At 44.2% G+C, this 102,960-nt stretch overlaps 1 protein-coding gene across 2 annotated transcripts; it reads right to left on the bottom strand.

The window, feature by feature from the left end:
- Positions 1-8,967: 8,967 nt before the first annotated feature.
- LOC140741217 (photoreceptor ankyrin repeat protein-like) lies at positions 8,968-70,672 on the bottom strand. 2 transcript variants are annotated; one of them, XM_073071161.1, is made up of 5 exons: positions 70,353-70,672; positions 52,127-52,205; positions 50,931-51,255; positions 29,794-29,923; positions 8,968-12,083 (listed from the first exon to the last, which is right to left on the bottom strand). In XM_073071161.1, exons 3-5 carry the CDS (start codon positions 51,213-51,215, stop codon positions 11,281-11,283), a joined length of 1,218 nt encoding a protein of 405 aa, XP_072927262.1. In that variant the 5' UTR covers positions 51,216-51,255; positions 52,127-52,205; positions 70,353-70,672; the 3' UTR covers positions 8,968-11,280. The 2 variants fall into 2 exon arrangements, with proteins under 2 accessions (XP_072927262.1, XP_072927263.1); XM_073071162.1 differs by having other exon boundaries at positions 52,127-52,201.
- Between the last annotated feature and the right edge of the window lie 32,288 nt (positions 70,673-102,960).

Here is a 102,960-nt window from a genome sequence, read left to right as displayed (position 1 = left end):
GATGGGCCAAAAGGCCTAATTCTGCTCCTATTTCTTATAGTCTTTTGGCCTTATGATATGGAATGAGCTGATTGACCCTTTGAGTCAATGCCAGCTTGCAGAGCAAACCCATTCTCCACTAATTTCCCTGCAGCCCAAGTCCATCGATAGGCTCAAATCAAGCGATGCAAGAACTGGGTTTTTTCCTTACCTGGGACGTGACCTGGTGGGGTTTAGACCAAGCAATAGAAACCACCCGTTTGGAAATTGCTCCCCCTATATTCACCGCTGCCCACTGTCTGCCATTTTTTCCCCACTCCTAAGGGTCTTAGCTCGAGCATTCCTGCCATAAACTTCCCGGGATCTTCATCGTGGCCAGGTGGGCACATCAGCAATGTCAAAAAGCCACCTAGATAGCAGAGGTTTCGAAGCAGATGGGACTAGCTTGCTCATGGATGAGTCGTGCCTAAGGGCCCATTTCCAAGCTGTATGACACTATGACCCCATGAGATGCTACCTGATCTGCTGAAGGTTTCCAGCATTTTCTGCTTTTATTTAAGGCTCCCACCATCTGCATTTCTTTTGACTTTCATTAGCTGGCCCAAGAGTCATGTTTCTGTTTGTGAAAATAAAATGAGTTTTCACAGTGTAAAGGAATTTTCTTGTTGAATATGCATAGTGTAAATTCCAGACAGACACATTTAAGGAATTTCCAATTCAGGGTGTACATAGTCTGCACAGTTATCCATGTTTGTTTTATTCGCTTAGTTTGAGTTCTCATATTTGCTTGTTCCTTGGTCTGTGCTGCTTCAACACTTAAAGGAATACACCGGTTCACTGAGGGCAGAACAGCCGACAGCCTGACTCTAAACAGGATTCTCACAGGATTTCACCTTGGGCTCACTGGAGTCAGCTTCTGCAAATCTGCTTGAAAATGAGTGGCAGAGGCCAGAGCTAGTGGCCGCCATCGCACCACAGGGAATTCAGAACACACTTCCTTCCCTCAAGCTGATGACAATGCAGGGTGGTAGTGCCAAGGCATTCAAGAGAAAGCTAGATAAAACATGCGAGGGGAAAGGAATAGAGAGATTCCCCGATTGTGCTGGATAAGGAAGAGAGGAGGCTGGTCTGACTGGCTTGCTCTGTGGTGACAGCTCAGGATGAGACTTGCTTTGGTCAGCCACATTTATCGTGACTTAGTTGGATCTTATTTCCTTGCACTTTCCATCAATTCGTGAGCTTTCATTTTTGTGAACAGAACTTCAGCCCTGGCTGCTTCAACATATGAGCATCCCAGGGAGCAAAGGTGGGAAACGGTGCTGGGATGGCACTGACCAGGCTCTGAGGGGGAAAGCTTAAAGGGAGATATGCGGGGAAAGAGTTTTTACACAGAGAGTGATGGGTGTCTGGTGGTGGAAGTAGATGCATTTACAGCAAGAGGCTGTTAGACACAAATGGAACCAGTGGCCAGTGCTGCACCACAGAGATCAGCGCTGGAATCCTTACTGTTCCTTAAGACATTAACGCTTTGGGTGTGAATATGGGAGAAATAATAGTAAATTTGCAGTTGAAATATAAAGTGGTGGTGTTGAACAGTGTAAAGGATAGTCTTAGGCTACAGGATGGTATCGATCAGCTGGGAAAAAAGGCAGCAAAATAGCATTTGGAATTTAATCCTGATGTGATCCACTTTGGGAGATCTAATGAGAGCAGTGAATGGTAGGGGCTCAGGGTTTATAAACAAGTCCAAAGATCCCTAAATCAGCTTTATTATCACTGATTTATGTCATGAAATTAGTTGTTTGTGGCAGCAGTACAGTGTAATACATGAAAAATGACTATAACTTACAGTAAGAAAAATTAAAAAGATAGGATCTCTTAGGTACTTGGCAGGGGCCAATAAAGTGTAGCAATGTGTAAGTGGAGCAGCCATTGTTGGAATGGACAGTGGCCAGGCTTTGGTGAAAACAGGCACAGGCTAGCACTTAAAGCTGGAGAAGTTAGAGGTATTGCAAGTGTAGGCAAGGTGTAGTTAAGACAGTGGAATGCTCCTCCTCTGCGATGTGGGATTTCAGGATATCTAACAATCTCCCCGATAACTACATCTGCAGGGAGTGCACACAACTTCAGCTCCTGACCGACAAGGTCAAGGAACTGGAGCTGGAACTGGATGCACTCAGGACCATCGGGAGGCTGAGAAACTCATAGATGAGACTTTTACTGAGGTGGTCACACCTAGAGTACAGGCTTCAGATCTAAGGTGGGTGACCACCAGAAGCAAGGGGAGTAAGCAGTCAGTGCGAGGTTCCCCTGTACCCTTTCCCCTCAGGAACAAGTGAACCCTATTGGATACTGCTGGAGGGGTCGACCTATCAGGGCACAGCATCAGCAGCCAGGCCAGTGGCACTGTGGTCACCTCTGAGGCTCAGCAGGGAAGGGGAAAATCAGGATTATCAATAGTGATAAGAGACTCAATAGTTAGGGAGACAGTCAAACAGGAGATTCTGTGGCTACTTAAGTGAAGCCAGGACGGTGTGTTGCCTCTCAGGTGCAAGGGTCTTGCACTTTGGTAGAAGGAGTAAAGGTGTCGACAATTTTCCAAACGGGGATAAAATTAAAAAATCAGAGGTGCAAAAGGAATTAAGAGTCCTCGTGCAGGATTCCCTTAAGGTTAATTTGCAGGTTGAGTCAGTGGTAAGGAAGGTAAATGTAATATTAGCATTCATTTTGAGAGGTCTAGAATTTAAGAGAATGGATGTAATGTTGAGGTTTTAGAAGGCATTGATTAAAACACATTTGGAGTATTATGAGCAATTCTGGGCGGCTTATCTAAGAAAGGAAATACTGAAGTTGGAGAGGATCCAGAGGAGGTTCACGAGAATGATTCTAGGAGAGAAAAGGTTAATGTGTGAGGAGCTTTTGTTGACTCTGGACCTGTACTCATTGAAGTTTAGATGAATGAAGGAGGATCTCATTGAAACCTATTGAATATTGAAAGGCCTAGACAGAGTGGATGTGGAGAGGATGTTTCCTATAGTGAGTGAGTCTAGAACCAAAGGCACAGCCTCAGAACAGAGGGGCATCCATTTCGAATAGAGATGAGGAGGAATTTCTTTAGCCAGAGGGTGGTGAATCTGTGGATTCATTGTCACAGATTGCTGTGGAGGCCAAGTCACTGAGTATATTTAAAGTGGAGGGTGATGAGTTCTTGATTTGTCATGGCATCAAAGGTTTTGGGGAGAAAGCAGGAGGATGGGGTTGAGAGAGATAATAAATCAGCCATGATGGAATGGTGGAGCAGGCTCAGTGGGTTGAATGGCCTAACACTGCTCCTACGTCTTCTGGTCTGGTTTTATATCCTATTTTCTTTCTACACAATCAGTTGCAATGATTCCGGAATGAAGAGAATTGTCAAATTCCTGTGGGGAAGAGCAGGACGGGAAGGCAGTAGGTTGAGAGGCTAGAGAAAGGATGGAAAGATGAGGGGGGATTAAATGGGAATCCCTCAAAAAATGCTCAACGACATTGAGCTTATTGACTTCTCTAGTTGTTATGGGTTACTTTGTCAATGCCGTGCTCCAGAACAGGAGTTGGTGAAGTGCCCGTAGGTCAGGTATTGTAGTGCCTCTTTGTAGCTTCTTTGTTTCTTATTACCTTAGAGCATTATGGGAGTTAGCCCTCTCTACATTTTCAAGGAACTTCCCACTGTCCAAGCTTTGGGAGTGGAGACAGACCAGACGCTGACTGAGACATTAGCGTGCTCTTTACTTGCAGCCTACAAGTCTGTGCAGCTCAGGAATATTGAGTTTAATGAATAATATTGATGGTTAAATGTCAGATCTGCTTAGCCTTGGGAATTTTACAACTGCTTCACAATTGACAAGCATATATTTTCACTTTACACAAATCAACCTTTATTTTTCAATTTTAAGAAAGAACAATCCATCTATTAAATGTAACCTTTTTGTTAAGTTATTAAAGGATATGTATGATTGGTGAAGCCTGGAATTTATGGAGGCTTTTCAGCTGGCACAAGTGCTATGCCATCTCATGCTCTCTGTGACATCTCAAATGGGCAAAGCCTTGATCTGAAGCAGAGCTAAGGTGAAAGGTCATCTGAGATGCACCATTGATGTTGTCTGAATTCCTAGTTACCTCTGGCATTTTCTTTTTCTTTATTTCAGGCTTCAGTTCTCAGGAGGAAGAAGCTGGCCAATGGGCCAAAAGGCAGCCATAGTGTGTTGAAAGATCTTGGATATCCATAGCAATGGCCATGATCTCTCCACTCTCCCCAGCTTTGCCAGGTCTTGACTGGTGCTCAGACTTCTGCAGACAGTGTTACTATAGGAATGTCACACTTGGGAGATGGAGACAGTGAACACAGATCTCCACAGATGGAGCCAGGACAGTGTGTTGGCATCTGGATACCCGAGCTCCCGGGCCCCTTGCGGATTGTAACAGGTGCTGGAGGTGTAAGTATACCTGCAGTCTTCCCTTCTCCAGATCCAATGATGGACATAATAGCACAGCCATGGTCAGGGAGTGGGAATGGGGATCGGAATGGAAGCTGGCACTAGGATCAGATCTGCGTCTGGAGATTTGTGGAGAGGGGAACCTTCTGCTGCCTGGGTTCATAACTAATGAAATTGCTACAATTGTGCAGGCATGGTTGGAGAGGCAAAGTGGTTTACTGGGGAAGAAGGCAAAATCCAGTCAGTGTTACCATGAAGGAGACAAGATCAATGGCCAGAACTTCAATCCGTGTATCATTTTACCATCACTGTGTCTTGACTAAACATTAACTTCCCCAGTGAGAAATGCGATAACATTTATGCCTGTGCTGATCCGGATTTCTGGAAATTGAGCCAGGAGGTTCCCTGCCAGGATCACGCTTGTGGATCTGACACAAGTTCCATGTCATTGAGTCACACAGCACCGACACGGGCCACTCGGCCACCATGGATGTGCTAACCTTCCTGCCCCTCACACTTAGAACTTGAAAGATTAGTTTTATTTGTCAGAGGCACATCAAAACGCTGAAACATACATGAAAATGCATTGCTTGTATCAAATCAAATCAACAAGGATTGTGCTGGGCAGCCCATAAGTGTAGCCATGCTTACTGACCTGAATCCAAACGTCTTGGGTGTATGGGAAGAAGCCAGAGCCCCTGGAGAAAACCCACGCCAGTCATGTATCCGGTACGCTATTGTGCCTGCCCTCCATACCTTATCTTTCTAAATGCCTCCAAAATATACTGAGTCCACCACCATCTGTGGGTCCCAACCACGCTTAGTGTAGAAAATAACTTGTTCCTTGGATCGCCTGGGATCAGGGTTGCACATTGAGATGTCAGATCCCCATGTAAAACTCCTTTTGCACCATTATTGGGAAAAATTATCCACATTGTCTTGGAAGTAGCCATCATGGAACACACCTGAAGCAATCAGGTTTCATGGGCCGTGAACCCACAAGGTCAGGTCTTATTACCCACAGTACCTTCAATCCTTCAGTTACACTAGGTTTTATGACCCGACACTAATATGACCTATTTCTTTTCACCGCATGCCTTTCTTCAGCTGATGAATCAGCTTGCCATGTTGAACATCACTTGGGAGAAGTACAAAGCGCTCGGAATTGCCCATTACCACAAGTGGTTTGATAGCACCAGCTGACTGAGCTGGCCAAGCTGGGTCTGTAACAGGCTGTGGGCAAGCCAATAGGAAAGCTAAAGCTACACTCAGTGGCTTCTTTATTAGGTACACCCGTAGACCTGCTCGTTAATGCAAATAACCAATCAGCCAATCATCTGGCAGCAACTCAATGCAAAAAAGCACGCAGACATGGTCAAGATGTTCAGTTGTTGTTCAGATCAAACATCTGAAAGGGGAAGAAATGTGATCTAAGTGATTTTGACCATGGAATGATTGTTGGTACCAGACAGGGTGGATTGAGTATCTCAGAAACTGCTGATTCCTTGGGATTTTCACATACTACAGTCTCTAGAGTTTATAGAGAATGGTGCAAAAAACATAAACACATCGAATGAGCGACAGTTCTGTGTGCAGAAATGCATAGTTAATGAGAGAGGTCAGAGAAGAATGGCCGAACTGGTTCAATCTGTATTAAGTACAGGAGGTACCTAATAAAATGGCCAACCAGTGCACTTGGCCTTGTCTTCACCAGATGATATCTCAATGACTGCAATGGTGGAAGTGACCACTCTGTGCTCCTTGTAGTCTTCATGTTACACTGTACATTTAGTGACAGTACATTTTTGTACATGGTCAGTCGACAGGTACAGAAAGAGAAGAGGTAGGGTGACCGTCAGTGAGGGCATTTAGGTAGTGCAGGAGTCCCCTGTGGCCATTCCCCTCCCTAACGGGTAGGCCGAGTTGAATACTGCCAGGGAGATGGTCTTCCAGGGAAGAACAACAGCAAAAGCCCAGTTTGTGGTGCAAAGTATGTGTTGCTGAATAGAAGTGGGGACAGGACTGGGAGAGTGGTAGTGGTGGAGGATGACAGCAGTACTGAAACAGGCAACTAAAAATTCATGCAGGGGAAAAGAAAATTCCACTTCTGAGAGATGATAAGACCATCAGAATGTGGAATTCTTATGTTTTTAGGTTCTGCACTCCTGTGGTTTTGTGTTTCTGGGTTTCTGTGCTCCTGTGCTTCTGCCCATAAGGCCATAAGACCAAAAGACATTGGAGCAGAATTAGGCCATTTGGCCCATCAAATCTGCTCCACCATTTCATCATGGCTGATTTACTTTCCATCTCAAACCCATTCTTCTGCCTTCTCCCCATAACCTTTAATGCCCTTATCAAGAACCTATCAACCTCTGCTTTAAATATACCTAAGGACTTGGCCTTATTCATATATTTAGGTATATGAATTCCACAGGTGGGAGAACCTACATCATACAAGAACTGTGTAAGGTGATGTTGCAAGTAGCCTGACAATAGAAAAAGAAATTGCATTTCTGTCGTTCTGGTCTTCTCTTTGGGATGTTATAGAACAATGAAGTGCAGGGAAACATTACAGTTTCTGCACGACAAGATCCCACAAATGGCAACAAGATCTGTTTTAGTGGTGTTGCTTGAAGGGTAAATATTGGCCCAGACACCATGGAGAACACCCTTGCTCTTCTTTCCAACGATGGCAGTTTCCATCTGGCCAATCAAAGTTCTCAGTTTAATTACTTATCTGTCACTGCAGAGTCCCTTCAGCTTGTATTAAAATCCCTGCCTCTGGAGTGGGGCATCACACCTATATTTCATACTTTGTACCACTGCACAAGTGTCTGTAAACCAATGAGAAGAGGTACTCTGCCTGTTCTCCATCTCCCTCCGGTGCTCCCCTCCCCCTTTCTTTTTCCCTAGGCCTCCCGTCTCATGATCCTTTCCCTTCTCCAGCTCTGTATCCCTTTTATTTCCTCGTGTTTACAGATTGGTTAGCTGTCCCCGCTCATCCCCCCTCCCCAAGTGCTTGGCTCAAGGATGTCTTGGAGTGGGCTGCAGGAAATTCTAGAAGGGGTGGATGAAACAGCCAGAGGACATGGTACATATAAGTACCAATGATATTAGCAGGAGAAAGGATGAAGTCCTCCAACATGAGTTTAAGGAGGTAGGATCTCGAAAGTCATAATCTCTCCATTGCTTCCAGCACCACGTGCTAGGAAGTATAGGAATGGAAGAGTAGGTCAGATGAATGTGTGGCTGAAAGTGTGATGCAATGGTATGGGCTTCAGATTCCTGGATCATTCGGCTAGCTTCTGGGGAAAGTGGTGCCAGAACAAGCAGGATGGTCTGCACCTTATCAAGAGTGGGACCAACATACCTGCTGGGACGTTGGGCAGCAAAGCCTGGAATACCCTGATTATAATTCAGACTACAGTGCCTGATTGTGGACATCTTGTTTCAGGAAATAAGTAAAAATCTGGGAAATGGTATAGGAAAGAAATGATTGCAGGGATGAGGGACTATGGTTACATGGATAGACTGGAGAACCTTGGATTGTTTTCCGTAAAGGTGGCTGTGGAGATTTGATATGCAAATGAAAGTAGATCTAAAGAATAAATAATAATTCCTTTGTTTTCTAATGCTGAAGCTTTCCCCTTCTCACTTTAAATACATGTCCTCTTGCATTTGACATTTCTACCTGGGCAAAAGGGATTCTGGCTGTCTACCCTGTTTGTGCCTCTCACACTTTTATAAACTTTCATCAAGTCTCCCCTCAGCCTCTGATGCTCCAGAGAAAATAACCCAAGCTTGTCTAATCTCCTTTAATATCTCATACCCTTGAATCCAGGCAGCATCCTAGTAAACCTCTTCTGCATCCTTTTAAAAGCCTCCACTTCCTTCCTGTAATAACTGAACACAATGCCCCATGTGTAGTCTAACCAAAGTTTGGTACATTAGCAGCATGACTTCCAAACTTTTACTGTCATGAGTCCTGTCAGCCCTGCACCTGTATTTGTTCATTGTTGTCTTATCTGGAGTTGTTAAGCCCTCATGCTTTCTGTTTGAACTTGACAAATTTATTTTGACTGGCACAGGGCTTCTGCATAGCGTGATTATTAAAAGTGGTCTCCTGATTAGCACTCATCGTGGGGTCCTTGTGTGTGTTTTGAAAATGATTTGTCTTGTGAAGCTGCTCAGTCAAGTCACCGATGTTCAGTTGGCATTCCGATGAATAAACACTTGCTTCTGGCTCAATATGGGAGTATGTTGTTCCTCCTCATCTGGGTTCAGTTGTCTCTCAGTGCACACCGTGACACTCATAATGAATGCCACAACCAAGCCATATGCCTTTTTTGCCACCATTTTTGCATGCATACTTTCAGAGAGCTATGGACTTGGACTGACTTTATTTCATATTTACAAGATTTTTAGTTTTTAAAAATCTTACTCAGTTGGAGAAAGTCAACTCCATTCTAAAGCTGCAGTACATTGGACAAATTACTGATTAACAGCCTTGGAACCATTTGCCTGTAATTAGTCTTAATTTTATTGTACTTAACATACAATGCACTTATACAAAATATATTCATTCACAGAAATAAAGCAATGAATTCTGATCAACAATGAACCTCAACATAAAATACCTTCACTGTCCGTTCTAACACGATTACACACAATACCTTTTATATGTTAATATTGATAAAGTCTGCTACTGCTGTTGCTCGTTGATACACCACACATGATAATATGTTAAAAATATACAATGTCAAAAATACAATTCATTTTCTCTACTCCTAATGAAGGCGTCTGTTCATATCATCTATCAGTGGTTGCCCGCCTGACTTTTCTACCTGTGCGGATCTTTAGAGTGAGGTTCATGGCCAAACACAACGCTATTCAATGTGCCTTACTTTCCATTGGGTGTCATTCAAGAGACACAGAAGGCAGAACTTCAGGCTGCTCACAGCCACCCAATGCCCCCAACACATAGCTATGTGCCTCCCTCATATTCCTAGCCTTCACAAGCCTTCTCTTAGCCAATGGTATAGCCGTATGTAGTCACATGTTGAAAACTCAGTGTGAACCTTACACTGGAAGTAAGATGGCTCCAAGTTCAAGGCTCAAACAAGGTTTGCACCTGTTTGCTCTTGTTTATGTTGGCTGTCTGATTGACAGCCAGCTTCTCCGTCTTTCCTGCTGCTTTGGCCATGATCTCCCAGTCAGGGGGAAGGGCAATGACTAAATGCCTACGTGACCTCCTGGCACAGCTTTTAAGGCACTGATACGTTCTTATCAAACCTGCTGCTTCTCATTGAGGAACACACGTAATAGATTCATATTGAAGAGAAGTCTCAAGCAGTCAGACTTGACTTGAGTCCCAGCTTCTGTGCTGGAACAACATCCCTTGTGCATAACACTGACCTGCCAGAATGAAAGTCTTACACCCTCATGGCTTTGGATTTAGATTTAGACTCCAGATCTGCACAATCTTTCTACCTTGGCCCATCCCCAAATCTTTCTGTATAATATTGAGGTAATTGGTTCAACTCATTCTCCATCACATTCTGCAGAAGTTTGGATAGAGGTTTCAGTTAGATCTTTAGCCACGATGATTGGGCTTGAGACCATCATCTTTGCCAGGATGCTGTTTGCATTCATTGCTTATAACCTCCTACACAAGATGGAGAAACCTTTGATCCCATCTCCCTGGTTTGTTTCTGCAAATATATCAAGCTACATATCTGGTGGCACACAATGTTTCTTACATTGAAGCACATCTAGAAACAGCAACAGTCAGTGTTCTACCAAATGGTGAAAACTCAAAGAGAAGGATTTGTCATTTCACCAAAGTTCAGAAAGTGCTTGATAAACATCAGCAGGTGTCTTGTCTTCACACATTGGTGGTATGGTGCAGGGAACATTGCTGGGTTGTGTTGTTTCTCATCTATATTAACAATCTGGATGATAATATGATAAACTGGACCAGCAAATTTGCGGATGATACCAAGATTGGGGGTACAGTGGACAACGAGGAAGGCTATCAAAGCTTTCAGCGGGATATGAACGAGCCAGAGGAACAGCAGGTTGAATTTAATACAAACAAGTTACACTTTGGTAGGACCAACCAGTGTAGGTCTTACACAGAGAACAGCAGGGATCTGGGAATACAGGCCTATAATTCCTTAAAAGTAATGTCACAGGTAAATAGGGTCATAAAGAGTGCATTTGGCACATTAGCCTTCATAAATTAAAGTACTGAGCAGAAGATTTGGGATGTTATGTTAAAGTTGTATAAGACATTGGTGATGCCTAATTTGGAATATTGTATGTAGTTCTAGTCACCTACCTACAGGAAAGATATCAATAAGATTGAAAGAGTACAGAGAATATTTACAAGGATGTTGCCAGGACTTGAGGAAAGGTTGAATAAGTTAGGACTTCATGCAATAGGCAAATGAGGGGTGATTTGAAAGAGGTATATAAAATTATGATGGGTATAGATAGGGTAAATGCAATCAGGATTTTTCCTCTGAGGTTGGATGAAAATAGAACTAGAGGTCATAGGTTAAGGGTAAAATGTGAAATACTTAACCAGAAACTGAGGGGGATCTTCACTCTGTTTGGATCATACTGCCAGCAGAAGTGCTGGATGAGGGCTTGAATGCAACATTTAAGCGAATGGCCTAATTCTGCTCCTATGTCTTATGTTCTACATGGATGAGAGAAGTATGGAGTGCTATGGTCCAGGTGCAGGTTGATGGGACTAGGCTAAATAATAGTTGAGCACAGCCTAGGAGGGCCAAAAAGCCTGCTTCTGTGCTATAACCCAATGGCCCTATGACATAATGCTGTACTCCTGTGCTCTCTTATTCTTTTCCTTCAGTTGATTTTTCACAGCCTTGGCTGCTTTTCTGTCTTCCCTCATTTGCTGGTACTTCCATTTTGGAAGGGTGAGTAAATTCTTGTTTTTTGACAATTGCTTTCCCTCTCTTTCATACGTGGGGGGTGAAGCATTGATGAGCTCAATCTGGGGAATGCAGCTGGTGGGCACAGCACAATTCCTGATGGGCAAAGGCAGGGAGGGAAAATCAATTGGATGAGCTCTAGCAGCTTTAGAGCTGATTGACTGGGGCCTCTGCTTTGGCCTTGCTCCATTTCTCTTCTCAGAGTAGACGGGAGGGGTTATGACTCCACCGGTTTCTTCCAAATGTTTGCTTTGTTGAAGAGTTTCAGGCACCTGAGTCAGAGAGAAACACTTCCTTATTTTGGTCACTGCATCTTGGTGTGTTCCAACAACTGGGGGGCTTGTTGGACAATTGTTCATGCAGGTGGTGGCAATGAATAGATTGGTGGTTATCTTGACTGCGTAGTCCAGCACGTCACCCTTTTCTGGATTGAATGGAACTTTTATTCTCAGCATGGATTTCAGTTGATCGGTAATCTTCTCTGATGTCTTTCCCTTCACAGACAGTTCTTCGTGATCTGACCATTCCGGAGCATATCCAACCTCAACTTGTTTGGCATAGGGCTGCCCCAGCGGCTGCTTGGTTTGGAGAGAATCTTCAAACCTCCCAGTGGGCAGTGCCCACTCTTGTGCGGTTCTGCCTCGAGGGGGGTTGTTGGCCTTCGCATCTGCTCCTGGTGAAAGCAAGTTATAGGCCATTATTATTGTTTTTCTCCATACAAACCATACAAACAGTGTCCTTGCAACAGGTTACCATTTGTGGGAGTAAGCGTTCAGCACAGACTAGAAGGGCCGAGATGGCCTGTAATTGTTATATGGTTACATGGTTATAAGTTGGCCCGTTGGAAATCAACAGTGAGCCTTTGAGTTCATATCATGACATGAAAACTTTCAAAGAATGACAGAATCAATTATCCATGATAATTCTGATCGCTTCCCCCTGGATAATCTACACAATAGGAAGTGTTGGTTTACAAAAATTCTTCTGTACTTTAGCCCTGTAGTGATAACAGACTGTTTTTTCAAGAATAATGGAAGAATTTTCAACTGGTGCCTCTAATAGAGCTATGTCTGCACATTGACTAAATCTTATATACACTTTTGAAAATAACTTATTCCCATTCAATAATGGGGACTAGGCCATTATTCTTGTTTTTCTCCATTTGTACACTCTAAAAAACTACCTCTGACATCGCCCCTATACTTCCCTCCAATCATCTTAAAATTATGCCTCCTCGTTTAAGTTAGTTCCACTCTGGGAAAAAGTTTCTGGCTCTCCACTTAATCTATGCTCCTTATCATCATACACACCACTATCCAGTCAAGTTTCAGGTAGCTATGGAAAGGGATAAGGAATGGTCCAAAAATCAAGGACTGAGTTCAAGAGCCACAAGGTAATGTTGCAGCTCTATAAAACCCTGGTTAGACCACAGATGGAGTACTGTGTTTAGTTCTGGTCACCTCATTATAGAAAGGATGTGGAAGCTTTAGAGAGGGCTCAGAGAAGACTTACCAGGATGCTGCCTGGATTAGGGAGCCGGTCTTCTGAGGATAGGTTGATTGAACTTGGGCTTTTCACTTTGGAGTGAAGGAGAATGAGAGGTGATTTGATAGAGGTGTACAAGATAAGAGGCATAGATTGAGTGGACAGCCAGAGACTTTTTCCCAGGGCAGAAATGGCTAATATGAGGGGTCATATTTATAAAATGTTTGGATGAAAATATGGGGGGATGTCAGAGGTAAGTACTTTTACACAGAGAGTGCCAGGTGCATGGAACACCCTGCCGGGGTGGTGGCAGAGTCTGGTACATTAGGGACATTTAAGAAATTCTTAGATAGGCACGTAGATGACAAAAAATGGAGGGCTATGAGAGAGGGAAATGCTAGATTGATCTTGGAGCAGATTAAAAGGTTGGCACAACTGTCATTCTCCAGTGGAATTCAGGACCCTCGTGGCTGGAATGTGGAAGCACCATCACGGCCTCCCGGAGTGCTTGAAAGACAAGCTGTCTACCCAGGAGATACCACCCACCTCAGAAGCCACATCACTTTGGCCCTCCGCATTGACAAATGTCTTATGGAATGACCCACCAACTCATCATCCAGAACCACTTCAGGCTGCAGGACCCTCATCATCAACGCCTCCAGAGCCCAGTCAGTAAGGGAGAGCTCCCTTAACCCCACCAGGAGTGTGAGCGTCAGTGGAGAAACAACTTGTGTGTTTATTGTGGAGCCGCCGATCTCCCACGCATTAAATACCCACTGTGTCTGGGAAATGGCACTGCCAGGTAAAGATGAGGGTCTTTCTTTCTGGTGGGCTCCCCTGGCCCCTCGTTCCAGCACCGTAGCCTGACTCACTCTCTCTGTCCTCCTCCACACTCTGACGGTTCTACCCACACAGGAGGCTCTGGTGGATTCCAGTGCATCAGGCAACTTTCATACTCTGTGCACAGCTGGGACTCCCTACTGAGCCTACCTCTCACCCCTTCTGTATCACAGCCATTGACGGATGTCCCTTGGGGTCTGTGATGGTCAGTGCGTGCACATGGCCTGTGAATATAAGCATCGCGACTCCATCCAATTCCTCCTTATTGACTTGCCCAACACTCCTCTCATTCTGGGTTACCCCTGGCTCTCCTCTCACAGCCCTCACTTCACAATTCATTGCTGAGTTGGGGACCCACCTACCTATAAACTTAGTTGACTTCACCCCAAAGATTTGTGGAGACAGAGGAAATCCTTAACCTCACCAAACTTTCACAGGAGTACCATGACCTTGCCATCACCCTCAGTAAGAGGGAGGCAAGCACCCTGCCACCTCACAACTGCGTGATCAACCTCCTCCTGGGCACCACCCTGCCCTGAGGGCGTCTGTTCTCCCTGTTCCCTCCTGAGACCCAAGCCATAAATGACTACCTCATTTTAGCGCTACAGCACGGCTTCATTCGACTATCCCAGTCCCCAGCGGGTGCAGGATTCTTCCTTGTGAAAAAGAAAGATGGGGGTTCTTCATCTCTGCATTGACTACCATGGACTCAACAAAATCATCATTTGTGAACCTCTACTCTCACCCCTTGGTGGGTAGTGATTTGAAACACTCCGCAGGGCCCAGATCTTCCCCAAACTGTATCTATGGAGTGTGTACAACCTGATCCGTATCCACCAAGGGGATGAGTGGAAGTTGGTGTTTATAACATCTACGGGCCGCGAGTACCTGGTGATGCCTTTCAGACTTTCCAACAGTCCAGTCATTTCCAAACCTTCATCAACAAGATCCTCCCAGACATACTACACAGTTATGTGTTCATCAACCTCAATGACATCCTCACCTTCTCCAAAGACCCCCAAACCACAACTGTCATGCCCACTCTGTCCTCAAACCAAAATGCCAGTTCCATATCCCAGTCATTTCCTCCCTTTCGCCCCAAGGAGCCAGAGAAATAACCATGGACCAAAAGAAAGTGCACATCACCATTGAATGACCTTGACCACACTCTCTCTAACAGCTACAGCACTTCTTGAGCTGCTTCAACTTCTACCACCAGTTCATCAGAAACTACAGCCAAATCACTGCTCCCCTCACCTCCCTCACCAAGTCACACACCTCATGGATGACTTGTTCTGCGGCCGTATACCAAGCTTTCCAGGAGCTCACCACTGCCCCAATTCTCTGCCATCCAAACCCCTCTAGACATTTTGTGGAAGAGCTGGACACATCAGGTGCACTGGTGCCATCCTCTCCCAGTGAGGAACAGACGGAAAGACACACCCTTGCATCTTCTTCTCACACAAGTTCAACTCTACAAAGTAGTAGTCAGGGAGCTACTCACCATTAAATGGGCCTTGGAGGAATGGGAAACACCGAGCCCTTCCTGATCTGGACTGACCACCAGAACCTCATATCCATACAACAGACCCACCAACTCAACCCACGTCAGGCTCGCTGGGCCTCCTCTTTGATAAATACAGCTTCACCATCTCTTACTAACCCGGCTCTAAGAACACCAAGGCAGACGACCTGTCATGACAGTTCAACACAGCTGAAACAGAGATCGACCCTCAGCTCATCATTCCATCCTCCCAGATCCTCGCCCTGATCATTTGGATCTTGAGAACTAGATCCGTCAGGCCCTACAGCACAAACCTTCCCTGGCTGACACACCTGACACTGCATGTATGTGCTCTGAGGCACCCCAGTGGGCCCACTCCTCACCAGCCATCCAGGCACAAGATGGACCCTGGATTTTCTGCCACGCTAGTTCTGGTGGCCCACCATGATTACAGATTTTTGTCAGTTTGTTGCTGTCTGCCCACAATGTGCCCAGTCCAATTCCACCAACCAGTGGGCTTCTGGGCTCCTGCGCTCCGTGCCAGTCCCTCAGCACTCATGGTCCCACATCGCCATGGATTTCGTCACTGGTTTGCCATCTTCTGATGGGGCCATGGTGATCATGACGGTGGTGATCTGGTTCTCCAAGGTGGCCCACTTCACTGGCCTCCCCAAGCTTCTGTCAGCTGCTGAGGCGGTGGACTCAGTTCTCCAACATGTAGTTCACCTCCATGGCTTCCCTCAGGACATTGTGTTGGACTGGGTCCCACAATTTATCTCCCACTTCTGGCAAGCCCTCTGCTCCCTCCTCTGCACCTCACTGAGTTTGTCCTCTGGTTATCATCCAGAGTCCAATGGACAGTCAGAAAGAGCCAATCATCAAGTGGGGAAGTTTCTGTGATGCTTCACTACCTCTAACCCTTCCATATGGGAGAAGTATCTGCTCTGGGCTGAGCTGTTCCCACAATCTACACACAATACCTCCTCTGCCATGGGTCTATCACCCTTTGAAGTGTTCATGGCTACCAACCTCCGTTGTTCCCCGTGGAGGAACCAGTGGTGGAGGTCCTGTACACCAGGGTCCTGATTTGCCAACACCGGAATGCTTAGAAGAGGACACTGAGGGACATTCTAGCTGCTAACTGCACCCACTGCCTCCTGGCTAACCACTGGTGGTGCCCAGCCAGACTACTCTGGCCTGGGGACCATATCTGGCCGTCCACCCAAGATCTTACCCTGCTCGCCGACTCCCGCAAGCTGTCACCCTGGTTCATTGGTCCCTTTAAGATTACCCATCGCATCAATCCAGTCACTTACCATCTCCAGCTGCCCCTGTCCCTCAGGATCACACCTTCCTTCCATATGCCCTGCTTCAAGACCGTTGTCCATGGACCATTCAACTCACCTGAGCCTGAACCTCTGGAACCAAGGATGGTGGAGGGTGTTCCAGTGTACAGGGTTCACCCATTGATGGATTCATGGCATTGTGGATGGGTGTGCAGTATCTGGTTGACTGGGAAGGGTACAGCCTTGAGGTGACATTTTGGGCACCATCCTCTTTTATCTCAGATCCATTGCTCATCGAGGAGTTCCATCCGTCCCACCTGGATCGTTCTGGGCCTTCGGGTGCTGGCCATAGGACAGGGTGTGGGGTCGTGTCAGGCTTGCACGTGCAGGCACCTCCCAGTCTCCACCCTGCTAACAGGAGTCACCTACCACTTGTTTCCAAATCATCACCTGCAGCCCATATAAACCCAGCTCTCATGAACAGTCCTTGTTCGCTGATGACCTCAAATACGGGGTGGCGAGTGCTCGAGTGTAGATAACATAGCTGTTGATTGGAGTTGGATCAAAGGACTGATCCTGATGTTGGAAGTTACATTTAGGCAGGAAGGGAGGTAGAGATGGCAGGAAGTGACGGTGAAGATGGACGTAGCAAATGGGAGGTGGTATTGGGTGATATCAGTTGTATGGAGGAAGGTGAATGGCGGTTTTCTTGGAAATGGAAATGGAGAATTGTAGTGGCTTATCGTCCAGTGATGAAGGCAAATAGACAGGATTTAAATAACAGAAGGAAGGAAGAGTTTTGTTGAGTTTTGAATGTGGACCTGTTTCTGATATCAATCCAATTAGACTAACTAAGGATTTGAAAAAAAGCATTAGGAAATATTGTGGGCGCAAAATCTTTCAGATGGGGCACTCTTAAACTATTTTGTAAAGTTAGTAAGCAATATGAGAAAGCTTTGAAGTTAAAAGCTGTGGGAGGAAGGAAAGTAACACCAAAGAGTTATATTGAATGACAGAGGCTTTGCGGTGTAATTAGAGGAGTGCTTCCAGTTGTATTCATGGACCAAGCTAATAATAGCTAAGTCAGGAAAAGTTGAGGACATTAAACGTTTAAAAGGATTTTGTGGTGGAGGTTTAATAGATAGCTTATCGGTGTTGATTACATTTGATTGAAAAAAGTTGCTGGATAGTATTAGTTTAGCTTATGAGTTATATGGTTCAAGTCTGTGCTGCCTCCTCTGAGATTTTTCCAATGCCAGAAGTTTGGTCATGTAGCAGCTGTGTGTAAGGGTCAAAAGCAGTGTGGTAGATGTGGTGGCGAATGTAATTATGGCAATTGTGGAGAAGCCATAAAGACAAAACATAGCAATTGTGGAGAGGAACTTAGCTCTGCTTATGCAGGATGTCCAGTATATAAGAAAGCTGTGGAAGTGCAGCATGTTTAGGTGGAAATGGGCATTTCATATGCAGCAGAAAATACAGAAGACAATGTCAATGGGACTTATTAATATCCAGAATACAGATAGTTCAAATACAATGTGTAAAGTCCATGATTGTATAACATAGGGTTCTCTGATTGTTGATAAACTAATGTTTGTCACTTTTATGGCAGATGTGGTAAATTGTAGAGCACAAACTAAAAGTAGGGCAGAAAAAAATAAAATTAAAAGTAGCAGAAAAACATCTAGAAATAAAAGACTTAACTCTAGAAATTATTAGTGGTGTCCGATTTACAAGGAGGAGTCAATAACATTCAGTCTTCAAAGGAGGGTTGTTAATGGTTTTCCTAATCTTACAATGAAATGCTAAAATCCTGTTAGATAATGGTCAAGAATTTAAGAAATAGATATTGAAAATTTATCAAGTAAGCCTGATGTTATATGTACAGAAAACCTGGCTGAATTCTTGTCTAAGTGTTAAGATACGTTGATATAAAACGTGATTGGAAAATGGGCAATGGAGGACGAGAGGCTACCTTTATCAAAAATTGGACAGTACACAAAATTAAGTCAATTGGGGTTGTAATTTGGGGAAAGAATAATAAAGTACAGCTAATTTTTTTTAATAACCCTTGTGTAAAGTTAATGCCTGATATTTTATGAAGTGTGGGTGGAAATGGGAAAAGTAAGGTCATATTGGTGTGGGGATTTTAATGCTCGGTGTACTGTGTGGGGTTGGGAATGGGACAGTGGTGGAAGATTTACTGGAGGAAAAGTGTTTGGTGTGCTTGAATGGTGATGGGAGTAAAAGGATAAATCTATGTAACAACTTTGTTTCTGCTATAGACCTTACAACGGTATCTGAGGGTATAGCAAGGATGTGTAACTGGGAAGTGTGTGATGATACAGCAGTGGGGAGTGATCATTTCTCCATTATCTGTACAATGGGAATAGCTGTGTATTAGAAGGAAGGTTCTCATATCCCCAGATGGAATTTCAAAAAGGGCAATTGGGCTGCATTTGATGATTTATGTGAAAGTAGATAGCCTGATCATTTGGTTTTGGAGGATATTGAGTTGAGTAATAATACATTAATACCTCAGTGACACTGAATAGCTCAGGAATCAATTCCCAGATCGTTGGGGGATAATAAAAGAAGAGCTGTTCCCTGGTGGATGGATGAATGTAGAAGAGCTGTGAAGGAGCAGAATAAAGCTTTTAGGAAAGTTAGGCAGTGTTACCTCTATTCATCTTTCATACAATATAAAAAAGCTCAAGAAAAGTAGTGAGAAGGATAAAGAAAATGTATTGGAGAACGTACTGTGATAGCATTGGGAAAGAGAGCCAGGTAGGGGAAGTTAGGGTATGATATAGAAAAGGGGGGTGGGGGGTGAGAAAACTTGATGCATTACCAGTTTTGTATGGTGGGGAGAAAGTTGCAGTTACTGACTCTGAAAAAACAGAGTTATTAGCAAAACCATATGTCAGTGTACATAGTTCAGCCAATTTAGAAGAGAGGTCTTATAGAGAAACAGTTTTGGCAAGCAACCCTCAGATTGCTGAGAAAAAAGAATGTTCCAGTTCCTGCTTGGATATTGAATTTACATTGTCTGAACTTAAAGGGCTATATGTAAGATAATGGAATGGATAGTTAAAGCAAGACATTCTTACTTTGTGGAAAATTAGCTGTATACCAATCTGGATTTCATAAAGGGAGAATGACCATGGACTTGGTGTTAAATTTAGAATTTGATATTCACAAGGCCCAAGTTGATAAAGAATCAGTGGTAGCAGTTTTCATTGATGTTGAGAAAACTTATGATGTGTCATGGACACAAGGGTTGCTGCTTAAACTGGAAAAGATAGGAAAAGGTGACAGAAAGTTCAATTGGATTGAAGATTATTTATGTGATAAGAAGATACAAGTTAGGGTGGGAAGAACATTCTAAAGAGTATGAGATAGAGAATGGGATTCCACAGGGGTTAATAATATGATTAACCACAGGGGTTAATGAATGATATTTTTAAAAATGTTGGCTCAGACATTTCCAAATCATTATATGCAGTGTGGATGAGAGGCAGGAATATAAGTTATATAGTAAGGAAAATGTAGACGGCTCTTGATGAAGTAGAGAAATTGATGAAGATTTGCATACTCTGTTGCAAAGGTTCAAGTTATTTGCTTTCCCAAAAGGAATGTTACACCCACAATGAACCCCAAATGATATGGTAAATTTCTTAAACGAGAGGCAGTAGTAAAGTTTCTACATATGTGGATGAACACAAGGCTAACATGGAAGGTGCATGTGAATAACATTTTAAAGTCTTTAATGTGATCAGATATTTAGTTGGGTGTGATTGGGATGCGAGTAGGAGGTCACTTAAACAAACGTGTATTGCTTTAATCAGGTCTGTCTTTGATTGTGGATGTGTTGCTTTTGGGTCAGCCTCACCAGAGTTGTTAATGCCCTTAGTTGAAGTTTAAGATCAAGCATTGAGATTGTTGTGGTGCTATTAAATCATCCTCAATTCAGCATTACTGGTAGAAATTATGAAGAGTTTTGAGATGTTGGTGATGAAACATATCCATTCCTTCCTGGGAAGTGACTTAGATCTGCTCCAATTTGCCTACTGTTACAACAGGTCCACAGCAGATACCATTTCATTGGCTCTTCACTCAACCTTGGAACATCTGGACACCAATAATGCATACATCAGGATGCTCTTTATCGACTATAGCTCAGCATTCAACACTATCATCCCCTCAAAACTTAACCAGTAAGCTCCCAAACCCTGGCCTTAATACATCCTTGAACAACTGAACCCGGGATTTCCTCATTTGAAGACCTCAGTCAGTTTGGATTGCCAACAATATCTCCTCCATGATTTCCATCAGCACAGGTGCATCACCAGGCTGTGTGTTTAGCCCCCTGCTCTACTCACTTTACACTAATGACTGTGAGGCTAAGCACAGCTCCAATGTCATATTCAAGTTTGCTGATGACACCACTGTCACGGGCCAAATCAAAAGTGGTGACTAATCCCTATATAGGAGGGAGATTGACAATCTGGCTGGGTGGTGCCATACTCAATGTCAGCAAGACCGAGGAGTTGATTATCGACTTCAGGAGGAGGAAACCAAAGATCCATGAGCCAGTCCTCACTGGAAGATCAGAGCTGGCGATGGTCAGCAACTTCAAATTCCTTGGTGTTATTATTTCCGAGGAACTGTCCTCAACCCAGCACGTAAGTGCAATTTTGAAGAAAGCACAACAGTGCCTCTACTTTCTTAGGAGTTTGTGGAGATTCATAATGACATCTAAAACTTTGACAAACTTCTATAGAAGTGTGGTGGAGAGTATACTGACTGGCTGCATCACAGCCTGGTATGGAAACACCAATGCCCTTGAACGGAAAATCCTATAAAAAATAGTGGATACAGCCCAGTCCAGCACAGGTAAAGCCCTCCGCACCACTGAGTACATCAACATGAAGTGTTGTCGTAAAAAAGCAGCATCCATCATCAGGGACCCCCCCCCCCTCCCCCCACCCAGGACACGGTCTCTTCTCGTTGCTGCCACCAGGAAGAAAGTAGGTCCAACACTGCCACTAGGTTCAGGAACAGTTACTACCCCTCAAACATCAGGCTCTTGATCCAAAGGGAATAACTTCACTCAGCTTCACTCACCCCATCACTGAACTGTTCCCACAACCTATGGACCCACTTTCAAGGACAGTTCATCTCATGTTCTTGATATTTATTGCTTATTTATCATTACTATTTCTTCTTTTTGTATTTGCACAGTTTGTTGTCTTCTGGGTGGTCTTTCATTGATTTTGTTATGGTTATTATTTTATGGATTTATTGAAAATAAATCTCATGGTTGTATATGGTGATACATATGTACTTTGATAATAGCATTTACTTTGAACTTTGAAAGTGGGTGAAGTACCTTTACATCTTACATAGGTTATAGTTAACAATGGTTTATTGGGTTAATGTAAGTGGACATGAAGTTGGTCATCCAATATTTGTGTTGGGAGCACTGTATTCATAAGGTTTTCAGTTTTGGGTGGATGGAAGTGAATGGTCACAAAATCTTGGATTGTTTAATGTGGAACATAGCCCTTTCTGTCACCCCTCCACAGTTTTTTCTTTGCCTGTCGTTGATTTGGGGCTTCAAGAAAAGATCAAGATGAGGAGTGATTGTGTATCGGTGGCACAGAAAGTTCAGTAATATATACAAGGCAAATATTATGGCTTCTCACATATCTACACAGATTGTTCAAGGGATCCAGTGACCAGGTCGTTCAGGTGTTTCTGTTTATGTTCCAAAGTTTCAGGTGACTATTAAGAAAAGATTATCAGACGAAGTATCAGTATTCATGTTTGATGTGTGGGGTGGCGCTTAGGAGACGATGGCGCCTAACAGCGACTCCTTTGCTTACATCTTCGGAAATAGCCTTTGGGGTTAAATGATTTTGTGGCTCTGGAAGCGGGCGGACTCAAGGTCGGTGCCTCCGCAGGATCCTGGTGTGTCGTGGGAGTACACGGAAGATTGAAAGCAGCTACTGGCTGCTGGCTGTGTGCCCAGAGACCCGAGTTCTTTGGGCACAGAGCTCGGAAAAAGCAACGCAACAGACTTTTAACACCATAAATCAGCAAGTTGTTTTGTTATGTCTCCCCTCTCGCTGTGAAATGGGGACACTTCTTTTTCCCTTATTAGGGAGAGAGAGAGCCTGTGGTATGTTGAATTACCGGGTGAACGAGTGGCCTTTGGGGTACTGCAAGTCTGTGTCTTTATTGACGCTTTGCTGCACGATTGAGTGCTCGGTGTGGGGTGCTGATGCTTTTTTGTGGCGGGGGTGGGGGTCATTAATTTGCTGCTGTTTATGCGTGGGAGGGGGGAGCTTTAGGGTTCTAACATTTAACTGTCATTCATTCTTTGGGTGTACTCTGTTTTCATGGATGTTTGTGAAGAAAAAGAATTTCAAGATGTATATTGTATACATTTCTCTGACATTAAATGTAACTTTGAAACCTTTGAGATGGTTGCTATTATTTTAGCCTTGGAATGGATCAAAGAAGTATACCCTGATTATGTACTTTTGTGCTCTGATTAATTCTCAGTCTTAACATCTATTAAAACAGGTATTTCAAATTGTAGCCAGACATTGTTCTGGAGATTGGGGAACATCTGTTGAGGCTGCTGAGTCTGGGCTTGTGTATACATTTCTCATGGCTCCCTGCCCATGTTGGGGGTAAGTGAAATGAGGTGGCAGACACTCTTTTCAAGTAATCACTTAAAATTAAAGATGTAAATGTAGTAGTGCCTTTGCATAAGGGAGAGATGAAAGACATAATTAGAAAGTCCATTCAATCACCGTGGCAACAAAGTTGGGATAAGGAAAAGGAAGGACGACATTTATATAAAATTCAGAGGATGGTGAAAACTCATCTGGGAGATGGGTATAAAAGGAGGGAAGAAGATATCCTCACATTTATGTATTGGACATACTAGGTTGAATAATTCCTTGTTCAGAATGCATGATACGAGCATTAGGGAGTGCACATATCTACAAACAGTGCAGCATCCATTGAATGGAATTCTTATGAAGTGCAAAGAAAACATCTAATTGCTAAATTGAGATCTTTGGGACAGACACAGTTTAACATGGAACATTTGTAAGGATATCATTGTCATTGTAATGAATAGAAGTGCATATTTGACTTTCTGAAAAGCATTAAACTTTTCAATATTATTTGAATATTTTTTGGGGGTAGAATTTATTGGGTATACTTCCTGTCTCTTTTCTCCGCGCTCCAACTCAGTAGGTGATGGTAATTCACTTTATGGTGGTCTGCCGACCACCATTAAACTTGACAAGAAGAACATTTCTTGTTCTCTCAAACAAACCAAACAGCCTCAACCAGTTGTTCCCAGCCTTCAGTTACCTTGTTGCCTTGTTGTGTTAAGTATCGCTTCTCTCTTGTTTTCTGACCCCTCATGGCTTGTTATTTTGCACTTTATTAGTAAAATGCAAAAATTGCATCAAATTGCATTTGACAAGGTACCCCATACAAGGCTTATTGAGAAAGTAAGGAGGCATGGGATCCAAGGGGACTTTGCTTTGTGGATCCAGAACTGGCTTGGCCACAGAAGGCAAAGAGTGGTTGTAGACGGGTCATATTCTGCATGGAGGTCGGCGACCAGTGGAGTGCCTCAGGGGTCTGTTCTGGGACCCTTACCCTTCGTGATTTTTATAAATGACCTGGATGAGGAAGTGGAGGGATGGGTTAGTAAGTGTGCTGATGACACAAAGGTTGGGGGTGTTGTGGATAGTGTGGAGGGCTGTCAGAGGTTATAGCGGGACATTGATAGGATGCAAAACTGGGCTGAGAGGTGGCAGATGGAGTTCAACCCAGATAAGTGTGAGGTGGATCATTTTGGTAGGTCAAATATGATGGCAGAATATGGTAAGACTCTTGGCAGTGTGGAGGATCAGAGGGATTTTGGAGTCAGAGTCCATAGGACACTCAAAGCTGCTGTGCAAGTTGACTCTGTGGTTAAAAAGGCATACAGTGCATTGGCCTTCATCAATTGTGGGATTGAGTTTAAGAGCTGAGAGATAATGTTGCAGCTTTTTAGGACCCTGATCAGACCCCACTTGGAGTACTGTGCTCAGTTCTGGTCACCTCAGTACAAGAAGGATGTGGAAACTACAGAAAGGGTGCAGAGGAGATTTACAAGAATGTTGCCTGGATTGGCAAGCATGCCTTATGAGAATAGGCTGAGTGAATTCGGCCTTTTCTCTTTGGAGCGATGGAGGATGAGAGGTGACCTGATAGAGGTGTATAAGATGATGAGAGGCATTGATCGTGTGGATAGTCAGAGGTTTTTTCCCAGGACTGAAATGGCTAACATGAGAGGGTACAGTTTTAAGGTGCTTGGAAGTAGGTACAGAGGTTAACCAGCTGGTGGCGTAGTGGCATCAGCGCTGGACTTCAGAGCAAGATGTCCCGAGTTCAAATCTGGCGGGCTCCCTTGCACGGTCTCCATCTGTGCCTGGGTTGAGCAACAAAAAAAATTTTTAATAAACCTGGAGAGAAATGGCCTCTGCCAGGTTTCAGATGCCCAAGACACGCCGTACAATGAGCAATCACCAAAAAGATCGGTGCAAAAAGCTTGTCATGATGGCGCCCCGACGACTCCACCAGGAGTTAAGGGCACACGCACACACACACATACGATGTTGGGACAAGTTTTTTTAAATGCAGAGAGTGGTGAGTGCGTGAAATAGGGTCAGCAACGGTGGTGGAGGTGGATACGATAGGGTCCTTTAAGGGACTCCTGGATAGGTACATGGAACTCAGAAAAATAGAGGTCTATGGGTAACCCTAGGTAATTTCGAAAGTATGTACATGCTCAGCACAGCATTGTGGGCCAAAGGGTCTGTATTGTGCTGTAGGTTTTCTGTGTTTCTAAAATATTGTTCATTGTTAAATTGTCTCTGCTGCTCTGCTTTTGGGTCAAGCTTCCTTTACATTTCCTGACAACAACATTGTGGGCCAAAGGGCCTGCGCTGTACTGTACCGTTCCATGTTTTATGTTCAGTTATGTGGGTTGCCTATTTGATTGTGCATACCATCACAGTTAAATGCAGTCTTGTATCCCTTCACAGCCAAAGGTAGCCCTGCTTCCACTCTGCAGTCACACAGGTAAATATTCCAACAGAGGTGACAGAAAGGGAACCAGAACGAGGAACACTGGTGAATTTAAATTCAGATCATTTAGTGAGGTATTGCATTTTGAGAGATCAAAGCAGGTAGGACTTGTACTGAGAATGATAATGCCCTGGAAGTGTTAGGGAGCAGTGGGATGGAGGGGTGCAAAGTTATAGGTTGCAGAAATTGGTGTCACAGTTAGGTTGGGTGTTGAAGAAGACATTTGGCGCGCTGGCCTTCATCAGTTAGGGCATTGGGAAGTTATGTTGCAGTTGTACAAGATGTTGGTGAGGCTGCACTTGGAACATTGTGACAGTTTTAGTCATCCTGTTATAGGAAAAACATTATTAAACAGAAAAAAATGCAGAGAAGTTCCCCTCACCCCACCTCTCAGCTTTCCATAGGGATCACTCTCTACTTGATTCCACTCCCATTGATGTCCCTGCTGCCATGATGAGGTGTATTCTTGACTTCACAATCTACCTTATTGTAGTAGGGGATTGTTCGACGGTGGGATAGAAGCTGTCCTTGGGCCTGGTGGTATGTGTTTTCAAGCTTTTGTATCTCCTTCCCAATGGGCGGGGGAAGAAGAGAGAATATCCAGAGTGGGAGAGGTCTGAAGTTACTTTGGCTTTTTTACCGAAGCAGCGAGAAGTGTAGACAGATTCTATGGAAAGAAGGCTTGTTGCTGTGTTGTGCTGAGCTGTGTCCATAATTTGCTGCAGTTTCTTGCAGAGCAGTTGCTATACCAAGCCTTGATGTATGTAGATAAAATGCCTTCTATGGTGCATCTATAAAAACTAGTGAGGGTCGATGGGGAAATGCCGAATTTCTTTAGCCTACCGAGGAAGTAGAAATGTTGGTGTTTTTTTATCCATGATGTCTACATGGTTGGTACTGGACAGGCTATTGGTGATAATAACACCATAAGACATAGGAGCAGAATTAGGCCATTTGGGCCACCGAGTCTGCTGTGCCATTTCATCATGGCTGATTTATTATCCATCTCAACCCTGTTATCTTGCCTTCTCCTTGTAACTTTCCATGCCCTTACTAATCAAAATCTTATCAACCCCCACTTTACATATACCCAATGACTTGGCCTTCAGAGCCCTCTGTGGCAATGAATTCCACAGATTCACTATCCTCTACTTCAGCTCCATTAATGTAAACAAACAGGAATGTGTGCACCATCCCTCTTCCTGAAATCAATCACCAGTTCTTTTATTGCTGATGCTGAGGGAAATATTTCTGTCATGACAACATACCACTAGACTCTCGATCCTCTACTCCGACTCATCAATATTAGTTATCCGGCTGACTACTGCACACTTGTAGATGGAGTTAGGCCACACAGTCATGAGTGTACAGGGAGTAGAGTAGGGGACAATCTTGTGGAGCACCGGTGTTGATAATAATCGTGACAGGGTGTTGTTCCTTACTGTTTGGGGTCTGTTGGTCAGGATGTTAAGGATCCATTTGCAAAGGGAGGTGTTGAGCCCCAGGACCTGGTAGTACATAGACCAGTACAGGCCCTTCAGCCCCCATGATGCTGTGCCGACACTTTAACCTACTCGAAGATCAATCTAACTCTTCCTTCCCACATAGCCCTCCATTTTTCTATCTATGTGCCTATCTAAGAATCTCTTAAATGTCCTTAGCATATTTGCTTCTACCACAATCCCTGGCAGCATGCTCCACCAATGTACTGCTCTCTGTGTATATAAAAAAACTACCTCTGAAATCCTCTCTATGCTTTCCTCCAATCACCTTTAAGTTAGGCCCCTTTGTAGTAGCCATTGCTGCCCTGGGGAGAAAGGCACTGTCTGTCCTCATTTGATCTATGCCTCTTATCATCTTGTACACCTCTATCAAGTCACCTCTCATCCTCCTTCTCTCCAAAGAGAAAAGCTGTAGCTCACTCAACCTATTCTCATAAGTCTTGCTCTCTAATCCAGACAGCATCCTGGTAAATCTCCTCTGCACCCTCTCTAAAGCTTCCACATCCTTCCTATAATGAGGTGACCAGAACTGAATACAATACTCCAAATGTGGTCTAACCAGAGTTTTATAGAGCATTGGATTATTAAAAGCTAATACATCTATTGAATGAAATCTACTAAATCCATTGAATAAGATCCCTCTGTTCCTCCACACTGCTAAGAATCCTGCCAATAACTCTGTCTTCTCCCTTCAAATTTGACTTTCCAAAGTGTATCACACTACGGTTTTTCAGATTGAACTCCACCTGCCACTTCTCAGCCCAGCTATGCACTATGCACCCTGTCAATGTTCCATTGTAATTGACAGCAACTTTCTACACTATCCACAACTCCACCAACCTCTGTGTCATCTGCAAACTTACTAAGCTACCCTCCCATTTCCTCATCCAGGTCATTTATAAAAAATCACAAAGAGCAGGGTTCCCAGTACAGATCCCTGTTGAATACCACTGGTCACTGACCTCCAGGCAGAATGCACTCCATCTACAACCACCCTCTGCCTTCTGAATCCACACAGACAAGTTTCCTTGGATCCTATGCCTTTTGACTTTCTGAATGAGCCTCCCATGAGGAAGCTTATCAAACGCCTTACTAAAATCCACATACACCACATCTACTGCTCTACCTTCATCAACGTGCTTTGTCACTTCCTCAAGGAAGTCAATCAAGCTCACAAAGCTTCATCTACCTCTCACAGAGCCATCCTGTTTCTAAGAATCTTCTCCAATAATATGCCCACCACTGAAGTAAGAGTTATCCCTACTTCATTCCTTCCTTTCCCTGCCTCAATAGGACAAAACTATTAGAGGGCTTGAGATGTTGTGAGCAATCGCAATACCCGCTCTCAAACCCTGTACCCACCCTTGCCACTCACCCACCCTCAATGCAATGGATGCTGACTTACATCTCATTTGGTGCACTGGACTGTCTGCCACCTGAATCCATGCAGAGGATATTGTCTAATATCCACTCCAAGGATGTTATCTAATATCTCGTGCTGTGGAAAAGACAATGTCTAATATCCCAATTTAGAACCAGAGAACCATAGAACATTACAGCACAGAAACAGGCCTTTTGGCCCTTCTTGGCTGTGCTGAACCATTTTTCTGCCTAGTCCCACTGACCTGCACCTGGACCATATCCATCCATACACCTCTCATCCATGTACCTGGCCAAGTTTTTCTTAAATGTTAAAAGTGAGCCTGCATTCACCACTTCAACTGGCAGCTCATTCCACACTCCCACTACTCTCTGTGTGAAGAAGCCCCCCCCCCACTAATGTTCCCTTTAAACTTTTCCCCCTTCACCCTTAACCCATGTCCTCTGGTATTTTAGCCTCAGTAGAAAAAGCCTGCTTGCATAACTCTATCTATACCCATCATAATTTTATATACCTCTATCAAGTCTCCCCTCATTCTTCTACACTCCAGGGAATAACCTATTCAACCTTTCTCTGTAACTCAGTTTTTCAAGTCCCGGCAACATCCTTGTAAACCTTCTCTGCATCCTAACCGTTAAGATCTTAAAGGATGTCAAATATCTCCTTCCACACAGATAACATTTTCTCCTATCTTACACTGTGTAGAGAATGTGGCATAATCTCTCATTTTCCGCAACGAACATTGTTGGACATCACACTGTGTGTAGAGGACATTGCCTGAGTATCAATCCATTGCTCAATATCTCACTACAAGCAAAGGATATTTTCTGATATCTCACTCCAAGTGGAGGCCATTGTTTAAAATCTCACTTCAGAAAGATGGTAGTTTTTTTTATTTTACATTGTCTTCACTCTGTTAATTCCCAGAACATTGCTTCACGGATTGGATTCTCATGTTTGTGGAGGTTATGATTATTTAATTGTGCATTTTGTTAGGCATTGGCCCTATCTGTTCTTTTCACCCTGCTATCTGTTTTAGTTCAACAATGGAACACAGCCTTCCCTATCATGGCGAACGATTTGCTCCCGTCAGGAGAAGCCGTGGTCTTGCTCACAAGTAGTGTTTGGCAACAGTGCATGCACTTCTACAGTGTGATGCCACATCAGATCTCCCATACCTTGATCATCTTCCACCCACCCATAATCCACCACATACCCACCTGCCTGAGCTGCAGTTATCAAGGCTGTGCTTCCATCCTGGTCTTGGTGATTGATGTCCAACCGATAACATCCAGACAGCGGATTCACTCTACCCAGAAAACCCCAGCAGCAGCCAATCATGACTTCATTCTATTTGCAAATGAGAAGTAAGTTATCATTCTGAGGTACCGTAAAATCAATAACTCAGTGTCACAGTGTATCTTCCATTATACACTTCCCAGATTATCAGCCAAGTTACCCACAAGACAATTCTTTGCATAATAAACTTATATTAAATTTATAATAAATTTATATTAGGCCGGAAACGGTGTTGGATAGACTGTTGAGTCTGAAGGCTGATAAGTCCCCGGGACCTGATGGTCTGCATCCCAGGGTACTTAAAGAGGTAGCTCTAGAAATCGTGGACGCATTGGTAATCATTTTCCAATGTTCTATAGATTCAGGAACAGTTCCTGCTGACTGGAGGGTGGCTAATGTTGTCCCATTTTTCAAGAAAGGAGGGAGAGAGAAAACAGGGAATTATAGACCGGTTAGCATGATGTCAGTGGTGGGAAAGATGCTGGAGTCAATTATAAAAGATGAAATTACGACACATTTGGATAGCAGTAGAAGGATCAGTTCGAGTCAGCATGGATTTATGAAGGGAAAATCATGCTTGACTAATCTTCTGGAATTTTTTGAGGATGTAACTATGAAAATGGACAAGGGAGAGCCAGTGGATGTAGTGTACCTGGACTTCCAGAAAGCTTTTGATAAAGTCCCACATAGGAGATTAGTGGGCAAAATTAGAGCACATGGTATTGGGGGCAGAGTACTGACGTGGATTGAAAATTGGCTGGCTGACAGGAAACAAAGAGTAGTGATTAACGGGTCCCTTTCGGAATGGCAGGCTGTGACCAGTGGGGTACCGCAAGGTTCAGTGCTGGGACCGCAGCTGTTTACAATATACATTAATGATTTAGATAAAGGGATTAAAAGTAACATTAGCAAATTTGCTGATGACGCAAAGCTGGGTGGCAGTGTGAAATGTCAGGAAGATGTTATGAGAATGCAGGGTGACTTGGACAGGTTGGGTGTGTGGGCAAATGTGTGGCAGGTGCAGTTTAATGTGGATAAATGTGAGGTTATCCACTTTGGTGGCAAGAACAGGAAGGCAGATTACTATCTGAATGGAGTCAAGTTAGGAAAAGGGGAAGTACAACGAGATCTAGGTGTTCTTGTACATCAGTCAATGAAAGCAAGCATGCAGGTACAGCAGGCAGTGAAGAAAGCTAATGGCATGCTGGCCTTTATAACAAGAGGAATTGAGTATAGGAGTAAAGAGGTCCTTCTGCAGCTGTACAGGGCCCTGGTGAGACCCCACCTAGAGTATTGTGTGCAGTTTTGGTCTCCAAATTTGAGGAAGGACATTCTTGCTATTGAGGGAGTGCAGCTTAGGTTCACAAGGTTAATTCCCAGAATGGCGGGACTGTCATATGTTGAAAGATTGGAGCGACTGGGCTTGTATACACTGGAATTTAGAAGGATGAGAGGGGATCCGATTGAGACATATAAGATTATTAAGGAATTGGACACGCTGGAGGCAGGAAGCATGTTCCCGCTGATGGGTGAGTCCAGAACTAGAGGCCACAGTTTAAGAATAAGGGGTAGGCCATTTAGAACTGAGATGCGGAAAAACTTTTTCACACAGAGAGTGGTGGATATGTGGAATGCTCTGCCCCAGAAGGCAGTGGAGGCCAAGTCTCTGGATGCATTCAAGAGACAGTTAGATAGAGCTCTTATAGATAGCGGGGTCAAGGGATATGGGGAGAGGGCCGGAACGGGGTACTGATTGTGTATGATCAGCCATGATCACAGTGAATGGCGGTGCTGGCTAGAAGGGCCAAATGGCCTACTCCTGCACCTATTGTCTATTGTCTATAAACTGTCTGGAGTTTTGCACTATGCTCTGCTTGCTGGACACTTCCAACAGATTGGGAAAAAAATATTCTGCTGCAGCTTAGTTAACTGGAATTGCAGGTTCTCAGCTTTGTTAAGACTGTGTAGTAAGCGCCAGCACTAACTGCATTCAATTGAGTCGTAGTATACAGCACAGAAACAGGCCCTTTGGCCCAACTTGTGCATACTGACCAAGTTGTCCACCCGAGCTAGTCCCATTTGCCCATATATGGTCCATATCCCTCTAAACATCTGGATGGAAAAGATACACACATCAGGATGCATACAGCTCAGCATTCAATACTATCACTCAGAACTAATCAATAAACTTCAAGACCTTGGCCTCAACACCTTGTGCAATTGAATCCAAGATTTCCTCACTTGCAAACCCCAGTCAGTTCGGATTGGCAACAACATCTCCTCCACAATCTCCATCAGCACAGGTGCCCCACAAGGCTGTGTGCTTAGACCCTGCTCTACTCACTTTATACTTATGACTGTGTGGCCAAGCACAACTCCAACACTGTATACAAGTTTTCTGACGACACCACTGTCATTGGCCAAATCAAAGGTGGTGACAAATCAGCATAAAGGAGGGAGACTGAAAATCTGGCTGAGTGGTGCCAAAACAGCAGCCTCTTACTCAATGTCAACAAGACCAAAGAGCTTAATATTGACTACAGAAGGAGCAAACCGGAGGTCCATGATCCAGACCTCATCGGGGGATTAGAGGTGGCGATGGTCAGCAACTTTAAATTCCTTGGTGTTATTATTTCAGAGGAACTGACTTAGGCCCAGCACGTAAGTGCAATTATGAAGAAAGCACAACAGTGCCTCTACTTCCTTAGGGATTTGTGACAATTCGGCATGACATGTGAAACTTTATCAAACTTCTATAGAGGTGTATTGGAGAGTATATTGACTGGCTGCATCACGGCTTGGAATGGAAACACCAATGCCCTCGAATGGAAAAGCCTACAAAAAGTAGTGGATGCAGCACAGTCCATCACGGGTAAAGCCCTCCCCACCTTTGAACACATCTACACGGAGCACTGTTGAAGGAAAGCAATATCCATCATCAAGGACACCCCCCCCCCCCAAGACTATACTCTCTTCTCACTGCTACTAACACGAAGAAGGTACAGGAGCCTCAGGGCCCACACCACCAGGTTCAGGAACAGTTATTACCCTTCAGCCATCAGGCTGCTGGAACAGAGGGGATAACGTCACTCAAATTCACTTAAGTAGATTCCGTTTGCTGAATTAAATAGACCTACAGTATTTTGTGACACTAAATTGGCTCTGCTTGTTGCTTTAAATTAACCAGTGTCATTGTGCCATGCTGAACTCATACTACCAGTTGTTCTGTGGCATTAGTTTCTACCTTTGCTATTAAATAGATGCCTTGCGCTATTAGATAAATCTTATTTTTCTCTTAAAAAGGCTTGTCTGTATTGAAAGTGCACAAATTTCTTCACAGATTTTCTATAATTACAATGTTTGCTGAATTAAGTAGCCATAGATTTTATTATAAGTACTTGCTGCCCTATTAGTAGACTATTTGTTGTATTAATCAGGAATTGTTTGATACATGAGGCAGACACTGTTTAGTGTATTATATAGACTGCTACGTCCATTTAAACAGATTCTACTAGCTGTGTGAAACAGACTGCATTTGTGGTATTCATCTGGCTAGTTTACTTTTATTATATAAACTTATTTGCTTTATTAAAAAGGCGATTTTTTTTGTCAAATTAAACGGACTCAGTTTGAGGAGTTAAGTAAAAGATTTTTGTTCTATTGTGTGTACACTATTTCCTATTGGAGATAGATTCAGTTTGCAGAATTGTGTACTTTGCTGCATTAACTAGATCGTTTTGTGGCATTAAGTAGACTCTGTCTGCTTTTTTAATAAAACTCTGATATCTGACATGCACAGATATTTGTGTACTAACTAGTTTACTCACTGTACCAAATAGGTTCTGTTGCTGAATGAAGAATCTGTTTGTTTTATTATTGTATTTTACAGTATTTAATTGATTGTTCCCAATATCAAATACTGTTTACTATATTAAACAGTCTATATTCTGCATTAAATAAATTAACAGGGTGGCATGGTAGCTTAGCAGTTAGTATAACACTATTATATTACAAGCGACCCAGATTCACTTACCACCGCTGTTTGTATGTTCTCCTTGTGACTGCATGGGTTTCCTCTGGGGGCCCTGGCTTCCTCCCACATTCCAAAGAAATAGTAGTAGGCAGCCGTCGATCCCAGGGGATCATGGGTTTGTGCCTCTGGTGGACTGTGCCCTCTCCAGGGCGCAAGCCTGGGCAGGAAGATTTGAAGATCTGGCTGTTGCCCATGCAGTGGGTTCCCCCTCTCCACGTCACTGATGTAGTCCAAGGGAAGGGCGAGCACCGATACAGTTTGGCACCGGTGTCGTCTCTGTATTGTGCTGTAGGTTTTCTATGTTTCTATAAATAGACTTCACTGTACTAAATTGATCCCTTGCTCTTTTAAGCAGAGTAAAACACACAAAATATTTATGGATCTCGGCAAGTCAGGCAGCATCTATGAAGAGGGATAAAGAGTCAATATTTTGAGCTGAGACCCTTCATAGAGCTCTATGAAATAGATTATTTCTTGCAGTGAGTATGCTTGATTTACCAGATTAGCTTGCTATATTAAATAACTATTTCATTGTATTAAATACAATGGCAATAAATTGTATTTGCTGCATGAAATAAACTGCTAAATTATTGTGTTAAGTAGGATCTCCCAATTATTTACAAAACTTGTTTTGCAAAATGCAATAGATTGTTGCTTTAAATTGTTTCTATAGAGGACCATACAAGTTGAATATACTGTACAAGTTTGCTATTGTAAAATGCTTCACATGGGGTCTTTTAGATAGGTACGTGCAGCTTGGAAAACAGAGGGCTATGCGCTAGGGAAATTCTAGGCAGTCTCTAGAGTAGGTTACATGGTCGGCACAACATTGTGGGCCAAGGGCCTGTAATGTGCTGTAGATTTCTATGTTCTATGTTCTATATATTAGTTAACTGTATTTTGGATTAAATAGATTCTCCTTGTTGTATTAAATGGGTAATGTCTGGTGAATTAAATGACCTATTGTATTAACTAGGCTGCATTTACTTTATCTCCTCTGCTCTATTAAATGGTCCTGAAGAAGGGTCTCGGCCCAAAATGTTGACTGTTTATTTATTTCCATTGATGCTGCCAGACCTGCTGAGCCTGGTGACCAACTAAAATACAAGATTTGACATCCAGAAAGCCATCTCACATGTGAAGTGGTAATTCCAGCCCAAACGAATCACAGAAGGATGCTCGACAGCTGTTTGAATGGAATCACCTCCTACAAAGTGAAACCAAGGTTTCGCTCCTGGACGAGCTTGATGCTTTTGATGCTCACTTTGATTATCAACACCTATCTGTCACTGGATGCTGGACTTCTCGGCAGAAAGGCCACTGTCAGTCTGCGTGGGCAGAAACACCTCTAGCTCCATCGCGCTCCCCAGGGCTGCGTGCTCAGTCCACTGCCGTTCACGCTGTTGACTCATGACTGCACAGCTAGATCCAGTTCAAACCAAATAATCAAGTTTGCTGATTATTGGCCTCATCAACAATGACAACAAGATGGCGTACAGAGAGGAGGTAAAACACCTTGTAGAATGATGCGATCACACCAAGTTGAGCCTCAACGTGAACAAGACCAAAGAGACGATTGTGGACTTTAGGAAGGTTCAGACTGATCGCTCCTCACTGCACATACACGGCTCCTCCGTGGAGAGAGTTATGAGCAGCAAGTTTCTGGGAGGGCACATACTGGACGATCTCACCTGGTCCCTCAACATCACCTCTTTACTCAAGAAAGCACAGCAGCATCTCCACTTCCTGAGGAGACTGAGGTGAATGAGGCTCCCCTCCCCCAACATTCTAACCATTTTTTACAGGAACACCAACGAGTTTCCTGACCAGCTGCATCACCATCTGGTACGGGAATTGCAAGGCATCTGACCAAAGGATTGTGAGGACTGCTGAGAGATTCATCAACCCTTCAGCAACATTTATCAGGAGTGCTGCATACACAAAGCCCTTGGCATAGTCAATGATCCTTCCCATCTGTCTAAAAATCTCTTTGATTCTCTACCATCAGGCAGGAGGTACCGTAGCATTAGGATAAGAACAGTTAGGATGAGAAACAGGCCTTGAGACGACTGAATTCCCTGCCACCACACAGGTCTCATCACACATGAAATGCCAGTAATGTCATACTGTTTGCTTTTTAACTTGTGTTGTATACGCACCTCATTATTTGTTAATTTATTTGTGTTAATGTTATTTTACACATTATGTGCATGAGTTATATGTATTGTATTGTGCACCTTGATCCAGAGGAATGGTGTTTCAGTTGGTTGTATCCATGCATGTGTATGGTTGAATGACAATAAACTCAACTTGAAGTTGAAAACATGGTGGCACCTTCACGCATTCCCATGTCCCCATGATTTCAGTCTCTGAGACCGATATGGAAGCATTCTTCAGGAGGGTGGTACTGAGATGGGGTACTGGCTGAACACTAAAGACCTGTGCTACTCAGCTGGCTGGAGTGTTCACTGAGGCCTTTAGCCTCTCACTTCAGCATCTGAGGTACCCACTTGTTTCAAAGTTCAAAGTTGAAAGTAAACTTTTTATCAAAGTACATACATGTCACCATATATAACCTTGAGATTCATTTTCTTGTGGACAGACTCAACAAATCTATAGAATAATAACCATAACAGAATCAATGAAAGACCGCCAAACTAGGGCATTCAACCAGAGTGCAAAAGACACCAAACTATGCAAATATGAATCTGCTCCAATTTGCCTACCGGAGCAACAGTTTGATATTTGATGTGTTTTCATTGACTCTTCTCTCAGCTCCTCATTGACTACAGCTTGGTTTTTAATACTATTATCCCCTCAGTAATCAATAATCTTCAAGTCCTAGGCCTCAATATTTCTTTATGCAACTGGATCCTTGATCTCCACACTTACAGGCCCCAGTCAGTTCAGACTGGCAACACCATCTCCTCCATGATCTCCATCAGCACAGGTACACCACAAGGCTGTGTGCTTAGCCCCCTGCTCTACTCACTTTACACTTATGACTGTGTGGGTAAGTACAGATCCAATGCCATATTTAAGTTTGCTGATGACACAACTGACATTGGCCGAATCAAAAGTGGTGATGAATCAGCATATAGGAGAAAGACTGAGAATTTGGCTGAATGGTGTCACAACAAAAACCTTTAATTGAATATCAGCAAATCAAAGAGATGATTATTGAGTTCAGGTGCAAAAAGATGGGTCTGGTCCCTGGGTTAAGATTCTAAATTGGAGAAAGGCCAATTTTGATGATATGAGAAATGATCTGGCAAGTGTGGATTGGGACAGGCTGTTTTCTGGCAAAGGTGTACTTGGAAAGTGGGAGGCCTTCAAAATAAAAATTTTGAGAGTACAAAATTTGTATGCGCCTGTCAGAATAAAAAGTAAAGATAGCAAGTGTAGGGAGTTTAGTTTTCGAGAGATATTAAGACCTTGGTTAAGAGAAAAAGGAAAAGGAAAATAGGCACGTAGGAACAAATGAGGTATTTATGGAGGCAAAATTCAAAAGGGCGAAGAACGCAGGACCGAAGGTGCATAGCATTCGGAATAAGGTGGATGAACTTGTGGCACAATTAGAGATCGGGCGGAATGACATTGTGGGCATCACTGAGTCGTGGCTGGAAGAAGGCCATAGTTGGGAGCTTAGCAACAAAGGATATATTTTGTATCAAAAGGACAGGCATAGGTGGTGGTGTGGCTCTGTTGGTAAGAAATGGAATTATATCTTTAGAAAGAGATGACATAGGGTCAGAGAATATTGAATCTTTGTGGGTGGAGTTAAGAATTGCAAGGGTAGAAAAACCATTATGGGAATCACATATAGGCCTCCAAATAGTAGCCAAGATGTGGGGTTGAGATTGCAAACCGAGCTGGAAAAGGCATGTAGTAGGGGTAATGACACAATTGTAATGGCGGACTTCAATGTGCATGGGGATTGGGAAAATCAGGTTGGTGTCGGATTGCAAGAGAGTGAATTTGGTGAATGCCTTTGAGATGGCTGTGTAGAGCAGCTTGTGCTTGAACCTATTTGGGGAAAGACTATTTTAGAATGGGTGTTGTGTAATAACCCAAATCTTATTAAGGAGGCAGAGGAACACTTAGGAGGCAGTGATCATAATATGAATGAATTCATACTGCAGTTTGAGAGGGAGAAGCATAAGTCATACATAACAGTATCGCAATGGAACAAAGGGAATTACAGCGGCATGAGAGAGGATCTTGCCCCGGTGGATTGGAGGAGGATACTGGCGGGGATGACGGCAGAGCAGAGATGGCTGAATTTCCTGGGAATAGCTCACAAGGTGCAGGATAGATATGTCCCACAGAGGAAGAAGTTCTCCAATGGCAGGTGTAGGCAACCGTGGCTGACAAGGGAAGTTAAAGATTGCACAAAATCCAAGGAAAGGGCACATAAGGTAGCAAAAGTGAGTGGGAAGTTGGATGATTGGGAAGCTTTAAAAATCCAACAAAAGGCAGCTAAAAAAGCTATAAGAAGGGAAAAGATGAAATATGAGGGCAAACTAGCCAATAATATAAAGCAGAATATTATAATGTTTTTTCAATTATATAAAGAGTAAAAGGGAGGTGAGAGTTGATATTGGACCACTGGAAAATGATGCTGGTATTGGGGGACAAAGAAATGGCAGATGAATTTAATGGGTACTTTGCACCAGTCTTCACTGTGGAAAACACTAGCAGTGTGCCAGAGGTCCGTGAGCATCAGGGAGTGAGTGCCATTGCTATTACAAAGGAAAAAGTGCTTGGCAAACTCAATGGTCTTAAGGTGGATAAGTCACCTGGACTACATCCCAGAGTCCTGAGAGAGTTTGCTGAAGAGATAACGGATGCATTGGTCATGATCTTTCAAGAATCACTTGATTCTGGCATGGAGGACTGGAAAATTGCAAATGTCACTCCACTCTTTAAGAAGGCAGGAAGGCAAAAGAAAGGAAATTATAGGCCAGTTAGCCTAACCTTAGTGGCTGGGAAAGTGTTGGAGTCTATTATTTAGGATGAAGTTTCGGGGTACTTGGAGACTAATGATAAAATAAGTCAAAGTCAGCATGGTTTCTGTACAGGGAAATTTTGCCTGACAAATCTGTTAGAGTTCTTTGAGGAAGGTACAAGTGGGGTGGACAAAGGAGAGGCAGTGGATATCGTTTACCTGATTTTCAGAAGGCGTTTGATAAGGTGCCACGCATGAGGCTGCTTAACAAGATAAAATCCTGTGGCGTTACAGGAAAGATACTGACATGGCTAGCGGAAAGGCTGGCAGACAGAAGGTAGCGACTGGGAATAAGAGAGGCTTTTTCTGGTTGGCTGCAGGTGACTAGTGGCATTTCTCAGGGGTCGATATTGGGACTACTGCTTTTAACATTGTTTATCATTGACGTAGATAATGGAATTGATGGCATTGTGGCAATGTTTGCAGATGATACAAAGATAAGCGGAGGGGCATCTTCTAAATGGCAAGATGCTGTTGGCGACCTATGTCCCAGTGGAGTGATGGGGTTAAGAAGAAGGATTTATTCTTCTTCTTATTTTTATTTTTTATATTTGCACAGTTTGTTGTCTTCTGTTTGCCCGTCTGTTGTATGCAGTTTTTCATTGATTCTATTGTTTTTGAATGCCCACAAGAAAAAGAATCTTGAGGTAGTATATGGTGACGTATATGTACTTAGCTAATAAATTTACTTTGAACTTTGGCCAGGGAAAAGAGGGTGTGATTAAGTGAGGCAAGTAGGGAGAGCCTTTGAGCTTCTCTAGCAGGTCTGAGATTGTTGCTCCCTGTGCGGGTGAGAGTGGGGGCTGTAGGAACGATAAGCAACTGAACCATGGTACCATGCATGGTTCAGGGAACTATTCAGGAGGGGGAGGAGAAGAGAAAGAGTAATGGGGGTTAGTATGATCAGGAGAATACACACAATCCTCTGTCACAAGGATTGAAAGTCTCAAAGGCTGATGCCTGGGTTCGGGAATCTCATCTGATCTGCAGAGAAATTTGGAGTGAGCGGGAAAGATGCAGCTGTCATGATCCATCTGGGTACCAGTGACATAGGAAGGTTAAGGAAATAAATTCTGCTGAGGGAATTTGAGCAGCTAAGGACTAAATTAACATGCAAAATCAAAAAGGTAATAATCTCTGTGCCTGAGCAATGTGTAACTTGCCACAGGGTCAAGAAGACTAGAGAGTTATATGTGTGGCTCAAAGATTTGTGCGGGAGAGGTGGGGCTGATTTCACGGAATATTGACATCTGTATTGGGGAATGAAGGAACTGTTCAGATGAGACCAGGGTCCTGACGAATCGCATAACTAGGGCTGTGGATAGGGCTTCAAGCTAAGTAGTAGGGAGGGTGGGCTCAACAAAATAGAAAAGTAAAGGAAGAGGTTCATGAAGCCTCCAGAATAAAATGTATGGCAGAATATTTAGAAAGGGCTAAGAATTTAATTTAGACACCATATTCAGAGACTCATCTTTGAATCTGGATTAGTATGCTACAGTTGTTAGCGACTTCATTAAAACCTGTGTGGATGAGTGTGTGTCCACAAAGACTTACTGTACATTCCAAAACCAAAAGCCGTGGATGAACCAGGAGGTATGTTGTCTGCTGAAGGCTAGATCTGTGGCATTCAAGTCTAGCAACACAGGCCTGTACCAGAAAACCAGGTATGACTTGCAGAGGGCTATTTCAAGAGTGAAGAGACAATTTCGAACGAGGTTGGAGGCAATATCAGATGCACAGCAACTCCTGCAGGGTCTGCAAGACATTACTTCCTACAAAGCGAAACCCTATAGCATGAATGGCAGCGATGTTTCACTACCAGATGAACTCAACACATTCTATGCACACTTTGAAAGGGCGAACACAACTACAGCTGTGAAGATCCCTGCTGCACCTGATGACCCTGTGATCTCCATCTCAGAGGTCGATGTTAGACTGTCTTTAAAGAGAGTGAACCCTCACAAGGCAGAAGTCTCACAGGTCCTGATGGAGTACCTGGTAAGGCTCTGAAAACCTGTGCCAACCAAGTGGCGGGAGTATTCAAGGACATTTTCAACCTCTCACTGTAACGGGCGGAAGTTTCCACTTGCTTCAAAAAGGCAACAATTATACCAGTGCCTAAGAAGAATAATCTGGGCTGCCTTAATGACTATCGTCCAGTAGCACTCACATCATCAGTGATGAAATGCTTTGAGAGGTTGGTCATGACTAGACTGAACTCCTGCTTCAACAAGGACCTGGACCCATTGCAATTTGCCTATCGCCACAATAGGTCAACGGCAGACGCAATCTCAATGGCTCTCCACACGGCTTTAGACCACCTGGACAACACAAACACCTACGTCAGGATGCTGTTCATCGACTATAGCTCAGCATTTAATACCAACATACCCACAATCCTGATAGAGAAGTTGCAGAACCTGGGCCTCTGTACCTCCCTCTGTAATTGCATCCTCAGCTTCCTAACTGGAAGACCACAGTCTGTGCGGATTGGTGATAATATATCCTCCTCACTGACAATCAACACTGGTGCACCTCAAGGGTGTGTGCTTAGCCCACTGCTCTACTCTTTATAAACACATAACTGTGTGGCTAGGCATAGCTCAAATACCATCTATAAATTTGCTGACGATACAGCCATTGTTGGTAGAATCTCAGGTGGTGACGAGAGGGTGTACAGGAGTGAGATATGCCAACTAGTGGAGTGGTGCCGCAACAACAACCTGGCACTCAACGTCAGTAAGACAAAAGAGCTGATTGTGGACTTCAGGAAGGGTAAGACGAAGGAACACATACCAATCCTCATAGAGGGATCAGAAGTGGAGAGAGTGAGCAGTTTCAAGTTCCTGGGTGTCAAGATCGCTGAGGATCTAACCTGGTCCCAACACATTGATGCAGTTATAAAGAAGGCAAGACAGCAACTATACTTTATTAGGAGTTTGAAGAGATTTGGTTTGTCAACAAAAACACTCAAAAATTTCTATAGATGTACCGTGGAGAGAATTCTGACAGGCTGCATCACTGTCAGGTTTGGAGGGGCTACTGCACAGGACCGAAAGAAGCTGCAGAAGGTTGTAAATCTAGTCAGTTCCATCTTGGCACTAGCCTACAAAGTACCCAGGACATCTTTAGGGAGTGGTGTCTCAGAAAGGCAGCGTCCTTTATTGAGGACCTCCAGCACCCAGGGCATGCCCTTTTCTCACTGTTACCATCAGGGAGGAGATACAGAAGCCTGAAGGCACACACTCAGTGATTCAGGAACAGCTTCTTCCCCTCTGCTATCCGATTCCTAAATGGACATTGAAGCTTTGGACACTACCTCCCTTTTTTCTAATATACAGTATTTCTATTTTTGCACGTTTAAAAAAATCTATTCAATATATGTAATTGATTTACTTGTTTATTTATTATTTTGTTTTATTTTATTTATTTATTTATTTATTTTCTCTGTTGGATTATGTATTGCATTGAACTGCTGCTGCTAAGTTAACAAATTTCATGTCACATACCGATGATAATAAATCTGATTCTGATATATTTAAGAAGAGGGGTGGCGAATAGACTGAAGAGGACTGAAGGCGTTATATTTGAAGGTACGCAGTACACAAAACAAGGTAGATGAGCTTACGGTGAAGTTAGAAATTGGACATCAGTGGCTTTTCAGAGCAGCTTGTGGTTGAGCCCGTTGGGGGAAAGGAAAGCGACACACACAAAATGCTGGCGTGACTTGGCAGGTCAGGCAGCATCTATGGAAATGATTAAACAGTCGAGTGGAATACAGCTAACACCAACCCCTTCACTTCAGTAGAAGAAATAAAGGTGTGGACTATTTTCTAAACAGGGAGAGAAATCAGAAATCGAAGGTGCAAGGAGACTTAGGAGTGCTCGTGCAGGATTCCCTAAAGGTTAACTTGCAGGTTGAGTCAGTGGTGAGGAAGTAAATGCAACGTTGGCATTCGTTTTGGAAGGACGAGAATAATGTGATGGTGAGGCTTTATAAGGCATTAGTCAGACTGCATTTGGAGTATTGTGAGCAGTTTTTGGCCTCTTATCAAAGGAAGATATGCTGGCAATGTAGAGGGTCCAGAGGAGATTTAAGAGAAACAGCGTTTGATGGCTCTGGGCCTGTACTCGTTGGAGTTTAGAAGGATGAGGAGGGATTTTATTGAAAGCTACAGAATATTGAAAGGCCTGGATAAACAATGGAGACTACAATGGGATGAGGGAGGATTTGGCTAGTGTAGACTGGCAACACAAGCTATGTGGTAGGACGGTTGAGGAACAATGGAAGACTTGAAAAGAGACTTTTCGCGGTGCTCAACAGAAGTATATTCCAGTTAAAAGCAAGGACAGTAAGGGTGGGGAGAGTCAGTCTTGGATTACTAAAGAAATAAAAGAAGGCATCAAACTAAAAGCTTGTGCATACAAACTCACCAAGAGTAGTGGGAAACTGGAAGATTGGGAAGACTTAAAAAAGCAACAAAGAGCCACAAAGTGAGCAATAAAGAAAGGGAAGATAGATCATGAAAATAAATTATCACAAAATATAAAAACGGACAGTAAAAGTTTTTATAACTATATAAAGCGGAAAAGGGTGGCTGATGTGAATGTAGGTCTTTTGGAAGACGAGAAGGAGGAATTGATATTGGGTAAAGAGGAAAGGGCCAAGGCTTTGAATGACTATTTTATGTCAGTCTCCACAGTGGAGGACACGTCTAACATGCCAAAGAGAGATGATATGGATGCAATGGGAGGTGAGGACCTCAATGCAATAGCTATCATTAAAGAGGTAGTGCTGAGCAAACTTGTGGGCCTGAAGATAGACAAGACCCCTGGTCCTGATGGAATGCATCCCAGGGTACTGAAAGACATGGCAGAGGTTATAGTACAGGTTTTGGTGATAATTTACTACAACTCTCTGGACTTTGGGCAGGTCCCAGAGGATTGGAAGATGGTGAATGTCACACCACTGTACAAAAAAGGATGTAGGCAAAAGGCAGGTAGGCATAGGCCAGTTAGTTTAATATCTGTAGCTGGGAAAGCTATGAAGAAGAAATAATGAGGCACCTGGAAAGAAATGGATCCATCAGATAGATGCAGTATGGAATTAGCAAAGGCAGGTCCTGTTTGACAAACTTACTGGAGTACTTGGAGTATATAATGAGCGCAGTGGATGGAGGGGAACAGATGGACGTTATTTACTTGGATTTCCAGAAGGCATTCGGTAAGGTGCCACATAAAAGACTTATCCATAAGATAAGGATGCATAGAGTTGGGGGTGATGTATTAACATTGATAGAGGATTGGTTAATTAATAGAAAGCAGAGAGTTGGGATACATGGGTGTTACTCAGGTTGGCAATAAGTGGTGAGCGGTGTGCCGTAGGGGTTGGTGCTAGGCCTGTAACTGTTCAGAATATACATTAACGATCTGGAAGAGGGGATCGAGTGTAATGCATCTAAGTTTGTTGATGACACTAAATTGAGTGGAAAAGCAAATCGTGCAGAAGATACGGAGGATCTGCAGAGATAGGTTAAATGAGTGGGCAAGGGTCTGGCAGATGGAGTACAATGTTGGTAAGTGCAAGGTCTTTGGAAGGAAAAGTGGAAGAGCAGATTATTAGTTAAATGGTAAAAATTGCAGCATGCTGCTGTGCAGAGGGACTTGGGAGTGTTTGTGTATGAATCAAGGTTGATTTGCAGGTGCAGCAATTTGGAAGAATGATAGGAGATCTTATAGAAACATAAAATTATGAAAGGGATAGATAAAATAGAGGCAGGAAAGTTGTTTCCATTGGTAGTTGAGACGAGAACTAGGAGACGTAGCCAGAAGATTCAGGGGAGTAGATTAAGGACGGAGATGAGGAGGAACTGCTTTTCCCAGAGAGTGGTGAATCTGTGGAATTCTCTGCCCAATGAAGCAGTGGAGGCTACCTCAGTAAATATATTTAAGACATGGTTGGGTAGATTTTTGCATAGTAGGGGAATTGAGGGGTATGGGGAAAAGGCAGGTAGGTGGAGATGAGTCCATGGCCAGATCAGCCATGATCTTAGTGAATGGCGGAGAAGGCTCAATGGGCCAGATATCTTAAGTTTTTTATGATAGACTGGACATAGGGATGATGCTTCCTATAATGGAGAAGTCTTGAACCAAAGGGCACAGCCTCAGAATAGAAGTCATTGAGTATATTTAAAGTGGAATTCGATAGGTTCTTGATTAGTCAGGGGGTCAAAGGTTATGGGGAGAAGGTAGGAGAACAGGATTGAGAGAGCTAATAGATCAGCCATGATAGAACGATGGAGCAGACTCGAAGGGCCAAATGGCCCAATTCTGCTCCTATGTCTTATGGCCTTATGGTCTTTCTCTCTCCCCCCTCTGTTTCTCGACAAGTTTACCAATTTCAGCTAGTGAAGCCTTTGCCATCAGATTTCTGAACAGTCCATAAACCCACAAAAGCTACTTTTTTTGCACTAGTTCTTGGTGTAATTTTATGTCTTGCACACAAAACAACAGATTTCACATCATTTGTCAGTGATAATAAACCTGATTCTGTTTCTGCACTCAGGTTCTCTTTGTTGTATGAGATATCTTATCTAATACAACAGTAGAAAAACAAGTTAATGCAGCACATTGAACCAATTTAACAAGCAGAGCTTACTTACAGTCATACAACTACACAGGCTAGTTCATACTGCCCAGTTTATTTACTACCACAGTCAATTTACTACACACAGAAGAGTCCAATTATTACCATAGATATTAACATGGGTATTTAATGTACCAAATAGCGACCAATTAATGAAGGAAAGACAAATACTGAAAGAGGATCTTGTGATGAATCTGAAGAGAGTTCTGCATTGGATTGAAAGGTCAAGAAAGTTTAAAGACTGAGCAATTCAGAAGGCAGCCGAGTTAAACGTGACGAGGTTGAGAGACTAGTAAAATTGATGTCTTCGTGTTATTCCTTTTTGCACTGTGTGGTGCATTAGTGGTATTTTTTTGTCATGCCTTTAGCGTTTGTTTTTTAACAAGGCCGAGTCACTAGCTCAATCCAGCACAGATGGACCATTCACCTCGAAGTCCAGTGCTGATGCCCCTACACCACCAATCAGCTGGTTAACTTCAGGTATGCCATATTAAATCAATATTGTATCAAACAAACTTTGTTTTCTTCATTAGGGCCGTAGAACATAAGAAACAGAAGCAAGACTGGGCCATTTGGTCTCTCAGGAGCACACATAATGTCCATTTGAATGATTATTGAAGAATATTATAAAGATTTATTGTAACTCAGAGTCTAGTTATTGTAAATATCAGAATTTAATTCATGATACTGAGTTTATTTAGTGCAGTAAGCAAAGTCGATTAACTACACCTGAAAGATACCAGGTAACTCAGTAAACAGTCAATGTAACTGAGCAAACAGCACCCATTTTAAGCCATTTGTACAGTGGCAGGAAAGGAATTTGGTTCGGCAGATCAGGGTAGAAATAGGATCAGTTCGGGTGGCACTAAGAATCAGCAGAGAGGAGAAAACATTGGTGGGAGTAGTTTATGAACCTCTGGATAGTATTGTGACATCGGGCCCGGCATAAGGAGGAAATTAAATTGTGTGTAACAGGGTAAGGCATGGGGGACTTTAATCTATAGAGGTTGGTAATGTAGAGGATGAACTTCTGGAATGTATCCAAGGTAGAGTTCTAGATCAGTGTGTAGATAGACCAATAAGAGGAGGGGCCATACTGGACCTGTGTCTGGTCAGGTGACTGACCATTCAGTGGGAGAACATTTGTGGAGTAGTGATCACAAATCCTTAAATTTTATCTTCGCTGTAAATAAGGGCAAGTATGGGCCTTGTGGCAGAATATTCAGTTGGAGCAGGGCAAATTACAAAAGAACAGGAACTAGGGAGAGTTCATTGGGAACAGCAGTTTTTTGGGCAAGTCCACATCCAAAATGTGGAGGATGTTTAAAAACAACTTCATAGAGTGCAGGCCAGGTATGTTCCAGTCAGAAGGAAGGACGTGTATGGCAAGATTGTGGAACTTTAGATGTCAAGAAAGGAGCTAAAATTAGTCAAGAAGTGAAAAGATTTGTCAAGGTTTGGACCATAAGACCACGAAATATAGAAGCTGAATTTGGCCCAGCGAGTCTGCTCTTCCATTCGATCACGTCTGATATATTTTTCTCTATCAACCCCATTCTCTTTCCTTCACCTGTAACCTTTGGCACCCTTATTAATCAAGAAACGATCAACCTCAGCTTTAAATATACCCAATGACTTGGCCTCCACAGACATCTGTGGCAATGAATTCCACGGTTTCATCACCTTCTAGCTAAAGAAATTCCTCCTCATCTCTCTTCTAATTGAATGCACCTGTATTCTGAGGCTGGCCTTCTAGTTCTAGACTCCCCCAGTATAGGAAACATCCACCCCACATTCTCCTCTACCTAGTCCTTTCAATATTTAAGAGGTTTCAATGTGATCCACCCCTCCCCCCATTCTTCTAAACTTCAGCAAGTACAGGCCTAGAGCCATTAAACATTCCTCATATGTTAACTCTTTCTTTCCCAGAATCATTCTCCAAACCCTCTCTAATGCCAACACATCTTTTCTGAGATAAGGGACCCAAAACTGCTCACAATACTCCATGCCATCTGACCAAACCTTATAAAGCCTTTGCATCACATCTTTGCTCTTATATTCTAGTCCTCTTGAAATGAATGTCAACATTGCATTCCTCACCACTGACTCTACCTGCACGTTAACTTTCAGGAAATCCTGCATAAGGACTCCCAAGTTCCTTTGCCACTCAGAGTTTTGAATTTTTCTCCCCATTCAGAAAATTGTCTGCAACTTTATTCCTTCTAGCAAAGTGCATGACCATACACTTCCCAACACTATATTCCATCTGCCACTACTTTGCCCATTCTCCCAATCTGTCTAAGTCCTTCTGCAGACTCCCTGCTTCCTCAATGCTACCTGCCTCTCCATATCATATCATCCACAAACTTGGTCACAAACCCATCAATTCTGTCAGCTAGAACATTGACATATAACATGAAAAGGATCACGTTAGATTATTCATGCAAATAGAGTTAGATGTAGCAAAGACAGACAGAGAGAAGAGAGGAGAGGAGAGAGGGAGACGGTGAGAGAGAAAGAGAGAGAGAGAGAGAACAAAGAACATAGAAATTCACAGCACATTACAGGCCCTTCGGCCCACAATGTTGTGCTGACCATGTAACCTACTCAAGAAACTGCTTAGAATTTCCCTATCACACAGCCCTCTATTTTTCTAAGCACCATGTACCTATCTAACAGGCTCTTAAAAGACCCTGTTGTATCTGCTTCCAGTACTGCAGCTGGCAGTGCATTCTATGTACCCACCACACTCTGTGTAAAAAATTTACCTCTGACATCCCCTTGGTACCTATTTCCAAGCACCTTAAAACTATGTCCCCTCGTGTTAGCCTTTTCAGTCCTGGGAAAAAGCCTCTCGTTATCCACACGATTAATGCCTCTCATCATCTTATACACCTCTATCAGGTCACCTCTCATCCTCTGTCGTTCCAAGGAGAAAAGGCCAAGTTCACTCAACCTATTCTCGTAAGGTACGCTCTCCAATCCAGGCACCATCCTTGTAAATCTCATCCAGACTCTTTCTTTAGTATCCTCATCCTTCCTGTAGTGAGGTGACCAGATCTGAACACGGTACTCCAAGTGGGGTCTGACCAGGGTTTCATATAGCTGTAACAATACCTCACGGCTCTTGAACTCAATCCCACCGTAGATGAATGCCAACACATCATACGCCTTCTTAACAACTCTATCATCTTGCGCAGCAGCTTTGAGTGTCCTATGGACTCAGACCCCAAGATCTCTCAGGTCCTCCACACTGTCAAAAGCATTATCATTAATATTATATTCTGTCTTCAAATTTGACCTACCAAAATGAACCACTTCACATTTATTTGTGTTGAAGTCCATCTTCTCAGCCCAGTTCTGCATCTTATCAATGCCCGGCTGTAACCTCTGACAACCCTTCAGACTATCCACAGCACCCCCAACCTTTGAGTTATCAGCCAACTTATTAACCCACCCTTCTACTTCTTCATCCAGATCATTTATAAAAATCCCAGAACAGATCCCTGTGGAACACCACTGGTCACAGACCTCCATGCAGAACGCAAACCATCTACAACCACCCTTTGCCTTCTGTGGGCAAACCAATTCTGGATCCACAAAGCGAGATCTCCTTGGATCCCATGCCTCCTTACTTTCTGAAGGAGCCTTGCATGAGAGAGAGAGAGAAAGAAAGTTTTATGTAGTGTATGAAACATCATGCCTTTGCTGTATTTTAAAACTGTGGATATTGTTTGCTTTATTGAATAATCTGTGCTGTTAACAAAACTCTTGCATTAAATAAATTTGTTTGCTATGTGTAACATGGATTCTGTTTGCTGTATTGAATAGACATTATCCGCTGTGATAAGTTTGTTTACTCTTTACTGTGTTAAACATTCCTTTATTGCATTGAATTTTCTCTGCTCTTTTAAGCAATCTGTGAAATTAACCAGAATATTGGCTCCTTTAAACAGGTCTTCCTGTATTAAAGAGAATATTTGTTGCATTAAATGGACACAGATTCCCTGTATTTAATCAGTGGTTTTCTGCAATGAAAGTATAATTTTGCAATGTTAACTTGATTGTTTGTTGTGTCAAATAGACTCCACTTTCACTGAGAAAGAAGTTGTTTGCTGTGTAAAGTTAAGTATTTTTGATGCATTAAATAGAGTCTGCACTATGAGATGGTTTTTGTAGTAAAGAGGCGGTACTTCATTGAATAAGTAACTTTATCCCAGTGAATAGACGACTGAATTTAAGAGACACTTTGCTTCATTTAAATGAACTTTGCTTGTTGCATTAGACACTGCTTCTTTGAGTACATCTGCTTTGTTGCCAATGTAAATTCTGTATGTTCAGAAATTAGACTTAATTGTAAATATATGTTGATTGCCATAATCAATGTGTGAATTTAATTAGTCATCACATTCGGTGGCCACTTTGTTAGGTACCTTCTGTACCCAACAAAGTTGCCCCTGAGTGTATGTCTGTGGTATTCGGCTGCTATAGCCCATTCACTTTAAGGTTTGACTTGTGCATTCAAAGATGCTCTTTTGTTGTAATGCGTGGTTATTTGAGTAACTGTCATCTTCCTGTCAACTTGAACCAACCTGGCCATTCTCATTTGAGCAGTCTGAATTAACAAGGAATATTTCATCCACAGACCTGCCGCTCATTGGATGTTTTTTTGTTTTTTGCAACATTAGCTTGTAAACTCTAAAGACTGTTTTGCAAGAAAATTCCAGGAGATCAGCTTTTTTGTTCTACCGGTGGAGGGAGGGGGGATTGTTGCTCGCCGTCGCTTATGCATGGGAGGGAGGGGGAGCGGGGGGGGGGGCTTTGGGGTTCTCACATTTAACTGTCGTTCATTCTTTGGGGCACTTCTCTGATTTCGTGGATGTTTTGTGACAAAAAAGCATTTCAAGATGTAGATTGTATACATTTCTCTGATATTAAATTGAACCTTTGAACCTTTTCTGAGATACTCAAACCACCCCATCTGGCACCAACAATTATTCCATGTCACAGTCACTTAGATCACATTTCTTCCACATTCTGATGTCTAGACTCAACAACTGAACCTCTTGACCATGTCTGCATGCTTTTATGCATTAAGTTGCTGCCACGTGGTTGGCTCATTAGATATTTGCATTGCCCAACAGGTGTATAGGTCTACCTAACAAAGTAGCCACCGAGTGGTTAATTCAGTGGCTGAAATAGTGGTGACAATATGCAATTTCAGTAAGTTAGATTTAGATTTTTAGATTTTGATTTATTTATTATCACATGCACATTGCAAACATACAGTGAAACATACCTGACCAATTAATTCAATAAGTAAATATATGCAATCAGAGAAAGTAAAATGATAAATATACGTATTTCTTACCCTTTCAATTTCATCCGCTTCACTAATTTTTTCTTCTTCCACTCTGGTCATTAGCATTTCCCAGACACTTCTCTGAGCACAGGCCTCATACGCTGTTGGAACTTTGTTTCGTTGCCATTCACCGTTTTGTTCAGTTTCAGGAGGGGAACAGTTAATACTGTTGAGACCCTCCAATTTGCCACTGTAGCCCTCATTGGGGTCTTGCTGAACAGAATAACGATAGCAGGGTGCAGCTGAGATGAAGTCCTCTGCCTTCCTGTGAACAGAATCTCCACTCTTTGCCATGTTAAGAGTTGCCACACTCTGGTCTCAGATCTTTTCTAATCTTTACAGCAATCATAAAAGGACTGTGGTTAAAACCCAGCTGGGAAGCTTAATCATTACTGGACATTATCCCGCCCACCGTCCTTGACTGAGTTGGCCAGTCTTGAAACTAAGCAGAATTCAACAGTGGAATGTGTGGCAGGGGTTAATCTATTTATCAAATCTGGGCCCAGCAGCAACCTTATTGCAGGAGTCCATAAGCTAAGGGGTGAATGCACACAGTCTTTTTCCCAGAGTTGGTGAATCAAAAGCTAGAGGGCATAGGTTTAATGTGAGAATGCAAAGATTTTATAGGGACCAGGAGGGGGGCAACTTTTTCACGCAAAGTATGGTCAGTATATGGAAGGAGCCTCCAGAGGAAGTGGTTGAGGCAGGTACATTTACCACATTTTTAAGGTACCTGGACAGGATTATGGATAGGATTGGCTTAGAGCAGGGGTTCCCAACCTGGGACCCACGGACCCCACTGGTAGGAGTACATTTTTTACAGGACTATAGGCCAAACACTGACAAATGGGACCATCTTAGATGGGAATCTAGGTCAGTATGGACAAGTTGGGTTGAATTACTTTGTGACACGAGTACAGGAGGTTTTGGGCCTAATGTGCTTCGAACAATTCAAGACAGTGAGTGACAGCCAAGAAAGTGGAGGTTTCTTTTCAATTATAGCAGAAATGGCATTAATGGAGTGATTGTCACCTCCCCTACGCCGACCCCATTCCACAGTTATCACCCTCAAGTCCAGCCACGCCACTGAAAAATGGCGTGGCTTTTACCATCCGCTGCTGGCACAGAGACAGATGCAATGTCAATTGTGTCAACCTTCATACCCCCGCTGGCGGTAGCTGTCTGGGACAAGGGGTGTAACTCACCTGTCACCTGGTCCCCGGAATCCTGCTCAGAGTTCACGATCTTGGCTCTAGCTTGAGTGTAGACTGCTTCCACCTCTAACTTGAAGCATTAAGAGAAGGTTAAAAAGATAGAAAGTATTTATAAAGCAATAAAGATAAAGTATCCCAGATTTATACACAAAGTAAAAAAGGAAACTGGGCTACAGCTGCTGTGTTACGTGCCTGCTAATATGATGAACTGATAGTGAAGCTTTGGGCCTACTCCGGGCTGCTCTGGAGCCTGGATCTGTGGACTCAGTTTTGGTTCAGAATGTTGTTGTTCTCTTCAACTGTTTGCATGATCTGTGTTTTTTTCTTTCTCTTGTATATTGGGTGTTGGTCTTTTACTTTTATTTTTATTCTTTTTTTTCTTTAATTGGGTTTTTTGAGTTCCTTGCTTTGTGGCTACCCGTGAGCAAAACATTCTCTGATAATAAATGTACTTGAATCTTGAATCCTTGAACTTTGAACCAATTGAAATTAAATAGAACAGATGTCACCCTTAAAGAAATTATTAAAAATAATTAAATTATTAGAAACTAACCATTTTTGTTTTTTAAAAGTAAATGCCATATTAGGTTGATTCTATGACATAGAGCAAAATGATTTCTTTTGTGTTTAGTTGCCTCAAATAAATCTGCTGGTTTACTGCAAGCTAACAGACTGAAAAGCTGTTGCAGCATCAAAAGTTCAAAGTAAATTTATTATCAAAGTACATATAGATAAACAAAGGCTAACAAATAACCAATGTGCAAAAGACAAATTGTGCTAATATTAAAAAGAAGTAAAATTATTTCTACACTATGGTGAACACACTTATACACACGTGAAGTCTTGGCAATTGACTGAATCATAAGCTAACAAATTAGAAACACAAGTTTACCGGGGCTGCAAAAGTATGAAAGGAGCAGATATCACAGTCAAATGAAAGGAAAACTAGCGAAGCAATATGTCAATAGTCCAACTGGAGAAGGGGCTGCTCTCAACATCCTCTTAGGAAATGAGTCTGGTCAAGTGGTTGACGTGTCCTGTTAGAGTGAAGGGCAAGGCTGGCAGGAAACAGGAACCCTGGCTGCCAAGGGACATTGAGTAGACACCAGAGACTGCAGATGTTGGAATCTGGAGCAGTACAAAAGGCGTGGGAACAACTCAGTGGGTAGATCTAGGGCCACTGGGACCAAGCAAAGGCCTTGAAGAGTATAAGGGATGTAGGAGTACACGGAAGAAGGAAGAGAGAGCAGCTCCCTCAAGAAGCAACATGGCAATCTATGTATGGAGCCTCAGGAAATGGACAAGCTCTTAAAAGAATACTTCTCATCTGTCTTTACTGTGCAGAAGATCATAGGAGGTAGTGGGTTCAGCAGAAGGAACAGTGATATCCTAGAGCATATCATCATTACAAAGGAGGTGTTGGAAGCCCTGAAGTACATAAAGGTGAACAAATTTATAGAATGAGGGAGGTTAGCATTGAAACCTATCGAATATTGAAAGGTCTAGATAGAGTGGTCATGGAGAGGATTTTTCTTATAATGGGTGAGTCTAGGACCAGAGGGCACAATCTCAGAATAGAAAGAAACCCCTTTAGAACAGAGATAAGGAATTTCTTTAGCCAGAGGGTGGTGATTCTGTGCTCTATGTTTGTGATTAGTAAGGGCATCAAAGGTGATGGGAGGAAGGCAGGACAATGTGGTTGAGGGGGATGATAAATCAGCCATGATGGAATGCTGGGTTCACTGTTGTTTGTCATCAACATTAAGTGATTTGGATGAGAACGTAGGTGCAATGCTTAATAAGTTTTCAGATGACACCAGAATCGTTGGTGTGGTAGACAGTGAAGAAAGTTGTCTAAGGTCACAACAGGATCTAGATCAACTGGAGAAGTGGGCCAATAAGTGGCAGATGGAATTTAACTCAGACAAGTCCGAAGTGATGCAATTGAGAAGTTAAATCAGGGCAGGACTTGCACAGTAAATGACAGAGTCCTGGGGAGTGTTGTAGAACAGGGAGACAGAGGGATACAGGTACCCTGAAAGTGGTAGAGAGGGTGGTGAAGAAGGTGTTTGGTGTGCTTGCTTTCATCATTTGAGGCAATAAGTACAAGAGTTGGGGCATTATGTTACAGCAGTGTAAAACATTAGATAGGCCATACTTGGAGTGTTGTGTGCAGTTCTGGTAGCTCAATTATAAGAAGGATGTGATTAAGCTAAAGAGAGCACAAAAAAGACTCACAAGGATATTACAGGATTGGGGGACTTGAGTTATCAGGAGAGTTAGACATGCTGGATTTGGAATGAAGGAAGCTGAGAGAGACATGATAGAGGTATATAAAATTATGGGAGGCACAGACAGGGTGGACAGCCAGGAACTCTTTCTGTGGTAGGGGTGTCTAAAAACTATGGAGCATGGGTTTAAGGTGAGAGGGAAGGGGTTTAAAGGAGTACTGTACTGAGGGGGTAAATTTTTCTCAAAAATAGTAGATGAGCTGCCAGAGGAGATGGTGGAGGTGGGAACAGGAGCAACATCTATGAGGCATCTGGCCACATACTTGAATGAGCAGGGCAGAGAGGGTTATGGAGTTCAAGCAGGCAGTGGGATTAGTATGGATAGGAATGACGGTCAGCACAGCCATAGAGGGCCAAAGGGCCTGTTTCTATGCTCTACTACTATATAACTCCAAGAACTATGTGACCAAGTGCTCTCTTTGTTTATATTATTATATTGGGAGTAATGAACAGGCTTGTATCAGATGCTTGTCTGGCAGAAGTCATTGAGTAGAAAATATTCCCTCTCTGTCTTTCCCTTTCTCACAGCAAGTTCTCTTTCAGTCTCAGCAAGTTCTGTATATTAATAGAGCCATTTTTGTTTAGATTAACTCACTGTCCATCATCCAGTATGTTAGAGAAAGAGTCGGACAGACTGACCCAGGCACAGTCTCATTCCTGGCCAGCCAGTTCACAAGGTCCTTGATCGAAGACACTAAAATGGGCATCACATTCCCCTTTACTTTTGGCATCCATGATAACTAATGCCTTGAAACAGAAGTAGCTGGCTCACGTCCTGCATGCAATCAGCGGAAAGTGTGCAGCGAAGACAGTTGGTGATGCAATTTCTTGGAAAAAAGCTGATTCATCTAAAGCTCTGCCATGTTGGGCCGTGCCAATCCAATGGATGCACCGCTCATCACGGAGGGAAAACCTCCTCTTCAGCTCCTGCCTCCAACCATCTGCACCATTTAAACGGGCTGTTAATTACTTGTGGATTTGTTGGCGACTGATTTGGAATAGAACTTTGTAAGCATCGTCAGCTGGCCCAAAAATGCTGGCAGATCTGGATTGTGCCTATGTTACATGGATTGGTTTCCATGGATAGGAATAACAGTCCATTAGTTCCTCGCTGCTGTGCAGCCAAGTGAAAGGTTCCTGATACTCGGGGAACAGCCATGATTACCATCCTCAGGCAGCCCAAATAGAACTTGGCTTTTGCACTGGTTTGATCCTCATCTCTAAGTGTCAGAGGCCTGGCTAACAATAATAACGAATAAGTCGGGACCCACAGTGGAGCCGCAGTAAAATCTAGCATCAACAATTAACCTGCTTCACGTTATACGTTTTACATGTATTAGGAATTTGCTGTACTGTGTTGGAATAATATGCAACAAAAACAACATTCAACAATTATGAAGAATACAGGATTATAGAAAAGTAAAGAATACATAAAAAGCTAATAAAATTAGAGGTTAAAGATTGAATATGGCTTAAATACAAAAATATAGGCATGTGTTTACAATTTAAGTGGCATTATAAATAGTTTACAGTGCAGTGGAGTGACAGGGGGATAATGGATAGAAGGGGTAGTGGAGTTAATTAGAATGGTTGATCAGATTAAAATGAGAGCCACATTGCCACACACAACTACAATGAGCATACACTGCAGAAGTGTCTGCTCCTTTCCCCAGCTGGGGCCCCACCCCTCTGCCTCCTTCAGCTGTATCATCCTGCACAATATGGCACTAAAGCAGACACAAGAGACTAGAAACAATCAAATCTGGAGCAACAGGAAATGCTGGAAGACCTCAAAGGATTAGGCCGCATTTTGGAGAGAAATGGAGAGCAGCCACTTCTGTTCAGGACCCTTCAACAGGAGTGGAAAGATAGAGGAGAGAAAGCCGGTATAAAGAGGTGAAGTGGAAGGGTGGGGCAACAGCTGCCAGGTGAAGGGTAGATTCAGGTGAGGAGGGATGATAGGCAGATGCAGGGGAGGAGAGCGGAGTAAAGATAGTGACAGAGGCTGGGAGGTGACGGATAGAGGTGACCAAGAACTACAGATGGTGGGATCTGATCACTGAGGAAGGTAGAGCATGGAACCAACTAAGGGAGATGCGTAGAGCAGATGGGAACATTGGAGGGAGGGAACCCATTGGGAGGAGTGTGTGGGTGATGGACAGTTGGAGTGGGTGGGGGAGGGGACCCAGTGGGAGGGGTGTGTGGGTGATGGACAGATGGAGTGAGTGGGGGAGGGGACCCATTGGGAGGAGTGTGTGGGTGATGGACAGTTGGAGTGGGTGGGGGAGGGGACCCAGTGGGAGGGGTGTGTGGATGACGGACAGATGGAGCGGGTGGGGGAGGGGACCCAGTGGGAGGGGTGTGTGGGTGATGGACAGTTGGAGTGGGTGGGGGAGGGGACCCAGTGGGAGGGGTGTGTGGATGACGGACAGATGGAGCGGGTGGGGGAGGGGACCCAGTGGGAGGGGTGTGTGGGTGATGCACAGATGGAGCGGGTGGGGGAGAGGGACCCAGTGGGAGGGGAGTGTGGGTGATGGACAGATGGACTGGGTGGGGGAGGGAACCCATTGGGAGGAGTGTGTGGGTGATGGACAGATGGAGTGGGTGCGGGAGGGGACCCAGTGGGAGGGGTGTGTGGGTGATGGACAGATGGAGTGGGTGGGCGAGCGGACCCAGTGGGAGGGGAGTGTGGGTGATGGACAGATGGAGTGGGTGGGGGAGGGGATCCAGTGGGAGGGGTGTGTGGGTGATGGAGCGGGTGGGGGAGGGGACCCAGTGGGAGGGGTGTGTGGGTGACGGACAGATGGAGTGGGTGGGGGAGAGGACCCAGTGGGTGGAGTGTGTGGGTGATGGACAGATGGAGTGGGTGGGGGAGGGGACCCAGTGGGAGGGGTGTGTGGGTGATGGACAGATGGAGTGGGTGGGGGAGGGGACCCAGTGGGAGGGGTGTGTGGGTGATGGACAGATGGAGTGGGTGGGGGAGGGGACCCAGTGGGAGGAGTGTGTGGGTGATGGACAGATGGAGTGGGTGGGGGAGGGGACCCAGTGGGAGGGGTGTGTGGGTGATGAACAGATGGAGTGGGTGGGGGAGGGGACCCATTGGGAGGGGTGTGTGGGTGACGGACAGATGGAGTGGGTGGGGAAGGGACCCAGTGGGAGGGGTGTGTGGGTGACGGACAGATGGAGTGGGTGGGGGAGGGGACCCAGTGGGAGGGGTGTGTGGGTGATGGACAGATGGAGTGGGTGGGGAAGGGACCCAGTGGGAGGGGTGTGTGGGTGACGGACAGATGGAGTGGGTGGGGGAGGGGACCCAGTGGGAGGGGTGTGTGGGTGATGGACAGATGGAGTGGGTGGGGGAGGGGACCCAGTGGGAGGGGTGTGTGGGTGATGGACAGATGGAGTGGGTGGGGGTGGGGACCCAGTGGGAGGGGTGTGTGGGTGATGGACAGATGGGGTGGGTGGGGGAGGGTACATCCACAAATTTGCTGATCCAGTTAACCACATTATCAGCCAGATCCACTAGCTCATCTTGCATGTCAAGTGACTGAACTTTGACCAACCTCCCATGTGGAAGCTTGTCTAAGGCCTTGATAAAGTTTATGTAGACAGCCACTGCCTTGCCTTCATCAACTTTCCTGGTGACTTACTTGAAAAATTCTACAAGATTAGTTAGACATGACCTACCATGCACAAAGCTATGCTGACTATCATTAATCGGTCTCTGTCTATCCAAATACTTTACTGATGTCAAGCTTACCAGCCTATAATTTCCTGATTTATTTTTAGAGCCTTTCTTAAACAGTGGAACTACAGTCGCTATCCTCCAATCTTCTGAAACCTCACCTGTTGCTAAAGGTGATTTAGGCACTGGGGATTTGTCCACTCTATTTTGCCTCAAGACAGCAAAAACCTCCCTCTTTGTAAACTGTATCGGGCCCATGACCTCACTGCTGCTTTGCCTCACATCTACAGATCCTGTGTCCTCTCCTGAGTAAATATAGATGCAAAAAATCCATTTAAGATGTCCACCATCTCTTTTGGCTCCCCACATAGATTAACATTCTGATCTTCCAAAGGATCAATTTTGACCCTTGCAATCCTTTTGCTCTTAACATATCCGTAGAAGCCCTTAGGATTCTCCTTCACCTTGTCTGCTAGAGCAACCTCATGCCTTCTTTTAGCACTCCTGATTTTTTTCTTAAATGTTCTCTTACATTTCTTATACTCCTGAAATAACTATGCCTGCCATGCACTTCCTTTCTTTCCTTAACCAGGGCCTCAACTTCTCTCGAAAACAAAGGTTCTCTAAGCCTATTATCCTTGCCTTTTATTCTGACAGGCATGTACAAGCTTTGTACTGTCAAAATTTCACTTTTGAAGGCCTCTCACTTACCTAGTATAGCTTTGTCAGAAAACAGCCTACCCCATTTCACACCTCAAAGAAGAGAAAATCTGCAAATGCTGGAAATTCGGAGCAACACACACAAAATGCTGGAGGAACTCAGCAGGTGAGGCAGCATCTGCGGAAAAGAGCACAGTTGACATTTCGGGTCGAGACCCTTCAGCAGGACCTGCACTTTGTGTGTGTTGCCAAATCTTTTCTGATCAAAATTGGCCTCTCTCCAATTTAGAATATGTACCCAAGGACCAGACCTATCCTTTTCCATAATTATCTTGAAACTAATGGCATTATGATCACTAGATGGAAAGTGTCCCCCCATACAAATTTCTGTCTCATACCCGAATAGGAGATCAAGTATAGCACACTCTCTCATTTGGGACTTCTATGTACTGATTAAGAAAACTTTCCTGAATACATTTGACAAACTCGATCCCTTCTAGTCCTTTTACAGTATGGGATTCCCAGTCAATATGTGAAAAGTTAAAATCACTTTCTATAACAACCTTGTGTTTCTTGCAACAGTCTGTGATCTCTTTACAAGTTTCTTCTTCTAAATCCTGTGGACTGTTGGGTGGTTTACAATATACAGTACCCCATTAACGAGGTCCTATCTTTCTTATTCTTCAATTCCCCCCATAAAAACTCACTAGACGAGTTCTCCAGTCTGTCCTGAACTACTACTGCGTAATATTTTCACTGACTATTAATGCCACCCCTCTCCCTCTATCACTTTTCAAACTACAGAACCCCAGAATATTGAGCTGCCAATCCTACCTCTCCTGCAACCATCTCACTAATGACAATAATATCATAATTCCAGGTGTTGATCCATGTCCTGAGCTCATCTGCCTTTCCTGCAATACGGAACTCAGAACATTAATCCCACCATGCTCAACCTTTTGATTTCTGACTTTGTCTCAGATCAAAACAGCATCTGTCTCCACAACCACTCCACTACGTGTTCTGGCACTCTGGTTCCCATCCCCCTGCAACTCTAGTTTAACACCCCCTTCCCCCATGAAGTACCACCAAACCGTCCTGCTGTGATATGAGACCCCTTAGTCCCCCTCCAGTTTAGGTGCAGACTGTCTCTTCAGTACAGGTCCCACCTTTCATGGAAGAGAACCCAATGATCCAAAAATCTGAAGCCCTCCCTCCTGCACCAACATGTTAAGCTGTATGATCTTCCTATTTCTGGCCTCATTAGCACATGGCATGGGTAGTAATCCTGAGATCACAACCCTGGAGGTTCTGTCTTTTATCATTGCACCTAACTCACTGAACTCACTTTCCAGAACACCTTTGTCATTGGTACCTATATGGGCCATGAATTCTGGCTGTTCACCCTCCCACTTAAGAATGCTGAGGACTTGATCCAAAATTTCCCAGACCCTAGCACCTGGGAGGCAACATATCTTCCAGGAATCTCATTCTCATCCGCAGAACCACCATTCTGTTTCCCTAATGAACAGATCCCCTATCACCACAGCTCGCCTCTTCTCCCCCCTTCCCTCCTGAACCACAGAGCCAGACTCACTGCCAGAGACCTGATTTACTGTGACTTTCCTTTGCTAGCTCAGCCCCTCCAACAGTATACCTGTTGTTCAGGGGGTTGACCACAGGAGTACTCTGCACTGGCTGTTTAACCCCTTTCATACTCCTGACTATCACCCAGTTTCCTGTGTCTTGCACCTTGGGTGTAACTACGTCTATTTATGTCCTGTCTATCAACCCTTCCACCTCTGGAGTGATCCAGAGTTCATCCAATTCCAGATCCAGTTCCTTAGTGCAGAGTGTTAGAAGCTACAGCTGGATGCACTTCTTGAAGGTGAAGTCATCAAGGACACTGGAAAAGTCACTGCCTTCCCATATCCTACAAGAGGAGCATCCCTGGCATCCATACTGCTCTAACTGTGCAATTATAAAGAAGGAAACAATAAATAAGTAGAAATAAACTGGAAAAAAAATCTACCTACAGCTTTTTGGCTTCTCTCACTCAAGTCTCGCTGAAGCCTCGAGGAGCTAAGGCCTCAAATTTCCACTCTAACATGGCCCACTCTAGCAATGGCCGCTCCACTTGCCCCTGCTAATGAATCCTGATCTCTGATTGGCCACTGTTCAAACACCGAAGCTCCCACAAAGCACTGCTTTTTTAATGTACACTCTCCGACCTGTGTGATTCACCTCTTCATTCCCTCCTGATCTCTGATTGGGCGGTGTTCAAACACCGAAACTCCCACGAAGTGCTACTTTCTAAAGCACACTCGCCGGCCCTTGTGATTCACCTCTTCAGTGATGGTGGAATGATGTTGGAATCTGATTGGAGAGGAAGGGGAAGCACGGTGGGTATCAAGCGAGGTGGGTAGACTGGGCTGTTAAGATTTGGCTGCATTTCCTTGAACAATTTTCCCATGCAGTCTCCACCTGGACCATCAGAATCTTTTCATCCAAGAGCAAAGAATCACATCAACAACATTATTTTTATTTTTTTCAGATCTAGGGATACAGGGACACAATGAGCCCTTGGCGTGTGACCAGTGTGACCGTATGTCACTGGAATGTCGGGGGAAAGCCAAGGGGAGAACACACAAACTCCTTTAAGACAGTGGCAGAGTTGAACCCAGGTCGCTGGTACAGTTACAGCATTACGCCAATTACTGTGTTAGCGTGCCGCCAACAAAAGGAGAGGCATAAAGGATCAAAGCATCAACTAATGCTGTCGCCTATTCCCCGAGAGCCCAACTTCTGCCTGTCTTTCCCAGCAGCATGGCGTTCCTCAGTGATTGGTAAGTTGTGGACATGCTATGTTGCTACCGGAAACGTGGCAACATTTGCAGGCTGCCCCCAGAATGTCATCGGATTGACCTTGTTGTTTACACAAACAATGCATTTCACTATATGTTCCGATGCTTTGCTGTTACATGTGACAAATAAAGTTGATTTCCCCCCCCTTTTTAGTCCTGACTTTGACAAGAAACACCTTTTAGTGCTTAAACCAGCAATTGTCAGTGATAAGTTCTGACTAGAAATTTCTTATGCAAGTTCCGTCAGCCCCATAATTGCACGCTACAATTTTCACATGTTTTCTCCAACATTATCGAATTTCTTCCTGTCTGTTCATGTGCAAATTGGTTCTCCTTACCTTTCAACAGCAAGAACACTTCATTACCTGTAGGCAACTGCACACTGCAAAAGGCATGAAAAAGTACCTGTGTTCTTTTTCAATCGACACGTTAAACATAAGCAGAATGTGCCTCAAGTGGTCACAACACAATATATAGATTATCCGCAAACTCACTGTGGAATTAACTGAATATAGTTCTAGCTCTGATTCAACAGGGCCTACACTTACTTTAACACTATTACAACTTAGTTTCTTGCCCGTCTCCAAGCATCGCTTCATTCCAGATCCTCAGAGAGTAAAAATTAAGGAGCCCTACATACATTCCCCTCTTTCTGCCCTTCCTCCACCAACCCTTCATGTATTGTTCAAGTCTTGCCTTTCTCTGCATGGTGTGAGGTTCTGTTGCTCACACAGGCAAACAAAACAAACCTTGGTGCTGGACAGATGGAAATTAAAAGGTTTTGAAAGCCAGACTTCAGTTCAGAAAATAAGTCATTCTAAAAAAAATTTAGGAGACTTCAGACAGATTCTTGGAAATAGTCCGTGCCTGTGCCAACTATCTATTGTTGCACATTACTAACAAATGGACATATGTAGCAAAATGTACAATTATATTTTCAGGTCACTAAGCAGTATCGATGAAGAGAGGCTGATTATGGTGGCAGCACACTTTATAGATCTGGAAGCTGACAGATTCAATAGCAATTTTTAAAACCTGATTCTCTCTCTCCTCTCCCTCCCTCCCTCCAATCAGTTCGAAGATACAAAAGCCTCAAAGAACGTGAACCAGGCTCAAGGACAGCTTCTACCAACTGTTGTGAGATGATCAAACAGTTCCCTAGTACAATAAATTGGACTCTTGACTTCATAATCTACCTCATTATGACCTTGCACCTTTTTTCTACCTGCACTGTGCTTTCTCTGTAGCTGTAACATTTCATTCCACATTCTTTTATTGCACTAGCTTAATGTACTATAACCATATAACCATATAACAATCACAGCACGGAAACAGGCCATTCCGGCCCTCCTAGTCCGTGCCGAACTCTTAATCTCACCTAGTCCCACCTACCCGCACTCAGCCCATAACCCTCCACTCCTTTCCTGTCCATATACCTATCCAATTTTACCTTAAATGACACAACTGAACTGGCCTCTACTACTTCTACAGGAAGCTCATTCCACACAGCTATCACTCTCTGAGTAAAGAAATACCCCCTCGTGTTTCCCTTAAACTTTTGCCCCCTAACTCTCAAATCATGTCCTCTCATTTGAATCTCCCCTACTCTCAATGGAAACAGCCTATTCACGTCAACTCTATCTATCCCTCTCAAAATTTTAAATACCTCGATCAAATCCCCCCTCAACCTTCTACGCTCCAATGAATAGAGACCTAACTTGTTCAACCTTTCTCTGTAACTTAAGTGCTGAAACCCAGGTAACATCCTAGTAAATCGTCTCTGCACTCTCTCTAATTTATTGATATCTTTCCTATAATTCGGTGACCAGAACTGTACACAATATTCCAAATTTGGCCTTACCAATGCCTTGTACAATTTTAACATTACATCCCAACTTCTGTACTCAATGCTCTGATTTATAAAGGCCAGCATTCCAAAAGCCTTCTTCACCACCCTATCTACATGAGACTCCACCTTCAGGGAACTATGCACTGTTATTCCTAGATCTCTCTGTTCCACTGCATTCCTCAATGCCCTACCATTTACCGTGTATGTTCTATTTGGATTATTCCTGCCAAAATGTAGAACCTCACACTTCTCAGCATTAAACTCCATCTGCCAACGTTCAGCCCATTCTTCTAACCGGCATAAATCTCCCTGCAAGCTTTGAAAACCCACCTCATTATCCACAACACCTCCTACCTTAGTATCATCAGCATACTTACTAATCCAATTTACCACCCCATCATCCAGATCATTTATGTATATTACAAACAACATTGGGCCCAAAACAGATCCCTGAGGCACCCCGCTAGTCACCGGCCTCCATCCCGATAAACAATTATCCACCACTACTCTCTGGCATCTCCCATCTAGCCACTGTTGAATCCATTTTATTACTCTAGCATTAATACCTAACGACTGAACCTTCTTAACTAACCTTCCATGTGGAACTTTGTCAAAGGCCTTGCTGAAGTCCATATAGACTACATCCACTGCCTTACCCTCGTCAACATTCTTCGTAACTACTTCAAAAAATTCAATAAGGTTTGTCAAACATGACCTTCCACGCACAAATCCATGCTGGCTACTCCTAATCAGATCCTGTTTATCCAGATAATTATAAATACTATCTCTAAGTAATGATTGTGTAACTGTGTAATGATTTGGTCGGTATGAACAGTAAGACAAGCTAAGGTAACGGTAACAAGCTAACGGTAAGACAAGCTTTTCACTGCACTCCAATGCATGTTACAATTATAAACCAATTCTAATTCCAGTTCCAATTACAAGAGCTTTCTCCATGACATCAAGTGGAGCTGGGTAGAATTCACGCCACGGAATAGATCACAAATGGTCCATACTACAATCACCTTCACGGGGCCAATGAACTTTCCTCTCCCTTTGCTTGTTGATATCAGAAAGATTGCCATTAAATCAGTACCTAAGGGACAAGAAATTAAGGAAAATTTTACAATTGTAAGCTCACATCTGAATTAAGGTGTATCACGAAGAAAAAGTTTTACTGGACCACTGTTACAATAAGATCAAGAGTGTTTACTGTGCTATACCATGCTCACACTTCAGAAAGCTTGGTCACCTGGCTGTACTTCTACACCCCGAATACAGGCAGAGACTGAAGACTGCAGCACCAGCAGTGAGGACCAAGAAGATATGGACAAGGGAGGTGCAGGAGCACCTGCAGGACTGCTTTGAATCGGTGGACTGGAATGTATTCAGGGATTCATCTTCGAACTTGGATGAGTATGCTGCAGTTGTTACCGACTTCATTAAAACCTGTGTGGATGAGTGTGTGTCCACAAAGACTTACTGTAGATTTCCAAACCAAAAGCTCTGGATGAACCAGGAGGTCCGTCGTCTGCTGAAGGCTGGATCTGTGGCATTCAAGTCTGGCAACCTAGGCCTGTACCACAAAACCAGGTATGATTTGCGGAGGGCTATTCCAAGGGCAAAGAAACAATTCCGAGTGAGGTTGGAGGCGACATTGGATGCATGTCAACTCTGGCAGGGCTTGCAGGACATTACTTCCTGCAAAGCGAAACCCAACATTGTGAATGGCAGTGATGCTTCACCACCAAATGAGTTTAACACCTTTTATGCCACTTTGAAAGGGAGAATATAACTACAGCTGTGGATCCCTGCTGCACCCGGTGACCCGGTGATTTCTGACTCTGAGGCCGATGTTAGGCTATCTTTCAGGAGGGTGAACCCTCGCAAGGTGGCAGGCCCTGATGGAGTACCTGGTAAGGCTCTGAAAATTTGTGCCAACCAACCGGCAGGAGTTTTCAAGGACATTTTCAACCTCTCATTGCTATGGTCAGAAGTTCCCACCTGCTTCAAAAGGGCAACAATTATACAAGTGCCCAGAAGAGTAGTGTGAGCTGCCTTAACGACTATCATCCTGTAGCACTCACATCTACAGTGATTAAATGCTTTAAGAGGTTGGTCATGGCGAGGATCAACTCCCGCTTCAGCAAGGACCTGGACTCACCGTAATTTGCCTATCGCCACATTGACTTCCTAACTGCAAGACCACAATCGGTGCTGATTGGGAATTAATATCTCCTCCTCACTGACAATCAACACTGGTGCATCTCAAGAATGCGTACTGGTCTACTCTCTCTATGCCCATGACTATGTGGCTAGGTATAGCTCAAATACCATCCATAAATTTGCTGGTGATAATTCTGCCATTGTTGGCAGAATCTCAGATGGAGACAAAAGGGTGTACAGGAGCGAGATATACCAGCTAGTTGAGTGGTGCCACAGCAACAACCTTGTACTCAACGTCAGTAAGACCAAAGAACTGACTGTTGACTTCAGGAAGGGCAAAACAACAAAACATGAACCAATCCTCACAGAGGGATCAGGAGTGGAAAGAGTGAGCAATTTCAAGTTTTTGGGTGTCAAGATCTCAAAGGATCTAACCTGGTCCCAACATATCAATGCAGCTATCAAGAAGGCTCTATTTCATTAGGAGTTTAAGGAGATTTAGTTTGTTGCCTAACACACTCAAAAACTTGTACAGATGTACTGTGGAGAGCATTCTGGCAGGCTGCATCACTGTCTGGTATGGAGGGAGAGGGCTACTGCACAGGACCAAAAGAAGTTACAGAAAGTTGTAAAGTTAGTCAGCAGCATCTTAGGTACTGGCCTCTGTAGTATCCAAGGCATCTTCAAGGAGCAGTGCCTCAGAAAGGTAGGTCTATCATTGAGGACGCACAGTATCCAGGACATTTCCTCTTCCCATTGTTACCACCAGGAAGGGTACAGAAGCCTGAAGGCACACACACAGTGATCCAGGAACAGCTTCTTCCCCTCTGCCATCTGATTCCTAAATGGACTTTGAACCCATGAACACTACCTCACTTTTTAATTTCTGCTTTTGCACTATTTAACACACACACATATACTCAATGTATTTGATTTACTTATTTTTTCTAGATTATGTATTGCTGCTGCTGAGTTAACAAATTTCACGGCACATGCCGGTGATAATAAACCTGATTCTGATTCTGAAGTTTTATTCCTTGAAGAACGTTTTGTGTCACACCTATCCCACCCTGTACTGCACTTGTGGCATTGCTAACTTACAAAGACAATTCTATTTCCAGCAAGTATGTACTATGAAAGAAAGGGCAAGGTATGAACGTCACCGTGGCTGTGGCTTTCTGAGCCTGCTCATACAATGTCCTTTGCAATGGATATAACATGATTTACTGGCTAAGGAGCTCTGTTGCCACGTTAGTACAGTTCATATTCTATTTAAAATTACCTGTAGTGAGCTTTGAAAGGTACAGACAGATCACACAAGCTGCAACAGTATGCCATTTTGAGCACATGGATTGGACCTCTATCAGCTGCATCAGTAATAGTGAACATTTTCAGGAATTTAACAAAATTTGGGAAGGTAATAGGACACAGACAAGGTCCTCGTTCTGTCATCCCCCGAGCACGACTGTGATTCCCATTGTACAAGGAGCTTCGGTGAGATGGAATTTGTTAAGTGTGCCCAGGAGAGTTTTCTCAAACAAATTGTAGATGGCCCTACTGGAGAGGGGACAAGACTACATCTCCTGTTGGATGAACGCTGACCTCTCTAACTTCTGTTCCCCACCTTTATTTGCTTTTCTCCCCATTCTGGTTACCCTCTCGACCCTTCTTCACTTGCTTCCCTTTATTCAAGGGTCCACTGTCCTCTTCTTTACCCTCCCCCCACACCCTGCACCTGGTCACATTATCACCAGCCAGCTTGTACTCCTTCCCCTACCCCCACCTTCTTATTCTGGCTTCTTCCCCCTTCACTTCCAGTCATGATGAAGGGTCTTGGCCTGAAACATCGACTGTTTATTCCCCTCCATAGATGCGGCCTGACCTGCTGAGATCCTCCAGCATTTTGTGTGTGTTGCTCAAGATTTCCTGCATCTGCAGACTCTCTTACATTCTTGCCTTGATTCTTACTGACCACAGCCACGTACCTCAATATTCATGACTGGTGGCTCAGTGACTGTGAACTTGTATCTCAGTGAGCACAAACTTGCACTTTAATGACCACTGCCTTGCTAGTCAGTGACCTCTCTCCTGTACATTAGTGACTTTGACCTTGTATCTCAATGACGGTGTGGTTATATCTCACTGGCTATGCCTTGTATCACAGTAACAGTGACCATCTATCTCAGTGACCTCTGCCTTGTAAGTTTGTGACTGTGAACTTTCCTTTCACTAACCCTGTATCACAGATTGAGATTCAGACGAGTTTATAGTCATATACACCAGGGTGCAGTGAAATTCCTTGCTGTCGTGAAGCTCACAGAGTAACGAGTGTACACGGTGACGATAAGTACCACAATAAACACAGCGACAAACGCAGAACAACAGAACGGTGCAGATACTATCGTGCAGATGGAGGCAGTGCAAACTGAAATGCTAAAGTGACAACAGAGAGAGGCAGAGTTAAGAGTCTGCGAGTGAGTCAGCAACACAGGGGAGGGGGCGCGAAAGAGGTGATTGGTCCTTTCCCAGAACATAGTAAATAGGAAAGGGAATGGTAGGCGTCCTACTGTTAGCCTTCTTGAAGAAATGTACTGTGAAGATGGAATGGATAGAGGGAAGTGACAAGCCTGTGATGGATCATGATGGTAGAGGTGGGCACCATTACAATGTATAAAGGGCACTAGGACAGGTACATGGATAGGAATGGTTCAGAGGGATAGGAGACAAACACAATAAGTAAAATGAGCTTATTTTAGACACACATCTTAGTTAGCACGGACAAGTTGGGCCTCAACGCCTGTTTTTATTCTGTATAAATCTATGAGTGTGAATTGAACCAGCTCATTGATTGAACTTAGTTCAAGAAATCACACAACTGTAATCGCAGACCTCCTACCTGATGCGAGGTTTTGAAGGTTAAAGCAACAGAGCAAGAACAAGCAACAAGTTCTGGTGAAACATTAAAGACTCATTCAAGTATACAGCACAGCAACAGGCTTTCCAGCCCATAACTACATCAAACGTCCGCTCACATAATCCTACCTTAACCTCTGTTACTCTCCCCTTTGATTCTGCCTCCCACCTGTACACTGGGCACAAATTACAACAGCAAATTATCTTGGGATGTGGGAAGAAACTAGGGCACCTGCAGACATAGGGACAATGTGCAAGCTCCACCCCAAGTATCCAAATCATTTGACCATAAGACAGAGGAGCAGAATTAGGCCATTCGGTCCATCAGGTCATCACCATTTGATCATGCCTGATTTAATAACTCTCTCAATCCCATCCTCCTACCTTCTCCCATAACCTTTCACACCTTGTTTTATCAAGAATATATTGAGCTCTGCCTTAAATACATCCAATGACCTGGCCTCCACAACCATCTGTGGCAATGAATTCCACAGATTCACCACCTTCTGGCTAAAGAAATTCCTACTAATCACTGTCCTAAATAGACATCTCCTTATTCTGAGGTTGTGCCTTCTGGTCCTAGACTCCCACACATTCCCTCCACATCCACTCTATTTTGGTCTTTCAACATTCCCTAGGTTTCAATGAGATCCCTTCTCATTCTTCTAAATTCCAGTGAGTAAATGCCCAGTGCTTCAAACACTCTTCATATGATCCCTTTCATTCCTGGAATCATTTTTGTGAGCCTCCTTTGAACCCCCTCCAAGGTCAGCACATCCTTTCTTAGATAAGGTGCCCAAAACTGCTCACAATACTCCAAGTGAAGCTTCACCAGTGCCTTATAAAGCCTCAGCATTATATTCTTGCTTTTATATTCTAGTCCTCTCGAAATGAATGCTAGTATTGCATTTGTCTGTCCTCCCTGAGTCCCACTACACACTGCCACTGCTTGTATACCAGCTACTCCATCCTCAGCCCTATCACTCAGTTTCCTATTCCCCTAGAAAATGAGCTTACATCCTCCCCAACAGCCCTAGCAAACCTTCCTGCAAGGATACTGATCCCCCTTGTGTTCAGGTGTAACCCATCCCTCTTGTACAGGTCATACCCTCCCCAGAAGAGATCCCAATGATCCAGAAATCTAAAGCACTGCCCTCTGCACCAGCTCCTCAGCCACACATTCAGCTGCCAAATCATCCAATTTTTACCCTCACTGGTGTGTGGTACAAGCAGCAATCCAGAGATTACTACCCTGGAGGTCCTGCTTCTCAGCTTGCTACCCAGCTCCCTACATTCTCTCCCCAGAACCTCCTCCCTTTTCCTACCCATCTCATTGTTCCAATATGTACCACAACTTCTGGCTGTTCACCCTCCCCCTTTAGAATGCTGTGTACCCAATCAGAGATGTTTCTGACCCTGGCACCTTGGAGGCAACACACTATCTGGATGTCTCTATTGCATCTACAGAATCTCGTGTCTACTCCTCTATCTATGGCAATCCTTTTCTTCCCCCCCCTTCCTTTCTGAGCCACAGCACCAGACTCAGTGCCAGTCTAAGTGGCTTCCCCCGGATTGCCATCCCCCACAACAGTATCCAAAATGGGATCCTCTGCACTGGCTGTCCATTTCCTTTCCCTCTCCTAACAGATACACAGTTACCAGCCTCCTTTAACTGAGGGGTTCCCATCTCCCTGTAACTTCTATATATCATCCCATATGAGCTGCAGCTCCAGTTCCTTTGCACTCTCTCACAGAATTAACCCTTCCACAAATGTTCGTCGCACAGTCAAACCTGATGCAGGTCTTCAGCCCGAAATGTCAATCCAAAAGACGCTGCTCGATCTGCTGAGTTCCTTCAGTGAGACTGTTGCTCCAGATTCCAGTGTCTGTGTCTCTCGCAGGTAAACCTCTGATGAGATCTCCAACACAACTGTCAATAATAAATGCAACCTCTGCCATCACACTGATTCACATCTATTAACTGCAATCGTTCGGCTGCAGTGTTACGGCTGAACTGTGATCCAACATATTACACACTGATCGAAACCACCAGCTTTAGTCTTGCAAAGTAATCAAATGGGCAGCATCTGATCACAGACTTTCAGAGATGGTCGGGTCATCCAGTACTTTAGTGACTCCTGTTGTGTTCCGCCAGCATTTTGTGTGCGTTCCTCAAATTCCTGCTGTTTATAGGGTGCAAACTTCTTAATTAGCATTTAGCTCCTTATAAGTGTGTGCGTGTGTGTGTGTGAAAGTGTGTGTAGTGTATGTGTGAGAGCGTGTGTGTAGTGTATATGTGTGTGTGTATGTGTGTTTGTGTGAGCGTGTGTGTGTGTGAGTGTGTGTGTGTGTGTGCGTGTGTCTGTGTCTGTGTGAGTGTGTGTGTGTGTGAGCGTGTGTGTGTGTGTGCGTGTGTGTGTGTGTGCGTGTGTCTGTGTCTGTGTGAGTGTGTGTGTGTGTGTGTGTGTGCGTGTGTCTGTGTCTGTGTGAGTGTGTGTGTGTGTGTGAGCGTGTATGTGTGTTTGTGTGTGTGTGTCTGTGTCTGTGTGTATACATACATGGGCAATCAAGGCAGGAAGAGTGAGTCTATGGTGCTCCCTATGGAGGAACAACTCACTGGAATTCACTTTGTGGGCTTTCATCCCAACTGTAAGCTGTAACTAAATCAGCATCTTCCATCAAGCAATGCTACTTGTTGCATGACACATGAAATGCTGGAGGAACTCAGCAGGTTCAGGCATTGTCTATGGAGGGGAATAAACAGTCAATGTTTCGGGCCGAGACCCTTTACCAGGACCCTGATGTGGGGTCTCGCCCTGAAATGGTGACTGGTTATAGATGCTGCCTGCTCTGCTGGGCTCCTCCAGCATTTTGTGTGTGCTGCTCCGAACCTCTTGCGCTTATACTTGTTACATGGATAAGGGTCTTCGTCAGATCACCTTTTGTTCTTCTGCAAGCTCCTTAAGTCTTCATCCTTTAACTGTGACCCTTCCAGCAATGGGAGCAGTTTTTCTTCAGAGGCCCTCTGAACCCTCACTGGGCACAGGTGTGTGGTGCAGACCCAGAACCTAACCTGCTGCTCCTAGCAGTGGTATCCGGAAGTGCAGAAGTACATGAATCACCAGCCCATTTGGGTTTTAAAGGAGCCTCATGGAATTTATGCAGTCTTTAACATGAAGAATGGGAGGATGATGTCAGGGGATGTTAGGACATATTCTGGAGTTATGATGAATAGCAAATATTTATTTCACCAGCAACCAATCTTCAGACCTGAATGTGGATTGTAGATTGAATTTAAAATGCAGCCCTGAACAATAGTTTTCCTGGAGCTGTGGACTGGAGTTAATCGCAAACCAGACAATGTTGATTTACATAAAAACACAAAATGCTGGCAGAACTTAGCAGGCCAGACAGCAATCTATGGGAGGAGGTAGTGTCATCACTACCTCCTCCCATAGATGGCTGTCTGGCCTGCTGAGTTCTGCCAGCATTTTGTGTTTTTATTTATTTCCAGCATCTGCAGATTCACTCGTGTTGCCTTAATGTTGATTTACATTCATTTTGGGTGCCTGGAGTGTGGGTGTGAAGAAGGAGGCATGTGAAAACTATATGTAATTCAAAGGAAGCATTGTATATACATTGTACCTATAGAATTATACTGCTGTTACCTTTGATCTTCAACATTTAAAAATATCACATAACATTGGGTTGGTAGGTCTCTTCCTCTAAGAGTATATCATTTTGTTGAATAAAAAACTTTTGCATCCACTAACTTCAGTGTCTTTCCAGTGACTTTGTTCACAATACAACATTTGGGGGCTCATCTGGGATAACTTCATGACCCATCATGTGGCCAGCAATCTCAGCAGTCTAAGTAGTTGAGTATTTTTAAAATTAGCACTCGCCGGGATCTGTTCGTGTCGATGACTATGGGATCACGAGGTATCAGACACATGGCAGGGAGCTGAAACAGTAGTAATAAAAGTAGTGTGGTGTGTGCACATGCATGTATGTTTATGTAAGAGACTAAACACTTGTGTGTTAATTTGATGAGACAGGGTCACCAGTTGTGACGGGTGGTTACTGACCATTTTGGGACACCAGTGGAATGCGTGTATATTCATTTGGTGAACTATATAGTAGCAGACACATTTGCAAGTGTATTTTAAGAATAAGTCTTTGTGTAACAGTTTTAAGTGCAAAGGGATACAACAGGAATTATGAGTTCAGACACACATAAGTGGCAGATTGCAGAGTACATACTCTGTGGTTTTAAGTGTGCACTGTTTAATTTTTATCCATCATTTATATTTTGCATAATGTGGGAATTGGTGTGGAGATATTTGAGGGAGAGGTTATACCCAGATATATCTGTTGGAATGGCACCTTTTGAGTTCAGGCAACATCAGGTCGAGAACCCTGATGACCCGAGCCAGCCCTTGGTCTTAATTACAACCATCCATACGCCCTTCATCCTCCGGAGAGAAACAGGACATTTTGTCAGAGTTGCCCTCATTTAACGTCGCATGTGGGAATTTGGAATTCTGGCACAAGCTCGAGGAAATGGTTAAAATTCACCAGATGCACACTAAAGATATCCACGTGTTGGTAAAAGCAAAGTGCCCGAGGAATATGTGGGAATGGATGGCCCATTTTGTGCGGGATGGTACCTGGGCAACTACCGGGAATGCCAACAATATGGCTTCTTTAAGGGGGAAGTGAGGCATTGACTGGAGGGAGGCGAGAGTAACTGGGTAGCGATAATGACAGTGATTCAAAAAGTTGATGAGACGGTCATGGATTATGTAGAATGTAAATATCGAGCGCATGAGGAGTATTCCGGGTTGGATAATCCAGGGAAGGATGACCCAGTCTTCCTGAAAATAATGAAGGAATGCCTGAGCTCAGCTCACCAGGAGGTTTTAGATATGAAGATAGTGGTGGGATCTATGATAGTATCATGGGCAATGAGATAGACTAGAGCAGGAGGAAGAGAAGTGGTAAAGTGGCTGCTGTGATGTCACTGAGAGCTTGCTTTGTGAGCCAGCAACTGGAGTACATAGCAAGGAACTGCTGGAATAGATGAGGGAGGGTAAAGGAGTTGATTTGTTATAGCTGAGCCTTCTCGGGCCATGGTTGGAGGCAGTGTCCTGAAAAAAAGAGGGAAGTGTGAAAATCACTCACCAAAGCAGGCAGAATCCACAGATCCCTCATCCACTTGTCCCTCCCCACTGATCTCCTTCTTGGTACTTATCCTTGCACGCAAACCAAGTGCCACACATGCCCCTCCATCTCCTTTCTCACTACCACTCAGAGCCCCAAACAGCTCTTCCAGGTGAGGCGACACTTCACCTCTGAGTCTGTTAGGGTCATCTACCATATCTGGTGCTCCCGATGTGGCTTCCTGTATATCAGTAGGACCTGACATAGATTGGGAGACTGCTTCATCGAGCACCTATGTCTGCCAGAAAATGTGGGATCTTCCATTTCAATTCTACTTCCCATTCCCATTCCAACCTGTCAGTCCATCACCTTCTCTACTGTTGCAATGAGGCAACACTCAGGTTGGAGGAGCAACACCTTATATTCCGTGTGGGTAGTCTCCAACCTGATGACATGAACATTGATTTCTCTGACTTCCAGCAATGGCAACTTCCCCCCCCCCCTTCATCATTCCCATTCCTGTTTCCCTCTCTCTCCTCTCTCCTTGCCTGCCCATCACCTCCCTCTGGTGCTCCTCCCCTTCCCTTTCTTCCATGGTCTTCTGTCCTCTCCTATCTGATTCCCCCTTCTCCAGCCCCGTATCTCTTTCACCAATCAACTTCCCAGCTTGTTACTTCACTCCCTCCCCTTCCTAGTTTCACCTGTCACCTTGTGTTTCTTCCTCCCCTCCCTTCTAACTCTGACTTCCCCTCTTCCTTTCCAGTCCTGATGAAGGGTCTCAGCCTGAAACATCGATTATTTACCTTTTTCCAGAGATGCAGCCTGGCTTGCTGAGTTCCTCCAGAATTCTGTGTGTGTTACCTTACATTCCACACCAGCACCCTCTCTTTCTGATTTGACCAGATTATAGAGCTGGTGAGGTCAAACAAATGGCTGAGGGCAGCCTCTATTGCCAGTGGTGGTCATCCACGATGTAAACAAGAGATTTATTAGGGGCCAGCAATGTGAAATGTTAGTGGACACTGGGTCATCAGTATCAATTACTGATCTACCCTTGCCCAGTATTGGAGAGGCGAGTTACATTACCACTGCAGGAGGTGAAACAATGAGGGTGGAGAGAAGTCAGCCCCAGGTACTTGAGATTGAGGGAGTGCAGCTTCCTGTAGATTTCTGGGTGTGCCCAAACAATGAAGGTACTATCCTGGGAAAAGACACACTGAGTAAGGAAGGTGCTATCATAGGCTTTGGAAAAGGAGAAATAACATGGACAAGACAGGGACAGCAAACATGTGTGACCTGCAGAGCAGCTAAAATGGCCCACAGGGAGACAGCAGCTCCAAGCAGGGAGGGAAGCGGAAGAACAAGAAGCAACAGAAATTACAAGTGTGCAGGAAAAAAACTACAATACCAATTTAGTAAGATTACGTGGAGATGTGAAGGACCACCGTAACCAGGGTAACATATTGAAGGATCAAGCAAAGCAGCAGCAATGTATTGTGGATCAGAGCGAGCCAGATGGAGAGGAGATAGTCCTCCCACAGCCAGGTGACCAAGTCATGGTAAGGGAGTTGGCTGAAAAGACGGGTTTCACTCCCAGGTGGATAGAACCACAGGTGGCGCTCCGGACGAATGACGCCTGTGTTGGTGTATGGTCTCGGCAAGGCAGCCAGTGGCAACACTGGACTCAGGGTAAACCGCATGCCCCCCCACAGACCCAGCTTGCCCTGTAACAGTGATAAACACCAGTCCGCTGCTTCAGACCTGACCACACCTGATGGAAGCAAACCCACAGCCAACGTGAAGGCAGAGGACACCGAGAAAGCATAACAGCAAGCCGTGAAGAGTATGCTAAATTATAACAGTAATGCATGCTGGTTTCTGAAGGCAGATGATTCATTATATAGCTCAGTATGGAAGAACATTCGGGGGAAATAGATGGGAAGGGATCCAAGGTACAACAGAGACATCAGATTTAACGGTGTGGCAGACTGAGAAAGAGAAGAAAATACACTCACTGAAGGCAGTCACCCCAGTCTGAACAGGGAGTGAATAGGAAAGAGTGGTTGGTCCAGTGATGGAATAGACAGTCTGGGAGCAGGAGCCACCGGGATGGGTCCTTGCAGTCATTCAAATAGAGACCAACCCAACCCTTCCTCTACATCGAGCAGATAGGCTGGTCATCAAGCTTCTGACAATCTTTTATTGTGATCTGGAGTGTGAATTGTTCCTTGTGAGCCTGATACGTTTACCTTGCTGGTGCCCTGACCAGAGAGTAACCACTGACAACCACTGCTATCGGGGAATGAAGGGGTGAAGATAAAGAAAGTGATTAATCCACAATAGGCCAGCACGGAAGGAGGCAACAGGCATACGAATGACAAAAAGCTACATTTTAAAGACTATTGGCCAAATTTCTGGAACAATCTCTGCTTAGAGTCTTGTTGGTAGCCATTAGGGATGATAGCGTAGATGTAGATGCACATAGGGTAATAAGGAAAGGGGTTCCGAAGTACAAGGAACTTTTGCTGCCCTATTGGATTAGATCCTCCTTAAAGTATGGCCTTTCCTGGAACAAATTATTTTTGTCCAGGAGTGTCAAGAGGAGGGAGCGTTAGGACATATTCTGGAGTTAGGATATATAACAAATATTTACTTCACCAGCAACCAACCTTCAGATGTGAATGTGGATTGTAGATTGAATTTAAAATGCAGCCCTGAACAATAGTTTTCCTGGAACTGTGGACTGGAGCTGATTGCAAGCCAGACAACGCTGATTTTCATCCATTTTGGGTGTCTGGAGTGTGGGTGCAAGAGAAGGAGGCGTGTGAAAACTAAATGTAATTTAAAGGAAGCATTGTAGATACAGTCTATCTGTAGAATTGTCTTGCTGTTACTTAGATCCAGTGAGGATGAAGGACAGACAATATACAGTATTTCCAAGTCAAGATGGTGTGTGGGTGACTTGGAGGGGAACCTGCAGGTGGTGGTTCTCCCCTGTGTCTGCTGTCCTTGTGCATTTTGGTGGGGTTTGAGAGGTTCTGTTGGAGAAGCCTGGACGAGTATCTGTTGAAGAAGGTTCACGCTGCAGTTGTTGGGTACTGGCAGCTCGTGGGGGATGGGGGTTGGATGGTGTGCCAATCGAGTGGCTGCTTTGACACAGATGATTTTAAAGTTATAGATTAAAACAACATGGAAACAAGCCATTCATCCCATCACAACTACTCTGACCGCCAACTACACATCTACACCAGTTCCATCAACCAGCTCTTGGTCCGTATCCTTCTCTGTCCTGGGGATTCAAGTGCTTGTCCAGACACAGTAAACATTGTGAGAGTCCTGCTTCACTACCCCCTCAAGCAGTGTGTTACAGATTCCAACCACAAAAAAAACTTTGCATACTTGTGAACCTCCTACTCTTTCTCTTATACCTAGTTATAGAAATGTCTACTACAGGATAAAAGTTTCTCATCATTTTGCACATCTCTATCAGGTCCTTCTTCAGCTCTTTCTACCTCAAGAAAAACAAGCCCAGCCTGTCCAGTCTCTCCTCTGGGACACAATCTACAAGATGGCAGGCAGAAAGCTGGAAGGAGGTTTGCACAGAGAGGGCTGGGTACCTGGAACCCACCGCCAAAGGAGGTGGTGGAAGCAGATATGACTGCAACATTTAAGAAGCATTTCGACAGACACGTGGACATGCAGGGAATGGAGGGATAGGAGACCATGTGCAGGCAGATGGGATTAGCTAGTTTGGCATCATGATGTCAGCACAGGCATGGTGGGCCGAAGGGTCCGTTCCTCTGCTACTCACCATAACTGAGGCACTCTATCCCAGGCAACATCTTCTGCACTTCGTCCACTGCAGTCACATTCTTCCCGTGCTATGCAGACCAGAATTGGACACAGTACTCCAGATATGGTCTGACCAATGTTTTATAAAGTTGTACCGTAACCTCCCTGCTCTTATATTCTATGCCCCAGCTAATGAAAGCAGACATTCTTCACTATTGTATCTACCTATGGTGTCACTTCCAGGGATACTTGGACTTGGACACCAAGCCGCCTGTTTCCCAACACTCTCGGGCCCTACCATTCAATCATTATGAAACCTTCCAAAATTCATCCCTTCCCATTCGTTTCAGGATAAAATTCTATCTGCCATTGTTCTGCCCGTTTTACTAACTGATCAGTATTGTCCTGAAATTGAACACTATCCTCCTTGCTTTCAACGATTTTCATGTCATGTACCACTCAGTCCTCCCCCACTGATATCATCAAGTCATTAATGTTTCTAGCAAAAAGCAAAGGCCCCAGAGTCAATCCCTGTGGCACCACTGGTCACATGCATCCAGTCACATAAACAACCCTCCACCATTATCCTGTCTCTTATCACCAAGCCAGCTTCGGATCCAATTTGCCACCTTGCCCAGGATCTCACAGGTTCTTGACCTTCCCACCAGTATCCCATGTGGGGCCTTGTAAAAGGACTTATTGAAATCCATGTCGACTACATCAACCACACAGCTTGAAATGATACACTTCGTTACCTCTTCAACCAATTCAGCTACAATAGTTGAACAGAGTGTCCTTCTAACAAACAATGTTGATTACCTTTGAATACCTCCTGCCTCTCCAAATATAGATTCATCCTGTCCCTCAGGACTTTTTCCAGTAACTTCCCTGCAACTAACTTCAGACTCACTACAACCTGTAATTACTGGCTTATCCCTGCTGCCCCTTTTGGATAAAGGTATCACATTCACTATTCTCCAGTCCACACGCACCTCAGCTATGCTAACAAAGAGGCAAAAATTTCCACCAGGACCCCAGTAATTGCCCCTCCTGCCTCCCATTGCAGCCTGAGATATATTCCATCAGGATTTAAACATCTTTATGTTGCAGTGAGCGGCTGAGGAAGCAGGAGGAGGACCCAGGCACGGAGACTTGACATGGAGACGGATTTGGACATGACCTGGACTCCGAGCCGGGACATGGACTTGACTTGGACACCGATCCAGGAACTGGAACTCGGAAACAACAACACTAAACAAAGACAGAGGATTCATATCTTGCCTCGGAAGAGCTGCAAACGGCCAGCAATCCCCAGCTAGACACGAAGAGACAGAATTCCCAACTCGGAGTAGCGGCATACGGCCGGACCTACTCAGCTGGGAATGAGACGACTAAACCAGCCAACGACTGACAATACGAATCAAGACACGGAGTAGCTCATGTAGCGGCAAAACGGCCGGCAAATCAGGCTCTCGACTCAACCCAGGAACAGCAGATGACAGGCTCTCGACTCGACCCAGGAACTACGGGTGGCTCGGAGGACGGTCCCTTATTCTCGGCAGCCGAGAACAAGCATAGCCACACTGCTGAGGTGACGAACCAGTAGCAAGTAGATGTAAGCCAGAGGTTTTATGCTGCCGGTTCGATTGAGGATCAGGTGCCCTAATCAAGGAGCCCCAGTGGAACACGGGGAAATGAACTGAAATTAACGGACTGGACCACGACACTTTAAGCTTGCTAAGACAGCAAGTAGCTCCTCTTCATCAACGGGAATTTGACTGTTCCCCTTGGGGTGGTATGATAGTGTAGCTGTTAATGTAATATGATTACAGGACCAGCGATCAATGATCAATTCCCGCTGCAGTCTGTAAGGAGTTTGTACCTTCTCCCCATGACCGAGTGGGTTTCCTCCGGGTGCTCTGGGTGAATGCTTCTACAGGCAGTCCCCGGGTTACGTACGAGTTCCGTTCCCAGGTCCGTCTTTAAGTCGGATTTGTACGTAAGTCAGAACAAGTACATCCGGTATTATTTAGCGTCAGTTAGTCAAACATTTGTCTTAGTATATAGTATATATTTTACCTTTCTAGGCATATAAGACACTTAAGAAACGTATGTATTCCAATAATTAAACCACTGCGTTATTTAGTAATAATTGTAGCTTTCATCGGGGCCGAGCCTTTCACATGCTCCATTATTCTCACTTTATCTGTTATCCTTTAAAATTGTTCCGATCGTTGACCGACTGTAGCCTAACGCTTTTCCAATGACCGATGACATTTCACCTCTTTCCAAACACTATTATTTCCACTTTATTTTCAATCCCGATCGCTTCCCATCAATGGAACAGAAACACTGCAGGCGGTGGGTCCCGACCTCCGCCGGATCCTAAGGATCATCGCACTGAATTCCCCGGGTCCTAAACTCCACCGCACTGAGACAGGTTAAATGGGACAAGTAGGGGCAGTGCTGGGTTTGGGTATTTGATCCTCCACAATGTTCCCCGTGGGAATTTAAACTGGTGGTGGCAGTGTTTTTTTTTACGAGGTCGAGTTGCGAGCTCGACATCAACCCGGCATGGATGGTACGGGAGTCACTTGATCGACATCAACCAGGCACAGGAGCAGTCTGTCACTGGATCGAACTCGGGAACCTCCATTCTCGAGCCCGGCGCCGATCTCACTGCGTCACCAGCCGACCGGAACGGGGGGGGGGGGGGGGGGGCGGCCAGGGTGAATCTTACTAAGAAAAATTTAAGCCAAATACAAGGTGACACAGTATCAACGGCAATGACTTAAAATGGCAGACGGTGTTCTCCTTCCTCGGTTCGTAAGTACAAGTTGTCCGTAAGTCGGACGTTCGTAACTCGGGGACTACCTGTACTGGCCTGGCTACAGGCAGGATGTGGACCTGTTCGTGCACCGCTGTGATTATTGCATGTCCCAGAAGGGGTCAGGCCACCAGTCTAGGTCGCCAATGTAGCAGTACATGGTGGGGTCACAGTATGGGCCTACTGCCCCTCCCAGAAGAAATGACTATCCCCCAAACTGGGAAGCAGGTGGAAGAGGCACTCAACCACATCACCAAGGTGGTATATTGGGTGCAGTTGCTTGAGCGGTGGAAGGCTGACGAGCTGCACTGGAACTGGGTGGCATCGTATCAGCCCTTGGCCACCACTGTCTCAGTGAGGCTGAAGGAAGGAAGTGGGTGCCCTGCCTCTTGCCTCACCAAACAAGTGCCTCTCCCGGGGTGGGGAGGGGGCTCCAGAATCCTCCCATCGCCCCAGGCGGCAGCGTCGACCACTACTGGAACTTTTGGACTTCGTGGTTGCCGGGGATGGCTAACCCCTCGGGTGGGGGCAGTACTGCACTCCAGGGGGGACGTGGTCAACAACCCACCCAGCATTCCTAATGACCAGCACGATTTATTGTTCTTGTTTTAAAATGCCTTCATGGGATTATGGTGGAATGCTCAAGTTCATCTATTATTATATTTTAGCTCAGGTTATACAATTGTTTGCATGTGTATTTGTGGGTCACCCTGACTGTAACCGGGGTGTTTAATAATTACCTCCCCCAGCCGTAAGTGACTAAGTGGGTTCTCAACCCAGGTCATAGAGCCCAGTGTGTTTCTGTGCTTGTTGCACTAAAAATGTCAGTTGAGATAAACAAGCTCTTCTTGTCTGTCGGCATGATATTTTGGGGTTTTCTTGCTCAGCAACGATATTTTGTGCGCCCTTCTTCCCGTAGTTGTTCTTGTAAGCACCCCCTCGCAACACTTTCTGTACAGCTTTACGCAGAGGATGGTGGGTGCTCTGCCAGGGTGGTGATAGAGGCAGATACATTAGGGACATTTAAGAAGCTCTCAGATAAGCACATGGATGATAGAAAATTGGAGGGCTATGTTGGTTTAGATTGATCTGAGAGTAGGTTAAAAGGACAGCACAACATTGTAGGCTGAAGTGCTGTTCTGTGTTCGATATTCTGTTGGGTATCTGCTCTAGTTTTCTACGCCTGAAATATGCGACCCATTCTTTATCCAACACTTGATCCTTGAATGTGTAAGCTTCAGTTTTCACCATTACAGGGACATGTTGACTTGAGTTACCATTATTTCATGCTTGAGTGACACCCACTGTTCAGAATAGACTTAACCACAAGTCCATATTTACCAGGTCCTGTCTTGTGATATTGAAATTCGCCTTCCCCCAATTCCAGACCATAATTCTCTGATCATTTTTATCCCTTCGCATTACTGCTTTGAAAGTTAATAATAATAATAATCATCATCATCACAACAACTTAATAGTAACTATTTATCCAGCATTTTCATGCAGATGATGGAGTTCAAAGTGCTTTACTAAAAGTACAAACATAAAATAAAATAAAAGTAAAAATAAAAATAAACATGAAAATAGAAGACAAAAAGATGTCAGTTAAAAGCAAGGTTAAATAAATAGGTTTTAAGGTGGCTTATGAAACTATCAACCGAGTCTGCATCCTTTATAGTTTTAGGTATTGACTTCCAAGTCTAGAAGCGTAGTTCAAAATAACTGACCTGGCAATATTACTTTCTGAGGGAAATTGTTTAAATTTAAGAGACTGGTGGAAGAAGACCTGAGAGCATGAGCAGGATTATAAAAATGGAAATGATTCTGTGATGTACTCTGGTCCCAGGCATTTAAGAGCTTTAAAAACAAGTAAGAGAATTTTTAAAAACAATTCTAAAAGATACAAGAAACTCAAAGATTTCTGGTGACCCACTCCAAAATAGTCTCCTACGACAACCCAACCAGCTACATTCTCTAAGATTAGGTCCAAAAACTGCCCCTTCTCTCATAGAGCTATCTACACACTGGCTCAGGAAAGTTTCCTGGATACAATTTAAAAATTCTGCCTCCATTGACCCTTTTACAGAAAACCGTTCGTAAAAGAGTGGGAGGGATTAAAGGGGGAGGGGTGGCGTGACGAGTCGTGGAAATTGCCACGGCAGTGCTCAGTTAGGACAGACTGGAGAGCTCATCTAGTGAGGCAACATGGGTGGAACTGAGGAATAAGAAATGTATGATCGAATTAATGGAGCTATATTATAGACCACTCAACAGTTCATAGGATTTAGAGTAACAAATTTGGAGAGAGATCACAGACTGTTGCAAGAAACATAAGGCTGATATATTAGATGATTTTAACTTTGCACGTAGTGACTGGGAATCCCATCCTGTAAAAGGACAAGATGGAATAGAGTAGGTCAAATGTGTTCAGGAAAGATGCTTTAATCAGTACACAGAAGTCCCAATGAGACAGTGTGCAATACTGGGTCTGCTATTAGGGATGTGACAGGACAGGTGACAGAAATTTGTGTCGGGGAAATCTTTGCATTCAGTGACCCCAATGCCACTAGTTTCAAAGAAAATCCAAAAAATGATATTTCATCTGGTCCTCGGTTTGAGAATCTAAACTGGAGTAAGGCCTATTTTGTACCAGAAATGATCTGGCAAGTGTGGATTGGGACAGGCTGTTTTCTGGCAAAGGTGTACTTGGAAAGTGGGAGGCCTTCAAATATGAAATTTTGAGAGTATAAAGATTGCATGTGCCTGTCAGAATAAAAGGCAAAGATAACAAGTGTAGGGACGCTTGATTTTCAAGAGATATTGAGGTCCTGGTTAAGAGAAAAAAGGTGCATAGGAGGTATAGGCAAGTAGGAACAAATGAGGTATTTCAGGAGTATAAGAAATGCAAGAGAGCACGAGAAAAAAATCAGGAGGGCTAAAAGAAGGCATGTGGTTGCTCTAGCAGACAAGGTGAAGGAGAATCCTAAGGGATTCTACAGATATGTTGAGAGCAAAAGGATTGCAAGAGACAAAACTGGTCCTCTGGAAGACCAGAATGTTAATCCATGTGTGGAGCCAAAACAGATGGGGAAGATCTGAATTTTCTTAGGAGACGGACACAGAATCTATAGAAATGAGGCAAAGTGGTATCAACTTCATCGACCCTGATTACAAAGGAGGAGGTGTTTGCTAACCTGAGGCAAATCAGGGTGGATAAATCACCAGGGCCTGACAAGGTATTCTCTTGGACCCTACAGGAGGCAAGTGCAGAAATTGCCGGGGCCCTTAGCAACAGGAGAGGTGCCAGATGATTGGGGGAAAGCTAATGTTGTTCTGTTGTTCAAAATAAAGCTTTAAACATAAACCAGGAAATAATAGGCCGGTGAGTCTGATATCAGTTTTGAGAAAGTTATTGGAAGATATTAGTTAGATGAGTTATTCAAACTTTCTGCATAATCACTCAACGAGTTGAACTGCATGTGCATGTAACGAGAGCTGTATAACTCATCTCCTTCTACCTTAGGCCACAAACTTATCAATCACCAATGCTGTGGACACTTTCTGGAGGTCCAAGATCCGTATGCTCCACAACCACTGGACTAAGTGTGTAAATGTAGGAGGGGACTATATTGAAAAATAAATGTGCTAGGTTTTCTAAAATTGACTCCTTCTACCTTAGGCCACGAACTTATCAATCATCCCTCGCATTTTGATAGACATTGACTGATTAAGGATAGTCAGCATGGCTTTGTGAGTGGTAGGTCATATCTAACCAATATTATAGAGTTTTTCAAGGATATTACCAGGAAAATGGATGAAGGCAAGGCAGTGGATATTGTCTACATGGACTTTAGCAAGGCATTTGACAAGCTCCCATGTGGAGGTTGGTTAAAATGGTTCAGACGCTCATCATTCAGGATGAGGTAGTAAATTGGATTAGACATTGGCTTTGTGAGAGAAGCTAAAGCGTGATAGTAGATGGTTACCTCTCTGACTGGAGGCCTGTGACTAGTTGTGTACTGCAGGGATTGGTGCTGGGTCCATTGTTGTTTGTCATCTATATTAATAATGTGGTCAACTGGATCAGCAAATTTGATTTGGCCAACAACAGTGGTGTCATCAGCAAACTTAAATATGGCATTGGAGCTGTGTATACCCTCATTGGTGTAAAGTGAGTAGAGCAGGGGACTAAGCACACGGCCTTGTGGTGCACCTGTGCTGATGGAGATTGTGGAGGAGACGTTGTTGCCAATCTGAACTGACCGGGGTTTACAAGTGAGGAAATCAAAGATCCAGTTGCACAATGAGTTATTAAGGCCTAGGTGTTGGAACATATTGATTAGTTTTGAGGGAATGATGGTGTTGAATGCCGAGCTGTGGTCAATGAAGAGCAATGTAGGATCTGTTACAGTTCAGGTGCAGCCCATCCAATTTGGACAGGTCCCACCTTCCCCAGAAACTGTCCCATTGATGCAGAGATCTCAAGCTCTCTCCCTCCCCCCACATACCCAATCCTGTTAGCCACACCTTCATCTGACCCACCCTCCGCTTCCTGGACTCACTAACATGTGGCACCGGAAATGCTCCAGAGATTATAACTTCAAGTTCTGCTCTTTAATCTGTGAGCTATCTCCTGAATTCACCTTGCAGGACCTCATCCTTTCTTGTACCTGTTATTAGGACCATCATGGACCATGACCTCTGGCTGATCACCTTTAGAATCCCTGCAATCACCTGTGGCATCCTTGACCCTGACACTAGGGAGGTGACACATCATCCTGGATGCATACCTCCAGCCGCAGAAGTGTCTGTCAATTCCCCTCACCGCCGAGACTCCAACTACAGTTGCCCTTGGAGTTTTGACCCTCTACCACCTCCTTGTGCAGCTGAACCACCCCTCAGTATCTTGATGTTGGCTCTGACTGAACTCCAGATACATTGTCCAATACGGAAGTGGATTTAGAGTATAAGGCATACTAAGGTTTCCTTAACTATCTGCCTGCTTACTTTTTTTTTCTATCCAGTTGTCATCCATTCTCTCTTTGATTACGTTTCTTTCAGCTGTGGAGTGGGCACCTTGAAAGACCTTATCCCTATAGTGCTCAGCATTCGAGGTTCACGGTCATGCCTCCAGCCAGTGCTCAGCCCTGTAGCCCATTTCTCATGCTCGTCATTAAAGAGTACTTGAAATACCTCTGTACTGAATGCCTTCAACACATGCTCAATACCTTCCAAACCCACCAGCTCTGCCAGCTAGAAGGATGAGGGTAGTGAAAGCATGGGGAGCACTGCTCTCCAAGCTACACATTCTCCTGACCTGGAAATTTATCTCTGTCCCTTTTGCCATTTCCAGGCCAAAATCCTGGAACTGCCTCCCCAACAGTGCTGTGGGTATACCCACTCCTCAAACACTACAGTGGTTCAGCTTACCTCCACCTTCTCAAGGGCAACTAGGGATGGGCAATAGATGCTGGCTCCACCTGCAAAGCCCGTATCCCTTGAATGAATTAAAATTAAGCTGTACCACACACACAAGGCTGAACTTACCTGCCATAATTCTCATTTAATGATCTCTTTTGCCCCATCACTTGCCCCTCATCAAAGACCACTCACTTACCAGAGTCCACACCCTAAATACTGGTGTGTCCAAATCATAGTCTGTTTTCCAAGCTCTTTCAAAACACCCAGACATCTTCAGTCCAGTCAGCTGATTTCATTTCCTCTCAGTGGAAACGTATCTCAGAGCAGTAGGTTCACCATTTACAATGGGTGTCTCCCAAGAGAAATTATTCAGCTTCTCATTTGAAATTACAGACGAAAAACTTTAAATCTATGAGGATATTGCTGGAAAAATCATAAGTTTTGACCACAAAGCCTAGGATAAATTTTAAAATTATATAACACACACTTGAGAGTTTTTGGGGTTATACTGAGTGGTGTCAGCAAATGGTGTATATTGGTGGGAAACTTATGAAGGATAGGTGACTCAACTCACTCTTGTGGGAGATGGTTACTGCCTGCCACTTTTGTGGCATGTATGTTACTTTTCAAATATCACCCTCTGTCTGACTATTGTCCAAGTCTTGCTGCATGTAGGCATGGGATGTGTCGGAAACCACTGTATTTTTTAAATAATACTTTTTATAAGATTTGGTTTTTTTTTAAACAGACTCATGTATTTTTCACACTAACTGGCAGAAAGTGGTCTAGCAGTTAAACTAACGGTTTATCACCTGTCTCATTTTCCAGTGGCTAAGTATTAGCACGTTGCTCACATGTTGTAATTGTTTTACTTATGTTGCTTATGATGTAATTGTTTTAATTATGTTGTCTAAGGAGTTTTCTTTATCTTATCTATAAAAGTGATAGATTTTCAGAAGCGCCATCTTTTATTTCTTTGTCTTACACCCCTTAGTGTTAATTTCCCTCTTAGTATCATTTCTCAGCTCTTTATTTAGCTTGCTTGTAGCATTTGCATGTTTGTTTGTACTCCAAAATAAACAGAAATCTTGGAATTAAGACTGCTCGCCATTCTTGACTCCCAGAAGAACCCTAAGGATCAGAAATTAAACAGAGATCAACAGGTGGTTCATCTACTGAGAAGCTGTGAATGGAACTGAGCCCTGTGCAACCCGTTTCTGACTGTACGATGGAAGGAAGGTCACTGATGGAGCAGCTGAAGATGGCTGGATCCAGGACACTGCTCTGAGGAACTCCTACATTGATGTCCTGCAACTGGTGTCTTTGACCTCCAACAGCCACAGTAGAGTTTCCCCCTTGTCCACTGACCTCAGTTTCACAGGGCTTCTTGATGTTACACTCAGTCAAACACTGCCCTGGTATTGAGGGGCATCACTCTCACCTCACCTCTGGAGTTCAGCTCTTTGGTCTGTGTTTGGACGCAGGCTGTGACTAGGTCTGGAGATGAGTGGTCCTGGTGAAACGCAGACTTGATAGTTCTGCCGGTGACACGTTGCATCATGTTGCAGAAGATGGACCGTAGACTGAACAGGGGTTAGCCAAATTGGATTTCTCCCCTTTCTTTGTGAATGGGATGTACCTGAGCAACTTTCCACATGATTTGGATAGATGCCAGTGTTGTAGCTGTACTTGTCCCACACCTCAGACTGCCCCTGGAATCCCCAACACACTTTGTAGCTAATGAATTACTTTCTGACGTTTGCTCATTGCTGCTATAGATAAAAATGCACCAGCCCAAACACATCTCTGAGATAAGGGCCTGTATTAGCTACACAGTCATAGAGTCATACAGCACAGAAATAGGCCCTTATGCCACCTGGTCTTTGCTAACCAAGATTCTCATCTAAGCCAATGCCATTTGCCTACATTTGACCCGTATCTCTCTGATCCTTGCTATCCACGAACCTGTATTTTAAACATTACTATTATACCTACCTCAACCACATCCTCCAGCGTCTCATGTCAAAAAAAAGTAGCCCCTCAAATTCCGGTTAAATCTTTTCTGATAGAAATATAACTAAGGATCTTTCCCCAGCGTGCCAGCTTTGTGCCAGAGGATATGCGATTGGTTGTCCACCCTGTCTGACAATGACCGAGAAACCTGTGGGGCAGAGTTATTAAAGTAGAAAAGCAATTGTACTCTCTTGACCTAGGAAGTCCGGATCCAGTGGTACGAGCAGTCATCCCAGCTGGGGTCTTCCTTGGTTGTAGTGGATGACCATGACTTCTTCTGTGCCTTGTCGTGCTCTTCGTTCTCCACAAAGCTTTGCACAGCAACCTTCCTGGATGATTGATCTCATGGTTGATCTCACCGCCCAGTCAGCAAGAGCTAAGTCTCAACTTCCTCGAAGGATATAGAGTCAAGGTGATTGAGTACAAACTTGTGGTCAAGAACTGCACTGGCTAGGAGACAACAGGCTGGATTGCTCATAATCTGACTGGCCCACCAGCTAAGCTTGGTCACTAACTAATTAGTCACAGTGATAAAGTCATAGAAACAGGCCCTTTGGCCCATCTAATCTGTGCCAAACTATTACTCTGCCTAGTCCGATCCACCTGCACCAGAACCATAGCCTTTCATACCCCTCCCAAATTTCTCCTACAAGTTAAAATCGAATCTGCATCCACCACTTCCACTGGAAAAATTAATGATGTTGAATAAGGGGTAAATATGGGAGGGCATACCATAGAAAGAGCCTTTCTCTAACGTTTTCCATCGGTGGGGCCTTGGTTTAACAGGCTGGAAGATGTGTTCAGTAGGGAGCCACTGGAGAACTGCGGTCTGTTGCCTCATCTGTTACTGATTTCCCCACCAATGCATTGCTGCACAGGGGAGAGGACTGAGCTGGACGTCAGATAGTCACAGGCATAAACTGTGTGACCTCACAGATCTCAATAGAAAAGACAAGTGTATGCGAGTCCCCTTTTCACCGAATTCTTAAATAACTTCTAGCACTTAAAAGGGTTTCAAGCAATTTCTTAAAATTTATGATTGTGATAATGAAAATCCTTCTGAATATTTTTAAAATGTCTCTTATTATCTTAAACAAAAAAAAACTGCCTTTGGCTGCAGCAGTCTATCGAATGACCACTGAGGTTGTCTGCCACCTGAGGCCTAATTACCGTTCTCAGTCTAATCCAATTTGTGGTGTTGGATTAAGATCTAAACTATTATTTTTCCTGTAGTTTAACTTCCTTTATGCTTGTTTGTATGGTTTTATAATCACCTACTTGCCTATAAATCTTCAGTGAATTTTCAGAAGTTTGTAGTTTTGCAGGCTCTGTACATTTTTGTAGTTACTTTGACTGCAGCCTATGTCACACCATGAATTGAACTGTCCCATAGGCTATTCTTATCAAAGGATTTTCTTGTGTGTCTAGATTGAGCTAGTTTTCAGGATAAGATTTTCTTTGTTATTTTATTTGTCTTCTTTCTTCGGTTCTTAATTACAGTAAAGCGAGGTATTTCCTGTTATTAGCAAAGTAACACATACAAAATGCTGAGGGAACTCAATAGGTCAGGCAGCATCTGTTGAAAGGAATAAACAGTTGATGTTTTGGGCTGAGACCCTTTATCAGGTCGGAATTTCCAGCATCTGCAGAATCGCTTGTGTTAGTTATTTCCTAATATTTCTGTTATGAATAGCCAGTAAAATAGCTGTAACCACAAGATTTACATCTCATTCTTGACTTCTAAAGTATGTTCTGGGCAATACTATCTCCAGATATAACAGTGAGATAGCTATGGTAACCAGGCTCTACTGGGCTGTAAACGGTAAATGTAATTGCATGATTGTACAAGTGCCTAACTTAGGACTATACTGGAGTATCAGCCCCCAATTTTGTACTCAATTATCTTGACTCTATATCCTCTGACTCAAAGCTGGCACATTGGGAGAAGATCCTCAAGCTATATTTCTGTTGGGTGGCAAAATGAAATGGGGTGGGTTACTTACCCCCATTTCTTATTTCCCACATTCTATGCCCAACCACATTGAGGTGGACTACCATCCCCTCCCTAAGTTATCAACGACTGCTATTGGCCACAAACAGCCAATGTTCCAGCCTCATCAACACCTCTACTTCCTCAGGATGCTGAAGAGACTTGGCATGTCTGCATTGGCTCTTTCTAATTTTTATCGATACACCATAGAAAGCATTCTATACAGATGCATCATGCCTTTGTACGGCAACTACTCTGCATGCAACCACAAGAAACTGCAGAGAGTTGTGGACACAGCTCAGCACGTCACAGGAATCAGCCTCCCCTCCCCTCCATGGACGCTGTCTACACTTCTCATTGCCTCAGTAAAGCAGTTAGCACAATCAATGACCCCATCCACTCTGGACATTCTCTCTTTGCCCCCACCCCCCTCCAACTGGGCAGAAGATACATAAGTCTGAAAGCATGTACCACCAGACTCTATTCCTCTGTTATAAGGCTATTTTGTGGACCTCTTGCATGATAAGATGGACTTTTGGCCACATTATATACCTTGTTATGATCTTGCACTGTATCATTTACTGCACTGCACTTTTTTTAGTAATTTTATTCTGCATTGTTATTGTTTTACCCCAATGCTCAGTGTAACGATTTGATCTGTAGGCAAGACAAGCTTTTCACTGTATCTTGTTCCATATTACAATAATAAACCAAAAATACCAAGACCAGTGCTCAGCCCGCATCCGTCCCAGTACCAGATCTCCGCAAACTGCTGTCTCTTACCCAGGCAACAGTAGTTGAACATAGACCATGGACCTTTGTGCTGGTCATGATGCCAAATTAAACAAATCTTTTCTGCCGACACATAATCCATATTCCTCCATGTTCATGTGTCTGTTCACAGCCTCTAATACACTTCTATCGTATCTGCTTCCCCCACCACCCCTGGCAGCACATTCCAGGAACCCACCACTCTCTGTGTAAAAGAACCTTGCCCCACACATCCTTTTAAATTCTGTGCTCCCCCATCTTATACCACTTCCTTCTAGTATTCAACATTTCTCCCCTGGGAAAAAGACTGGCTCTCTTAATTTTATAAACTTCTATTAGGTTTTCCCTCAGCCTCCGCCGCTTCAGAAAAAAACCCCTATTTTGTCCAACTTCTTTTTAGTTCATACCTTCTAATCCAGGCAACATTCTGGTAATCCTCCACATCTTTCCTGTGATGGGGTGACTGGAAATTGATAGTTGGTTCTTATTGTCACATGTACAGTGAAAATCTTTGGTTTGCTTGCCATCCATACAGATCATTTCATCACAGTATTGCATTGAGGTAGAACAAGGGAAAACAGTAACCGAGAGCAGAATAAAGGAAAAAGTGCAGTGCAGGCAGACAATAAGTTTCAAGGTCATAACAAGGTAGATTGTGAGGCCAAGCATCCATCTAATTGTACTAGGAGACAATTCAATAGTCTTAACACAATGGGGTAGAAGTTGTTTATGAGCCTGGTCGTATGTGCTTTCAGGCTTCTATACCTTACATCTAGACTGGGGTTCCCAACCTTTTTTATGCCATGGACCAATACCTTTAAGCAAGGAGTCTGTGGATCCCAGGCTGAGAAGCCCTGGCCTAGACACTCTGATCAAGCCATCAGCACATGTGGTTAATTCTAAACTCCAGCAATCACCTCAGCACGACAAACAGCCATTTCTCATTGCACCAGGTGAATTGCTAATCAACTTTTTGCAAAACTCTAGACACAGCAATCATCAGAAGACACAAAAATCAATTGGAAGTGCCAGGATAAGCAAAACACAATCAAGTGCCCCCAGCTGAGAGCAGCCAATTCCAAGTCATCCACTCAAGGTAGCTCCTTTTGCAATGAGTTAAGCAATCATTGCAAATCTGTTGATACACCGACCTTGTCTAAGATAAGGAGGCAAGGGAGGAATATTGTAGGGCAAAGGGCGTCAGTCCAGGTACCTTGCCAGAGAGGTTCAAACATTACCATATGTGCAGCCATAGGAGGCACTGGTGTTCTGGCATATATCCCAACGAATGGGCCATATAACACCCCATACCTTATCACATTCCTTGATGGGCTTTACAGACAACTCTGAGCATCCAAGGAGGAACAGGATGCCAGGATCAATGGCCCACACTATGTCATCATACGGGACAATGTATCTTTCCACTACTCATCCACGCGTGTCCATGGAATTCCTTCCTCCATACTCCCCGCCCCTCAACCCAATTGAGGAGATTTTTTTCCTCTTGGAGATGGAAGGTATATGACAAGCATCATTATGGCTGAGGTTTGCCATATAATCACTGTGTCAGACCGCCAGGGCTGGATTAGGCAGTCCAGGGGGTATTTCCTCCACTGCATAACAAGGGAGCACATTCTGTGATATTGATGAAAGCATGTGGGCCAACATTAAGGACAGAATAGATCAAAAGTGACCCTTACTGTGCTGATTTTCTGCTATCAGAGATGTATGATCTTTCCCCCAAAAGTGCGAGCAATTTTGTCTTTGACTTTTATGTAATGACTAATAGTACTGAGATTAAAGTGGAGACTGAGTGGGTTTTCATTCTTACATCTCATTCTGTTGGTCCTTCAATGTTCCTACTAATGATTGGAGTTACACTAAGGAACTAAACATCCTGATCTCTGGCATTATACGCAGTCAGGAACAAGCACCACGTTATGCCTCAGTGAGAAGGATGGTCAGTGCTTTACCAATGATTGTTTATATGTGTCAATGATTAATGCCGTGTGCTACTTTAGCTGCAAGTATTTATTGCTTTGCTTAGCCGAGTGCATTTTGCAGTGCAGATGAGGAGTTTTACACAACGTGTTAGTGTTTAGTGGACTGTGTTGACTGTTTTGTGAACGTGGCTACTGTTTTCACCCGCGTGGTTAAGCAACTGAGAAAAATCATACTCCAAAGTTTCATACAAATACCACATGACCTCCGAACTTTTAGACTCCATTTCCTTAGCAATGCAGGCAGGCTACTTCATGCCTTCTTTATCACTCGATCCGCTCTCAGGGAGGTATGGTCTTGGACCCCAAGATCCCAAAAGCACGAGAAAGCTTGGGAAAGTGAAGCTTTACTATCATAATATTATTGCTTTGGACATAAAATGGAAATGACATCCAAGCTGCACTTGCATCAGCTGGCTAGTGGTTAGCTTTCTGCTGAAATTCATGACCATAACTCATAAAATCTTCCAGGGATCAGCACAATTGGATTGAAGCTTAATCATTCCCTTTACTTCCTTTCCATCAAAGGATGGGGGTTCATCATAATGTCTCACTCATGACACAGAGTGTATCACATAGTTAAATGCTGCTGGTCATTCCCAGCTTATTTACACATGACTCGAAACGTGATAGAGTGTTTGAGACTCCAGTGGAGTGGATCTGCCGGCTGCTGTGGGGACACAGGCAGATTCTGCCAGATGGGAACTTAGCTTATGGATTAGGAACAGTTCACAGGAATGGATCCCTGATGTGACCGGGGGATAGCCTGTACTGTGCAAAGTTCACAATCCTGTGAGTTAGGCTGGAGTAAGATTCTCATTGAGCTAAGAATCAGAATCAGGTTTATTATCACTGAAGTATGTTGTGAAACTTGCTGTTTTGCAGCAACAGTACAGTGCAGTACATAAAAATTACCATAGATTACAAAAATAAAGAAATAATCAATTCATCCTATTTTAACAGGATTCCATTCCTTACTATCGGGAATCTGGGATAACTGAGCAAGCAACTGATTTTCATGAAGGATAATCAAGTGAACGGGGAAGGAGAGGACTGAAATCCCAAGAATTGAGTATAGAATGGAAAAGAGGGGGAGTGGGGGAGAGGGGGAGGAAGAGGCAGAAATGGAAAGGGGGAGAGAGAGGGAGAAATGGAGACATGGAGAGGCAGAGTGAGAAATGGAGACAGATATGGAAAGGGGAAAATGGAGAGGGCGAGGGAGAATTAGAGGGAGAACTTGAGAGGGAGAGGGATAGAGAAAGGGAGAGAGAGAAAAGGAGAGAAAGAAAGTGAGAGGTTGAAATGGAGATGGAAAGGGAGAGAGAAAGAGAGAGGGGAAACAGAGAGGGAAAAAGGGGAAGGGGAAGAGAGAGGGGGAGAATTGGAGTGGGAGGAAGAGAGAGATGGAGAAATGGAGAGAGAGGGAGAAGGAGTGGGTGAGGGAGAGGAGAGGGGAGAAATGAACACGGAGATGGAGGTGGGGAACAGGGGAGGGAGAAAAAGAGAGGGAGGGGTAGTGGGGGAAATGGAGAGTGATAATGAGAGGGAGAGGGAAAATGGAAATGGTTACGGAGGAGGAGAAATGGAAATGGCTAGGGAGAAGGAGAGGGAATGGGAGAAATGGAGATGGGGAGCGAGAGGGGGAAGGAGAATGAGAAAGGAAGGGAGAGGGAGAAATGGAGAGAGAAAGGGAGAGGGAGAAGGAGTGGGAGAGGGAGAAATCAAGAGGAAGAGGAAGAGGGAGAAATAGAGATTGTTAGGGAGAGGGTGAAATGGAGAGGGATATGGAGAAATAGAGGGAGATGGAGAAATGGAGAGGGAGATGGAGAGGGCAAGGGAGAAAAGGAGTTTGAGAAGGAGAGGGAGAAATGGAGATGCAGAAGGAGAAAGAAAGGGAGAGGGAGAAATGGAGACAGAGATGGAGAGGGGAGGGAGAAGGAGTGGGAGAAAAGGAGAGGGTGAGGGAATGGGGGAAATGGAGAGGGAGGGAGAAATGTAGTGTGAAATGAAAAGGCAAAAATGGAGATGGAGTGGGAGAGGGTGAAGGAGAAGGGGAAGGAGAGGGAGAAAAGGAGGAGAGGGAAATAGAATGGGAGAAATGGGGAGGGAGAGGGAACAGGGAAGGATGTTGTAGATGGAGAAATGGAGAGGGAGAGGGAACAGGGAAGGATGTTGTAGATGGAGAAATGGAGAGGGAGAGTGGGAAATGAAGTGGGAAAGGGAGAGGGAGAGGAAGAAATGGAGGGAGAGAAAAAGGGAGAGGGTGATGGATTGGGGGAATTGGAGGGGGAGAGGGAGTGGGAGAAACGGAGTGTGAGATGGAAAGGTAAAAATGGAGACAGAGAGGGAAAGGGTGAAGTGGAGAGGGAGAGAGAGGGAGATTGAGAAATGCAGATGGAGAGGGAGCTAGAGATTGGAGCAATTGCGGGAGGGACAACAGGGAGAGGGAGAGGGGAAATGGAGAGGGAGAGGGAGTGGAGGAGGGAGAAGCAGAGGGAGAGGGGGCAGGAGAAATAGAGCAGCAGAGAGAGACGGAGTAATGGAGAAGGAGAGGGAAAGGGAGAAATGGGGAGGGAGTGGAAGCTGGAGAAATAGAGAGGGAGCAGGAGAGGGAGATAAAGAAATGGAGAGGGAGAGGGAAAGGAAGAGGAGGAGATAGTGGGAGAAATGGAGAGGCAGAAGAAGAGGGAGTGGGAGGAATAGAGAAGGAGAGGGTGCTGGAAAAATTGAAAGAGGGGAGAAATGGAGAGGGAGAGAGAGAGAGAGAGACAGTGAACCAGAGAGGGAAAGAGCAAGAGAGAGAAAGAGAAACAAAGAGGGAGAGGGAGAAAAAGATATGGAGAGAGAGAAAGAAGGGACAGAAGAGGGAGAGAGTAGCAGAGAGAGAGAGGAAGGGAGAGGGAGACAAAGGGGAGAAAGAGAGGGAGAGAGAGAGGTGGAGAGAGAAAGAGAGGGACGGAGAGAGTGAGGAGACTGAGAGAAGGGGAGCAATAGAGAGAAAGAGAGAGAGAGAGAGATACTGTCAGAAGTATAATTTTTAATTGAAATGATAAATAATTTACACAGGTTAAAAACTAAATGGCATGCTGTTTCAGATAAAATATTCCATGACATTTATAACAGGATTTTGTAGCAGTGTCATTCTCTCCAGTATCCTAATGAATTTCCTCTCCAGTTTGACACCTAAGATAGATCATTATCTCAATATCCTATCATCCCATGGAGCCAGGAGGAAAATCTAATGCTACTCTCATGCAGAAGTCTGGAGTAATATTTTCTCATCGTCTTTTGAATTCTGCCGTGGGAGCTAAATCCTTGTATATGTTCAAAGCTATGACAGAGTTTTGGGGGCGGAGTGGGGAGTTGTCTGGGAAAATGCAGGGCAGTGAAGCGGAGACAAAGGAACTGCTGAGGATATTCATTCTTCAATGCCCTGGGATATCCTGAGGTGGCAGGATAGGCAGGCTTTATGTTCTTTCCCTCACAGCCAAGTGAATTGTGAAGGGATTGTAGGGCGTACAATTTGCAAGAGTCATCTCTCTTTGATCGTGTCAATACAGCAGTTGCCTACAGAGGGTGCTCATTTGCAGAAAGGATATCCCGTCATTGAGTCCTTGAACACTGCAATACAGAAGCAGGCCTTTGAGCCCGTTTAGTTCATGCTGACCTGGCCTTCTGCCTAGTCCCATCTAACTGAACCCAGACAATATCCCTCCATGCCCCTCCCATCCAGGTACTCATCCAAACTTCTCCTAAGTGTTACAATTGTATTCGCAACTACCACTTCCACACTTGAACCATCCTCCGAGAGAAGAAGTTTCCTCTCGGATTCCCCTTAAATATTTGACCTTTCAACCTAAACCTCTAGTTCTAGAATCACCCAGCCAGAGGGGAAAAGCCTGTAGTCAGCTGCTGAAGGCCGCTACAGGTCCTTGCCAGGTTCTGAACATCCAGTTTACGGACACCCGTAAAAATGAGTGCTCAGGAGACCGGTAGGATAGGCAGGGGTAGATTTGGTGGCTGCTACATAGATACAGGTATTTCCTGGTAGGTAGGAATATCTGAATATTTGAGCTAAAAGCCTTGGTTTAGTCCTGCTTGCCTTTGGTCAGACTACTTTTCTATTGAAGTATATAGCCGGGTGCCCCAGTCCTAACTTGTGAACAGTCCAGGTTACAAACAGCCAACAGCATCAGAATCCGGCTGTAAGCTGGGGAGGGCCAGTAGTGAAGAAGTCGGGACAGTTACAAAACAAGTTGATGTTCTCTTTCTTCAGACCTGCTGCAGAATAGGAAGGCTTTATAATTCCTGTGTTAATCAGGTAATTAGGAACTAATGCAGACACCTGTGAGGTGTTGCACTTTGGGAGGACAACCTACGGTAAGACTCACACAGTGAGCAGTAGGGCACTGAGGTGTGCTGTAGAACAGAGGGACCAAGGAATGCAGATGCATCATTCGTTGAAAGTGGTGTCACAGCTAGGCAGGGTCGTAAAGAAAGCTTTTGGCACATTGGTCTCCGTAAATCAGAGCATGGAGTACGAGAGTTGGGATGTTATGTTGAAGTTATATATAATGTTGGTGAGGCCTGATTTGGAGTATTGTTTGCAGTTCTGGTCACCTACCTACAGGAAAGATGTCAATAAGCTTGAAAGAGATAGAAAAATTTTTACAAGGATATTGCTGGAACTTGGGGACCTGAATTACAGGGAAAGGTTGAATAGGTTAGGACTTTAATCCCTGAAGGAAAATGAGAAGAGATCTTTAAAATGTATGCAAAATTATGAAGAAGCTAGACAGGATGGATGCAAGCAGGCTTTTTCCCTTCAGGCTGGGTGAGACTAGAACTAGAGGTCATAGGTTAAGAGTGAAAGGTGAGGGAGAAATTCTTTACTCAGAGAGCAGAGCTGCCAGCAGAAGTGGCAGATGTGGGTTTGATTCCAAGTTTGGATAGGTAGATGGATGAGGGCAATAGTCTGGGTGGTGCAGGTAGCTGGACTAAGCAGAGGATCAGGTTGACACGGACTGGATGGGCCAAAGGGCCTGTTTCTGTGCAGCAGTACTCTATGAACTGGTAAACCAGGAATTTGTGTATCTCCATTCTGCACATACAGCCTGTGTGCGCCCTTAACTCCTGGTGGAGTCGGTCGTCGGGGCGCCGTCATGACAAGCTTTTTGCACCGATCTTTTTGGTGATTGCTCATCGTACGGCGTGTCTTGGGCATCTGAAACCTGGCGGAGCCCATCCCTCTCCAGGTTTTTTTAACGATGGAGAGCGTGCAAGGGAGCTGGCCGGATTCGAACTTGGGACCTCTCACCCCGAAGTCCAGCGCTGATGCCACTACGCCACCAGCTGGCAACATGCAGCCTATATAATGATAAATGATCTAACCCAAGCCCATAGCCACCACATTGCATTGTAGTGCTGGTGAAGCCAGCCTGTCTATATGCAAGTGCAGACATTGCCTGTGTTCTTGCTGACCCATTGTATACAGTAAGATATTCCCAATTCACATTCCATACACAGACCAGCCAGCAATGAGAAATCCAAGAACTTAAAGCAGAAACCCCTGGAAGGATGTTCTCTTTCACAGAGTTCTGTATCTCCATGCCCCAGGATGGGTTTGCCCATAGCCAGAGAAGAGAGTGGCACCTGCCCTGCCAGTGTTACCAGGGGCAGCTGTGGTTCTGATGGCAGCATCCTGAGGGTGCCACACTGTCAGAGACTGTCAGAAGAGATAACGAGCTGATCTTCTCAAGTGGAGGCGAAAGGCTCCATGATATCAGTTCAAAGAGCAGTCAGCATATTCACTGCACAGCTGTCTATGCCACACTACTGCTGATCAGTTTGCTCTATGCAAATTGGCTGCTCTTTTTGAAGACACACAAGTTCGCACATAGACACAGAAACACACAAACACTGTCACACAGACACTTACACATACACCCCCCCCCCCCCATAGTCCTGTCTCAGATCCCACCACTTGGAAGAATGACAGGGAAGTGCTCCCCAGTGACCTGGCCCATACTCACTCATCAGTTAACCAGCAGTAAATATATTGCTATATTTCTTCACTATTCTTGGTTGGTGCGGCTGTAACGAAACCCAATTTCCCTCGGGATCAATAAAGTACGTCTGTCTGTCTGTCTGTCTAACACGACTAAACCGATGAGGTACCCCATGCAAGGCTTATTGAGAAAGTAAGAAGGCATGGGATCCAAGGGGACATTGCTTTGTGGATCCAGAACTGGCTTGCCCACAGAAGGCAAAGGGTGGTTGTAGATGGGTCATATTCTGCATGGAGGTCAGTCACCAGTGGTGTTCCACAGGGATCTGTTCTGGGACCCCTCCTCTTTGTAATTTTTACAAATGACCTAGATGAAGAAGTAGAAGGGTGGGTTAGTAAGTTGGCTGATGACACAAAGGTTGGAGGTGTTGTGGATAGTCTGGAGGGTTGACAGAGGTTACAGTGGGACATCGATAGGATGCAAAACTGGGCTGAGAAGTGGCAGATGGAGTTCAAACCAGATAAGTGTGAGGTGGTTCATTTTGGTAGGTCAAATTTGAAGACAGAATATAATATAAATGGTAAGACTCCTGGCAGTGCGGGGGATCTGAGAGATCTTGGGGTCTGAGTCCATAGGTATGTTGGCATTCATCAACTGTGGGATTGAGTTCAAGAGCCGAGAGGTAATGTTACAGCTATATAAGACCTTGGTCAGACCCCACTTGGAGTACTGTGTTCAGTTCTGATCATCTCACTACAGGAAGGATGTGGATACCATAGAGGGAGCACAGAGGAGATTTACAAGGATGTTGCCTGGATTGGAGAGCATACCTTATGAGAATAGTTTGAGTGAACTTGGCCTTTTCTCCTTGGAGTGACGGAGGATGAGAGGTGACCTGATAGAGGTGTACAAGATGATGAGGGGCATTGATTGTGTAAATAGCCAGGGCTTTTTCCCGGGGCTGAAATGGCTAACATGAAGGAGCATAGTTTTAAGGTGCTTGGAAATAGGTACTGAGGGGATGTCAGAGGTAAGTTTTTCACACAAGAGAGCTGGGGGTGTGTGGAATGTAGTGCCAGCGGATACAATAGGGTCTTTTAAGAGACTCTTAGATAGGTACATGGAGCTTAGAAAAATAGAGGGCTATGCGGTAGGGAAATTCTAGGCAGTTTCTAGCGTAGGTTACATGGTCTGCACAACATTGTGGGCTGAAGGGCCTGTAATGTGCTGTAGATTTCTATGTTCTATCCTGTCCTTATCATTTTATTCCTTGCTCTGTGCAACTTGCCTGCTGTTTTTTTCACATTCTAATAATGGCAGTACCTTTTTAAAAGTACTCTGTTTGCTGTAGTGTGCTTTGGAGTGTCCAAAGACAAGGGGAGTCTCTACAGAAATACAAGCCTATTTTTTGTACACTTGTTTGGGTTGTCCATGGGCAGCATTGTTGAAAACAGGGGTTTTGAACAAGATCAAAATGTGAAGTTCCACTAAATTGTTGTGCTATCCTTCTCAGGGCCCTTCATGTTGGGAGGTTCAGGTCTCCATCAGTTCCGGAATCAAAACCTAAGGGGAGTCATTATCCCTTGAACTTCCTTCTCTCTGAATCCCAGGATCGCAAACACTTCACCAACTGCTCTGTCGACATGCCCGGCCACTTCCAAACACTGATGTTCACGTGTACCCTGGTCCCTCTCTTGCCACACCCTTTAGCATTGGGCCTCTGAGCCCATGGTGCCTCTCACTTTTATTTCCAGTTTTTCAGCTTGTGGCAAGCTCAGAACTTCAGAGTTTGAGTGGAGATGTGGGGTTCAGGGGTGATTCAGTGTGAAGACCAGGACTACTCTGGATAGCAGAGCCCAATATTCAAAGCAGGGAAGAGAGTATACTGAAGGGATCCCAAAACAAAAGCAATTCCTTATACCCCTTTGTTTACCCCTTCTCTTCTCAGCACCTCCTTCTGGTCCCCTCCTGCTTCCTGTCTCCTACTGTCCACTCTTCTCTCCTATCAGATTCCTTCTTCTTCAGCCCTTTACCTTTTCCACCTATCACCTCTAAGCTTCTCACTTCATCCTCCCCCCTCCCCACCTCTCACCTCATTTCACCAATCACCAGCCAGCTTGTACTCCTTCCCCTCCTCCCACCTTCTTATTCTGGCTCCTTCCCCCTTCCTTTCCAGTCCTGATGAAGGGTCTCAGCCCGAAATATCGACTGTTGATTCCTTTCCATGGATGCTGCCTGACCTGTTGAGTTCCTCCAGGTGTGTGTGTGTGTGTGTGTGTGTGTGTGTGTGTGTGTGTGTGTGTGTGTGTGTGTGTGTGTGTGTGTGTGTGTGTGTGTGTGTGTGTGTGTGTGTGTGTGTGTGTGTGTGAGAGAGAGAGAGAGAGAGAGAGAGAGAGAGAGATAAACTTTTGCCCCAATGGTCTGTGTGAATGGTGTGGTACAGATTCATATTGATCAATAAGCTGCAATATATAGACTAGTGAAGCACAGGAAAAGGCTCTTCGGCCCACCATGCTATGCCAAACTAATTAAACTAGTAGTTAAATACCTAACTAATACTAATCCTATTGCTTACACAATGTCCATACCTCTCCATTTATGTGCTTCTTAAATGCCTCGCTCTATTGTATTTGCCTCCACCACCACCCCTGCTAGTACATTCCAGGCACCACCCACACTCTCTATGTAAAAAGTGTTTCCTGCATTTCTCCTTTGAACTTACCCCCTCTAGAATTAGACATTATAACCTTGGGGAAAAGACTTCATGGCACAGCTAACACCAGTGAATCTGGGATAAAGCAGCCACTTTCCAGATATTGTATGATACTTTCACACCTCCACTTTCAATATACACCATCTGAATTGTTGTTGGTGACAGTGTCAGGTCAGATAAGACTTAGCACTGATCTTCAAAGGCCCCAAATGTGGTGGAGAGAAATCAATTGTTGCACTTAATAAATGTAAATTGCAAACTGAGACTCCACTGTGAAGCACGCAGAGCTGGTTTCACACAGACTATAATATGTTTGACCCTTCCTTCCCTGAGCTGGCAGAATAGAGCGTGGAAGCATTGTGTCCACTCTGGGGTCCATAACTAATGTCTTGGAGGACTCGCTACAGATGCATACCAGTATGCTCCAGGGATGAGGGCCTTTCGTTACCTGGAGAGGATGTTAAAGTTGGGTCATTCCCTGTGAGGATGGAAACATGTTAGGGTATTTCATCAAAGTTTGCAGGCAGTATTGTGGCACAGTGGGTAGAGTCAGAGAGTTATACAGCATGGAAACAGACCCTTTGGCCCAACTCATCCATGCCAACCAACTTGTCTACCTGAGTGAGGTCCATTTGCTTATACTTGGTCCATATCTGTCCAAACCTTTCCTATCCATACACAGTACCTGTCTAAGTAGCTTTTAAATGTAATTGTACCCACATCAACCACATCATCTGACTATTCTTTCTATATAACCATCATTCTCTGTCAAAATCTTGACCCTTAGGTCCCTTAAATATCTTTCCTCTCTTACCTTATACCTCTGCCCTCTATTTTTAGACTCCCCCACCCTGGGAAAAACACTACGACCATTCACTTTATCTATGTAATGAGCTCTTTGGGCCTGTGTGGGGCGCCGGAGAGCATTGGGCACCAAGGTTTTTAGAGTACCTGAATTGGTTAATTGTTGTTTAGCGAGAATCGTTTAATCATTTAAAGTTCCTTCTGTTTTCCTTGAACAACTCACTCTTTCAAATGTGGTCTGGCTATCCAGTCGATCTATGCCTCTTATCATCTTGTACATCTCATCTTACCATCTTGTATATGTATTGAGTTCTTCAGGCCTGAGTAGGGTGCCGGGGAGCGCTGGTCTCTGAAGCTTTTAGAGCCGCTGAACTGGTTAATTGTTGTTTAATTAAAGTTATTAATCATTCAGTGTTCCTTACGTTTTTTCTCAAGCAACTTGCTCTTTATAATGCGGTCTCCTGGTGCTTTCTGTTTAAGCTTGTTAAGTTTATTTTGATAGGCTCAGGGTTTCTGTGTTGGTTGTCTTATTTAAGCAGATGCCTGATTAGTGTTAATTGTGGGGTCCTAGTTTTGCGAAGGTTATACTCTTTACTTAATATAGATTGAGGCAGCATGAGTAGGCTCTCCCTATCGCTCAGCTAGCCGGCTCTCTGTAAATCTGTTTTATTTGTTACCAAGATCTTCACTTTCACAGTCTGTACATGAATTTCATCAAGAGGTTAAATATAAGGTAACTTACTCTTGATAGAGTTACTTTACTCCAGTCAGGGATCAGCTTTTGGAGCAGGGTTGCAAACTCAGATTACTGTTTCAGGAGACACTGGAGTGTGCAAACACACAAGTAAAGTAACTCTACCAATTTCTATTTAACCTCTTGATGAAAACCATGGACAGA

Source organism: Hemitrygon akajei, chromosome 18, assembly GCF_048418815.1.
Source record: "Hemitrygon akajei chromosome 18, sHemAka1.3, whole genome shotgun sequence".
NCBI lineage: Eukaryota > Metazoa > Chordata > Chondrichthyes > Myliobatiformes > Dasyatidae > Hemitrygon > Hemitrygon akajei.
Note: the sequence above shows the minus strand (reverse complement) of the source record. Positions and strands in the feature narration are given on the sequence as shown.

Coding starts and splice junctions, on each gene's coding strand:
- LOC140741217 (XM_073071161.1), bottom strand. CDS start 51,215: ATGGCAAAGAGTGGAGATTCTGTTCACAGGAAGGCAGAGGACTTCATC. Junction 29,924..50,930: donor AAGCGGATGAAATTGAAAGG/GTAAGAAATACG, acceptor ATTTGCAAATAG/AATGAAGTCATGATTGGCTG. Junction 12,084..29,793: donor GATAACTGCAGCTCAGGCAG/GTGGGTATGTGG, acceptor TGCTTTCACCAG/GAGCAGATGCGAAGGCCAAC.